General features: G+C 39.1%; 1 protein-coding gene across 1 annotated transcript; it reads left to right on the forward strand.

Annotated features, from left to right (window-relative positions):
* Window positions 1–19,419: 19,419 nt before the first annotated feature.
* LOC138074046 (uncharacterized) lies at window positions 19,420–96,026 on the forward strand. Its single transcript, XM_068966045.1, has 5 exons — window positions 19,420–19,598; window positions 79,752–79,855; window positions 85,205–85,327; window positions 88,963–89,657; window positions 95,862–96,026. Exons 1-5 carry the CDS (start codon window positions 19,420–19,422, stop codon window positions 96,024–96,026), a joined length of 1,266 nt encoding a protein of 421 aa, XP_068822146.1.
* The last annotated feature ends 48,153 nt before the right edge of the window (window positions 96,027–144,179 follow it).

The following is a 144,179-nucleotide window of genomic DNA, read 5'->3' on the forward strand; positions in this document are numbered from 1 at the left end:
TAAAATGTTGCTTAAACCAGTAAGTTTTGGAATATGTTGTTACATGGCAGTATATAACTGAAACAAGAACCGCACTTCAGGAAAGCAGAGTAAAGTCACAATTCACTGGATTCCTTAGCTGAATAAATAAATTGTTGGAGAAAAACAGACATGTATAATAAATATATTCATTTATGTATATATAGTATATACATATATGATATGGTTCCCATCATTACAGTATCTCAGCACTCTTTAAAAGAATGCTGCTGCTAAGCCCCTTCAGTCATGTCCAACTCTGTGTGACCCCATAGACAGCAGCCCACCAGGCTCCTCTGTCCCTGGGATTCTCCAGGCAAGAACACTGGAGTGGGCTGCCATTTCCTTCTCCAATGCATGAAAGTGAAAAGTAAAAGTGAAGTTGCTCAGTTGTGTCTGACTCTTAGCGACCCCATGGACTGGAGCCTACCAGGCTCCTCCGTCCATGGGATTCTCCAGGCAAGAGTACTGGAGTGGGGTGCCATTGCCTTCTATTTACTTTTAGTTGAACTGTTTGTGAAACTGCAGAAAGCAAAATTCAAAAACACTGACACCATCCCATAACTTGTCCTTCCTGTCCCATTGCAGCAGTAGCTCCCCACTATGCAAAACATTAAAGGGTTGAAAGTTAACATCAAATTGTCTTTTTATTTGCAAGATATTTTTGTCGCAAAAAGAGAGAGTCTTATGTTAACCTTTTCCTTAAACTCCCTCCTTGGTGGCTCAAGTGGTAAAGAATCTGCCTGCAATGTGGGAGCCACAGGAGACACAGGTTTGATTCCTGGGTTGGGAAGATCCCCTGGAGAAGGAAATGGCAACTCACTCCAGTATTCATGCCTGGAGAATCTCATGGACAGAGGAGATTGGTGGGCTACAGTGCATGGGATCACAGAGTCAATGACTGAAGCAACTTAGAACACACTATTTTTTTACTAGTAATTCAGCATATTTGTGGGGGAAAAAAATAGCTTTTTTGTACTGGTAAGCTCCCATCCCCAAAGGATTTAGAATTAGCCTATGATTTTAGGGGAAAGGTAAAAAAACAGAATAATCTCTAGAGCCCATTGATTTTTACTATGAATAACTTCAAAATTTACCCTTCTGATCATCAGTTTAATTGCTTATATATCCAACTGCATTCCCATCTCCCATTATCTTTTTATTTCTCTTTAGTATAATCCAGCTCTCACCATCATGACATTCTTGGAGCTAATTATCACAGGACTGAGATCTGAAAGCCATGTAAGGAGCTAATATGGAGAAGCAGACATTTTATGGAGAGGTAGGCATTCTATTGTAAGACTTCAATCATTAGTTTATTCATGGAACTGATGTGGTGACTTCCTATACAAGATCTAATCATTTCCTAACTTAAAGTAAAATTAATCAATTTTATCAACTGTTTATTAAGGGAAATTAATGGAAATCACTGTTCATATTCCACCATTAATCTTTATAACCATCTTACAAGCTAGACATTTTTTCTCATATCATTTATGAGGAAGCTGTGTTTTATCAAAGCTAAGTGACTTGCCCATATTATACTATACACAGTTTTAAAATTGATATATGAAAAGTCTCTCCCTGACCCCAAAGTTTGGGACTTTTTTTTCATGATACTCACTTAATCTTACAAACAACTGTATGCCCTAAGACTTCAACATAGCAAATCTTAGGCTTGTAACTAGTCCACACAAGTTTTTAAAGACTGGAATTAAGGTAGAAACTCAAAGTAATTCATTACCAAGTCAGTTCAAAGTACACTATGTCATATCTAGTAATAAAATGTAAAGGTAAAGAAATATTCAAGCTATTATATACTGTCAGTATCATTCTTTGCCTTTGTCAAGAAATTTTACAAATCTCAGCTTATCATTTTAAATCTTTGTGGGTGTCCTATCCTTGAAGTAAAAGAAGGCATGACATGTGATTTCCTAATGTACATACCAAAGCACCTGAAAAAGTCAGTTTCATAATGACAGCTACAACTAATTAGCACCAAAATATCTGGATCAAAATTTTAAAATTCAACCACTGGTATCAAATAACTGTATGCTTAGAACCATCTCTGTGGTTAGGGAACCTCTGGACGATTGACCAAACGACTAGATTTTCAGTAATAATTTGGGAATTGCATCAGTAAACACCATCTAAAGCTATATGCTACCAGGTTACTGGAATATGAAACACATAATCAGAAATGCTGTCTAGAATACCTGAGACTACAGAGGTCAAATGAAGGCTACTCTATAGAGAGAAATAAAGGCAGTTTCAGACACTGAGTTGCATTTACAGCCTTCCTTGATTCAGTCCAAATCATATGATATACTTTGCTCTAGATGACTAGCTCTGAAACTACATTCCATTAGGCTGCACAGACAATTCTATGGCACCCTATTCTTATCAGTCCACTTCTACATTTCATCAGAAAAGTTACCTGTCAGGAAAACTGTCATTTTCTACCTCATCTTCTAGTGTGTGTGAGTGGTGTGTATGTGCAGTGTGTGTGTGTGTGTGTGTGTGTGTGTGTGTGTGTGATGTCTGTGCATGAGGTGATGTCTGTGCATGACTAGAATTACAATGAAAACAAAATTATGCATGATCATTATTTGAACCACAACATGCATGTGCTTTAAAATAGAGTTTTTAAAAAGTCTAAAATACTACTGCTACAAATGAGTTTTATTAATGATAAGCATACAACAAATAAAGTTAATGATGGTTAAAATACATCAACACCTATTTATAATTGAAAAGGAAAGCAGCGATTTAAAACCATTTTCAGTGTGAAACGATTCTTATATCACATCATTCTTGTTCCAAATGGTAGAAATCCTTATTGTTCCTTTGTGTGTTTGGAGTTTCACAAGGCTAACGTGGTGTGACAGACTTTAGCCTTGAACTTAAAACCCAAACCTTGCACTGTGGTATCTTGAAGACTCACTTTTAGTAACTTTTAATAACACACTTGATGGCTTGCCAATACATGCTCTTTAATGTTATTCAAAACTAAAAGTGTATAGAGCTGCAGTCATCAGCCATATTCCAGTAACAATTATCTGCTTTTTAAAGACTAGAGGTAGCAAATATGTTTGCAGTGTTTCAAGAGGCTCCATATAGCCTTCAGTGGACCTTATATTACATTTTGAGAACCACTGTAGTAGGTGTTTCCCCTCAGTCTTAAGTAAGGCTCTGTTTCAAACATTGAATTTTCTAATCATGCATGCTCATCAGAAAAGGAGCCCAGAAATAGGAACATGACAGGAAATAATGATAGGACTGACAGATCTGTTGGTCTAAATTCTTCATTCTTCCCTTATTCCATACATTTGTCAAAGCATCATCACAGGTGAAGTATGTTTCTCCATCACTTGATTCTGACGTTGAGCACTTAAAATTTGTGTTGGTCCAAGGGATGACATAGAAGAGACAGTGCTAAATTTTCAGTCTAGGCCTTAAGAAGGCTTATGTGTTTCCTGTGTCCTCTTTTTACTTCTGTCAACACCATGAGGAAAAAAAAGCATCAGTTATTTAATCTGTCACAGTCTCCATGAGTATTAAACTACCTGTGTGGATGCAAGAATTCTCAGACATTAAGTAGTATCCTTACCTTTATACCATGACATTATATTCAACATACTCACGTACAGATGCCAAGTCCTTCGATAAATGAGGGTCGATCTTCTGCTTCTCCCCCTTCACAGATCACAGCCTTGTTGTGGCAAAGGGGCTTGCATAATTCAATAAAGCTGTGAGTCATGACATGCAGAACCACCCAAGATGAACAGGTCACAGTGGAGAGTTCTGACAAAACATGGTCCACTAGAGAAGGAAAGAGCAAAGCACTCCAATATTCTTGCCTCGAGAATCCCATGAACAGTATGAAAAGGCAAAGATATGACACCGGAAGATGAAGACCCCCAGGTTGCAAGGAGTTTAATATGCTACCAGAGAAGAGCAGAGGGCAATTAGTAATAGCTCCAGAAAGAGTGAAGCGGCTAGACCAAAGAGGAAATGATGCTCAGCTGTGGACATGTCTGCTGGTGACAGTCAGGTCTGATGCTATAAAGAACAATACTACATGCAAACCTGGAATGTTAGGTTCATGAATCAAGGTAGACTGGACGTGCTCAAGCAGGAGATGGCAAGAGTGAACATGAACATCTTAGGAAATCAGTGAACTATAAATGGACATGAATGGGTGAATTTAACTCAGATGACAATTATATCTACTACTGGAGGCAAGTATCCTTTAGAACAAATGGAGCAGCCTTCATAGTCAACAAGAGAGTCCACTGCAGTACTTGGGTGCAACTCAAAAATGACAGAAATATCTCAGTTCATTTCCAAGGTAAATCATTCAGTATCACAGTAATCCAGTTCTGTGCCCCAACCACTGATGTCAAAGAAGCTGAAGTTGACCTATTCTTTGAAGATCTACAAGGCTTTCTACAACTAATACCAAACAAAAACATCCTTTTCATCATAGGGGACTGGAATCCAAAAGCAGGAAGTCAAGAGATACCTGGAGTAACAGGCAAGTTTGCCTTGGAGTACAAAATGAAACAGGGCAAAAGCTAAGAGTTTTATCAAGAGACTGGAATGATCAGAGCAAACACCATTTTCCAACAACATAAAAGATGACTCTACACATGGACATCACCAACTGGTCAATAGCAAAATCAGATTGCTTATATTCTTTTAGCTGAAGATGAAGAAGCTCTATACAGCCAACAAAAACAAGATTTGCAGTTGATCGTGGCTCAGATCATTAGCTCCGTATTGCGACATTCAGGTTTAAATTGAAAAGAGTAGGGAAAACCACTAGGCCATTCAGGAATGACCTAAATTAAATCCCTCGGGATTATACAGTAGAGGTGATGAACAGAATCTACAGTAGAGTACATTCAACAGATTATATCTGGTAGACACAGTGCCTGAAGAATTATGGATGGAGGTTCATAACAGTGTACAGGAAGTGATGACCAAAACCATTTCAAAGAAAAGCAAATGCAAGAAGGCAAAGCAGTTGTCTGAGGAGGTTTTATGAACAGCTGAGGAAAGAAAAGAAGAGAAAACCAAGAGAGAAAAGAAAGATAAACCCAACTGAATGTAGAGTTCCAGAGAATAACAAAGAGAGATAAGAAAGCCTTTCCAAGTGAACAACAAAAAGAAATAGAGGAAAACATAGATGGGAAAGCCTGTTATCTCTTCAAAAACACTGGAGAGAGCAAGGGAACATTTCATGCGAGGATGGGCATGGTAAAGAACAGAACAGTAAGGATCTAACAGATGCGGGAGAGATTAAGAGGAGCTGGCAAGAATATGCAGAAGAACTGTGTAAAGAATGCTTCAGATACTGAACAGTTGCACTCATTTCACATGTGAGTAACGTTATGTTCAAAATTCTTCAAGCTAAGCTTCAGCAGTATGTGAACTGAGATCTTCCAGATGTACAGGCTGGATTTAGAAAAGGCAGAGGAAGCAGAGATCAAATTGCCAACATTTATTTGCTCATAGAAGAAGCAAGGAACTTCCAGAAAAGCATCTACTTCTGCTTCACTGACTACACTAAAGCCTTTGATTGTGTGGATCACAACAAACTGTGGAAAAGTCTTAAAGAAATGGGAATACCAGACCACCTTACTCGTCTCCTGAGAAACCTGTATGTGGGTCAAGAAGCAACAGTCAGAACCAAATGTGGAACAACCATTTTTTCCAAATTGGGAAAGGAGTACATCAAGATTGTATATTGTCACCCTGCTTATTTAACACCACATGGAATGCTGGGATGGATGAATCACAAGCTGGAATCAGTATTGCCTGGAGAAATATCACCAACCTCAGATATGCAGGATTTCATCCTTGCATTGTGAAGATACCCTCTAAAGGGGACAGGCTACCCACTCCAGTATTCTTGCCAGGAAAACTCCAAAGACAGAGGAACCTGGCTACAGTCCATGGGATCTCAAAGAGTCAGACACGACTGAGCAACTTTCACTCAGATATGCAGATTATACCACTCTAATTCATTGGCATCCATTGGCAGAAAGTGAAGAGGAACTAAAGAGCCTCTTGATGAGGTGAAAGAGAAGAGTGAAAAAAGCTAGCTTAAAACTCAACATTCAAAACACTAAGATCATGACATCTGGTATCATCACTTCATGGCAGATAGAAGTGGAAAAGGTAGAAAGAGTGACTGATTTTATTTTATTTTCTTGGGCTCCAAAGTCGCTGAGGATGGTGACTGCAGCCATGAAATTAAAAGACATTTGCTCCTTGGAAGGAAAGCTATGACAAACTTAAACAGCAAAAGACATCACTTTGCTGACAAAAGTCCGTCTCATGAACGCTATAGTTTTTCCAGTAATCATGTAGGTATGTGAGAATTGGACCATAAAGAAGGCTAAGTGCCAAAGAATTGATGCTTTCGAAATGTGCTGGAGAGGACTATTGAGAGTTACTTAGACTGCAAGGAGATCAAACCAGGTAATCCTAAAGGAAATTAATCCTGAATATTCATTGGAAGGCCTCATGCTGAACCTGAAGCTCTAATACTTTGGCCACTTGAAGCAAAGAAAAAAATTAGAAAAATCCTGATACTGGGAAAGATCGAAGGCAAAAGGAGAAGGAGACAGATGATGAGGTGGTTGGATGGCATCACAGACTCAGTCAACATGAGTGTGAGCATACTCCAGCAGGTGGTGAAGGACATGGAAGCCTGGGGTGCTGCAGTCCATGGGGTCACAAAGAGTCAGACACCACTTAGCAAATGAACAACAACATTCTGCTTCTCATCTCAATCAATATCGACTAATTGAAACTTTTTAATGAAGGATAGTTATTTTCAAGAAACTCTGACATACACTCTAAAGCAAACAATGGCCACATCTTCACTTGTAAATTTACTAGAGACTGTGCAGGCGTGTGTGCCTTGGTGTGTGTAGGTGTGTGTGTGCCAATATTTATAGCATTTAATACTTTCATATGGATTTTATGGAAACCTCATTCAGATACCCTATGCATTAAAGAATGTTACTTCATTTGATATCGTATAATCAACTATGAGACAAATTCTATGATTTCTAATATTATATGCAAGAAAATACTCAATTCATTCATAAGTGTACTCCCAGCCAAAAGATGACAGTAAATCCAGTGATGAAATGAGAAGTTAATTTGCGGCAGTGGCAGTGGACAGACATATATTACTGTCATATTGTCAGTCTCGTGGCACAGTGTGTTGCATTTTTTTGTTCACACCACATGTATTTGCTTTGGTTTTCAAACAAGAAAAAGTTGTTTGTTTTGTTTTTTTCCCAATTGCCTGGTATTAGGCGCTGCCATCTCATAGTGGATGCTGTTATGAGTCAATTAGCAAACACCTCTCTTGATCGAGAGTGTTCCTAGATGACCATGAGCAGAGATGCTAATGTAGCAGGCGTGCAGGCTGAGCCTAAGGAATATACCTCAGGTATCAGTTTGCGGGAAGTGATTTATTGGAGGGAGGAGAGCTGCTGGATTCAGCAGCGATTATGATTTTTCAGGTATAGCCAGGGAATGGAAGCAAAACGTATGGTGCAAGTCTCGGCTCTGCCTCAAGGATTAAGTGTGTGAAGATAGCAGATAAAAGTGCAGAGCTGTTTCACTTGATCTACAGAGATGCAAGGACCACAGTGAGATCACCATCACTGCTCAAGGAGCAGACGGTAATCTGAGAGCAGGATGCCTATGGTACGGGCAGTGTTAAGAGACAGCCTCCTTGGGGCTGCTGTGTCATTGGCATGCGAGTACCAGCCGTGGAAGAAGGATACTGTGGAGCTGTGCAGTAGTGGGCAGAGGGCTGACGGAGCGTGGGGGTGTAGGGGATAATCCGAGGGTAACTGAATTTTTATATATAAAAAAATCTCTAAGAACATTCAGAAACCACCATTTAAGAATTATAGTTATGGACATCAAGTTCTCTGCCCCTACACAGGTCATGGTGGGTTAGGCACCAAGTCGTGTCCAACACTTTTGACCCCATGGACTTTATAGCCTGCCAGGCTCCTCTGCCTATAGCATTTTCCAGGCAAGAATACTGGGGTGGGTTGCCCTTTCCTTCTCCAGGGGATCTTCCCAACCCAGACAGTCTCCTGCACCACAAGCTTCCCAGGTGACTCAGATGATAACACATCTGTACCCAATGGGGGAGGCCCAGGTTCCATCCCTGGATGGGGAAGATCCCCTGGAGAAGGGAATGGCTACCCATTCCAGTATTCTTGCCTGGAGAATTCCATGGAAAGAGAAGCTTGGCAGGTGACAGTCCATGGGGTCAGAAAGAGTCAGACATGACTAATACTTTCTTTTTTTTTCCTGCATCACAAGTGGATTATTTTCTGCTGACCCACCAGGGGAGCGCTAGAAGTGAAAGTGTCAGTCACTCAGTCATGTCCGACTCTGTGTGACCCCATGAACTTCAGCCCACCAGGATGCTTTGTCCACGAGATTTTTCACGTAATAATAGTGGGTCAGAAAGATCACCTGGAGAAGAGAATGGCTACCCACTCCAGTAATCTTGCCTGGAGAAGTCCATGGACAGAGGTGCCTGGCGGGCTACAGTCCATGGGGTCGCAACGTGCAGGACACCCTGGCAGAGCAGTGAGATTTGTCGTTAGCGTGCCTCCATTAGTAAGCATAACCAGTGATGCCGGAAAAGAAAAGCGGTTTCTGGCTTCAAAGGGCTCACCATGTAACAAGGATGACAGAGTAATACATATGAAAAGACAACCTAATGCAAATGCTCCATGAAAGCTATAGACAACAGCCGCTCTGGGATCAGACAGGAGAGGTCATTATAAAGCTTTGAGGATGGTTTTCATTTCACTCACGTGCCTGTGAGAAACATCAGAATATCAGAGCCTTGGGAAGGCCCCTCATCCCTCTCCCCTCTCTGCCCGGGGTTCCTACGCTATCTGTGTGCTCTCAGGGCAACCTTTATTACCATTTTTACTGAACTCTGCATCTTGTCTTGCCTATCTAAACCCAGACTGCAAACTTTGGTCTACGAAGAACAGTTTATTTTCAGTATCTGATTTTTTAAAATACATTACGTATTCAATATATTAACTATCACTAACTTGCTGACTAAAAAATGATAAATGTATCTTCATAAAAGGAACCGAACAGCTAAACACTAGTTTTGACAAGCACAAACTGAAAGCATAGCCATAGCTATGGCCTACCCCAATGAGATTGCCAGTAGCTAATCATTAGATTTCAGATAATATTTCACAACTTTTTATTTCACAGTTGAATTCTATAGCTTGAAAAAGAAGACCTCTTGATCCTAGCAATTACACACACCCACATATCTATAATCCAGTAAGTCTAGCTGGATAAATTGTTGTGAGAGCAAGTGTGGGGAGATGGAAGGCCCAACCTTCTTTGGTATCTTTGCAGGCTCTAAAGTTCCCACAAGGGACAGTGCTCCGTAAATCTCCCTTCACTCTTAAGATGCCCAATCATTCTATTTTCTTCTATTTCAATGTCCTTAATTCCTGGGGTTGACATGGATATTTTCCTACAGCCTTATCAGAAATACTATTTAGGGCAAAGAGGGAAAGAAAATCATAATGCGGGCAAAAAGAAATCTCTATAGAGCTATTCACTCTCTTCTCTTACTTGGAACCCCTTCCAGTGTGTGCTCTTACGGGTCCTGTACTCATAACTGTAACCTTGTGGCTCCACTCACCTCATGTTGCCCTTCCCCAGAAGCTATTTCCCACTCAGGCCTGCCACAGCCCAACAGCACCTGCCTGCAGTTACGGCAGAAAGAATGAAGTGAAAACAGATGCTATTAACTCTAGTCTTAACTTGAGAACTTAGAAAAAGCAGGGTTGAGAAAGTAGAGTGATGAATTATAATCTCTTTTAATTTTCCCCTATTAGCTGTTTACATAAACAATAGGTAAAAGAGTCTCCCAAAAAGGTGCTTTAATGTTCCAGGAGTTAAAAAAAAAAAAAAAAAACATTTAGTCTTGTTTGTATTATTATTATTATTATTCATCATATGGAATTCCTTGCTTTTGTCCTGGTTGTTTGGCTGACGCTTTATAAAAAGTGGTCCGGGTTTCATGCTTCTCAACTGAAGCATTTTGGAAAAATGGCCATAAGTTGCCCATCTTTTGTTTACTAAACTATCAATCTAGCTTACATAATTTTAGTTAGATCGATCAATTTTTCCTCCGTTTGTGCACAATGGCAATGATTTGCTCACCTATCCACTGATGTCTGTGTGGTTCATTATCCTTCAGTAAAATTTCTTGATCCTTCATTATGATATACTAAATTGTGATGACACTTAACCTGTTCAACCAGAAGAACATGTATGATGTAGTTAATGGTCACAAATGGTGATGATCTCTCTCTTTTCCTATTTTTTAAGTATGGCACAAAAAGTATGTCATCTTCATGGGTGCCAAAGAACTGCCTTGGTGCCCGGTTAGCAGCAGGGGAGTCGCCTTTACACTAGCTTTTCTATTCCAAACAATGATGCTCATTGTTCCTGAGCATGTTAAACCCAGGTGTTCCCCAGGTAGAAATAAATGTCCTCTATCTTTGACAAGCTCTTAGATTTACAAATTGTGTTCATTTCTTTAATTTGTCAGTATTAATGCCTAAAAGCATCTGGAGAATTTATAGAAATGACCCCCTTGAGCTTATCAAAGATAAAACACTAAAAAGTGTCAAATCGTGTTTTAGGCAGTTGCTCTCTGAATCCTGGTCTTGGGAGGGAGGCTTGAAGAGGGAAGGGGGTAGGAATGGTTAAGTAGCCTAAAGACAGAAACTTTCTGAAGTAAGTGAAAACAGATGGGACTTATGCTTTAGAACTGTTCATTTTAAGTGTCACTGCTGGTCAATGACTTGTTTCTGTATTATATAATATTTATTATTGATAACCAGTTAGAGATTTAGGTAACTCAAAGATTCCCAGGAGGGGGAGGAAAAAAAAAAAGAGTGCATGGAAAAGCTAGTGAAATCTGAATAAGGCCTCTATTTGAGTTAATATAATTCTACCAATGTCAATTTCCTGGTTTTGACATTGTACTATATTTATGTAAGATAGTATCATTGGGGAAAGCTGGTTAACAGTCCATAGGAATTTTGGGTAGCATTTCTGCAACTTCTTGTGAGTCTTAACCTGTTTGAAAATAACAAGCATGAAAAAAAGAACACTTAGATTATCACTTAAAAAAAAGATTCCCAGAGTAAGGTTAAGAGAGACCAGGCATTTAATCTTTGAAAACAATGAACAACAGAAATCAATGAAGAAAGGCTGAAGTGGCATCCTTATTTTACGTTTTTTAAAAATCTTTCAAATGTTTTAGATCAACAAAATGCCTCTTGCATTTCATTAGCTATTGCTATCCCAGTAAGTGGTACCAGATTTGAAAACACTGCTAAAAAGGAGTTGGTATTTTTAATCTAAAACGTATCTTAATGTTTCTGATCTTTGCATCATTTTTTACTGTGACTCGGGGCATGATTTGACAGCTCTTTCCGAATTCAACATTGTTACCTAGTGCTAGCAGAGCAGGCCTTCATATATGCCTAGGCCTTTCTGAAGGAAAATTTGCTTTGCATTCCTAAAGGATTTGACAAAGGTGGCAGGCCTGAAGATTAAAATACTTTTGAATAAAGTTTGACAAGTGCCAATCTTTATAAAAACAAAATATTTTGTCATAAGATGTGCAGCCCAGTGTGTTTCAGAAAGTTAGAATTTTCCTTATTTTTGAAATCACTACAATTTGGTACAGACCAGCAGTTTCTCAAATTGCCCTGAGTTGTGAACTCTTCCCACTTCCAATACACATGCAATTCCTTACAGGACACACACACAGACACATACACAGACACACACAGACATACACAGACACACACAAAGACACGCAGACACACACACCAGTTTAAGCTTGGTTTAAAGTGCAAAGAAATTCTTAGGCGATATATAACAAATAAGAAATACTTTTCTGTTCCTTTACACATGGAATATGGGAAATAACATTTTGGGCTTTTTCTTAGATCCTTGCTCATTTTCCTATAAGATATAATGTGATGTTCAGATACTCACAGGGAAAGTTTTGCTCTTCTATGTACCTTTCATGGGTATTTTGTAGTATTCTCAGAGTTTTTGCTTGTTTTTATTTTGCTATGAAGTCTTCTCCTTTGCATTCACAAATACTTCTTGAGCACACAGCACGCATTCTCTGTGACTTTTAAGATGAGTAGATTGCAAGCCTACAAGAAATTCAGATTTTCTATTATACTGCTAAGGAATTAATAGCTAAAATCATAACATAACATTTATTTTGCTCACCTGAGAATTAAAATACTTTGCTCCAGAAAAGATTACTATCATTACTTTACATCTGTTTAGCCCGTGCCTTTAATGGGGGGACTTTATTTCTTTGATTTGAATTTATTTAATTTTCACAATTCTACTAGGAATTGGGATAGCCACTTGAAAGATAATATGGCTGAGTTCCAGGGAGAGTACGATTTGCCTTTTTTAAAATATAACTGGGCAGCGCTGGAATCCAAAGAATGATTCCAATGTCTTCCAGCCCTGTGCTTCTACCACTACGCTATGGGCTTTGGGTGCAGGCTGATGATGGATGTCTGTGCATTAGAACAATGGACGGCTCTCTGGCAACTCATGCCACAGACCAAACATTCCTAATTAAGATGTTGTCATTTTACCAAGGGGAAAAGCTCTGGCCAGATTCCAGCACGCCCATAAATAAGAGCGACTACTAGAAATATGAGAAAGAATAGTTTCAAGCGAAAGTATCCTTCCCTGATTAAGAACATAACTCAACCTACTATCCAAACTGATTTATAGACCCGTGTATCAGGCTAGTTTGTAATTCAGCCCTTTGCGCAGCCTACCTTCTGCTGGCCAAATATGAAACTGCATTTTTTACAACAAAATTTAATCACTTTTTCCAATGAAGAAGACTTACTAAAATTTTATGCCTATATACACTCTTTTATTGGGTTGGCCAAAAAGCTTATAATATCTTACGGAAAAACCTGAATGACCTTTTTGGCCAATCCAATATTTCTCAATGCCAGCCGCTAACACACAAGTGTTATGCACAGTCCCACCATTCAATACATTGTTTTATTTTTGCTGGAAAATATGTTCTACTGCACTCCCCTTGGAAAAGATAAGAGAAAATATTTTCTATATGAAATCCAAATTACTCCCATGGGTTTCATCACAGATAAGACATTCCACTTCTTCCCTCTTCAGACGTATTTCCTGTCATTAGCTTCTTTCAGCTGTCTACGTTTCCCTTTTACTCCTACTGACCTCTAAGGCAGCAGCAATATGCATGTACATATTTAATCAGAGAATTCTCCCATGAAAATCATTAATATTCAGTGAACTACTATGGAGGATTTTTTTTCCCTCAAAAAATATATATCATGTTTTTAGATATGCAGAATATGATGAACTGACCAGTCAACTCTGTATTCAGGGCATCAAGGCAAATATCTGTCTTTTTCTTTTAGGAGCACAATCCTGTAGCTGTCCAAACATTAAAGAGGAATCTGAGGGAAACTAGCAGTTGAAAACAAGCAGTGCTGAATGACGTCAAACTGGAAGTCTTGACCCTGTTCTCTTGAAATTGTCATTAGAATCCTAGTTCATGCTCCTAAATCAGACGGTTTTGACTGTCTTTGCTTCATTCCATAGGGAGGGCTTCCCAGGTGGCGCTAGTGGTAAAGAACCTGCCTGCCAACGCAGGAGACATAAGAGATTCAGGTTCGATCCCTGGGTAGGGAAGATCCCCTGGAGGAGTGCATGGCAGCCCACTCTAGTATTCTTGCCTGGAGAATCCCATGAACAGAGGAGACTGGCAGGCTATGGCCATAGGGTCACAGAGAGTTGCGGACATGACTGAAGTGACTTAGCAAGCACGCATAGGGAAGACAGAAAATCTCCCGACTGTCATAATGGTAAGGCAACTGGACATTCCCTCCAGAAAGAAGCCCATGCCTTTTCTGTGGCCACTGTCAGTTAACCATGCATACCTAATTACCCCCTTGTTGACCAGCAGCTAGAAGGGCAATTCCTGTCTGGACCTTGGAAGTGTTTCACAGACAGTGGCTGCACTGGTAAAGTGAGTTGGGAGATGACCAGGCTGGGGACAGGCTCTGCCAGCAAAAGCAACAGATCTTTCATGCTGAAGATATCCGGCTCCAAGGACCTCTATTACTCATCTCCTCTAAGTTGACATAGTCCTCCAGACTATGTTAGCTGCCCCACACAGGCATGTGTGATCTTAGATCTTGATCTTAGAAGGGAAGGGTGAAAAGCGGTATCTAGACAACTGTGCATGACCCCTGGCTCAGAGTACCAAGCCTCAGCTTCAGTGCTTTCCTTTTCTTTCCCTGTAGAGGACTGAGTGAACTAGGAAAGCTTGCATTTTTATGAGCACCTCTCTATCTGGCTTTTTAAAAATATGGTTCTTTTTAGGATGCTTGGTGCTTACTCACTTTAGTTTGCCTCCCATAAAGTGATAAAATGCATTAAGTCGCTCTATTCCCTTTGTTGTTTGAGCAATGACACTCCTTAGATTTCATGCGACAGTTTCTAGACATTTATGATAGAGAAGAAAAATATCAAGGATAATGAATGGACGTATAAATCATGGGCGCCACAGCATCTTGGCATTTGTTTTCCTTAAGCTTAAGTCCACAGGTTTTCTGGAAACTGAAAGCTTGCAGCTCTGGAGCCAGGAGTCAGTTTTGCTCCCACTGGGTTGCAGAAGTAAGAATTAAAGATGTAAGTGGGAGAGAGCCTGGGTTTTTTTTCAGAGTTTCAGTCTCTATAGAAGAGCTGAAATTTATTTACACCTGTTTCTAAACTTTCAAGCATCCACTGTTTTTGCCCTGGGATACGATGCCCAAAGACTTTTGGATGTTTCCATGGTAATTCAGAAGGAAACATCCCCCTCTATCCTCCAAGATTTGAGTGCAGAAACATCGTGGAATTATAATCTGGGTTAGGGAATGAGTAAAAAGATTTGACTTTAGCCAAAGAATCCACAGAGTTAAATTCTTCCCCTCTCTTTTGGTTTCCTGGTGATATGACACATAGAAGGAAAACAAGAATTATGTATTTACTGTTGTTTTTTAGTTGCTAAGTCATGTCCAACTCTTTGAGACCCTATGGACGGTAGCCCACCAGGCTCCTCTGCCCATGGGATTTGCCAGGCAAGAATACTGGAGTGGGCTACCATTTCCTTCTCCAGGGGATCTTCCTGACCCAGGAATGGAAATCGAGTTTCCTGCTTGGCAGGCAGATTCTTTACCACTGAGCCACTTGGAAGGGTGTTAAATCAATAGAAGGTTAAAAAAGGAGATGTCCTTTCAGAATGAAGACGGGATGCAAGGATGCTGTCTCTGAGTTTTAAAGGTAAATTTGGTCCCACTAAAATAAATCTCCTCAGAGAGATGTTAATTAGTCCATGCATTTGAATATCATTATCCCAGCATTTTGAGGTTGGTAAGGAGGGTATCTCACTGAGGATCTTTTTTTTTTTTTTTGGGGGGGGGGGTTGTGAGAAAAGTAGCTATTCCAAAACTTGGGTGAGTACTAATCAATCCCAGAGAAACAGGCTAATCTTTGCCAAAAAGGGAGGTCATCTCCCAGGAGGCATTTTCAGAGTTTTCATAGCTCTGAAATTCCTATAGGGGTTGAAGGGATCTTTATTTTATTGCAGACAGATGGACTAGGAATGACCAACAAAATCCACTAAAATCAATAGTTAGCAGAGGGTGGGATGCCCTTGGCAGTGTAAATACTCTGCCAACAAAGAAAGCTAGAATAAACCTTTCTCTCCAATCCTTTGCTCTAAACAGACTTGCTAGCTAAGCTCTAAGGGATAGTGGGGAGAAAGTCAGCTAAGAAGATTTTATTGGAAAAGGATTTTTTAAAAAAAGTACAAACATTCTACTTTTAACACACAGTTAGGCTAAATGTATCTTAAGGCATAGATTAAAAGTGGCTGTTTCCACAGTGGTGGTGGATGGTGATTATAGGGGAGGTCGTGTAGGTGGCTCAGTGGTAAAGAATCCGCCTGACAAACAAGAGACTTGGTTCCATCCCTGGGTCGGGAAGATCCCTAGAAGAAGGGAATGGCAACCCGCTCCAGTATTCTTGCCTGGGAAATCCCATGGACAGAGGAGCCTGGTGGGCTATAGTCCATGGGGTTGCAAAAAGTCAGACATCATTTAGTGACTAAAGAACAACAAATGTGTGTGGAGGGGTGGGGAGTCAGTAGAAAATCTCTGTATCTTCTGTGCAATTTTGCTGTGAAGCCAAAAAACTACTCTAAAAACAAAGTCTACTTAAAAACAACAAAGAAAATAGCTTTTTCTAACTGGCACATAAAGAGGTAAATGGGTTAATAAGGAGGGCAGGAATATGTTTGATTTGCTTTTCCAAATTTACTACTGAATTCTTACTTCAACGTTTCTACTGAGCAAATTCAGGGTTTATTTACCTTGTTTTGAGGGTTTCATAAGTAAAATCTGGATTTGAGAATGAAAATGTAAATATTTAACTTAGAAAAACAATGTAATTGATACTCGATAAATGCCTGCATGCTATTAGTATATGCATGTTCAATAAATGATAACATAATATATTGTCTGTGTATGTATATTTGGCAGAACATTGAGCTACTGGCCACCCAGAGTATTTGGAGGCAGGATTATCCTAGGCCCTCTAATAATAACGATAGAACTGATGAAAAAGTAACTCACAGGATGCAAGTAATTAGGATTTCTTTTATCGTTGTAACTGCTGTTTATTTGGTTAATATCCCTGATTGCTATTAGTATGGGATCTATACATAGAAAATGCTATAAATTATAATACAAACTAACCAAAAAAAAAAATCTTAGTTAAAAAAGGATGCTAAAAAATAACTTGATTTTATTGTATTTATTATTTTATATTATTTACTAATGTCAATTACATTGTGTTTATAGTCCTATTGAAATGTATTTTCAAAACTAAAATTATTTCTGAAAGTAAAAACATGTATCTCTGAGTACAGGAAAGCACAATTTTAAAATCTCTATACTGATTTCTGAACACTAAAAAAACAAACCAAGCACAAGTTATTTTGTTTTACTTATATAAGTAAATCAGTTTAGCTCTGCCTGTATTTTTGTGAAAAATTCTTTTTAAATATAGCTTTATTTTTATCATAATATTGCCTATAATTTCCTTCAAAATGTGTCGTATAGGTAGAAAATTTGTATTTTTAAAACTTGTCTTTTCCATAGTACATAATACTTGATATTTTTAACTGAGAAAATGATCTTTCAGGTTCTGAGCTGACTACTAAAAGATAAAATCTGGTGAACAGAGAATATTTCAGCAGTATTTATATTAAATGTAACTATTTCAGTCAAAATATTTCCACAGTCACTGCCTTATTGCATATATTCATATTAATGTATGTAAATATCTCATTTAAATATGCTATAGGTACTGGTCTAATTCTAGAGGGTTTTTTTTGTATCAGTTCCTTATATTTATGACTTTAAAACATACAGCTCATCAAATTTTGAAGTTTCAAAGGTGCAGGCATTCTGAATGAAATATAAATTTATACAATAATAAACAGAGCTCTAACTGAAAGATTTGCTTGATGTTGAAAAATTCTAAAGAATCTTTGTATTATTGTTTCAATATTAAATATTGTGCAGTATAAGTGCTCTTAATTTGTTAGCTATTCACTTGCTTTTTAGGTATACTTGTCAATGACTTCCTGTTTATATATACTTCTTTTTCAATAACTGCAGTTTTCTAAAACCTTGAAAATCTGAAGTTTTTGCACTATATTAGTTGATTAATTAAAAATTTTAACTTACCTTGAACAATATACCACTGTAATTGAGAAAACTCATTTCAAAAGTTATGCAGCACTTTTAAGAGATATACTGGTTGACTTTTACAAGTAGTATTTCAATAGCTCAGACATTTCTAAACTCTTTGATGATGGGCAGTAATGAAAGTGTGGGCCACCAGAAAAGTCCCAGAATGATTTTTAAATGCAGTCGGACATGACTGAGCGACTTTCCTCTCACTGTTCACTTTCATGCATTGGAGAAGGAAATGGCAACCCACTCCAGTGTTCTTGCCTGGAGAATCCCAGGGATGGGGGAGCCTGGTGGGCTGCCGTCTATGGGGTCACACAGAGTCGGACACGACCGAAGTGACTTAGCAGCAGCAGTAGCAGTAACACAAGTTAAATCTGACCACTTTTTTAATGTGGCTGCTGCTGCAAGTTTTTATGTGGTCAGTGATTTCGCTATATCCTCCAGGGTGGATGATAAATGCCAGCAAGTATTTTGTTCAGTTCACACATTTACAAAACTTTCTTGAGAAATGAAATACTATACATGCATTTTTACTAAATAGGCATTTCAAAAGGCCAACTCTGTTGAAAGGATCTCTGGAAAAAATCTTAAAATAAGTTACTGAGCAAAAATATAAATATTTATAGATTTACATCTTAAAATAAATGACAAAACCAGCTACCAAGTATATTCATTTATTCTCCATACAGACTATGTCTCATACCTGTTCAACCTCTATTTCCAAAACATTTCATGTAAAGCCATTCTTTAATTTCCTGATTTTCATTAAACATGCTCATCGGAGACTTCCTGGTGGTCCAGTGGCTAAGATTTCACACTCCCAGTGCAGATGGCCTGGGTTCTATCCCTGGTCAGGGAACTAGATCCCACATGCCACAACTAGGAGCTTGCATGCCATAGCTATAGCTATAGCATCCCACGTGCTACAACAAAGATAGAAAAAGTCTCAGTGCTGCAGCTAAATAACACTATGTGCTCTTTGGGAGAATGATGTCCAGCTCAAGGCTAAAGGTTAAGGTGCACAGGTTACGGCAATTTTGGCGGCTAAACCAAGCATCTGGGGACTAGATGGGCACAGAGCACTCACCTTTCTGGCCCTTTGTTTGTTTCAAGGGCACTTACACAAATGAATGTATTTGGTCCCTGGAACGAAAGTGGAGGATATACATGTGTATGTACACATATGTGACTAGAAAGGATCGGGAGAAAGAGATCTGAGTCATCTCTGCTCATTTCTGCTTATTTTACCAAGAGTTTAAGTAGCACTTCACACATGCTAGATAGAAAACGGAGGTCAACCCAACTCATAACGGCTTATCGAAGTGTGATTAGGAGTAAGTAACAACACAATTCTGCTCACCACCTAGGATTGTGACACCAATTCCACTACGCCGAGTCTATTTCGTCCCGGTCGACTGCATCCTGCCTGTTGGGAAGCAGGGAACTAGCCGTGATGGGCGGGGCAAGTCGTGATGTGTGGGGCGAGCCACAGTGGGCGGGGCAAGCCACGGTGGGCTGGGCAAGTTGCGATGGGCAGGGCACGTCCAAGTGGTATGAGGTCACATGTGAGCGATGCAACTCGTTACCTCGACGGAGGCCTCTGTATGAATGGAGACCTGGAGAACCAGCCAGGTGTGTGATTCAGGAATACCATGAAAGAAAAAGAAGAAAGCGAAGTCGCTCAGTCGTGTCCGACTCTTTGCAACACCGTGGACTGTAGCCCACCACGCTCCTCCTTCCATGGGATTCTCCAGGCAAGAATACTGGAATGGGTTGCCATTTCCTTCTCCAGGGGATCTTCCCGACCCAAGGATCGAACCCAGGTCTCCTGCATTGGAGGCAGATGCTTTAACCTCTGCGCCACCAGGGAAGCTCTGGTAGCATAGGTAACCACCAACGAGAGAAAAGCAACCTCGAGCAGGGAAGGCACAACATGTTGGAGACCTCCCTAGCACTACCCACCCCGAGTTCTCCATAATTTTCAAAAAGAAAGTAATTTAAATCACATTTTAAAATGAAGAAAAGTGAAAGCTGCTCAGTTGTGTCCGACACGACACTTTGCAACCCCCTGGACTATACAGTCCATGGAATTCTCCAGGCCAGAATACTGGAGTGGGTAGCCTTTCCCTTCTCCAGGGAATCTTCCCAACCCAGGGATCGAACCAGGTCTCCCGCGTTACAGGTGGATTGTTTACCAGCTGAGCCATCAGGGAAGCCAGAGAATACTGGAGTGGGTAGCCTATCCTTCTCCAGCGGATCTTCACGACCTAGGAATCGACCCGGGATCTCCTGCATGGTAGGCAGATTCTTTACCAGCTGAGCTACTAGGGAAGCCCTTAAAATGAAGAAAGTCAGGAGCAAAGGCAAAACTGGACTGGAAAATGGGGCGACAGATGTAAGCAGGGTCTGTCTCAGGCAAACTGGGGAGTAGCTTCGGTTTATTTCTAGTTCTGACAACAGAGGCTTTGTCAATGGGAAATTCGCTCTTGTAAAGGATGTCCTTCCTAACTCATAACTAATTCATTCTCTCTCGCTACTTAGATTGAGTATGCATGCAGATGCAAACATAGATGTAGTATTTTTATATTAAAGAAACAAAATACACTCCAAATATATGTATATAGCTTAAGAGAGAAGCCGGGGAAAGTAACAATCAGTAGAGAAAACTGACCAAGAAGGCAGAGGATAAACTGTATTAAAAGTAGCTTTCAGTTCCAGAATCTATCTCTGCCTATTGAATAGTTTCAAACTACCTATAATGTTAATTTGCTTAACACATTTATTTAGATTCTTAGGAATCCATCTTGTGCTGTGCAATGCTTAGTCACTCAGTAGTGTCTGACTCTTTGCGACCCCATGGACTATAGCCCACCAGGCTTCTCTGCCCATGGGGATTCTCCAGGCAAGAATACTGGAGTGGGTTGCCATGCCCTCCTCCATTGGATCTTCCCAGCCCAGGGATTGAATCCAGGTCTCCTGCATTGCAGGCAGATTCTATACTGTCTGAGCCACCAGGGAAGCCCACGAATCCACCTTAAATGTTACTTTATTTCTTGCATAGGTAAAACATCATCAGCCATTAATGTTCAGTTCAGTTCTTCACTCAGTCATGTCCCAACTCTGCAACCCCATGGAGTGTAGCACACCAGGGTTCCCTGTCCATCACCAACTCCCAGGGCTTGCCTCAACTCATGTCCCTCAAGTCAGTGATGCCACCCAACCATCTTACCTTCTGTCCTCCCCTTCTTCTCCTGCCTTCAATCTTTCCCAGCATCAGGGTCTTTTCCAGTGAATCAGTTCTTCACATCAGGTGGCCAAAGTATTGGAGCTTCAGCTTCAGCATCTGTCCTTTCCAATGAATATTCAGTACTGATCTCCTTTAGGGTGGACTGGTTTGATCTCTTGACAGTCCAAGGGACTCTCAAGAGTCTTCTCCAACACCACAGTTCAAAAGCATCCATTCTTCTGTACTCAGCTTTCTTTATGACCCACTGTGAATGTAAATTAGTTTAATTATGTTACTCAAAACCTACCTCTCATCACCTACTGGATGACAACCTGAAACAAGGTGTTTGGATTAGGTAGGAAGCAATTAAACAGTATTAAAAATTGTGGTTTGTACTTACATACTCTCAATCCTTTGTACTACACCAGAACAGCATGTATTTAAAAAAATAAATTAACTAATAGCTATGTTAAATTCTACTCCTGATTAGCAGTAAAGCAGCAGGAAAATTTATATCTCTACTGAAAATTTTAGAATTCAGCAGGGTAAGTAATCCAGTTGGTGGCCTGAATCTTTTAAAAGCCTTACATGGTGAATAATCATGCAAATCATAATATTTAAGTGTTTCTGGTACACTAGTAAAAGTTATTGCATTTTCCTATCCAGTAAGTCAACAGCTGGTCTCTCCCACTTGCTCATGGATTTATTTAACAATTAATACTGCACACATATATACACACACACTTCACACATAATGCATATAAAATATTGTTATAAATTAGTGTTGCATAGTATATTTTAAAGGAAATGTTCCCTGCCCCCCCCCAAAAAAAAGTGCAGCTTTAGGTGGTAATTTTGAAGATTTTAATTCCCTGACAAAGTAACTAATTGGGACAACGTTGAAGTGTTTTGGGCTTCCCTGGTAGCTCAGCTGGTAAAGAATCTGCCTGCAATGCAGGAGACCCCGGTTCAATTTCTGGATCAGGAAGATCCCTTTGAGAAGGGATAGGCTACCCACTTCAGTATTCTTGCCTGGAGAATCTCATGAACAGAGGAGTCTGGTGGGCTACAGTCAGTGGGGTCATAAAGAGTCGGACGGGAATGAGCCCTAAGCTCAGCATAGCACAGCACAGAAGTAGTTTAAATGACACATCAGGGTTGAACTAGAGATACAGTTTTGTTTTTTTTCCTTGCAATCTGAGGGGATAGGATTCACTCTATATTTGGATTTCTTTGTTCTTTGGGGAACAATCAGTATCAAATGTGCTTATTTTTGTCTTTCCTCAAAGTCTAAAAGATTGCTCTCAAAACAAGAAAAGTGTTTCTCACTACCCTGCTACCTATTCCCCAGCAGGGGTACTTTTCATCCCCTTCCTCCCCGCAAAGTCAAAATTCACATGTGGAAATATGCAATTAAGTAGACTTCTCCATCCTTAATAATTTCCGTATCTCTTTAATGGTTTTTGATCATTATGCTCATCCCAAGCTAACATAGCAATTTTTCCCTAAACAAGGAGAAGTTTCTCTTATGACATCCTCTCCGTGCCCTGCATAAATATTCCTACAAAAAAAGTGACCTGTTAATTATGAGTGATTGCTTTCCTCATCCCAGGGTGACTGAGGAATAATTTCAACTAAGTATTCATAGTCAGGGATCATCAAGTGATTGCTCTCCAGATTAATCTCCGTGGGCCCAGCTATTGCCTTGTTGTAGCCTGAACATGGCGCCACATTCTGTCTGTCCTATTCATCCTGAATTAAGAAGGCCTTATTTGCTAAACCACTTAAATTCTTTCTGCACAATTTAATTATGCTTCAATGCAAAACCACCTGTGACCTTAGGTTTAGTAATGAAATCCACTCCCCAGTCACTGCTGCAGAGTGGTCTGTATGGTAAAGGTGGTGGGAAATAAGAATCTTAAATATCATTCCTAACTGGAAGAGCCATGCTCTTGTTGGCTTGTTCTCTTTCTGTTTTCTTGCAGGCAGTTGGTTGTTTTTTGGAGGAGATATTGTATAAGTACTGTCACTTGGATGATTTAAATGTAAATTCAGGGTTAATCATAGCTATTTGGGTGAGAAAACAGAAATGTCCTTCCCCCCTCCCCCTGCCCTTCACTATGTGAACCAGAGGGTATTTAAAAAATAAAATCCTTTACTTCTCTCTCTGAGAACTAAAACAAAAACATATAACATGCAATGTTACTTTTGGATTAACTTGGCTTCCCTGGTAGCTCAGGCCATAAAGTCTGCCTGCAATGCAAGAGACCCAGGTTTGATCCCTGGGGTGGGAAGATACCTTGAAGAAGGGAATGTCTGCCTACTTTAGTATTCTTGCCTAGAGAATTCCATGGACAGAAGAGCCTGGTGGGCTACGGTCCTTCGGGTCACAAAGAGTCAGACACAACTGAACAAGTAACACTTTCACTTTCACTTGGTATAAACCTGGGCCATTTGATATTCAGTTATCAAGTGGAGGTATTATTTAGTTATAATGAGTCTTTCAGAGTCCAGTTTCACATCTGGCAAGTTCTCTGGCTAGATAATTTTCAAATATAAAGTTCAGTCTTGTAAACTAGTCACTATGGTGGTGCTGTACATTATATGTCTAGCACTTACTTATTTTATAACTGAAAGTTTGTACCTTTTGATCGCCTTCATCCATTTTGTCCACTTTATCTTTTGGAGCTTTATCTAGCTCCATCCATATTATCTCAAATGGCAAATGTCTATGGCTGAAAAGTATATACATACATATGTGTGTGTTTGGCATTATTTTTTCTCACACATTATTTTTTTTCTTTATCCATCAATGATATGGATTTCTTTATCCAGATCATTGAACACTTAGGTTGTTTCCATGCTTTGGCTATTGTAAAAGTCTTGAAATGAACATGAGGGTGTGGATATCTTTTTGAGTTAACAGACTTGCTGAATCACTCGGTCGATCTATTTTTAATTTTTCGAGGACCCTCTATGCTGTTTTCCATGGTGACTTTACTAATTTACAGTGTCATCAAGAGAATGCAAAGGTTTCCTTTTCTCCATGTCCTCACCAACACACAGCCATTCTAATAGGTCTGAAGTGACAGCTCTTTGTGAGTCTGATTTGCATTTACCTGATAATTAGTGATGTTGACCACATTTTCAAGTGCCTGTTGGTGATTTGTCTTCTTTCACAACCGAATGAGTGTAAAGCTTTTTAAATAAATATAAAGTTACAAAAATCAAAGAGATAACACAGAACATAATTGGTACCATTTCCCTTTTAGTGATGCACAAAATGTGTCTTATAATCAGTGACATCATACATTTGATGAAATACAGTGATTCCGCTGTTTCCTGTATGTTAGGCCTTCTACCTTCTGCCTAACTTCAAGACTCGTCAGTTTCTATCCTCTGTCAAGACTTTCCAGTCATTGCATCTGCTCATTTCCCCATTTCTTGGTGTGTACAGACCTGCCTTTCCCCCATGAAAGATCTGTTTTGCATTTGATTTGGCACTCTGGGGCTTAGCAGAATTGCTGAATCACATAGTAGCTCTATTTTTAATTTTTCGGGACTGTGTGACCATCTATTAAAAGCCAAATGTGATCCCCAGATCGACTTTACCAGAGATTACAGACCAAAGATCTGATAGCATGTTCCCATTTTTGTTGGAGAGTGTTCTCGCAAATATGCACCTTCTTCTGTGCTTGAAAGAGGTTTCATGTGCCAGATACTGTGCCTCTCCTAGAGTCTAAATTATTATGAAAGCCACACCAAAGAACGTTAAAATGACCTTAAAAATTGCAAGCATGGGTGAGGTTTGCAATGCCTCAAAATCGAAGCAGCTTCATTTCAGTTCTGTCAGTCTTCCCAGCGCTGTGTACTTTTTTCCTCCCCTTAAAACTGAATGGCAGAGAACCAGAAAGCATAGCAAATGAGTGCCTCAATCCAAGTGAATGAAAACACCAAGGCTCTCTGTGGATGTTCATAGACATGAGATTCTCTTAATAAGAAAACTGCAACATTGTAAGCCATTCAAGCATTACAATCCAATCAATGTCCTTCTTGTTTTGAGGGAAAAAAATAGATAATAAAGTTTTTGAAGGATGCAGAATAGCATCAGAGGGGACTAATTATAAGACTAAAAAGAATGCCAAAAAGCAGTGATGATTAAAAAAAAAAAAAAACACTATGAGGAAAAACACTGGTATCCCTTATGATGTGCTTAACTGTATTCTTTCAAGAAAAATTTTTGAATAGAAATATGATTTTCAAACTAAGATACCAAAAAGGAAAAAAAAGAAAAGAAGCTCCCCTGCACTCCTACCCAGTCCCAACTGAAGGTTAATTCTGTTAACATTTAAGTAATGGTTTGAATTCAGCTCACCTATAAGTAGAATCAACTGTATCATATTCAGTGATACATGGCAGTAAGGAAAAATCTTCCAGCAAGACTAGTCTGACTCATAGGAGTTTGGGGAGAGTTATGATTTTAGAAGGACTCTCCTACTAACCAGAGGAATGTATAAGGAAGGCTTATGAATTTGTTCAGGTGGCATAAAGAAAGTAAAAATGCACATATACCAGGCTGTCATTACGTGTTAAGCAGTTAATGTCTCAGAGTGATTTCATTCATCGTGTATTGTTCTAAGGGAACAGCTAAGGATACACACAGTAGATAAAACATCTCATGAAAGGAATGGAGCAAATAATGTGTCAAAGGAAGTGATGTGAATGAGTGAGAGTAGTTTTAGGGCATCAGGAGGATACTGGGCTGGCCAAGTAAGTAACAAAAGACAGAGGCAATGAACTTCTTTCCCCTACATTCAGTTTTCAAATTTTGAACTAATTAAGCAAAATGGGTACGCATGATCTTGGTGGGTGGGTCATAGAGTTGTAGGGATCTGGGGTGACACAAGAAAAAGAGTCAAGATAGAGGGATGGGAGGCCGAGAGTTAGAATTTGATTCTATCTTTATGACCCTTTGAATCTGTGACCTTACGTAGTGGCTTTATTGAATTACTGTAGTTAATTGGAAAGCCATTTTATTATCTCTTGCATAACCCTTTCTAATATGCAGTTAACTAAAAAATCCATCTTTAAAAAATATTAAAGCATTTCTGTAGTTTAGCTGTTTCAAAGTCATGATCTAAAACGTAGGCTTTTGTCTACAAAATTATATCAGTGCCTTTTCTCTCTCTTTGTCTCTCCCTGCACCATTCCTATTATTGCTGTTCAGTCACTTAGTCGTGTCCACCTCTTTGTGACCCCATGGACTGCAGCATGCCAGGCTTCCTTGTCTTTTACCATCTCCAGGAGTTTGCTCAAAACATATCCATTGTATCAGTGATGCCATCCAACCATCTCATCCTCTGTTGTCCCCTTCTCCTCCTGCCTTCAATCTTTCCCAGCATCAGGGTCTTTTCTAAGGAGTCAGCTCTTTGTATCAAGTGGCCAAAGTGTTGGAACTTCAGCATCAGTCCTTCCAATGAGTATTCAGGATTGATTTTCTTTAGGATTGACTGGTTTGATCTCTTTGCAGTCCAAGGGACTCTTGAGAGTCTTCTCCTACACCACAGCTCAAAAGCATCAATTCTTTGGCATTCAGCCTTCTTTATGGTCCAACTCTCACATCTATACTTGACTACTGGAAAGGCCATAGCTTTGACTAGATGGACCTTTGTCACAAAGTAATGTCTCTGAACCCCTCCATACACAGACATACACACACACACACCACACACACACACACATGCATACACACATACACACACACATATATGTATGTCCAGACATATTCATATGCATTCCCTCTATGAATATACACACTTGTATTACATATTATGTCTTCTTTCTCCCTCTATTACAAATGAGAATATGTATATATATATGTGTATATATATATATATATATATATATATATATATATATATATATAGGCCACCCTGATGGCCCAGTGTTAAAGAATTTGCTTGCAATACAGGAGATGTGGCTTTGACCCCTGGCTCAGGAAGTTTCCCTGGAAAAGGAAATGGACACCCACTTCAGTATTCTTGCCTCGGAAATCCCATGGACAGCACAGGCCTGGCGTACTGCAGTCCATGGAATCACAAAGAGTCAGGGATGACTGAGCAACTGAACTAACTGAGCTGAACTGAGTACGCGCAGTTCATACAATACAGACCTTGCAGAAACACATTTAATGCTCTCCTTTTGTTGGTTTGCTCTGTACTAGACACATTTCATTATTTTAAGCACAATATAAGCATCATCTCATATGTTCCTCACAATAATCCTGAAATAAGAAATGTATTTTCATTTTACAGTTGAGGAGACCAAAGAAGAGAGAGGTTAAATCACTTGTCCAGTGAGGTGCAGATAATAAACTGTGGGGTCAGGATTTGAATTCAAGGAATCAGAGACCAGAGCCATGTTCTTAACCCCTGAGCTCTCCTGCCTCACGGGCAGGACTTGCTGTTCTCTACCCCCGACTGGGACGGAGCATCTCATGACTCTACATAGACTTGATCTTTTAGTGTTCAGAGAATTATCCCTCTGCTTGGGTTTTTTTTTTTCCTTCCTTGTGATGGCTATTTTTATGTGTCAATGTAACTGGCCTAAGAGACATCCAGAATAGCTGGGAGAACATTTCTGGATACATCTCTGAGAGTATTTCTGGGAGAGATTAGTGTTTGATTTGTGGACTGAGCAGAGATCCACCCTTAGCAATGTGAGTAGATGGTGGTTCTTCTTAGCCTTCATAACCACCTGAGCCAATGCCTGCAGTTAACAAATGCATAAAAGAAGAAAATACCCTACTGGTTCTGTTTCTCTGGAGAACCCCGATGCATACATCCCTCTTCATCAGCTGGTAAAACTCTGGCCAGTCTTCAAGTCATGACAAATGCCCCTTTCTCTCTGCAGCCTTTCCTGATTCATTCTGTCTCCCAAGATACGTAGGACTTCGCTCCCCTACCAGCTCCCCCAAATTACTAATAGCTGCTTATACAGCTATTAGGATAAGTAGCTTGTCTTCTACACTAGAGTCCACCCTCTTGGGCATGAAAAAGTTATCTTATCTAACTTTATATCCTTTTTATCTAGTATCCTGCCTCACAGAAAAGGAGGTGTGGAGAATGTCTGCCACAATTCTATAGTCAGCAAATCAAATCAATCACCTGGTTTGACGTCATCTATTTTACACCATAAAGGCTTATGTTTTCCACCGTTAGACTTTGCCTTCATATTCTGTATGTGCTTTGAAATATATGACACCCATCATAAAAGGTTCTGACAACTTTTCAAGACCATAAAAGCTTGTAACCTGTGGAATAATATGTAGAGGAGAGGTTTTTAATATTTTAAGCTCAAATCAGTAAGCCTTTTAATCTCTCTGTTTGAAGTATTACTTATTATGCACAATGTGTGTATGTGTGTTAGTTGCTTAGTCGTGTCTGAATCTTTGCAACCCCATAGACCATAGCCCACCAGGCCCCTCTGTCCATGGGATTCTCCAGGAAAGAACACTGGAGTGGGTTGCCATTTCCTTCTCCAAAGGGAACTATAGAAAGAAAGAAAGTGAAGTTGCTCAGTCGTGTCCCATTCTTTGTGACCCCATGGACTGTAGCCTACCAGGCTCCTCCATCCATGGAATTTTCCAGTCAAGAGTACTGGAGTGGGTTGCCATTTCCTTCTCCAATTATGCACAATAAATTAATTCAATTCTAATATTCAGTAAGGAGTTTAACTCTGGGAGATAGTGGAGGACAGAAGAGCGTGGCGTGCTGCAGTCCAATGGGTCACAAAGAGTCAGACATGACAGCTACTGAGCAACAGCAAGAAGCTTTTATGTTAAATTATTGGCTAATTTCAAAATTCACATTAATTTTTTCCTTCTAAGAATCGATGCTGTACTTAAAGGAAGAGTTATTTGGCTTCCTTGTCTATGTTACATTAGGTGACCTAGTGGGAGTGGGGAGTAAGTGAGGAAGGTAATTAATTTCCCACTTAGTTATTAATATTGTCTTCTATGTGTCTGTAGCTAATTTAACATGATCCCAATAGAGAGAAAAGTGAACAGTCAAATTTGTGTACCAGTCTTCATCACATCCAACATATAGCTGTTGTTGTTATAAAGAGGTTAAAAATCAGGAGAGAAAAAGTGCATCCATTCAGAAATGCTCAGAAAGAACTGGCAGAAGAGTAACTGCTTAGAAAGCCTTTTTTTTTTTTTCATTTAAATTTATTTATTTTAATTGTAGGCTAATTACTTTGCAAAATTATATTGGTTTTGTCATACATCAACATGAATCCACCACAGGTGTACGCGTGTTCCCCATCCTGAACCCCCCTCCCACCTCCCTCCCCATATACACAATGGAGTATTACTCAGCCATTAAAAAGAATATATTTGAATCAGTTCTAATGAGATGGATGAAACTGGAGCCAATTATACAGAGTGAAGTAAGCCAGAAAGAAAAACACCAATACAGTATCCTAACACATATATATGGAATTTAGAAAGATGGCAATGACGACCCTGTATGCAAGACAGCAAAAAAGACACAGATGTGTATAACGGACTTTTGGACTCAGAGGGAGAGGGAGAGGGTGGGATGATTTGGGAGAATGGCATTGTAAAATGTATACTATCATGTAAGAATCGAATTGCCAGTCTATGTCCGACGCAGGATACAGCATGCTTGGGGCTGGTGCACGGGGATGACCCAGAGAGATGTTATGGGGAGGGAGGTGGGAGGGGGGTTCATGTTTGGGAACGCATGTACACCCGTGGTGGATTCATGTCAATGTATGGCAAAACCAATACAGTATTGTAAAGTAAAATAAAGCAAAAATAAAAATAAAAAAAATGTATTTATTTTAATTGTAGGCTAATTACTTTGCAAAATTGTATTGGTTTTGCCATACATCAACATGAATCCACCACAGGTGTACACGTGTTCCCCATCCTGAACCCCCCTCCCACCTCCCTCCCCATATACACAATGGAGTATTACTCAGCCATTAAAAAGAATATATTTGAATCAGTTCTAATGAGGTGGATGAAACTGGAGCCGATTATACAGAGTGAAGTAAGCCAGAAGGAAAAACACCAATACAGTATACTAACACATATATATGGAATTTAGAAAGATGGTAATGATAACCCTGTATACGAGAAAGTAAAAGAGACACAGATGTATAGAACAGTCTTTTGGACTCTGTGGGAGAGGGCAAGGGTGGGATGATTTGGGAGAATGACATTGAAACATGTATAATATCGTATAAGAAACGAATCGCCAGTCTAGGTTCAATGCAGGATACAGGATGCTTGGGGCTGGTGCACTGGGATGACCCTTAGAAAGCCTTTTAATGTTTGTGTATAATGGAAGAAGAAAAGAATACTTTCCAAGTGGTGAAAGTGATAGCAGAAGCAAAGCTGTGGGTGGGGAATGTTGTGAGGAATATTTTTGGAATGCATACACGCTCAGCCATGTCCAACTCTTTGTGACCCCATGGACCATAACCCACCAGGCTCCTCTGTCCATGGGATTATCCAGGCAAGAGTACTGGAGTGGGGTTCCATTTCCTCCTCCAGGGGATCTTCCCGACCCAGGAATCCAACCCATGACTCTTACATTTTCTGCATCGGCATGTGGGTTCTTTACCACTGGGAAGCCCATCAAAATACCATAGACTGGCTTTATACAATAGACATTTATCTCACGCAGTTCTGGAGGCTGGGAAGTCCAAGATCAAGGGTGTCAGCTAATTCCATGTCTAGTGATAGCCCTCTCCCTGGCTTGCAGACAGTCAGTGATCTTACTCTTCTCTTACATGATGGAGAAAGAGATCATCTCTCTGGTATATTTGCTAACAAGGACACTAATCCTATCATGAGAGTTGGACCATAAAGAAAGCTGAATTGATGCTTTTGAACTCTGGTGTTGGAGAAGACTCTTGAGAGTTCCTTGGACTGCAAGGAGATCAAACCACTCAATCCTAAAGGAAATCAGTCCTGAATAGTCATTGGAAGGACTAAAGCTGAATCTCTAATATTTTGACCACCTGATGCAAAGAACTGACTCATTGGAAAAGACCCTGAAGTTGGGAAAGATTGAAAGCAGAAGTTGTCCACAGAGGACTAGATGGTTGGATGGCATCACCAATTTGGTGGACATGAATCTGAGCAAGCTCTGGGAGTTGGTGACAGACAGTGCTGCAGTCCACGGGGTCACAAAGAGTCAGACATGACTGAGCAACTGAACTGAACTGAACTGAATCTTATCGTGAAGATTCCATCAGCATTATCTAAGTAAAAGTGTTTGTTGCTCAGCCTGTTGACTCTTTGTAACCCCATGGACTGTAGCCCTCCAGGCTCCTTTGTCCATAGGATTTTCCAGGCAAGAATACTGAAGTGGGATGCCATTTCCTTCTCCAGGGGATCTTCCTGACCCAGGGATTGAACCTGGATCTCCTGCATTGCAGGCAGATTTTTTTTACTGTCTGAGCCACACTGCCTCCCAAAGTCACCAGGTTTGAATATGATCAGGTTGGGGATTTGACCTTCAGCATGTACTTTTGGAAGACACACCTTTAGTGCAAAACAGATAATGATTTTACCAAGTCAAGCTTTAAAAGAATTAACCTGACAGAATTGACTAAAATGAATTGAAGTAAGAGAAGACATTAGAGATAAGAATATCAGAATATTAAACAGGAAATGAAGATTGTGTTCTATCTTCAGTTCAGTTCAGTTGCTCAGTCGTGTCTGACTCTTTGTGACCCCATGAATCGCAGCACGCCAGGCCTCCCTGTCCATCACCAACACCCGGAGTTCACTCAGATTCACATCCACCGAGTCAGTGATGCCATCCAACCATCTCATCCTCTGTCGTCCCCTTCTCCTTCTGCCACCAATCCCTCCCAGCATCAGAGTCTTTTCCAATGAGTCAACTCTTCGCATGAGATGGCCAAAGTACTGGAGTTTCAGCTTTAGCATCATTCCTTCCAAAGAAATCCCAGGGCTGATCTCCTTCAGAATGGACTGGTTGGATCTCCTTGCAGTCCATGGGACTCTCAAGAGTTTCTCCAACACCACAGTTCAAAAACATCAATTCTTTGGTGCTCAGCTTTCTTCACAGTCCAACTCTCACATCCATACATGACCACAGGAAAAACCATAGCCTTGACTATCTTAAGTGACCTCAATTAGAACGACAGGAGGAGACTAATGAGAAAACATTTCTTAATGTGCTTTTACTGAATAATAATTGAAACAATGTAACTATCATGTAGCATTTGTTATTTGTTGGGAATTAAGCTAAATATTTTATATATTTTAGCATGTTTAAATTTCATATGTTACCAAGAAATGGCATTTTTGTTAGGAAATAATATTTAGGAATGACAATCATGATGTTGAAAACTGGAAATCATATAGTGCTTAATATGAGCTAGACATTATTCTGAGCACTTTAAACAGGTCCTGAAAACAACCTTATGAAAGAGGAAATATTAATATTACCAATTTAAAGTTTAGAAAACTGAGGCAAGGGAAGGTTAAATAGGTAGATTTTTCTTTATTTCATAGATGAAGAATCAGGTTTCAAATAGATGAAACGATTCTTCTAAGATCATTTGGCAAGTGATAGTTCAATAGTTTAAATCTCAGCTTAATTTCAAAGTTTCCTTCCTTCTTTTAATAAGTAAAAAGATATTATGCAGAGTTAAGCAAATAATAATTATTAATATATTTCAAATATAACTTCTGATATATCTCTATGTCATAATTGGATACATTACTTAACATGAACATTCTGACTTCAGTAACTAAAGCTCAGAATATATAAGTGGTTTAAACAAGGTAGAAGTTCATTTGTTTTTCACACAAGCCTGGCATAAACCACTCATGGCTGATAGGGAAGTGCTTCACTGTCAGAAACCCAATTGGCTTAATTTGGTGGCTATACTAGCCTGAACATGGACCATTACTAGATCCAAGATGATTACTCTGTTTCCATCCATAACCCTTGCATGTCAACCAGTAGGCAAGTGGAAAGATTAATGTATGTATTCTTTAATGGCACCTTAGAAAATATACATACACTTCCATTTTTACCCCGTGACCAGAACTTAAGTAACACTGTGCCATCTAGTTGCAGCGGAGACCAGAAGACGTCTTTTGAGAGATGTTTTTTCAAGGAAAAGCGTGTAGAGGCATTGACAGAAAACAGAGAGATTTTGATACATTTTCTGTTATTAATTTAATGTTTAGCTTATCTATCTTCACTGCTTCTAACTTAATTATTAGCTCTGTAATAATCTTGTTTAGTCTTTGATTTGCTTCTTTAGCTTTGCAATCTCACTTTTCATCTCTATTTTCATTTCCTAAGTCTGCTGTAACAAATTATCACAAACTCAGTGGCTTAAAATAACATAAGTGTATTCTCTCCCAGTTTCAGAGGTCAGAAGTCTGAAATTAAGTTGACAACAAGATTGGGTCTTTCTTGAGGCTCTGAGAGAGAATCTATTCCACGCCTCTCTCTTAGCTTCTGTTGGTTACTGGCAACCCTTGGCATTATTTGGCTTGTAGTTGCAATACGTCCAACATTTGCCTACATCTTCACGTGGCCTTATCTCCTGTTTCTCTACATCTGCTTCTCCTATGTGTTTCTATGTCTTTTGCTGCCTTATAAAAATACTCTTTATTTGAATTTGGGTTCAACCAATCCACAGAAATTGCATCTGAGATCTTTGATTGTGTCTGCAAAGATTCTTATTTCAAATAAAGTCACAAGCTAAATTTCTGGGTGAACATATCTTTGGGAGCCATAATTCAGCACATTGCAAGTTCATTTTGCTATTTTATCATCTTTTTAAATTATATATTTATTAAATGTATGTTTTAAGTTTTTCTACAACCTAAATCATATCTTAGAAATTTTCTCCTTAATTTTTGCATTATATTTTATTACAGATTGTTTTGTCCATATAAATTATCATGCTATTTTTCCTTTCTTCCTTTCATTGTCTTTGGGAATATTTTTCTTTCAATTTTTTTTTCGATGATTATGATGAAGAGAGTGAAGAGGACATATATTTTCTTGGTTGCCATGATTCTGTTTTTCATCTTACTTCACCTTGTATGTCTTTGTTCAGATCTTCTGTTTATTTTGATATGATGTGTATGATTTATTTTTTCTTCCTAAATATAAGAGTAAGAGCTCATTTCTTCTCTCTGAGTATTTCATATTTTGACATCATTTAAGTAATCTGAGGATATGGAGAAGAAAGATGTGTGACACAAAGTTGTATAAGATATTTGACTATTTGCCCACTTCTCTCCCTTGTGAAGTATCACAAAAGTCTGTACCAGCGTTCTCATCAATGGTTGTGGAAGGGCGAATTCTGATTATCCAATACTAAGGCTTCAGAACATTTTTCCTCATTCAGATTCTGGAGTCTTTTCTCCCATCATAGCATTAGCATCTTTATAGTGTCTCCCACTTACAGGTTCCACTAGACATTCACAGAACATTTCCCACTATGCCCAGAAAGTGCTCATCAGGACTGTCTTGTCCACAGGTGGTTGAGGCATCCCGTAGGTGAAGAGTTTTCCCACTTGATGCCTCCAATGTCAGCATCTTGAAGTGAGTGAGTGTGCACCCACTGTGGTTCTTCCAAATACCTTTTACTTCACATAAGACTTCCCGTCAAGCTCCATCACACAGACAGACCCAGGCACAGGTGGTTTTTCAGAGCTCTCAAGGGATCTGGTCTGACACAAAGCAGTGTGTCTGGAGAAAGACATACAAGATAAAGTAACATGGAAAAAGAATATCATAGTAACCAAGGAAATATATTTCCTCTTCCCTTGAATCATCATCATCACCCAAAAAAAAAATTGAAAGAAAAATATTCTCATAAACAACAAAAGGAAGAAAGAAAAGAAGAAGGCTGCCTTCTTCAGGAAGCCTTCCCTGAAATGGTCTTCAACTTGTGTCAACCTACGGAACCAAGCCTCAAGGCCTTTATGCCTTGCTTAGTTTCCTAGGAGGCCAGAAGAATGAAAATACAGACAGTAACTCAATTTGCATTCTCAGACTTGGTAACATCTGTAAGAATGTCTAGCAGTGGCCCTCACGGCTTGGGGGTCAAGGCAACGTGTCTAAATTTCACGCAGTAATCCTAAATTCGTATCCATGTCTGTCCTCTATTTCTCTCTCTCTGTATCTATCTATATGAATAGCTCTATCTTTGATATGTAGTTTTAGCCCTATGCTCTTGCTTTCATTGCCCGCATGATTTGCTTTTCTGTTGTTCAGTCACTAAGTTGTGTCCAACTCTGAGATCCCATGGACTGCAGCGTGCCAGGCTCCCCTGTCCTTTACCACTCCGAGAGTTTGCTGGGATGCATGTCCATTGAGTTGATGGTGCTATGTAATCATCTCATCCTCTGTCACCTTCTCCTTTTGCCGTCAATCACCGTTTTTAAAAGTTTCTGTTGACCCTATCAGGTATCATGAGAACACTGTGACTTGCCGTTACTACCCAGTCTGGTCCGCTCCTACTGCCTCCTGTCTCCTGTTTAATGAACATGATATAGACAGGAAAAGAGTAACTGAAATCAGATGGATGATCTCCTTAAGAGTCCATTATAAACTCAAAACTAATCTAAATGACTCCCTAGAATCAGGTGCACTTGCTTTGATGTACATGGAGTTTACCAGAAAACATTCATTGGTACCGTTTTCTGAGACCAAGTTATGTTGTAAAGAAACTAGCGAGTTCAAAGTTTTCAGTATCAGTTGATGTTTACAATGAACGTTCCCCAGATATTAATTTAACCTCTTCCTGCCAAATATAAGGTCACAAAAATAATATTCTGGCAGGCTTAAAACATTATCTCGTTTTAATGCTGAGTATGATTGAAGCTCTAGAACTGCCAAAGTTACATTGCTGCATTAGAATCGTAGGCACTTATTGTATAGCATGAACAAAGGAAACTGAAAAAAAAAATAGTGATTAGGTAGTCATTCAGATTATAAACCAAGATGAGCAGCTAAAAATATATATAAGCAATATATTTTTACAATATGTATAAGAAAATGACATAATCTTCACAGGGCTAAAGAATCCAACCAACTCTTCAATAACATAAAGCAAAAAACATAATAACATAAGGTACCTAGAAGATAAGAGAAGAAAAATTATGATGCCTTACTTTCAGCCAAATCTCAATCATTTTGAAATTGCAAAATGCAAAAAAAAAAGTCTTCAACATGGTTTTAAAGAAGGGAATTTGAAAGTCAGGTCAGTCCACACTGGGTTAAGCAAAGTGAGAACCCATGGCACCCAATGGTAGCCTTTCTAACAATGCCCAATTTTACGTTTCTTTGGACCACCTTTCCCACATTATCAAAATCTATATAGATTATTATCTATTCCTTGCTGGATTACCTTAATATAGAGGTATCTGCAAATGGAATGCATACAGCTTTTTGCTGAAGTTTTGTATTTTTCTTAAGTTCTCCCATGTTACTCAGGGAATTGCAACTCATTGTTATTCATAGGCATTTCAATATTTTCAGATTCTCTGGTGTTGAAGAGAAAAAATGGTAATAAATTCATTCAAACTTAAAAATTAAGGCTGTAAAAAGTTAACCTTGTAAAGCAGCACAGATACAAAGAAAAACTTCACCCAAAGAAGCAGCTAGAAATTTGGAATTCAGTCAAGACAATAAGAAAATAATTTGAGTGAGATCTTTTCAGCCTGTTAAAAACATTGCTGTCACAAATGGTAATTAAAAGTTTATATTATATTCTGCCTCCCCCCCAACACACACACAAATCAGAATGCACGTGGCTTCTCTATAGAGTCTTTGTTTCTGAGATCTTAGGATGAAGTCTGGGAAATAGAGCAGAAGAGGAAGTGAGAACTTAGGATATGGTGTTTGGTAGACTGGGGCAGGGACTTCCCTGGTGGCTCAGATGGTAAAGAATTTTTCCTACAATCGGGAGACCTGGGCTTGATCCCTGTGTTGGGAATATCTCCTGGAGAAGAGCATGGCAACCCACTCCAGTGTTCCATTCTGGAGAATCCCCATGGACAAAGGTGACTGGTGGACTACATTCCATGGGGTCGCAAAGAGTTGACATAACTGAGCAACTAAGCACAGCACACAGACAGGGGCAAATCCAGGATGTACAGTCCTTGGTTAAGTCGAGTCTCTCACAATCTGTCTATTTCCTCTGTGGCAAAATGATACCATAGTATTATCTGCCTCTTGGGATTATTGTGAGTACAATAATTAGTTAAAAAAATTAAGTATTTTGTATAGAGCCAGACGCAAACAAAAATAAGCTACTCTTTTCGTTAAAGCTATGTAAATTATCCACTCCTACATCTTTGAAGCATAGGTGTTTGGTAGTTTTGACTTTGTGAGGTTTTCTCCCATGCTATCATGATGATAAGATTGGCAGCCAGGGGTAGTGCTAAGAAGTTGAGAATTGCTTTAAAAACTGTGAAAGGCAAAGGTGTTAATCACTCAGTCAGATTTGGCTTCTTCTACAATAAACACCCTGACAACTCAGACATAATACAGAGAAACTCAAGAAGGAGTTAATTTGTAAATAAGGTTTAATAACAGAAATTCTTCAGAGTCACTGCATCACTTTTTCTTTTGTATTATACATAATTCTTTAATTATTCTACTTTTGATATTTGCATGCATTAATTAGACTACAACTCAAGATATAAGTATAATTTAATAAGCAAGGTTATTTGGTAAGGAAAAAAATGTGCTGAAAGATTAATTATGGAAGATTTGGATCTGGCCTAATCAGTTGGGAAATAGCAAAAGGAGTCTGTGATGTCAACACATTTCAGTACTGGTCTAGAAAGTGAATTCTAGGCAATAAGTTAGGGCCAGCAGCTTTAGACAGGCCTCCCTGGTGGCTCGGATGGTAAAGAATCTGCCTGCAATGGGGGAGACCCAGGTTCTATCTCTGGGTCGGGAAGATCCCCTGGAGAAGGGAATTGCTACCCACTCCAGTGTTCTTGCCTGGAAAACTCCATGGATAGAGAGGAGCCTGGGAGGCTACAGTCCATGGGGTCACAAAGAGTTGGACACAACAGAGTGACTAACAACAGCTTTAGATATAAGTAGATTCTGAGAGTTAGATTAAAAGGAGAAACAGTGATTCTACAGAATAGCACTTTGTACTTTGAAGGGGTTTCACTTAGTTTTACTGAGGGGGCTTACTGGATTTCCCTCGGGCCACCTGATCCCAGCGAGGTATCTCAACAGAGCCATTCTTCATCAGACTCTGAGTGTGTCATCGCTCCTGCTGCTCTCTCCACTCCCCACGTTCCGTTCAACCTTCCCAAGTTCTCTGACTCACCAGACTTTCCAGTCGGAAAGGATGGCAGCTTAGAAACCCATTCGCATCAACTTAAGGACTCAATGAGCTATAATGCCTAGGAGGTGCTCAGTTTTTTAAAAAGGAAAAAAGACAAAGTGAACACAGGTAGAAGGAAAACATTAATAAAAAATAATTTTGAGGGTGACTATAAGTTTCCAGATGCATAAAAAAGAACACAAGAAAGGAAATAAAATGTTAGTTTGATATTCAGTTCAGTCACTCAGTCATATCTGACTCTTTGCAGACTGCAGCACGCCAGGCCTCCCTGTCCATAACCATCTCCTGGAGTTTCCCCAAACTCATGTCCATTGAGTAGGTGATGCCATCCAACCCTCTCATCCTCTATCATCCCCGTCTCCTCCTGCCCTCAATCTTTCCAGCGTCAGGGTCTTTTCAAACGAGTCAGCAAAAAGTTGGACATGACTGAAGCAATTGAGCACACATACAACAATAGCAAGCATCTGCCTGTCTCATCAACAGTGTTCATCATAGATTTATTATCTTGTGTCACACATTGCTTATCCATGCTAAGATTCAGGAATGAAGACAAAAGTAGGGGGTGGGAAAGTGGGATAAATCAAGAGCCCCTCTGTCCTTAAGATTTTCTTGGAGAGCCAATGGTTGCTTATTCGTAAAACACCCAGGTTTCACAGTTGGAAGAAATGAAAAGTGTGGTAGCTGGCATCTGACTGACTGGGCTCTGATCTACAAAGGCTATCTTCTTTTGGGAGCATGTCACACAAGAAGGTACCAACCTCTGCATGTAAATTATGTGGAAAAATATTACAAACTTGTTCTACATTTGTCTGGTTATAGATGAGAATCCGGGCCAGATAGGTAGATGAAAGGGGGCAGAAGAAAAGGTATGGTATTGCCACCCAGACATTTCTCAGGTGCCATCTCAACATCTCAGACCATCTACTCTGACATAGATGGGCCTGGGGATGATCACACTAAATGGACTAAGCCAGGCAGAGAAAGGCAAATATAGTATGGCACATATATGTAGAATTGGAAACAATTAGACATATGAACTTATTTATAAAACATAGATTCACAGACGTAGGGGACTCACTTATGGTTACAAAAAGGTGCGGGGAGAGGGGAAAATTAGAAGGTGAGAATTAACATGCTCTCCACTATATAGAAAGCAAGCAATCAAAAAAGACATACTGCACAGGGAACTATACTCAGTTTTCCGCAATAACCTGTAAGTGGAATTATCTGAAACGATGCATATGTTTATATTGTCTATATGTATAACTGAATCACTTTGCTGTACACCTGAAATTAACACAATATTGTAAATTAAAGGAAAAAGAAAAAAATAAGTGATGTAGGGCAGATAATGGTCCAGACTACTCAGGCAAAACGGAGGTGAGTAGCTCAACCTTTCCTGGCTTTAAGCAGTTTCTAGCTTAACAGGAAGAAGAAAAGACAAGTAAGTAAATATTACAATATGGCAGAAGAATATCAGAAGGAAATTAAGAAAAGCTTGGAAGCATATAGCTCTGGCTGAGGAAAAAGAAAATCACCAACAATGGTTGCATACTTAACTTGTTCCTAGAATACTTAAATTTTACATGCATTCAGACACATTTCTTCCTCTTAATCTTTGTCATCTTGGCTCCCACATGTTCCTTTAAAGCTGGTACTGAGCCCTAAAAAATCCCATACAACCTTCTGGAACTGACGTCTTATACAGACAAGAGTGAGAGAAGTCAAGTTTAAAGAATTCATGTGCTGTTCTGTTGGCGCCAAAACAGGACTGGACGGTTATGAGGGACATTTAAATTTTCCTCTCAGTCGACTGAGAGCGTGCAAACAGCTGCACTCACATTGCACTGAAAATAGATACTTCGCAAATTCTCATCTAAATGAAAGTTTAAATTACCAAAAGCAGTCTGACCGGTTATCTTGGACTAAAGTGGTTTACAATTTGCATATAAACTTCATTTCTTTTTCTAATTATGCTGAATAAAATGCATTCATTTTCTCTATGATTATAGGCTAGCTATGCCAAACACCTGTGACTGCCACAAATCCTAACTTGATATTTATTTACTTCAAAGCAATCTTATTATCTAAATGATTCCAGGCATCAAAGGCCTTAATTATTGATAGTTCATTTGATAGGGTTAGCTTCCATGTCCTTGGGGGGAGTTTCTGATTTGCTCTTTCTTTTTTAAGCAATACTTGGCTGTAAGGCCATACGATTCTGCTATTAAGGGTATTGGAAATCTCATTCTTATTTAATTGGAATTAAATTTAGACAGTATCAAAGAGCCAAGATTGACAGCTGCGATTTTCAGGCTTCCAGGTTAAAAAAATCATAATAATAATCCTTGTTTACTCTTAGTCTTCAAAATAAACATTGTATCCTTTATTTATTTCCAAACCTTTGGAGAAAAGGAATAATTTTTCATTTCGCTGATATTTTAGAATCAGCCAAGGATTTGCTAGAGAGACAAGACGCTGTAAATGTGGGCAAAAAGAGGTCCCGATGGGGAAGTTGTTGGATGCTGGAGCTGAGGATGGCTAGATCTTGCTTTGTGACAAAATCATTTTCAAGCATGAAATTTACAGAAATTGAGGAAGTGAGTGGAACAGTTAAATGTAAAGACCTCACCTTTGCAAAATTTTACAACCTTACCAATAGGACCCTCAGGTTCAGCGTCACAGAACTAGCTTAGCCTTTTCTGTGCAACATTTCATTGGAAATTAGTGGTCACAGAAAGTGAATAGAAGCTTAAAAACACTTATTAGAATTTCTCAAAATGTCATCCAAGGACACCTCAGGGTCTTTGAGATCCTTTCAGGGGTTCCATAGTATGAACACTATTTTCATAATAATAGTAAAAAGGCATTTGCCTTTATCACTGTCATTGCCTTGAAAATGTTCAGTGGTGTATTCTACAGGTTACACATTATGTGTGGCTTTTCAATGGAGTGACTGCAGAAACCAATATGAGAATTCAGCTGTCTGATTAAGCAAAATGTTAGAGATGCACAAAAATGTAAAAAATAAAATGCCACTCTTCCCATAAATTCATTATATTATAGACATTATAATACTTTTTATAAAATATAGTATTTATCTTATCATATAATGGGTTTATTTCTTCTTTTATAGTGAATCAATACATAAATATTCCCAAACTATCTTAACAAATCTGGGCCTCCTGCATTGCGAGTGCACTATTTACCATCTGAGCCACCAGGGAAGCCAAAACTATCTTAGACTTTTAAATATGGTATATACTTTTAAACGTCATCCACATCAACAAAAAGATCTTTAGGTGGCTGATACTTTAAGAGTGTAAGGAAGTCCTGAGGCTGAAATGTTTTATGTGAATTAGAAAATTATTAATTGCTCTTAACATTGACTTTTTTCATCACTCACATACTCTTGCAATGGAGAGGGACGCTATAGGCCTTCCACATCATGTCCTCCAATTGCCTTTTATTTATGGAAAATCTTTAGCCAAAGAATAAGTTTAATCAGAAAAAATGAGAAAATACAGACACAAAGGAAAACTCCAAGGAAACCAAATAATGACAGCTTAGTCACTAAGCAAAGTCAAGGACCTTTAGCTCCTTCTCAGGGCTATAGCTAATATTCTGAGCCATACCCTGTGAGCTGTTGTATAGATACTGAAACCCCTGGCAGGTGGAAGGAGTTAACTACATGATGTCCAGACTGAAGTCATGACATGTGCTGCCACAATTCCAAGAACTGGCCTCAAGGTAATGGGACAAAACAGACCCTGGAACTGAAGATTAATTGTACTTAAAGCAGTCAAGATGACCCTGGTCACATTACTATGTACCTAATTTCAAGATGACTGTCAGAGCTGTTTCTGCACATAGCCTCCTCCCTCCTTCTATAAAAGCCCTTGCCCACTGATTGTCCGCAGGGTGGTGGGGGCTGATGGGAGTCAGTCTTCAGACAGAAGTCTTCCCTCCTGGTTCCCACCAATCAAAATAAAGGAAGCCTTCCCTTCCACCAGCCTGGCTTCTTTATTGGCTTTGGAGCAGTGAGCAGACAGATTTCCACTGTTGATTACACTCTTTGGTCAAACTCTTAGTTAAGGCCTTCTCTTTGCTCTGCTTTGTATAGCTCCTAAGCAGTGAGAATATAGCTTTCCGAAAGCACACTTTGGTGTGTGTTCAAAGTCTACTTGCAAAAACATGATTATGCAGTAAAATGGATCTGCTCAGTTGCCATGGTAACACAGATGATTAATGTGACAAGCTGTGCTTGAGGAGGGTCAGCAGGGCTTGATGGACAACGTGTGGCTTAGAGTATTTAGCCAACATTGCATTAACCCTCTGCTCCTTCCTTTCTCCCTACCATCTTCTCCTCCGCATGTCCCCACCCACTTGCTGTCAGAGCCCCTTAAGGAGATGATCAATTCCTCATGTGTGCCTGCACCCAGCAGCCTTGTGGCAGTACTTCTAGCGTTTCTTCCTGGAAGACAAACTTTTCCTGATGCAAAGACTCGGGCAGGGGGCAGGGGTGTGGGTTGGGAGGGTGGAGGCTCCCAATCCTGCTCTAGACAAAGCAGCAGCTTCTTGGTGGCCAGTAAATCAATCTAAATGGCCGTGTGCTTAAATCATACTGGGAAAGGAAGGGAGAGAGAAAAAGATTACACTGCTCAAGATTTGCAAGGGTTGTCAAAGAGATGGGCCCTGGGGTCTATCTGCGGCCCTTGCCCGACCCATGAAATGCTTTATTTATGCCCCCGCTCTGAGCTATCACATGTCAGGAGTGATCTCTTGTTGTGTGCTTCAAAAAGGTGGAAACAGGAACACAATGTGACACTCACTTAACCACATGTGTCAATCAGGAGAAACCCAGTGGGTTCTACACTGTCAGCAGCCCGGCGCATGTGTGTGGGTGGGCGACGAAGCCTTTCATGACCCCACTTATGGAGGCCTCCTATTTGCAGGCATCTGGATCAATTCTGGACCTCAACTAACCTTCCGGCTCCGAAACCTGGAAGGTGAACCACAGGACTGCATTTATCATCCCCGATTGTTACATTGTTCAAGCCACAATTCAGTGCTCGTAGGGGTTCACAAAATCATGCCTTCTTTTCTCTTCTGCCTTAAGCTCAGATTTCTCACCCTCTTAATTTTTGTGTAATCATGATATTGATTAGGGGAAAGCAGTGCTTTCTGCTGAGCTTAGTTGAGTTCTCAGCCTGCTGCTCTAACTCTCTCCACCAAGAGTGGAACTTTACTGAGTTAGGTAGACTCAAGTTTGGGGAATGGAGATATTTTTAAATCTTGTTTTTGAACATTTCTTTAAACCCTTAGCTCTAGGGAATTGGAAGTTAATTCCAGATGCCATCCCTGAAATTAGTTCCAAACAAATGAGTGACAGATTTTTGTTATCATTTGTTTTGTGTGTGTGAAGTCGCTCAGTCGTGTCCAACTCTTTGCGACCCCGTGGACTGTAGCTCACCAGGCTCCTCCGTCCATGGGATTCTCCAGGCAAGAATACTGGAGTGAGTTGCCATTTCCTTCTCCAGGGGATCTTCCCAACCCAGGGATCGAACACAGGTCTCCTGCATTGCAGGCAGACGCTTTAACCTCTGAGCCACCAGGGAAGCCCCTATCATTTATTTTATAAAAACACGAATAAGAAAAGAGAATTTTAATTTCCAGGAGCAAGACTTTTATTACACTTAGGAAAAAAAAAATCATCAGGTACTGTGGTGTTGTAAAGATATATATTATATACCTGTTTTATATTTTTCTTGATTTGAATATGTATTCACTTGTCTAAACTGATGACTTCATCTTTGGTCTCCTATTTCATGATTTAGTTCCTGAAATAAGATGAAAGAAATTAATCTGTCTTTCACTAATTCAAGGAAATTATAGCTTAAAATTATAAGCATTAACATGCATTCATAAAACTTTTAATGACAAGAAGACAGTGCTTTTGTAGTTAAGGATTAGGAATATTGAAGATACCACAGTATCTAGCAGATTTTGAGTGAGGGCTACACCGACCTGCAGTGGTAAAACCAAGAACAGTGGAGCTAGACTACTTGGTTTGAATGCCGCTTACTAGGTGTGTGGACTTGGGCAGGTTATTTAGACTTTCTGTGCCTCAATTTTATCTTTGTACAATGGAGATAATAATAGTAGGTACCTTGTAGAGTTGTGATTATTGTATGAGTAAATACATTTAAAACACTTAATGAAAAGTGGGAGAACCATTCTAGGTGATCTTATGTTTTCATTCTTATTTTTTATTCCGAAATAATTCTGCCATCCAAGTGCTTCTAGTCTCAGGTAGCTTATGAAATTCTAATTTTATTGTTCAACAGTTTGTGTTGAAGCACTTCTCCTTTTTTATTCCATCCATCGGTTTCTGTTTTGTCTCCCTGGAGTACCCAGTACAAATATACAGTTTCTTCTCCATGATGGGCTTTCATCCACTTGACTTTAATGCTCTGATGACCACTTGGACTTCATTTGCACATTTGACTTTCAACTCATGATCTGGAACCAGGGTGCCCAAGTTCATGTTGGAGACCAACCGACTTTGGATATACAGTTGGGGGCACTTTTTCTTTATTGAAACCCATTCCTATCTATAAAATGGATAACGTCATCTACCTCATAGTATTTACCTTGAAAAATCAATATGATAATCCATGAAAGATGTATTCGATACCCCTCAAGGAGGTGGAACATAACTCTCCACCATTTAAGTGTAAGCTGCATATGGTACATTCCTTCCAAAGAGTGCAGTCTGAGAATGGGAATAAGAACCATGCAAGGGGAAACACTAACAAACTCTACTGCAGCCATGCAATCAAGGTTAAAATCAATAGTGATAAGGAACGTTGACAGTGCATATCCTTGATATGATGTGATAAGTGTCAGTTGCTCAATCAAGCCCAACTCTTTGTGACCCCATGGACCATAGCCTGCCAGGCTTCTCTGTCCATGGAATTCTTCGGGTAAGAATACTGGAGTGGGTAACCATTCCCTTCTTCAGGGCATCTTCACACCCCAGGAATTGCAATTTCTCCATTTCACTCAGATATTTTTACAATCTGAGCTACTAGGGAAGACCCACAATGTTATGAGAATGGCATTTTATGTCTCTGGTCTTCCCCTGCCCAAACCCATTCAGCTTCAGTTCAGTTGCTCAGTCATGTTTGACTCTTTGCAACTTCAGCACACCAGTCTTCCCCGTCCATGACCAGCTCCTGGAGCTTGCTCAAACTCATGTCCATCAAGTCAGTGATGCCATCCAACCATCTCATCCTCTGCTGCTCCCTTCTCCTCTTGCCTTCAACCTTTCCCTGCATCAGGGTCTTTTGCAATGAGTCAGTTCTTCGCATCGGGTGGCCAAAGTATTGGAGTTTCAGCTTCAGCACCAGTCCTCCCAATGAGTATTCAGGACCGATGTCCTTTAGGATGGACTGGTTGGAGCTCCTTGCAGTCCAAGGGACTCTCTAGGGTCTTCTCCAACACCACAGTTCAAAAGCATCAATTCTTTGGTGCTCAGCTTTCTTTATAATCCAACTCTCACATCCATACATGACTACTGGAAAAACCATAGCTTTGACTTGATGGAATTTTGTCAACAAAGTAATGTTGACTTATTAGTGTGTTTTAATATGCTGTCTAGGTTGATCGTGACTTTTCTTCCAAGGAGTAAGTGTCTTTTAATTTCATGGCTGCAGCCATCATCCGCAGTGATTTTGGAGACCAAGAAAATAAAGTCTGTCACTGTTTCCATTGTTTCTCCATCTATTTGCCATGGATTGATGGGACCAGATGCCATGATCTTAGTTTTCTGAATGTTGAGTTTTAAGCCAGTTTTTTCACTCTCCTCTTTCACTTTCATCAAGAGGCTCTTTAGTTCTTCACTTTCTGCCATAAGGGTGGTGTCAGTTGCATATATGAGGTTATTGATATTTCTCCCAGCAATCTTGATTCCAGTTTGTGCTTCATCCAGCCTGAACCCATAACCCCAGTTTAACTGTGAGAAAAACATCCAACAAATTCCAGTTGAAGGAAATCTACAACATACCTGACTAGTACCCTCAAAACTATCAATATTATCAGAATAAAGGTAAGCCTGAGGAATGGTTACATAGGAACCTACTGAGATATGATGATGGTACCCGTAGTACCCAGATGGGATCTTGGGGGAAAACAAGTTTATTAGGTAAAAGTAAAAGTGGTTTAGTTGCTAAGTCATGTCTGACTCTTGTGACCCCATGGGCTGTAGCTCACCAGGCTCCTCTGTCGATGGGGATCTCCAGGCAAGAATACTGCAGTGGGTTGCCGTTTCATTCAACAGGGGATCTTCCTGACCCAGGGATTGAACCTGGGTCTCCTGCTCTGCAGGCAGTTTCTTTACCGACTGGAGCAACCAGGGAAGCCAAAACAAAAGAAATACAAATAAATTATGGATTTTAGTGAATCATAATGTGTCAGTATTGGTTCACTAATTCTGACAAATGTATCATGTCAATATATGATCTAAACAATAGAAGAAACTGGATGCAGGATATAAAGAAATTCTTGGTGCTATTTTTGCAACTTTTCTGTAAATCTAACACTATTCTAAAATTAAAAGTTAGGGCAAATGTATACAAAAATGCCTGAACTTAGTGAAAGCTCAGTATGTGTTGACTGTAATTATTACATTTCTATGAGGCCTGTCTCTTGTGATATATGTTTCAGTTTACATCTAGCGAAGCTTGAGAAGCCTGTGTGTGAGGGCTGGGGGTGCAGAGGGAAGAGAGAGATTTGTGAGAGACTGGCCTATTTACAATCATTGACCTGGATTTCAGGACTTTGCATTGATAGGGATCCAAAAGATCACTTATAATTTGGTTCTGAACTCCCGTGGCAAATGCTACTGTTAATAAACATTTTTCTGGGAAGTCACTTGACTGTCCTCTAAATGAATAAAAATTTGAAACTCAGAAGTAGAATGATGAAACTTTTCGCTAATGTATTGGCATGATTTTTGGCTCACTGCGGTGTCTAAAGGAGCAAAATTGACCTTAGAAGCGTAATTTGAAATGATTGGCATTTGCTTGGCTATAGGCAGCCTGCTGCCATTGAATACTTAACTGCACTTAATAAGCACCAGGATTATATGCAGTTAGCTTCATAGAATGGAGGTCTCCAGGGTTCTTCCACTAAAGCAACTTGTGCTAATAGGACACTTTTGCCATCTGATGCTTATTGCCCTTACATCTTCTGAAGCTCTCTGACACAATTATTTTACCTCCTAGGATCTGACAAGACAGATCTAGGTCTTTGAAGTCCACAGAATGCACAAAAACGCCCAGGTTTTTTCCTCTGCCATTTGAATACTGATCTCTAGTCTGGAATGATATGTAGTGTATCCTTGTGCCTTCACTTTTGAACTATTTTGTTTTCAACCTGTAAAGGGGATTATCATAAAGGCAAAATTATTTCTCAAAAATATGGACATTGGGTGACTTTAATTATTTTAAATACTTTCTGTGTGTTTGCGTTTCCTTTGATAATTTGTTTCTGGAAATTCAGTCATGTTTACTACATCACAAAACAAATAGAACCATGGTAGCTTTCTCACTTTACATAGATGGATCCATGTACTTTTGACAGTTTTTTCACAGATACTGACCGTGTATTTCCCATCGGAGGATGTGAGGATGCACAGTTCTCTGTCAACCTCACTTTACATTGATGCTTGTGATTTCTTATCCCATAAACTGTTCATCTCAAGATGTATGCTAGTATTTCAGATAAGGCATAGGCACTTGAACATAGCTATCCAGAGGCGATGACCTCAGATTGTAGGATGGTCAATTATGTTGCACGCATGTGTGTATACATGGTGACTCACTCAGTCCTGTCCCACTCTTTGCAACCCCAAGGACTGTAGCCTACCAGGCTCCTTGGTCCACAGAATTTTCCTGGCGATAATACTGGAGTGGGTTGACATTATCTCAGGCACCAGATCCTCCCGACCCAGGGATTAATCCCACTGAGCCACCTGGGAATCTCATGGGCAATTATCTTAATTTATCTTAATTCATTACTTACACTAATGTCTCATCAGTAATACATTTTATCTTTTTTTCTTTTTTTTTCAGTAGGCTATGACTAGTTTATGAGGGACATACTTCACAGTAACCAGTGACAATTTCCATTTGTGTAATCAAGATTTAGACCATCAATGATAAAACACCTGACAGATTTTCCCCAGGGGTTTTTAATAGGAAATAAACACTAAATATTACAAATACTAGTACTTATTTTTTCCAAGATTATTTCAAATTATGATGGCTCCTGTAAGAAAGTAAAATGGTGAATAATTGTGTGATAAGGAAGAGTATGTTTTCTTTAACTTTTCCCAGATTTGTGATTGGAAATAGAAAGTGTTAAACATTTCTAGAGAATTTTATCTACACCTGACCCTTGAGGTCATCGTTTTTGTTTTTGCTTTTTTTCACTTTTAAGTTTTAATGAATGAAAACTTTTATGCTGCTGCTGCTGCTGCTGCTAAGTCGCTTCAGTCGTGTCCAACTCTGTGCGACCCCATACATGGCAGCCCACCAGGCTCCACCATCCCTGGGAATCTCCAGGTGAGAACACTGGAGTGGATTGCCATTTCCTTCTCCAGTGCATGAAAGTGAAAAGTGCAAATGAAGTCACTCAGTTGTGTCTCACTCTGTGACCCCATGGACTGCAGCCTACCAGGCTCCTCCATCCATGGGATTTTCCAGGCAAGAGTACTGAAGTGGGGTGCCATCGCCTTCTCCAGAACAGTAGTATAGTCCCTATTAAAGAATAAGTCCTGATAGTCTGCCATCTTCCTTGACTTCGGCACAGTGTCTCTCATTGATTCATTCTACACATATTTTCTGTGTTGGGAATACGAAAGTGGGCATGCCGTGGCTGCTGTTGTCAAGGAATATCTACATTTTCAAAGGCAACAGATTTTGAAAACATTGCTGAAGTGCAAAATTATCTTATTGATTCTTGAAAATTCCTTTGCAGACAATGGCATCTTGTCTGTGACTGAAAGGACTAGAAGGCATTAGCCAGGCTATGGGAAGTAGAAAGCGAAGAAAGATTTCAGGGACAGGAAATAGTATTCACCCACTGCCTTTGTGAAGATGTTCAATATATGTTTGAGGAATCATTTTGAATGAATAACAAGAACAATAGAGAGAGTTTCTGTCTTCTGTTAAAAGATTCACCCATAACAGAGGGCTGGAAAATGCTGGGTTGGCAATGTTTAAGGGCAAGTCATGATATCATAGGACTGCATCAACCAAATGTGACAAGATGTCCACCGAAACTCAAGGTTGTCTTTAAAAAGAATCATGACTGTTCTCACCCAAAATGTAACACTTTTATTGGCTCCAAGAGGAAACTTTTGCTCAAAAACATTTCTTTTGAAATTCCAATGTTAGAGATTTATGCATATGTCTTAAGCAGTTCAATTTTTTAAATGTCAGTACTACCTGAGGTTAAGCAGAGCTATAACTCATCCATGATTTGGTGTGGAGGCCTGTAGTAAGGATGCTTTTTCTCTCTTTACGGCTTAATCATGCTAATTATGGCTAGAAAATGGGGACTTCCATGGAAAGGTCATCCTTTCTTTGAATTATCAGAGAAAGGATCTGTGCAAAGAGCAAGCCACTCAGAGGGGCTGTAGAGGGTCACCTGGTGCAGAGCTGAGTGACATAGCACAGATGAGCTCCACATTTTCCCCTGAATCCCTCAGCAAAACAACTAATGCCATTCTGTTTTATCTTCAAATTGTATTATATTTTCAATGTTTTCAGATAAATGACCCTTTTAATTGGGAAATATATTGTGTTTAGTATAGCTCTTCCTTTTTCTCTAAAAGTGACCTACCTGCCTGCAGTAAAAACACCAGCTGCTACTAATTAGACTATTCATAGCATATTATCAGCAGATTATATGGTGTAGACAAGGGAACAAGAAAAACACACCTTACTACCAGTTTTGCTCATTCACAAAGAGTGACCAGTAAATTTTTATTTCATAACCAGAAATACATGAGGATTGAAGCCCAAGAGAGGGAAAATGTGGTAAATTAGTAATCCTAATGAAAGAAATAACAATTTGAAATTGACATAAACCTGAATTTGAGTGTCAGCTCTTGAAAGTAATATTGATTAAACACTCTGAACCTCATTTCTCCCATTAGTTAAACTTGGATAGTAGCCATATTATAGAACTTTAATGAGGAATAAAGTAAAATAAAGTTTTTATCACAGTATTATGTGTTAGTCTTTCAGTCATGTCTGACTTTTTGTTACCCCGTTGATTATAGCCCTGTAGCCTACCAGGCTCCTCTGTCCATAGAATCCTCCAGGCAAGAATACTGGAGTGGATAGCCATTCCTTTCTCTGGGGTATCTTCCCAACCCAGGGATTGAACCCAGGTCTCCTGCATGGCAGGCAGCTCTTGTCACAGTTCAGTTCAGTTCAGTCGCTCAGTCGTGTCTGACTCTGCAACCCCATGAATCGCAGCACGCCAGGCCTCCCTGTCCATCACCGACTCCCGGAGTTCACTCAGACTCATGTCCATCGAGTCAGTGATGCCATCCAGCCATCTCATCCTCGGTCGTCCCCTTCTCCTCCTGCCCTCAATCCCTCCCAGCATCAGAGTCTTTTCCAATGAGTCAACTCTTCACATGAAGTGGCCAAAGTATTGGAGTTTCAGCATTAGCATCATTCCTTCCAAAGAACACCCAGGACTGATATCCTTTAGAATGGACTGGTTGGATCGCCTTGCAGTCCAAGGGACTCTCAAGAGACTTCTCCAACACCACAATTCAAAAGCATCAATTCTTCGACACTCAGCTTTCTTCACCGTCCAACTCTCACATCCATACATGACCACTGGAAAAACCATAGCATTGACTAGATGGACCTTTGTTGGCAAAGTAATGTCTCTGCTTTTGAATGTGCTATCTAGGTTGGTCATAACTCTTCTTCCAAGGAGTAAGCGTCTTTTAGTTTCATGGCTGCAATCACCATCTGCAGCAATCTTGGAGCCCAGAAAAATAAAGTCAGCCACCATTTCCCCATCTATTTCCCATGAAGTGATGGGACCAGATGCCATGATCTTCATTTTCTGAATATTGAGTTTTAAGCTAACTTTTTCACTCTCCACTTTCACTTTCATCAAGAGGCTTTTTAGTCCCTCTTCACTTTCTGCCATAAGGGTAGGGGTGGTGTCATCTGCATATCTGAAGTTATTGATATTTCTCCTGGCAATCTTGATTCCAGTTTGTGCTTCTTACAGCCAAACATTTCTCATGATGTACACTGCATATAAGTTAAATAAGCAGGGTGACAATATACAGCCTTCACGTACTCCTTTTCCTATTTGGAACCAGTCTGTTGTTCCATGTCCAGTTCTATCTGTTGCTTTCTGACCTGCATACAGGTTTCTCAAGAGGCAGGTCAGGTGGTCTGGTATTCTCATCTCTTTCAGAATTTTCCACAGTTTATTGTGATCCACACAGTCAAAGGCTTTGGCATAGTCAATAAAGCAGAAATAGATGTTTTTCTGGAACTCTCTTGTTTTTTCCATGATCCAGTGGATGTTGGCAATTTGATCTCTGTTTCCTCTGACTTTTCTGAAACCAGCTTCCTCAAGCCTGACTTGGAGAATTTTGAGCATTACTTTACTAGCATGTGAAATGAGTGCAATTGTGAGGTAGTTTGAGCATTCTTTGGCATTGCCTTTCTTTGGGATTGGAATGAAAACTGACTTTTTCCAGTCCTGTGGCCACTGCTGAGTTTTCCAAATTTGCTGGCATATTGAGTGCAACACTTTCATAGCATCATCTTTCAGGATTTGAAATAGATCAACTGGAATTCCATCACCTCCACTAGCTTTGTTCGTAGTGATGCTTTCTAAGGCCCACTTGACTTCACTTTCCAGAATGTCTGGCTCTAGGAGAGTGATCATATCATTGTGATTATCTTGGTCATGAAGATCTTTTTTGTATAGTTCTTCTGTGTATTCTTGCCACCTCTTCTTAATATCTTCTGCTTCTGTTAGGTCCATACCATTTCTGTCCTTTATAGAGCCCATCTTTGCATAAAATGTTCCCTTGGTATCTCTAATTTTCTTGAAGCTATCTCTAGTCTTTCCCTTTTTGTTGTTTTCCTCTATTTCTTTGTATTGATCGCTGAGAAAGGCTTTCTTATCTCTTCTTGCTATTCTTTGGAACTCTGCATTCAGATGCTTATATCTTTCCTTTTCTCCTTTGCTTTTTGCTTCTCTTCTTTTCACAGCTATTTGCAAGGCCTCCCCAGACAATGTTAACATGATTATAATAATGTAATAGTTATGTGATTCAATCCACTGTTCAAGACTGGGCCAATTAAAGAGAGTATCTCACAACAGATCCATGGAAGAAGATATAAAAATATAGGTAACTCTTTATAGAGAATTTCTCATAGGTCATGAAGTAACTTTTCCTTATAATAGTTAAAACTTTTAATATATCAGTTCATTTAATTCTCACCATAAATCAATGAAATGGGTATAATCTGATCACTCACAGTTTATAAATGAGGAAACTAAGGCATAGATAAATTAATTTTATCAAGGTTAAAGAAAAACGCAAAAAACACTAAGTAGTACAGCTCGTATTTGAACCAAAGCAATTTGGTTCAAGGCAGAGCTCTTAAGACATTACACAATAATGCCTCTGGAATACTTTAAATTCTCTGCTCACACTAGAAAATTATCTTTTTCTGTATTATATTAAGATTAAAAACTACTGCTATCATATTGTAATTAAATCACTTTGTAGATAGTCTTATGGAAAGTATCAAAAGTTAATTTAATTAATTAGTGAAGATACTTGGATTTAAGGCATACTTGTTCATCAGAATATGCATGACTCAAAGCATAGGGATAAATGATGACTGTTTGATCACCTAATATGCATTGCAAGCATATTGAGGAGGCCTTTAATATATATCATATTTTTATTTTACATGGGCAATCTTCCTTGTGACAATTAGTTATTATTAATTCAGCATATGTAACAAGAACAATGAACCGTCTTTGTCTGCAGGCAGATGAGAAACTCCACATCTAAATCAGTATTTCGCCTTCAGAATAGCACTTTTAGAAGCCAGATGTTTATTTCCATAGTGTAACTTTGTTATTACTTGTTTTATTTCTTTGGAACTTTTCAAAGTATGAGACATATTTGACTATTAATTTTAGTATTCACAATGGTGTCAACATTTCCTTTAATGTTTAAAGATGATAGAACACAGATAGATGCAGATAGATAGAAGATAGATAGTATTGGAGGGGATCATGGAGAGAATGTGAGTTTCAGTTGACCTGCAAGCTGGACCTGGGCAGTCCTAGGCTCCCCACTCCTTCCCCTGTCCTTGGAATGTACATTCTGCCCACAGTTGCCAGAGTAAGAGCGTTTTTAAGGACACTGCTTTGAGAGAGCAATGGATTGTGAGACCATCTGGGTTGGATATATGGCTGAACCCAGGTAAGTCCTGTGTATAAGCTTGTAAGATTCCAGTGGGTATAGGGATCTGCTACTAGTCTTGCTGTCCAGACAAACCTGGTATAGAAGTTCCCTTGCTTCTTAAACCTGCCACCTAACGATATGAAGTGGTCTGTCTCTTTCTTCACTCTCTTCTTGTTCTTTGTGTATGGGAACCAGTTTGTGAAACAACAGATAACTATATGCACATATATAATGATTTAATATGATTAATGTTGATTTTTAATATAATATATAATAATGTATATATCCAGGTATCTATATACCTATATCTCTCCATCTCTTCCTCTGTCTATTTTATTCATCCTATAACATTTAGGTATTTAAAACTGCTCAGGTCCTTTCTGTCAGCAAAATGATCATGTGAGACACTATGAAACCTCCTGGTGTCCTTGAAAACCTTGTTGCAAATCTTAGGGGTAAAATGTTTAGTCTTTCACCATAAACTATGATATTAGCTGCAAGTTGTTTATAGATGCTTTTTATCAGATTAGAACAGTTTTTCTGTGTTTCTACTATGTTGATTTTTTAAAAATTATAAACAGATTTTGAGTATTTTAAAGTAATTTTTCTTTATCTACTGAGATGATCATATAATTTGTCTCCATTACTCAATAATATGTACACACACTACACTAATAATTAGTGATAGTCTGAGAAAATTCCACTTGTTTTTTGTGTATTATATTTTTCTTTATTGTTGAATTCAATTTACTAAATCATATTAAGGAATTTTATATCTGTATTTATGATATGATAGAGTACTTCATGCAAAATGCTGGGCTGGATGAAGCACAAGCTGGAATCAAGCTGGCTGGGAGATATATCAATAACCTCAGATATGCAGGTGACACCACCCTTATGGTAGAAAGCCAAGAGTAAGTAACAAACCTCTTAATGGAGGTCAAGGAGGAGAGAGGAAAAGCTGACTTAAAATTCAGCATTCAAAACTCTAAGATCATGTCATCCGGTCTCTTCAACTCTAAGATCATGTCATCCGGTCTCTTCACTTCATGGAAAATCGATGGGGAAACAATGGAAACAGTGACAGACTTTATTTTGTTGGGCTTCAAAATCATTGCAGATGGTGACTGCAGCCATGAAATTGAAAGAAATTTGCTCCTTGGAAGAAAACCCATGACAAACATAGAGGGTGTATTTAAAAGTAGAGACGTTACTTTGTCGACAAAGGCCCATATAATCAAAGATATGGTTATTCCAGTAGTCCTGTATGGATGTGAGAGCTGGACTATAAAGAAAGCTGAGCCCTGAAGAATTGATGCTTTTGAACTGTGCTGTTGGAGAAGACTCTTGAGAGTCCCTTGGGCAGCAACGATATCCAACCAGTCCACCCTAAAGGAGATCAGTCCTGAATATTCATTGGCAGGACCAATGCTGAAGCTGAAATTCTAATACTTTGGCCACCTCATGTGAAGAGATGACTCATTGGAAAAGACCCTGATGCTGGGAAAGATTGAAGGCTGAAGGAGAAGGGGACGACAGAGGATGAGATGGTTGGAAGGCATCACCGACTCAATGGACATGAATGTGATCAAGTTCCAGGAGATGTGAAGGACAGGGAAGCCTGGCGTGCTGTAGTCCATGGGGTCACAAAGCGTCAGACTTGACTGAGCAACTGAACAACAGCAAATGATATAGCTGGGTCATTCCTTGCACATGAAGAGATTATTGGCTTTGGTCAAAGAGTTAAGGGGACTCTGGGCAGATTGCTAGAGTCTCTTTTCTGTGTGACTCCCTCTTCTCTGGCATTCTACACTCCTCTTTCCATTTCCTTCTGCATCTCTGAATTTAAACTTTGGTTTCCTCTGCCAGGCAAGATGACTTCTTTTTTTCAGGACTCCATCCTCTCAGTTTAGAAAAGGAATCCCGGGGAGAACCCAGGAGAACATGAAGCTCCCCTTTATGTGTTTCCCTTCTCTTAAGAATCACAACCCTGCCCTATCTGTCATCCAATGTCATCAATAGTTGATGCCTGTAATGTGTCACCCTCTGTAACAATCTACTGTGGGAGGTTAACTCAGGTAATTATCACTGAGTCTTGGCAAAACCAATGATCTCTTTTTATTTAATTAACAGTTTTTTTTTAATGTAGACCATTTTTAAAAGCTTTATTGATTTTGTTATAATATTGCTTCTCTTTTATGTTTTGGTTTTTTGGCCACAAGGCACATGGGATTCTAGCTCCCCCAGTAGCGATCAAATCCAAACTCCCTGCATTGGAAGATGAAGTCTTATCCACCAGACCACCAGGGAAGTCCCCCAATGATCATTCATAAACATTTAATAGCTGATGTGAAAATGCCTCCACTCCTGAAAGTTCATTTTTAAGTGGCTTTTAAAATCCCTAGATTATATCATTGCTCATTTTTGCTGATTTTACCTATTAGAAGACATTTCTTTCAGTTTACATGTGCTTGTCATTTTATGCATGCCCACATGATATATCTTTACAAAACCCTGATGTTTTTGTTTTTCCCCTGTAGATTTATATAGGAAGTTTGTGGTAGGTCTATTTTTATGGAATTTTGTTATTCTCAATGCACAATAAGAGTAAAAAGAAAAAAGTAATGTATTTTTATGACTAAAGAACACAGTTTCCATAATTTTATTTGTTAACTAAAAATTCCACAGTAGAGGATAAGAGTACTGGAGAAGGAAATGGCAACCCACTCCAGTGTTCTTGCCTGGAGAATCCCAGGGACATGGGAGCCTGGTGGGCTGCCGTCTCTGGGGTCGCACAGAGTTGGACACGACTGAAGCAACTTAGCAGCAGCAGCAAGGAACTCTGAGGAGAATCCATTCCCGGGTGTCTTGCACTTGCTGAGGCAGTACCTTGAGAACAATGGCAGAAGGTTTAAAAAAAAAAAAACAAGCAAATATAAAGTTCCACTGTATACTATGACATATCAAGTCACTTCGAAAGTGACTTCATTTTCACACCTTCATTTTTACCCCAAAAAAAAGGTCATTTAATATTACTCCTCAAATACATGTTTTTGGACATTTCACATTGCTCAAATGCCAAAACTTGGAGTTACTAAGGCTCTTTATCTACCCTGTGTATCATAGGCTTGGTCAATTGAAATGCAGGAAGCAGAGAAGCAGAGACCTGGATGAGCTGAAACAGAAGAATCTGCATAGTCATACCAGATGAGTAAGTTATTTCATGAGTGATCATATTTACTTGTTTTTATTTTTTATATCCACTCTTTTAGAGGCACTCATCAGAACTGAGTCATAATTAATTTTTGTAGTGTGATTTTTCTGTTGTGGAAATTCCAGCTACACAGACATATATATTAAAGGTGCTAGGTTATTACTATAAAGTTAGAATAAAGTAACTCCATCAAAAGAGTAGTTGAGGAAAACATGAGGCAACTCTAATGTAAAGATAATGCATATTTTTGAACCCTATGGATTACCTAACCTTTGCTAATTAAGAATATACTTTATTCAGTATGTCAGTGTAATTTATAAGACCATGCTTGCCAAAACAGATGCTAATGCAAAGCATTTAGGATATTAAAATTAAATGTTTCATGCCCAGACATAGAAATAGGTACTCATATGTCAATATTTACATTATTTGTAGTTAAATGTATGTTTTCCCATATGTTCATAAAGAAAAAATTGTATGCACCAATTTTTTTTTTTTTCTTTCAGGGTTTAAATACAGCAGGTTGCCACTGAGATAAAACATGATGAAACTGTCTTTTTATTTTATTTTTAATTTTTGTAATTTGATTTTTGCCATTTCCTTCTCCAGGGGATCTCCAACTGAGGGACTCAACCTGTGTCACTTGCACTGCAGGCAGGCTCTTTACCCCTGAGCCATCAGGGAAGCCCCCGTGTATATGCATGCAAATGTATATAGTTGTTATCATCTGCTGAGAGCTCTGAGGGGTCTGATGAAGAAGGAAATGGCAATCTCTTCCAGCAGTCTAACCTGGGAAATCCCCTGGACAGAGGAGCCTGGCCGGCGACAGTCCACAGGGTCGCAAAAGAGTTGGAAACAACTTATCGGCGAAACAACGACAACTGAGGGGTCTGATGGAGCCTTATAAATGGCATTCTGTTTTATTTAATCCAAATGTATACAAATTGGGAAATAAGATAAAAGAGTATTAAATGTTGGCCAAACTTCAGTGTTGGCTTTCCCTGGTGCCCCAGTGGTAAAGAATCTGCCAGCAATGCAGGAGACATGAGTTCGATCCCCGGGTTGGGAAGATCCCCTGGAGAAGGAAATGGCAACCCACTCCAGTATGCTTGCCGGGAGAATCCCACGGATGGAGGAGCCTGGAGAGCTACAGTTCACGGGGCTGCAAAGAGTCGAGCTTGGTTGAGTAACTAACACGCTTCCCCTTCCCCCGCTGTGTCCACACATCCATTCGCTACACCCACGTCTCTATTCCTGCCCTGCAAATAAAAGCGGAGATGACAGGTAACGTTTAGCATGGAAGAAACTCCAGTACTTTGGCCACCTCATGCAAAGAGTTGACTCATTGGGAAAGACTCTGATGCTGGGAGGGATTGGGGGCAGGAGGAGAAGAGGATGACAGAGGATGAGATGGCTGGATGGCATCACTGACTCGATGGACGTGAGTCTGAGTGAACTCCGGGAGTTGGTGATGGACAGGGAGGCCTGGCGTGCTGCGGTTCATGGGGTCGCAAAGAGTCAGACATGACTGAGCGACTGAACTGAACTGAACTGAAAATGGGTTTAGCATAACGGCCAGGTAGGTATGAGCAGAACACTCATACCTGTCTGTGAGAACACTGGATAAGGCCAGCTTTGCCCCAGGTGAGGCTTGCCCGGGTAGTACTTAAGACATTGAAGAACAAAGCCCGGATCCTAGTAGGTAGCATGCTCCTAACACAAATAAGGGAGTTGCTGAGTCAAACTTTGTTTTCCCAAACCTTCTTATCCTAATGATTGATCAGAAAAGTGACAACACATCCCTGCAACCAAAATAAGTAAAGAAAAAAAAGACAGGCCAGATATGTTACACTGTTGAGCTTCTTCCATGTGGATGACACACTATTGATTGGAGAATCCACCTTCTCCCACAGTACTCTCCATATTTATTTATATATTTGGTTGCCTTTTGCACCTTTATTTGAATAGAGACCTTAATGAGAAGGAGATTTAAATCCAGGCCTAGCCTGGCAGGGATGTTCTTGAATGAGAGACTCTGCAGTTCATTCAGTTATAAGTGGAGGTTTGGCAGAGTGAAAGAATGGATAAGCTGGTAATATAACTTATTAGTTGTCTAGACATGGATAAGTAGCTCAAATATTTTGAGTGACTCCTTTAATTATGACATAAGATTGTAATACCAAAATCATAGAATTGAAATGACTATCAAGTTAAATAAAGTACATGACACGTTGTTGTTCAGTCACTAAGTCGTGTACCACTCTTTGTGACCCCATGGACTGCAGCACACCAGGCTTCCCCGTCCTTCACTATCTCCTGGAGTTTTCGCAAACTCACATCCGTTGAATTGCTGATGCCATCCAACCATCTCATCCTCTGTTGCCCCTTCTCCTAGTGCCCTCGATCTTTCCCAGCATCATGGCCTTTTAGAACAAGGAGGCTCTTTGCATTAGATGGCCAAAGTATTGGAGCTTCAGCTTCAGTGTCAGTCCTTCCAATGAATATTCAGGGTAGTGATTTCCTTTAGGATTGATTGGTTTGATCTTGCAATCCAAGAGACTCTCAAGAGTCTTCTCTAGCACCACAATTGAAAAGAATCAGTTCTTTGGTGCTCGGCCTTCTTTGCGGTCCAACTCTCACCTTCATACATGACTACAGGAAAAACCATAACTTTGACTATACGGACCTTTATCCATAAAGTGATGTCTCTGCTTACGCTGTCTAGGTTTGACATAGCTCTTCTTCCAAGGAGCAAGTGTCTTTTAATTTCATGGCTGCATTCACTGTCTGCAGTGATTTTGGAGCTCAAGAAAATGAAATCTTTCACTCTTTCTGATTTTTCTCCATCTATTTGCTATGAAGTGATGGGACCAGATGCCATGATGTTAGTTTTTAGGATTTGAGTTTCAAGTCAGTTTTTTCACACTCTTCTTTCACTCTCATCATGAGGCTCTCTAGTTTCTTTTTGCTTCCTGCCATTACAGTGGTATGTATCATCCGCATATCTGAGATTGTTGAGGCAATCTTGATTCCAACTTGTAATTCATTCAGCCTGGCATTAGAAGCATGATGTACTCTGTATGTAAACTGCATGAAGTATAATATATTTGCAATAAATAATCACTATTTTTGGTACTTAGTATTAAAAACAAATTGTTTTTCAAATTTATATTATCATGGACTCCACAAGGCATTATATGCAGATTTCAAAGTACTTAGCAAAATATTCGTATAATAAATAGTGATAATAAAGTAAATAGATGTGATGTTTTCTAACTACATAGATAATACAGTGTGAAAGAATTAGGTCATCCACCAAATAAATAAAAACACTTATAGCACCTACATAAGCTTTTTAAGCAAAGCAGATATTCTATTAATCTGATTAAATTTACCTGAGAGTCTCCACATTTTAACAGAATCATTTTTATGAACTTTGAACTCAAAACCTTTTAAGCCGTTGACCAATAGCTACCTTTCATGTCTGGCGAATTAACTCTGGCGAAAGTTTACGTTACATCCTTAACTCATGATATGGATCTTGATTTAATATTTCTTACTGACAGAAAAAAAAAAAAATTCCCCCTGATGTTTGGAATTCCTGGATGCACATGTTAATGAAAGCATGCAAGTAGCAAATATGTGATAACATCTATTCAAATGTAGTTAATTATGAGAGCACTTCGGTCTTGCTCATCAGAGTGAAGTATTGCCAATTCCTATGTGTACACTTTGATATAAATATGACCCATTATAGGCTATTTCAAAATTTGAAATAATGCATATTTATTTCATATGTTCCTGATCACCCAAAGAGATGTTAATAGGCCAAATTTTTTCCTTACTGTATTGTTAATATATTAAGCAAGGTTACTTTGATCTTCATTCATTCCTTTATTCATTCATTTACTTATTGAATTAATTTGTTTAAAAAATATGTATTGCGTACCTGTTAAACACCAACCATACCTTATTTACTGGGAATACAGAAATGGTTATATTACTCTTCTCATCTACAAAGAACTCTTAACCTTACAGCTTTTTATAAAGAATTTTCCCTTTTGGGGAGAGAGAGGGACTCATCTGTTTATCTGATTTTATTTCACGAATCATACCTCATATCATTTAATATTTCCTGGCACATTTCCATTCAGATGATACATTTACTCTAAGGAGCACAAACCTATGTTTGTATCTTTGACAGCAAAGGAGAGACTGCCTAATGGAATTGATGCTCGGCTTGAATAATGTAGGATGTTGTGACAATGACAGCAGCAACGAATCTGAAATAACAGGCCCTACCTGATGCAATTGGAAAATATGCACACTGTTGTCTTAGTTGCAAATATGTTAGATTTCATTTCTGCTTCTGCGATGCCACTGAGTGTAATTCATCTTGATGACAGTTGACAAGAGAAACTAATTTCTTTTAAAAGCACTTCCCAATTACCTTCCTTTTTTTTTTTTTTTTAAACACTGAGCAGTTTGAGGCACTTGGGAACAAACATTTTCCTCTGTCTTTTCTCTATGTAGAGGAAAGAAATTAGGTGATATGCATGTATTAGATGTTACTGCTCTCTCTGACTTGCAGAAATTAACTTTAAATAGTGAGTGGCCAGGGAATATGTGATTTGAACAAACTTTGGGGTAGATATGATATACATTGCTAATGGAAATGATTTAGGAAAAGCAAATGTATATTGTATCAACTTCCTTTTTATTTAAAGCAAATATTGAGAAAGTAAGGAAGAAGGAAGGGAAGAGAGAGAGGAAAAAAGGGAAAGTGGAGTGGGGAAAATTTCTTCTTTTCTACCTTGAATGTAAAACCTCAGAACAAAGTGGGAGAATCTTCTTTGCTCATGCATATATTCATGAAAGCTGTCCAAAATTTTTAAACAATAAAACAGCATGCAGTTTTAGAAAGATTTGAAATATGAGTATATGGATCCTTTTCTTAAATAATAGTCATATAATGAGAGTTACCCATGATGATAAAATGTGCTTCATCTCAACTGTCATAGCTTGAAATTTAAATATTGAGAGTATGAATGTTCCCAGGAAATTAGCAGGATCAAATATTACTCAACAGACTACATATATCATTTCAATATCATTTCATTTCATATATCCATCTCAATTTATATTCTGTTTTTTTGACAAAGTTGTAATTAATTTTGTAACTCGTCTACAGAAGTTGGATGAACTTTTCTTTAACTCACAATGATTTAACTTTAAGGATGAGATTGATGATGTTTTAATGGAGAAAAGAGAATAATGAAAGACTTTAAAAGAAAATGACTTGTTTTGGTAATGAGACATGATATTACTTTAATGAAGATTAAGAAAGTTAAAGTCCATGTAAGGAAAAAACATTCCCAGAACATTTTATAGCACTGACAATCATAGCAAAAGATGAATGAAAGAAATTGTGCTACTGTAATAATTTATACAAATAAATTATAAAGAATACCTACAGTTGATCTGAGACAGAATACAGAAGAAAATATTAAGACAGGTGAGGTATACACCAAAGGAGAGGCTAAAACAATGAAAATGTTTAGTATACCTATTGAAGTATGTTCCATAAACTCTGATCCTCTCACTCATAACAGGGATATAGCAAGTGATAAGACTTTGAGCTTGAGAGAGGATTTTAAAAATTTACTAGGAATGAGCTGTACTGTAAATCTCTTTGTCCAGCTCCACCAAAGGGTAAGGAGTTTTGTGGCTACCTCCAAATTCCGAAACCAGTTAGAAGGACTCCCAATAAATTATTCAAAGAGACATTTTTTTTGTGGACTGGGATTATCTTCTATTCAAAAAGGTGTGCAACATTGAAGTTGATTCCCCTTTAACAAAATTAAGAGTGTTCAGTGAGAACATTTAATACTTAATGCGGGGGACTTCCTTGGTGGTCCAGTGGTGAAGAATCCACCTTGCAATGCAGAGGACATGGGTTTGATCCCTGGTCAGGAAACTAAGTTTTCACGTGCTGCAGAACAACTAAGCCCACATGCTCCAGAGTTCGTGAGCTGCAATTACCAGGGTCAGTGTGCCATGACTAGAAAATCCGTGTACTGCAGTGAAAGATCCCTCATGCTGCAACTAAGACACAAAACAGCCAAATGAATAAATATTTTTAAAGAATGTGTATTCCTAAAGGTTGGGCAATACAAAAACTGAGGTCTGACTGATTCCTGGAAGACCTAAGGCCAAGAGATTCCTAACTAGCTGTTTTGAATGTGGAATAGCTCATTAGAAAAGTCCCTGATGCTGAAAGATCAAAGAAAAAGGAGAAGGGGGCAGCAGAGGGTGAGATGGTTAGATCCCATCACCAACTCAGTGTACATGAGTTTGAGCAAACTCCAGGAGACAGTGGAAGAGAGGAGCCTGGCATGCTACAGGCCATGGCGTTGCAGAGAGTCAGACATGGCTTAGCGACTGAACAACAAGCATAGCAAATGCTTGGGCTGGTTAGGAGACATTCTCCAAGAGTTTGGCAGCATTCTCCAGCCAGTTGTGGGCCAAGAATGAGCAAGAGCTTCCATGGGTGGTCTTAGGTCTTGTCCAAAACCCAGTCTAGAAGGACAAATAGATGGCAATGAGAAAAAAAAAGAAATAGAGGGGACAATTCTTAGTGATGAGGACAGATAAAGGGACAGCAGAAATAGAGGCACAGTTACTCCTGTCAGGAGGACTGCACATAAATGATTCCGCAAAATGGATTAGGAATGTTGGCCAAGAGCCGTAAAGATGAGGCAGCCTTGAATATCTGCCAAATTCAGAGAGCACTAGTTAATCCAGTGTCCACAGAGAAGTTTTCTTTATCTGTTACTTCTGCTCTTGTTATTTTTCTAGATGCTGCTGGTAAGGAGTAGGATGGCTGAAAAGGGGGAAAGGAATGAGAAGTTAGAAAAACTGGAAAGAAGGAAGCTAGGGGATGTGTGGGAAGGAAGCTATGGCTTTCTTTACCAAATTTTAAGATTTTTCCAGATTTAGGTGGGAAAGCGAAAAAGCCTCCCTTATGACATGAGGTTGAGCAAGCTCCAGGAGCTGGTGATGGATGGGAAAGCCTGGTGTATTGCAGTCCCATGGGGTCACAAAGAGTCGGACATGACTGAGTGACTGAACTGAATTTTAAATCACATCTTGACCTTAATGATTTCATGGGGATGGATATTTTTGTTACTTGATGGAGATTGTGTTTTAAGACTTATGGTAACCGACTTATTAGTTTTGCTGCAATGGCTTCCCAGATTTTCATCTAAGAGAAAGGAAAGAATTTGCTCTTTGCAATTTTTTTTTTAATGTAAGACATATATATATACCTTTTAAAGTCCAGCTGTGTGTATCTACTCCATTGTAAAGTGATTATATAGTATTTCATTGCATAAATGTACCATACTTCATCTAATCCCATCTGATGAGATGAAGAATCTGCCTGCAATGCAAGAGACACAGAAGACTCAGGTTCGATCCTTGGGTCAAGAAGACCTCCTGGAGGAGGATATGGCTACCCACTCCACTATTCTTGCCTGGAAAATTATACAGATAGAGGAGCCTGGCAGTTCACAGTCCATGAGATGGCAAAGAATCAGACACACCTGAGCATGAATGCACTCAAGCAAATGCACGCTCCTGATGAAGGATTATGGTTTCCATTTTGGGGAGAAAATAAGTGTGAGATTTCAAAAAAAAAACACACACTTCATGATTATATTGTCCATACTGGCTTATTCAATGTATTGTACTGCTAGTTTATATATTACTATGATAGATGACAGTGATATTAGTCATTCTAAATCTGTGCCTTCTCATGAATCTTTCCTTTTCTTCATGTTCATGTTGTTAAGTCACAGATAAATCTTCTGCTTTGTACATTGTAGACTGGTCTTTGTTGGTTTTGATGTACTTTGTAATTAGCTATTACTTAGTTTCTGAAATAGAGAAATTCTTTCATACTCTAAAAGCCCAACTCTAGCCATACTTGAAAACACAGTTTTTTTTAAAGCATATTATTATTATTATTATTATTTTGGACCCTTGCTGCTGCTGCTAAGCCGCTTCAGTCGTGTCCGACTCTGTGCAACCCCATAAACGGCAGCCCACCAGGCTCCGCCATCCCTGGGATTCTCCAGGCAAGAACACTGGAGCGGGTTGCCATTTCCTTCTCCAATGCATGAAAGTGAAAAGTGAAAGTGAAGTCGCTCAGTTTTGGACCCTTAAGAAAATCTATTTTACTACTACCTCCTATCTTCTTGTATGGATGTGAGAGTTGGACGGTGAAGAAAGCTGAGTGCCAAAGGATTGATGCTTTTGAACTGCGGTGTTGGAGAAGACTCTTGAGAGGCCTTTGGACTGCAAGAGGATTCAACCAGTCCATCCTAAAGGAGACCAGTCCTGGGTGTTCATTGGAAGGACTGATGCTGAAGCTGAAACTCCAATACTTCGGCCACGTCATGCGAAGAGTTGACTCACTGGAAAAGACCCTGATCTGGGAGGGATTTGGGGCAGGAGGAGAATGGGACGACAGAGGATGAGATGCCTGGATGGCATCACCAACTCGATGGACATGGGTTTGGGTAGACTCTGGGATTTGGTGATGGACAGGGAGGCCTGGCATGCTGCAGTTCATGAAGTCTCAAAGAGTCTGACACGACTGAGCGACTGAACTGAACTGAACATATCTTCTTGGGGCTTCCCAGGTGGCTCAGTGGTTAAGAATCCATCTGCCAATGCAAGAGATGCAAATTCAGTCCTTGGGTCTGGACGATCCCCTGGAGAAGGAAATGGCAACCCATTCCAGTATTCTTGCCTGGAAAAATCTCATGGACAGTGGAAGCTGGAGGACTATGGTCCATAGGGTCACAAAGAGTCAAGCACGACTGAGCAACTGAGCAAGCCAGGCACACCTATCTTCTTGACCAGTAGTGGAAACAGTGCTTTTCTTCCTATTATTAAACAAAAAAAAATCTTCTCCTTAAACTATTTTTTTTTCTCTTATGATAGTCTAATAAGAAATATATGTAAATATAACAGCAAAAATCAAGTACACTATCAAATAACTGCAACTTCAAGTTTACCAAAGAGATATTTGACAAAGCTTTACATAATCCAATCAGTAAATTCAGGCAGTATGTATACTGGGTGTTATCAATAGTTTGTGACATCACTGCTGATGATTTCTAATTATTTTAAGAGGAAAAAGAGCTGATAAGCTTTCCAGAAATCTAATTCAGAGTAAGTAGAGCAATGGCCTTTTCTGAACAAAAATGTACTTAATAAGCTAATGTAACCAATAATGAAAGGTCAAAAAGAAATACACCACCAATTTTAGATTTCTAGTACTTGCAATTAGAGCCTATCACTAACAGAGGGACAGAATTTTTTTTTCTAAAGAATTAACAAAACATATCTTTTGCAGAATACACAATTGTTGTAAACCACAGCGTGTTTTCTTGATATATTAATCTTTAGTATAAGTGCATTGAGTATCTCTAAGCTATTCTGTTCTAAATTTCTTCTAGAACAAGAATTTCTGGTAAAGATGAAATAAATATGTGGATTGCTAAGTATCTCCATGGACTTTTCGGGTAAAGGTCGAAAGGAAATTATATATTATTTGTCTGCCCTTGGAAGATGCCCTGGGGCTTCCCCGGTGCCTCAGTGGTAAAGAACCTGCCTGCCAATGCAAGAGAGGCAAGAGATGCCAGTTCAATCCCTGAGGTGGAAAGATCCCTTAGAGAAGAAAATGACAATTCACTCCAGTATTCTTGCCTGGGAAATTCTGTGGACAGAGAAACTTCATAGGTTACAGTCCATGGGGTCACAAAAGAGTCAGACACGACTCGGCAACTAAACAACAGCAGAAGATGATATAGGAAATCGAATTATTTTAGCCCCGTTTTAAATCAAGAGAGACTATGGGAAGGGGGGCTCCCACTAGATGACATACATTTCCCTAAGTGCTTGCCAGCTCAAAAACAGCAACCAGTTAAACGTGGCCCTGATAGCTCAGTTGGTAAGGAATCTGCCTGCAATGCAGGAGACCCTGGTTCGATTCCTGGGTCAGGAAGATCCCCTGGAGAAGGGATACACTACCCACTCCAGTATTCTTGGGCTTCCCTTTTGGCTCAGCTGGTGAAGAATCACTCTGCAGTGTGGGTGACCTGTGTTCAATCCCTGAGTTGGGAAGATCCCCTGGAGAAGTGAAAGGCTACCCACTCCAGTATTCTGGCCTGGAGAATTTCGTGGACTGTATGGTCCATGGGGTCACAAAGATTTGGACATGACTGAGCGACTTTCACTTCACTTCAGAAACTGATAGGAGCTTCGGAAGCTGCATATGAAAGATTTTCTTATTTATTGATTTAACTCCTGAGGTTGTTGGTTTCATTCTCAGGATGTTCTTACTTTGAATTCTGAATTAAATTATTCTCCGTTCAAAACAAAACCAGGCCAAAAAATATAGAGATATCTTTGGCTTACCCATAATCCATTTAAGAACTGAAACTGAGGGATCAGCAGCTGTTTAATAATGTGGTGCCTTGAATTGTACTGGGGAAATGATACCCAGAGATTTCTAAACGCCTCTCACAACCACAGAGCACAGGTAAGGCACCTAACACGACTAAGGGCTTCCCAGGGGGCGCAGTGGTAAAGCCGACCCAGCAGAGGCAGGAAATGCTCGTTGGATCCCTGAGTCGGGAAGAAACCCTGGAGTAGACAATGGCAGCCCACCCCAGTGTTCTTGCCTGGAGAATCCCATGGACAGAGGAGCCTGGTGGGGTACAGCCCATGGGGTCACAAAGAATCCAACATGACCGAGCATGAACACAGAGCGCAACCAAACTAAGAAAATAATTAATAGCAGTGAACAAGTCCTTACCAACAGATAAAAAGGGAGAAGGGCAAAGTGACTGAAAGAGAAACTCACTAGGTGGGCTGGGTGGTGGGAGGGGGGAGGTCCTTCTTTAAAATTCAGTTCTGCTTCTTTGATCGCTCTACAGCCTGGGAGTTCTTTCTGTGGAAGTGGGTGGTCTCCTCATGGAGGCTAATTTGTCATATTTCCCTCTGTAAATCAATTTTGTTTCTTTTTTTTTTTTTGCCAGTCCTTGCAACTTTTCCAGGATTTTCTGTATTTCTTTCTTAGATCTGGGTCTTATAGTTTCATTTTTGAAGCATACTGCAGTGAGAGCAGCTTTATGAAGTACCCATGCCAGGGTTAGAGGTCTAGGCAGGAGAATAGGGCACAGCATCAAAAGCGTTTGGCAGCAGGAAAGGTGGAGAACACCCTACAGGTGGGCAACCAGCACTGCAGTGGGCTAAGTCAAGGAAATAAAGATTTCACTCACTCAAGGAGGCTGGAGAGGCAGAACAGTACCTTAGTCCCTGGAAATGTTGCTATTTCTATGTTAAAGGGAAAAAAACCAAAAAAACAAAAACTGAATCCAATGAAACCAGGGTATGAGAAAAAGAACAAAACAAGGCAAGGACTCAGTGATGAACCTGGGCCAGACCATGAGTCGCAGAAAAACTGGACCAACTTGTTTGTGAGGATACTAGCCAGGGTTTGAGGAAGATCATACTTCAAAAGCACTATGGTAAAATTCAAAAGACTTTTCTAACCAAAATAGGGCAGCAGTTGAGACACAGATTAAGTAGAATGTTTTTCATCTTTTTTTTTTTTTTTTGGTTACTTTTATCCAATAATTATCACCGGGGACAATTTTGACTCCTAGAGGACATTTGGCAATATCTAGAAATATTTTTGGTAACTACAACAGATTACAAGGGGAAGCTCCTATTGGCATGGAGTTGGAAGAGGTCAGGGATGCTGCTAAACATTTTACAATACAGAGGAGAACCCTCACAATGAAGAACTGTCTGATTCAAAAGGTGAATACTGTCGAGATTAAGAATATCCTCATTTTACCTAAACTTGAAGAATTCTTAAAATGCAGTTTGTTGCTCTTGTTCATTTACAGTCTCATGTTCCTCTTTCTTCTGCTAGTCACCATCTTTTCTCCTAACAGAGACAAGCATGACTACACAGAGAAAATAAAAGCAAAGAGCACAAAGAAAATTCTAAAAGCAAGATGGATCTCAGTTTCTCTTCATTTTGCTTTACTCAAAGATCTAATTCAATTTAAACAAGAGATGGTAAAAGGATGTGAAGCCTGTATACCCACCCAAAAAATCAGTTTAAATAATTTTAGAAAAATACTGTTTATCAGAAAAATATTTTCTTCAGACAAGAATCTGAAAAAAATGACCAAGTTTATACATTTTACCTTTTAGAGAATCGGTAAGATTTGCATTGAAGACATAACTGGCTTCAGCTCCTAGGTCTACCAACTGATAATCATGAGATCTTTCTATGAACCTAAATTAATGAAGACATTGAAAGGAGTTGAAAATAGTACCTTTTAGGGTTTTGGTGGGGGTGAACTCAATATTGCATGCAATGTTCCAACAAATTCCATACCTGACTCAGAGGAGGCCCTAAGTCTGCAAAACACTCAGCACAAAATGATTTTATCTGAATTCCTACATTCAAAGACTTGATCAAACTCTAATATGCCTTCTAGAAACTTAAGGCCATATTCCTAACATGACCTCAGGTGCCCTTAAATGCCTGCTTGACTGCCAGGGGAATTTACTGTTTGCTCCAGCCAAAACTTTGCAATAGGTGAATAGTGCCTTTATGCTTTTGCTTAGAGCAGTTCCTTTAGAAAGTTTGGGATTATATATATTTTTCTCTGACATAAATCTTCTACCACTCAGAACTGTCTTCTCGAGGATTTAGGAGCAGTCTCTCTGAAATGCAGACATTCAAGGAGACAGCCCTCACCTGCAGTTCCTTTGGAAGGGCAAGGGCCTAACTTCACTGGGCGCCCTGCTCTAACTTGCACAACTATCTTTTGTCACAAGATATGAGCAGTCTTTTTCCCCTTGGATAAGCAGTAATTATGTGGGCCTCGTGGTAAAGAACCTCCTTGCCAAGGCAGGAGGTGTAAGAAATGCAGGTTTAATCCCTGGGTCTGGGAAGATCCCCTGGAGAAGGAAATGGCAACCCACTCCTCTATTCTTGCCTGGAGAATCACATGGACAGAGGAGCTTGGCAGACTACAGTCCCAAGGTCGCAAAGAGTTGGATGTGACTGAAGTGACTTAGCATGCAGGCAAATAGTAATTAGCAAACCCAGATGACTGACTTACATGGACCCAATTCCCCTTAATGTCCTTCCATGTCTTTCTTTTAGCACACTCAACACTAAAAAGTCTTCTCCCTTTTGTTTTGGTGATGTTGAGCTCAGTTTACCCTGGACTCTCTTCACTACTACAGAAGTTATCATTGAATAAAATCTGCCTTTATCACCTTTTACTAATTTCTGGCTTGGTCTCTCTTGGACAGCCCTCAAAAGCAACAACAGCAGCAATAATAGTAGTTGTCACAAAATGTGGTAATTTTTTAAAAGTCTCATCTACAGTATAATGAAAAGGATGATGGTTATCTGTCTATGAATGGGAATTTTTTTACAAAATATTTTTATGACTGTTCATCTTACAAAAAAGAGATAGAAAATCACAATACTTAGGTTGAGGCTAGATATTATGTACATTTATTTTCAAATTCATTGTCATCAAAGATATCTCTGCACTGGTTACCATTATCTCATCAGAAAAGCATACTGTGTTTGAAGATTATTCAAACCCTTTTGTGCAAAGTATGAAAAATTAGTTGAGTCAAAGATGATTTATAGATACTTATCTCTTCAGTTGGATCTTAGGAACAAATTAGCCAATGATCAATGACCCTTTGATTCAGTAAAAGTCTTTAGGGATCAGCAAGATACAAACAGGAACAAGTAAGGTTGAGACTCCAGTAAGAAGTGAATTTTCCAATTGGGAAATTGAAACTGACTTAGCTGTAATTTTTCACATGACCACAAAGAAAGCAATCAAATACGGGGACCTGGGGCAATCAAGTTATAATCCAAAGAAGCTACATTCTCATGCTCAATCCCAGCAGCATCCATTCTAAAGAGGAAAATAGATAAACTTGAGAATGTTCTACTGGATGTGGGCGAAGAAAGCATAGGTGATCTCTCCCCCAACTCCTGTCATTTTATTGCAAAATATCCAAATTTATAGACTTGGTATTCTTAGAAACTATTTGGTAAAAGGGATTCTCACTATCATTAAAGCACTACAGTTACATAAGGAAGGGCTTGAGTCTAGTCCAGAATCTACTATGAAAAATTATTTTTATTTAAATGTGCTACCACAGTGACTTATGATACCCCAAACTTTCTGAAGTCTGGCACTTAGGCAGGCAGATTAGATGGCAAAGCAAAGGAAAGATGGGTTCAAGGAACAATATCCATGAATCACAGTAGTTCCCACTCTCTAAAATTTGCTATGAGGCTTTAAGTCTCTATCTACAAATTAAGATTTTAAAACATTCTTTCTTGAGTGTCCTTCCAACTGGAACATGCTGTCTTATTTTTTTAAGTGTAGAAATTGCAAGATTAATATTGAGGCCATTGAAGTAGGAACAGAGGCCTAACAGTAAAATCACAACAATTATGACCTTTACACAGATTATTCTGAGAGCTAGATCACGTCTCTTTACAGGCTTATCTTCTGTTCTTTTCATTTTAGGACAGCTTTCCAAAATGAGAGTGAGACTAAGACACAATTATAAATGGTGTAAGACTAAAGCTTTAAAACAAAATAGAATAAAATCTCTTGCCACAGATTCAAGATTAAAAAGACTAAGGGATGGCATATGGTCACCTGTATTTCCTCAGCTCTGCTAGCTTTAAAGATAATTCAGTGAGCTGGATTTTGTATAATATTCTCAACATATTAATTTGCATATAATGGCTAATTATTTTACAAAATGCTTTCACATTTGCTGCGTGATTTGATCCCCAATCCTGCAACAGCCAGTAGTATATGTTTGAGCAGTACCACTTTTTAAAATTTCTGTATCTTTCATTTAATTTAAAATGTTATTTTATTTTGGAGCAGAGTTGATATACAAGGATATGTAAGTTTCAGGCGTACAGCAAAACGATTCAGTTAAACATGTACATATATGCATTCTTTTGCAGATTCTTTTCCCGTAAAGTTTATTACAGAATATTGAACACAATTCCCTGTGCTCTGCAGTAGGTCCTTGTTGATTATCTACTTTATATATGGTAGTATGTATCTTATTAGTGTTCCTCATTATAGATTAGAGATTGTTCAATTTTAACTGTGTGGAGAGTTTTAATAAGAAAAGAACTGAGAACTAAACAGATTGTATAATGTAGAGGTCATGTGTAGCTTTCAGTTATAGGGGTGGGGGGATTAAAAACTCAGATTGGATTAAGGAATGATAGGAGAGACAATAAATAGAAGCAGCTGGTATAGACAAGCAACTCCTGGAGTTCGACTAGACAGGGAAGCAGGTTAATAGCAGAGACCGGTGTGAGACCACAGAAACTAAGGAAGGAAACATTACTGCATATTTGAGCGCTGATGGGAATAAACGAGTGGGAGGGAAAATTGGATCAATAATGCAGAAGATGTAAGAGATAGCTGGAAAGCTCCTGGGGAAGATAGCTTTTCACTAAATTATAAATTATGAGTGCTCATCGCATGCGTAGACATGGTATTTGTGCCGAGAAAAGGAGTTCAAGATCTAATAGCATGTGAGCAAACCAGAAGATGAGAAGACGACTCTAGGATCGGTAAGAGCTGGTGGGGGCTGCGTGATCAGACTCATTAGATGAAATGCTTTCTTACCAAGCTTCGTCTTTTTCTAGAGTGTGACCTTCCCCTGCAGTGAAAATGAAGTTCCTCAGCCTAGTGGAAGCTGCCGTGGTAGAGTACACTTAACGGGAAAGGGAGGAGGGTGTTTAGTGTTACATTTGGACAGTGGTGTAACCCACCCTAGTTCTGTCCTTTCTCGGGTTTGATGAACCATGCATTTTGAGAAGAGAAAGATGTACAAGAGCAGGTCAGGGAAGACAGCTCCAAATCTTCACCGCTGTTAGTGAGAAGAATTTGGTTAAGCACTATGTCATGTGCTGGCAACATCTTCAAAAGTATTTATTTAAAGTTGAAAACCCTGCAAGGATTATTGTCTTTACAGCATTGTTATTCATAAGGGTTTGCAAAGGACCTAAATCCTGGAGCACAGTCTTGGAAATGGGCCTACAGAGAGTGATGTCTCTTCAAATGAGAAATACCCTGCCTTCTTCATCTTCCAGGGTTCAAGGTATTATCCATTCATTTTACAGCTATCACCCGGAAGTCAGCCAGTGTGTGTCGAGATCTCAGAAATCTGTGTATAATTAGTAAAGAATTACTTCTGCTGTGTGTGAAAGCCCATCTCTTCTCAAATACCTTTTTGTCCCCTTTCTAAGACTTAGGATTTGATGGTGACCAGTGAAGACCCATGCTACATTTGCCCCTATCGTGAAGGCATCACCCCTTATCAGTTTATGCAAAAGTACACACACCTCAAAACTCCAATGGATTCAGGGCCATGAGTGAGTCTTTGCAGGAGGGCAGGGAAGGGTAATCCGTATGTTATATATCCCTTCCTGTGCTCACCTGAACCTCCTCATTGCCATCTTTCCTATTCTATTTCCTCTTGATACCCTTCTTCCCAGCACATCCCACCTACTACACATCGTTGTCCCTTCTGTAGAGTAATACTTCCCCAATCAGAAATCTTAGCTCAAGCTGACTTACCCCATGGCTTATTTTCCCAATAAAGTTATTTCCCCAATAAAGAAGAAATCCTGATACCCAACTCCAAGACCATAGAACTTTCCACCTGGTTACTCAACTATTACCAAGATATTATTCTTAATGCCTTCAGTTGCTGTCGCTCCTGCAGGCAGGCATGAAGCTCTTTTAAGGTCAAACAGTGCAAAATTCAGGGAGAAAGGTGATTGTTGTGTTTCTATCTCTCTCTTCCTCTGAAGCTTTGTGCTTCTGACAGTCTCTCCACAAGTTAGAGGAGACAGTGGCCATTCAAGTCCCTGGGCTATCTCAGGATTTTTCTGGGGAAAAATGAAGTGAGGAGTCTGGAGTCTGTCTGGAGCACAGCCACACTCTGGATGTCACGATGGGGAGAGCACTCCAGCGGGTGAATTATAGAGGCTGCTGCTCCTGGCTCATGTGCCCATACAGATGGCCACGGGATGTTGGGCACCATGATTGATGACCTCATGAGAACATAAGAAATGAAGGAAAATCAAGTGGAAAAGAGGACCATCACTGTTTCAGAGGAAAACTAAAGAAAAGAAAGATTAAAAGTATAGCTACCAGTATTAACACAGTAAGGCAAATAGACCTTTGTTTAAAAACCTCAACAGGCAAGAACTTGCTAAAGTACTAAATATATTTTTATGTGTAAATGCAAATAAGAGTATACATGTCCATGGATAATATTTACTATACATGTATATAACATGTATGTCTCTATCTTCTAACATACAATTTGGCTCAGATGGTAAAGTGTCTGTCTACAATGCAGGAGACCTGGGTTCGATCCCTGGGTAGGGAAGATCCGCTGGAGAAGGAAATGGCAATCCACTCCAGTGCTATGGCCTGGAAAATCCCATGGACAGAGGAGCCTGATAGGTTACAGTCCATGGAGTCGCAAAGAGTCGGACACGACTGAGCGACTTCACTTTCACTTTCACCTTAACATTATAACTCTAATTAAAGACTGCAAGTCATTTCCAAGGAGAAGCGCAACAAACCCTGAGCAGATACTTTCCATTTCTAACTTTCTTCAGTCTTCTGAAACAAGCTACCACCTCTGTATCTTTTAGCATTTCTAGAGAATCCCATTAAAAAGTGTTTTTCCTTCTTATAGCCCTGTGACTGAGAATAAATGGTAATAGGGAGGGTGACCTATATATGTATTTCTTACTTAGGATGGTATGTGTGAAAGTCAGAGGAGCCAGGCTACATCCCCTGTGTTCAAACCTTTGCCTTCATTATCCTTATTATTGTCTTCAGCAAAGAGAGGCTCTTGCAAGAGTCATGTCTCGGCCTTTAGCCAAGGGTGAGCAGAGACTTTGAGATTAGCAGCTGACAAAATACACAATCGTTTCTCCTCTACTTGAGTTGGTTTTTGTGCGATTGAGCAGTGAAGTCTGTTGTTGAAATAGATGCTTTGGGACAAAGCCAAGTTCATTCTTAAGGTCATGAATGCTATCGGACAAATCCCGGCACACTCTTTGTCCACCTGATTAGCCCATATTTGAGTGGGTATGTGTGAGCGTGTGGGTGTGTGTGAGTGCATGTGCATATGTGTTTCGCTTTGACTGCTTAAATAAACTGCAAGTTTGTTTCAGAAAGGAAACAAAGGGAAAAAAAATTATAGAAGGGAAGGATTCAGTTTGAGAGTCAAATGTTGACCTAGGGATCTAATTGCTCTCTATTTTTTTCAGTCATTTATTCATTTAATCATTGTTTTATTGCATTTACTTTATTATATATCATTTAGTGAAGTTTTACTCAGTACCAGGTCAAGTACAGAGTGATGGGAAAACATTGCTGAGTAGATAACCTTGGTTGTTCCAGAGACTGCTCTGCTCTTTGGTGCTCAGATACCATTTAGGTCTTTTGTGTTACTAGCTGGTGAAGGTGCTTTGTCATTCTGCATAAGACCTCTCTAAGCCACTCTGCAGTTTCAGCCACCAAAACCAAAATCAAAGTTGGACACCCTAAAACCTAGCTGTAGTGCTTCTTTCAGGCATATGGTCTGGTATGGTCAAGTACAGGGATGTATCAAAAAAGGTTTGCACTCAGGACATATGGCCCCTAGAGACATGAGATCGTGTATTTCATAGAAATAGCTCTGACTATTGGGGTTGAGTTTTGGGTCTTCTCTCTGCTTCCTAGTGGTAGAAAGGGATAAGTTGATTGCCTAAAAAAAATAAAATTAAGTGCTATAAACTTAGTTTTTAAGGGAAATAAAAAAAACCCATTTTCCTTTAAAATAAAAAAGGGGGCATCTGTCTTTGATTTTTCACTGCTGACTTAATGCTAATACCCACATCACACTCAGAGTGACCCTGGCAGATGTTTGATAATGAATCTGCTTTGAAATTCATCCCAGAAAATAAAGTCTGCAGAGGGATTCCGAGACTCTTAGCACATAGGGGATAGCTTGAGATCTGCCCCAAGACTGATAGCATACTTGCACTTACACCAAGGTTTCCATAGGCTAATTACTGAAAATATGAGTGATGGAGAGCCAGAAACTTCTCTGGGGCCAGTTTCTCCTCAGTCTTTCCACAGGGAGCAGTATAAACCGTGCTCTTTACTGAGTGTGTGACACTATTAAAAATGGTATTGAATGTAGAAAAACAGCAGCTTAGCAAATTTCTCTTTGTAAATCAGTCTGCAAATCTTCCACTTTCTGCTAAATATAAATTGAATGGCAACTTTTAAATGCAACAGCAAAACCTGGGAGAGACAGGGAAATGGACAGACTGATTGTCTGCAGTAACATATGGGTATATGCAACCATATAAAAGACGACTACTAATAATTGTGTAATGAGCCTGTGGCAGGCATTTCTACAGTTTTCAAATTTCAGCTTTGGTGTTTCATGACATAGGAGAGAGTTGGAAAGTTATCTTTCTCCCAATTTCCAGATGAAAAAGTGAGACCCAAGTATATTAACATTTTTTTCTAAGCTCACGTATTTGCTGTATCTAAGGCTCTCTCTGGTCGTCTTTGCACAAAACACCTTCCTGTACCAAAGTCAGAACACAAATGGCAAGTTTAAACTCAGTTGACTTTGACACACGAGGCTAGGCCAAGTTCATTATGAATGGACGGAGAGTCCTCTTTCTGGCCCGGTGACTCTCACGTGGTTCAAGTTAACATAACACACAGGTAGCAGTTCGGTGCCAGCAGTGAGAGCTCCCAAGTCAGACCATCTGGGTTTCATCCCCAATGTAACCACTGCCACCTTTAGTCAATTGCTCCCCTTCTCCAAATCTCAATTTCCTCAAATGGAAAATATAATACTGTTTCCCTCAAAAGGTTTTTGCAAGGACTTACTAATTGGTGCAAAAAAAGGGTTTGGCACAGGGCCTGGCATCCTGTGAGCTCTCTGCAAGTGTTAGTGGTTGCAGTTATTGAAGATGCATATATTACATTCTTATAAATGAAAGGGATCTTTCCACATTCCATGTTGTCTCCAGGATTTGCTTCTGTGACAGGGATGCTTTCCTAGAAGTGTGAATCAGAGTATGACTTAAAAGAAGAGGTGGGTAGTATTTCAAAACCCAAGATAGATGACCTCACGGCTTTACATAGTGCTTTTGATGTTGTTGTTCAGTTGCTGAGTTGTGTCCAACCCTTTGCAACAGCATGGACTATAGAGGGCCAGGCTTCCCTGTCCTTCAGTATCTCCCAAATTTGCCCGAATTCATGTTCATTGACTCGGTGATGCCACCAATTCCAGCTGAGCTATTTCAAATTCTGAAAGGTGATACTGTTGAAGTGCTGCACTCAACATGCCAGCAAATTTGGAAAACTCAGCAGTGGACACAGGACTGGAAAAGGTCAGTTTTCACTTCAGTCGCAAAGAAGGACCATGCCAAAGAATCTTCCAGCTACCATACAATTATGCTCATTGTACCCACATGGCCCATGGGTTCATTGAGTTACCCAAGCCCCTTCTCATGACAAGGCTGTGATCTACTAAGGGGATATAGTATTTGAGCAACTTTTAAAATATACACATGTAGTTTCTGTAACCTGGTAGAAGAAATGAGCTGGAATGAAGATTATTAAGTAACAAGAACTTCAATTCTTCCTTAAAAGGGAGATGGAGACCAGAGTTGTGGTGGTGGAGAAAACAAGAGAAGAAGAAAGTTAAGAAAAGGATCCAATGAAATGTATGGAGAGAATTTTCAATAACTTATTTGTTTGGCAGGTAAGAGACTAAACAGACCAACCATATTAGAAAAGACTCAGGTACTTTAGGCCAGCTATTTTTGAGACTGATACCATTTTTTTTTTAACAGCTTATAAGTCTCAGTAGAAGTGTGTTTCTTGAATCACTAACGAAGTGTTAGCAATGAATTGTGCAAAATCACAGAGGAAAATAGATATGGATAGTGGGGTAAGCAGCTGTTTGGGGAGGCTAGAAAGCAGAAGCCACCAGAGGCTGTTCATCAGTTAAAAACAGAATCTCTGGGGCCAGAATTCACAAACATGTAAGACCACCTGAGCAAATTCTAAATATTCCAGGTGCTCAAAGTCAGAGATTATAGGAACTATCTCTAGAGGTCAGTGAAGGTGAAGACATTGTATGTATATGTATTAGGTGCACACACGTTAAAGTAAGCACATCACAGGAAAATATTTTCATGTACAAGTTGCATGCCAATTCACATTTTATATCTATTGTTTTCTATTTAGTTTGCCCAATTCATATATCCTTTTGTAAATGACAAATTAAGGAAACAGAAACATTTGGAAGCTGAAAAATGTTTCTCAAAGTTGTTTGCTCCCTTGGATTTAAAGAAATACAGTGGTTGGAGTTCCACATTGATTTCTAGACTTTATATTACTCCCCTTTGCTACCGTATATACCCTTCACTAAAGCTGTGGGTTCTGACATTTAAAGAGCAAGGGGTGCTGTAAATGGAATAATCCAGGTGAAAGGATAAGCTTTAGCATCTGCCCTTCCCATCTTTTTCCTGGAGTGCAACTCAGCAATAATCATTTGCCCCTAGGCATAACTGGATTCCCACCTAGATCTCTAACTGGGTTTATGTGGCAAGGACCCAGTTTGCCTGGTTTCTGGGGACTTAACGATTCCTCACCAGTTAATAAACAGACCCTATAGAGGCTGCTGCAAAATGCTCAGCTCACTTATGTTAAATAAAGCATAACATTCTGATGGCCTTTTAGAGGTCAGAGTTACCATTTTCATTAGGTAGACAGTCTGTAGGCTAGTGTCATTCAAGTATCCAAATTAGTTCGATCTAGGAACCACACTATTGATGCTATTATTATTATTATTGGTGGTAGTTTATTTGCTATGTCGTGTTGGACTCTTGCAACCCCGTGGACTGTAGCCTATCAGACTCCTCTGTCCATGGGATTCTCCAAGCAAGAGTACTGGAGTGGGTCGCTGTTTCCTTCTCCAGGTATTATCATTATTAAGCCACAACATATTCTGCTGATTGGAAACACTAATTCAATCTATAATCTCTGTCAACTATTTTGCTAAGAACATGGTAGGAATTATTTCTCACCATCAGCCGGCGGATGGTTTACCACTGAGCCTCCTGGGAAGCCCCATAAGCCTGTGAGGTATGAACTGATATCGCCCCCATTTTAGGGGTGAGGAAACTGAGGCTAAGAGGTGTGGAATCGCTTTTGTCAGGCGAAGGAGCAGAATCCAGTTCAGAACCTGCGCTCTGAACCAGGACGCTGAACTGCAGAGTAAAACTGATCAGTAAGGTCACCTGTCAATTCGGTTCTGCTCTCAGCTTCTAGGAGTCGCTTCCAGCGAGAAAGTGTCGCCTTCATTCCTGGGACCCGGATGCAGGGCCTTGCACCTCCCTGCTAGTCTGAGATCGGGAGGCGGGGTGGGGACCTGGGGGCTGAAGGGCCTCGAGAGCAATTCCGTCCATCTGCCGAGCCCGTCCAGCCTGTACAGGGTGTCACTCCGCATCAGGCAGAAAGCAAGACCGAATTAAACCCCGCTGTCAAGACGCCCAGATTCGCAGCAACTAGAGATGCTCTTTAATCTTTATGTGAAAGCTCAGATTGAAAAGACAAAAAGAATTTAATCAGTCATTCGGCGGCCCTGCTGCTCTGGCAGCTCAAAAGTTTTGGGTTTTGTTTTTTTTCCCTTGCTTCCTGCCTTGCTTGGCCCCTTTCTTTTGAATGCCAACGTGCACTACTTTGTTTGGGATAAGCTCTTCTGGCTAAACTTCAACAATTGGATTATTACTAACATCTTGTGTGAGGAGCTCCTGCAAGTCTTCCGTTTATGGAACTGGAAGAACAGGCAGGTGCCAGACCAGAAAGGGCACACTTCTCCTGGTTTGGCTCAGGGTCCTCCCAATGCTTTCAAATGGCTGCTCTGAGGTTCAGCGGTGCCAGTCATTCAGGCAGGGGGCACAGAAGTGGAGGGCACACACGCAGTTTGAGGAACTGTGGATTTTTGCCTGATTAGCTCTGAAAATCAAGATTATGGTCAGGAGATTATGCAAATATCTTACCAGGGACAAGACAAGCCTCTCTTAGCAAGACTGACTCAGAAGGAAGTGCCCTGGTTTTGGCGACCTTGGTAAAATCTGAGGATGGAAAGAACTATTTGCCACAAATTATTAACCAGCTATGTTGCTGAGCTCAAAGAAGCAGAAGTAAGGGATACTCATCCAAGACTGAGAGTCCTCCATAGTGAAAAAGTGAGAACATGAGAAATAGTAGACTTTTCTGAACAAAAATGTTCAGTGACTCAGTTCATCACTGCCACATAGAAACTCATACTAGTTTTAAAACTTGAAGTATAATTTATGTTCATTACATTAGTTATGTGTGTACAACATAATTTGTGATGTGTATATTTTGCAAAAGGATCATCACACTGTATAGTTAACATACATCATCATACATACAGATTTTTTTATCATTATTATTTAATGGTATCTTTTACGCAATAAAAGATTAACTCTCTTAGCAATATTCAAATATGAAATCCAGTATTGTTAACTATTGTTCTCATGCGATATGCTACATCCCCAAATCTATTTTATAACTGGAAGTCTGTACCTTTTCACCTGCTGCTGCTACTGCTGCTAAGTCGCTTCAGTCGTGTCCAACTCTGTGTGACCCCATAGACGGCAGCCCACCAGGCTCCCCCGTCCCTGGGATTCTCCAGGCAAGAACACTGGAGTGGGTTGCCATTTCCTTCTCCAGTGCATGAAAGTGAAAAGTGAAGTCACTCAGTTGTGTCCGACTCTTAGCGACCTCATGCAGCCTACCAGGCTCCTTAGTCCGTGGGATTTTCCAGGCAAGAGTACTGGAGTGGGGTGCCATTGCCTTCTCCGACCTTTTCACCTACTTCCCTCATTTTGCTCACTCTCCAGCCTCAGCCTCTGTCAACCATCAGTTAGTTCTCTATCTCCATGAGCTTTTTGAAACAAAATTTTATACTCTACATATAAGAGATCAAATGGTATTTGTCTTTCTCTGGCTAATTTATTTCACGTAGCATAATGCCCTCAAGGTCCATCCATATTGTTGCAAATGGCAACATTCCATTCATTTTTTATTGATGAATTATGTTCACACACATACATATATATGTATACTCCACATTTTCTTTATTCATTTTTCCAGGCTTGTGGGTTCAATCTCTGGTTGGGGATCTGAGATCCCGTAAGCCACTTGGTGCAGCTAAGAAACAAATGCATAAATAAAATAAATATCATGTTAAAAATAATGCTGCAGTAAACATGGGGTGCACATAACTTTTGAGTTAATGTTTTTATATACATATGATAAACACCCAGAAGTTAAATTGTTGGATCATATAATAGATGCAATTTTAGGGATTTTTTGTTTGTTTGTTTTGTTTTTTAGGAACTTCAATACTGTTTTCTGTAGTGCCTGTACCAATTTACAATCCCACCAACAGTGCTTGAGGCTTCTCTTTTCTTCACATCCTTGCCAACACATAGGTCTTGTATTTTTGATAAGAGATATTCTAACAAGTATGGGGTGATATGTCAGCATTGTAGGTTTGAATTGCATTTGCCTGATCATTAATGATCATTAATGATGTTTGGAATCTTTTCATGTACCTGTTGACTCTCTGTATATCTTCTTTGGAAACATGTTTACTTAGATCCACTGCCCAATTTTCAATCAGATTGTTTGGCTGTGTGTTTTGCTATTGAGTTGATTGGGTTCTTTATATATTTTAGATATTAATCCCTTATCAGATATCTGACATGCAAATGTTTTCTCCTGTTCCATAGTTTGTCTTTTCATTTTGTTGACGATTTCCTTTGCTATGCAGAAGATTTTTAGTCTGATATAGTCCTGCCTTTGTATTTTTTGCTTTTGTTGCCTTGCTTTTAGGGTCAAATAAAAAAAAAAAAAAATCATTGCCAAGACTGGTGTCAAGGAGCTTACTATCTAGGTTTTCTTCTAGGAATTTTATGGAAAACTCACAGAATTCTTAAAGCAGGTTCCTACTTTCATGTCTAGAGATCACTGTAGGGACCAAAACAGAAGTTAAGAAGGGCTGGGTTTACATATTTCACATGAATTCAAGACACCTTTTAAAGAAGTTTTGACCTTGTGCCGTGCTCTGCTTAGTCCTTCAGTCATGTCTGACTCTCTGTGACCCCATGGACTGTAGCCCACCAGTCTCCTCTGTCCATGGGTATTCTCCAGGCAAGAATACTGCCCTCCTCCAGGGGCTCTCCCAGTCCAGGGATTGAACCCAGGTCTTCTGCATTGCAGGTGAATTCTTTATCATCTGAGCTACCAGGGATGCCCAAGAATTTTGGAGTGAGTAGCCTATCCCTTCTCCAGGGGATCTTCCTGAACCAGGAATCAAACGGGTCTCCTGCATTGCAGGTGGATTCGTTACCAGCTAAGCTACCAAGGAAGCCTTTGTGTTGTGAAATAATTATATGTTGCTTTTGCTCCTCCGTAAGACTGTGAGCTGCACTTTCACATGCCTGTGTCTTATTCATCTTATTTTCCTAATGTCTGATATTGTTTCTTTAAGTACTCAGTAAATACTGTGTGTTAAATGATATAAAATGGCAACAACTATTTGGGCATCTTTTTAAAAGGGTTTTACATATGTAATTTCCAATCTTTACAGCCTACTTTCAGAATAGGGGTTTTCCACATTTTTCAAAATAAGGATATTTAACAAATTAAGCAGATTGTAGAAAGTTGTATCACTAGTATGATATAAATCAAGGTTTCAGATATAAATTAATGTGAGATCATAAAGCAAGTTTTACTAGTATAAGAAAGTTAGATTGATGAAGAAAAAGTAAAATAAAAGGAGGACAGAAATGCTCAGTTGGTAGGAAACCCTTCTGGGTGGCCTTCAGCAAATGTTCAACATTTACTGCCTCAGTTGCATTTTGTAAAATTAATAATCTCTTATTGCCTAAAGATAGCAGTTAAATTAGATCATCTCAAGGTCATTTCAGCTCTAGAAAAACAAATTCTTAACCATTATCATTCTTGGGTTAACATGAAGTCATTATCTAAGATGGTATTAAAGGATTTTTCATTTTTTCAAGTAAGAATTACACCACAATATAAACACACTTTAAAATTACCCCAGTTTGTGAGCTTTTTTTCAAATATTTTATACACATTTAACTCAGAATTCTTTAAGAGAGCACCAAGCGACACAAAATGTCTAAAGCAGCTAGACACAAACTTCTGGGAAGCCTGCTTTCTTTAATAAATTCCTCTTATTGGCAACTAAATATTAATGAAGATGGAAGATTGAGAATGATTATGTTGAAATGCCCCAGAGGCAGGTGTTGGGTTTCTGTTTCTTGTACAGAATCATGGAATTTAGAATGAGCACAAAAATAAAAATGAAGAGAGACGCTCTACTGAAAAGAGCTTGTTTTTTAAATTCTTTCACTCAAGAGTCAGGCAGAGCATAGAGTGTTTCTGTCTGGGGATGGGGTCAGGAAAGAAGTGAGGCAGATGTTTTTAGTTACTCAGTCGTGTCCAACTCTCTGCCACCCCATAGACTGCAGCACACCAGGCCTCCCTGTCCTTCACCATCTCCTGAAGCTTGCTTAAACTCATATCCATTGAGTCAGTGATACCATCCAACTGTCTCATCCTCCGTCATCCCCTTCTCCCCCTGCCTTCAATCTTTCCCAGCATCAGGACCTTTTCTAATGAGTCGGCTCTTCCCCAGGTAGGCAAAGTATTGGAGCCTCAGCTTCAGCATCAGCCCTTCCAATGAATATTCAGGACTCTCAAGAGCCTTCTCCAACACCACAGTTCAAAAGCATCAGTTCTTTGGTGCTCGGCCTACTTTATGTTCCAACTCTCACATCTGTACATGACTACCAGTTAGGTGCAGTACTATGCCTATGCATGGGAAGGAGGTGTGATGTGCAAGTGTTTTGCTTGGTGCCAGGCTGTGATGCACAAAGAGCTGTATCAGTTCAGAAGACCAGAGCCCTCCTTTGTCTTGTTAACCCCTGGATCTGCAGCACCAAGCAAGTAAGTGGATAATAAACACATGTTTGGCGATTGATTAAAAAAGTTAGTGAATAAATCAATGCAACTAAGCATTCTAGAACAAATAACACAAAAACATGTATACAACTTTGAGTGAGAATATCTTTCCACCATGGCTTGAATCTAAACAGAGGTGAATAAATTTAAAAAATTAAAATGATCTAACATATTTAGGCCATAAAATGATCTCATGTATTTAGGCCATAGTTGACTTTTTCAAGGAGGGCCTTGGTATGACCATAGGCTTAAAGGTAAAGGCCAAAGCAAGTCAGCATATGATATAGATTTTACTGGACTAGTCTATCCTGCTCCCAAAGGAGTAAAATATATAAACTTATAGTTTTAATCAGTTTTAATTTTAGAGCTGACATCCGTCAATTCTCTTATCTTAGGAACAGTTACTTGGTGAAAGAATAGTCTTTAAAGAACTGAAAACAGAACAAACATATGACCCAGCAATCCCACTCCTGGGCATATACTCAGAGAAAACCGCAATTTGAAAAGACACATTCACCCTACTCTTTGTTGTAACACTAGTCATTACAGTAGCCAAGACATGGAAACAGTGCATCAGCAGAGGAATGGATAAAGATGATGTGGTACATAAAGACAATGGAATATTACTCATCCACGAAGAAGAACAAAATAATACCACCTGCGGTACAATGGATGGACCTAGAGATTATCATACTGAGTGAAGTAAGTCAGACACAGAAAGACAAGGATCACACGATACTGCTTATATGTGGAATATTAAAAAAAAAAAAGGTACAAATAAACCTACATGCAAAGCAGAAGTAGAGTCACAGATGCAGAAAACAAACTCAGGGGATGGGAGAGGGGTAAATTGGAAGATCAGTTCAGTTCAGTTCAGTCGCTCAGTCGCATCCGACTCTTTGCGACCCCATGAATCATAGAACGCCAGGTCTCCCTGTCCATCACCAACTCCCGGAGTTCACTCACACTCACATCCATCGAGTCAGTGATGCCAGCCAGCCATCTCATCCTCTGTTGTCTCCTTCTCCTCCTGCCCCCAATCCCTCCCAACATCAGAGTCTTTTCCAATGAGTCAACTCTTCACATGAGGTGGCCAAAGTACTGGAGTTTCAGCTTCAGCATCATTCCCTCCAAAGAAATCCCAGGGCTGATCTCCTTCAGAATGGACTGGTTGGATCTCCTTGCAGTCCAGGGAACTCTCAAGAGTCTTCTCCAACACCGTGGTTCAAAAGCATCAATTCTTTGGCGCTCAGCTTTCTTCACAGTCCAACTCTCACATCCATACATGACCACTGGAAAAACCATAGCCTTGACTAGATAGACCTTTGTTGGCAAAGTAATATCTCTACTTTTCAATATGCTATCTAGGTTGGTCATAACTTTCAGGATTGACATATACACACTATTATACATAAAAGAGACAGCTAATAAGAACCTACTCAGTACTCTGTAATGGCCTATAGCGGAAGAGTCTTATAAAATAGAGTGGATATATTGAAGTTGAAATACTTGATAATATAGTTTTTTAAAATGGCACATGGATATGGATTTTAGTCCACAAATTTGGATGTGCAAATGATGTAACTGTTTTTTATTATTCTACTAGGTGACAAAAAAAAAAATCAACTCTTCCTTTCCCAATGTGTAAGTATATGTGTAAGTAATTGACTTTGCCATACACCTGAAACTAACAGAACTTTATAAATCAATGATACTCCTAGAAAAATTTTCAAAAAGCACACTCTCTCTTTCGTCTTTCCTCTTGCTTGCCTGTACTTTGCAGTTTTGTAGGGCATTTTGGTCAAAATGTGATAGATGCTAGCATGCCATCATCAATGAAATGGTGCTAAATAAGCCATCTGAAGCACTGTCCCCAAGCCCCACCATTTTTGCTCCCTCTCCTCACAGATGGGAATGACTATAGAGGGATTTATGCTGCTGCGCCTTTAGGCTTCATAATCAGCATTCAAGTGTACCTTCTCAATTTAGGATTTGTCAAGTATTATCAAAACTCACCAACCCTGACAGAATATGGCTTATACTCACAGCTAAAGTTTATTTGAATTCAGAGTATAAATAGAAAATAAACAGAAAAAGAGCCAAGATTTTCTTTCTTCCTTTTTTATTAGAAGCTTAGAGGTCTGATACCAATCAGTGTTTGATAAACAGAGATGGCAGTGAGAAAACAATCAAATAATGAATGTAAAATCCATCATCAATGCACAGCCATATTAAGTTACCTACTTCATTGTCCTGTCTTAATACTTGTACAGACTCCAAGTAAACTTTGGGCTTGTAAATGAGAGAGACTGTTGACAAGTAATAGGAGACAATTAGGAAAGGCTTTTTTCCTTGTCTAACTTCTCTGTTAGTGAGTTGGAAACCCTGTCAGTTGCAACACCCATATCCATTCCTGAAGATTCCTTACTAACATTGTCCTGATTTTATTTATTATAGCAATCAGCTCCAATATCCCGTATAGGTAGGTATACCATTAAATATTTAACGAGATGAACTGGAGCTTCCTGTGAAATCTTTTTCTTTTCTAACAAAGAGATTCTAGCATATCTGGCCAGAGAAGGCAATGGCAACCCACTCCAGTACTCTTGTCTGGAAAATCCTATGGATGGAGGAGCCTGGTAGGATACAGTCCATGGGGGTCACTAAGAGTCAGACACAACTGAGTGACTTCACTTTCACTTTTCAGTTTCATGCATTGGAGGAGGACATGGCAACCCACTCCAGTATTCTTGCCTGGAGAATCCCAGGGACGGGGGAGCCTGATGGGCTGCCGTTTATGGAGTTGCACAGAGTTGGACATGACTGAAGTGACTTAGCAGCAGCAGCAGCAGCAGCAGCATATCGGGCACATACCTTCCCTTTTAAACTTCCTTTGAACATGAACATGATATCAGAGGTTGAGATAATGACACAAACAAGCATGACTGTGACACCAAGTAGGCATGGTGGAACTAATAAGCTTGGGTGCCAGATGACATCCCTGAATGTCTCAACCTAATAGCTGTAAATGTCTCTCTGTTTTTGAGAAAAATGACCAAAAATCTGTTTTCTAAAGCTGTAATTTTTATTAGCAGATTAAAACAAGCTAGATGAAAAATACGGTGCAAGTCCTGACAATGGCTTTGAAGTTGAAATAGTTGATAATACAGTTCTTTAAAATGGCACGTGGATATGGATTTTTGTCCACAAGTTCAGATTGCAAATAGTGGAACTATTTTTATTATTCTACTAGGTGGCAGGATAAAAAAAAAAAAAGTCTTCCTTTCCCAATTTTCCTCCTTTCTTAACAACAGGTGTGGAGTCCTATCCTGTGTGTCAAGGAGTAAGGGAAACCGTCAGTCTTAGTCACGGGTTCACAGGGGTTGAATGGAGATGTCCTTGGGCTTATCAGCATGGCCTCTTCAAGTCCACAGGGGTTTTGTTGCTGCTGTATCAGCAGAGCACCTGTGTTTTTTGTGAGAGTGCCTGTTTTGTACTTGCCCACGTGTACACCATCGTTACACACAGTTTTTAGAATCTTGACATTTCCCGGGCAATGCTCCTAAGCTCCCTGTGTGATGTTACTTCTTTTCCACTTGAAACCCTCAGGTTTCTACCTGCCTCCCTCCCTCCTTTCTTCTTTCCCTCCTTCTCTCTGAAGCCCTCCAGGAAGAGGTTTCCAGTTGGTAGAAACCCTTCTCTTTTCCTGAATCATCAAGGGACATCTGTATTTCTAGGAATATTTTCTCATTTCCATTCCCTATTCCCTGTCCACCATCCATAAGCATCAGTTCAGTTCAGTTCAGTCGCTCAGTCGTGTCCGACTCTGCGACCCCATGAATCATAGCACGCCAGGCCTCCCTGTTCATCACCATCTCCCAGAGTTCACTCAGACTCACGTCCATTGAGTCAGTGATGCCATCCAGCCATCTCATCCTCATCGTCCCCTTCTCCTCCTGCCCCCAATCCCTCTAGCATCAGTCTTTTCCAATGAGTCAACTAGCGTAATGCTTTGTTAATTTTCCCAAGGAACTAGGCTTTAAAAACAAAGACACTGCTGATAAGTGAAGTCTGAACAAGGGGCAGGCTGATAAAAAAGACAGAGGATGAAGAAGAGGTCGCGCCAGGATGGTCAACAGAAAAGAAACTGTTGTCCTGGCGCCCCTGACCTAACAACTGAGAATGTTGAAAGGATTCTCAACACAGCTTCTCAACAGCGATCATGACATCACTGCAGCCACCTTCTGGAACTTCATGGAAGAAGAAAGGACATCGCTTGCTCACCATCTTTCAATAAGCCATCCAAGCCGGACAGGCAGCAACCGGGCGGTGTCGTTCTAGCGTCTCTGGCTACCTGTGTGTTTTCAGACGACCCGAAATGACTTACTGCTTAAAACCGATTCGCGTTTTACTTAATTATCTGGTCTGGGTGCTCGGCTTAATCCTGGCCCACAGCAGATCCTGGCACGTGTGGGAGTTTGACACCGACATCGTTTCCGTCGTGTTCATTGGACTCTGGGAAGCTTTCTACCGGCAAAAATTTAACGTATCTGGTATAATGGTTGAGTTACCGATGTACACCATGATCAACTCGAGCTGGGTCATTTCTGACGAAATCTCGTATGGGCAGGGCCTGATGCTGCTGGCGAATTTTATGATGTCCGCGGCCCTGATTTTTAGCTCAGTGGCGCTATTCGTCAGCAGGAACAAGGCCCCGTACCCTGATTTCCTCCGATTGTGCTACAAGGCGTCCGCCCTGTTGCTCTTCCTCAGCTGCGCTTGTATCACAATTGCAGTAAGCTGGAATTTCACCGTGGATTTTTATGGCCAAACCACCCTTGACTTTCCAATTACCTTTCCTGTTGAAAGAGAAATGGTAACAAATAAACGTCTCTCCTATGTGTTCCCCTTAGGAACCACGACTTCCATCCTCTTGCTAGTAAGTGCCCTCCTGTTCTACTGTGAAACGTGTTCAATAAAACCACCGAATCGGGTGAATCCCCTGATTATGTCCAAATGTTGAAGACGACAGGTCTGAACAGTGAGTTTTGGAATGGCCGGCAGTCATTTTCTTGAAGACGTTTCCATACATACCTCCCATTGTCCTAATCTTCTATTATTTTAAAATAAAATATACTTGTCGATTCAAAAAGAACAAAGACAAAATACTGGGTGCTCTTTTGGTTTCCATCCTTGCATGATGCTTCCTGTAAGGCAGTGAAGCCTCCATCAAGCAGGGATCACACACACTGCTTAAGTAGAAGACGGTATAATAGGAAGCTAGAGAGAGGAAATGAAATCAACACTAAAAACGTTACTATATGGAGATGCGGATGGGGGTGGGGATGGGGTGGAGTGGGTTGCACCACCTAATGGTGCCAAGCATGTGGGCAGTTTATGAATTGGGCCGGACAAACTCTCCCTAAGCCATTCCTTGGAGACACCAGGTAGCTTTTATAGCCAAGTTCGTGCCTCAGGGCAGCTGTTCAGGACGTGGAGTAGCAGCACTCCAACTTCTGCCTCCAATATCACACCGTCTGCTTCCCTCTGGATGTGTGCATCTCTTCTGAATCTCTGTCTCCAAATCTCTCCCCGTTTATAAAGACACCAGTCAATGGATTTGGGGCCCACCCTAACCCAGAATGACCTCAATTTTAAACTTGATTACATCTATAAAACCCCTATTTCCAAATAAGGTTTATGGGCATAGTGTTAGAACTTTGGCATATATTCTTCAAAAATACAATTCAACCCACGTGAATCAACATGTCTCATTTTTTAAAATATTTTGGATTATGGCTTCTATTCTTTGCAGCTGAAGGCATGCTGGTCAATATTCCCTTCCTTCACCTCCTCACAGATTTGGAACACTCCTATTTTCTTACAAAATTTGGCTTGCCTTACCCATTGCTCTTAGTTAATTATACTCTGGGTGCATATGAATTGTTTTTCATTATTCCTTGTAAGCAGTTAGCAGACTCCCTTTGCCTATCACAATTCTTTTGGCAACATTTATCAAGGAACCTGATAACGTATTTTTTGTTCTATAAATATTTGTTGAGTGAATACTTTAAATAGAATTTGAGAAATACAGGAAAGTACGAGGAACTTTTAATCATCCATAATACCACTACCCATGTGAAAATACTATAAAACAATTTGTGTAAATCCTTCCAGCACGTTTCTGCAGAAGTTTTTTTAAATAAACTCTATAATCATCATGAGTGAGTCAAAGTTGCTCAGTCATATCCAACTCTTTGTGACACATGGATCGTACCCCACCAGGCTCCTGTGTCCATGGAATTTTCCAGGTAAAAATATTGGAGTGGTTTTCCATTCTCTTCTCCAGCGGATCTTCCCAACCCAGGTCTCCTGCATTGCAGGCAGATTCTTTACCATCTGAGCCACCAGGGATACTGATTTATAATTGTGAGTCATACCTTTTTCATTTTGTATAAAACAAACATTTTCCTATGTTATTTCAGTGTTCACAAACTTTTTAAGTAGTTGTCTAAATTTCATTCAATGATTGGGTGAAAATGTACTTAGCATTCCCTGAAGGTAGGAGATTTAGTATGTTTTTGTTATTTTTTAAGATTTTCTTAAATTTATTATTTTTCTACATAAACTTTTTTTTTCTATTATCAAGGAATATTTACTTAACATCAGTAGAAAACTGACTTAGTAAAATTTTAAAGACCCTGAAAAATGCAGGAATTCAGGTCTGCTTTATGGACTAGAAACTGGAGGAAAACACATCAGATTAGGAAGCAAGCAGACCGTGGACATTCAAGAGGGCACAGCAGGGAGACGAGGCAGTGAGCCCCAGCATCCCAACCACGGGGTCATTTCTCTCAGTGAAATGTGACTCGTTCTCAAGCCACAGTGTCACAGCCTGGTGGCACTCCCGGTCTCATCTGCCTCCCAAGAAATTAAGAAGAGACAAACTCAAGTAAAAGACACGAGAGCAGTTCAGATCAGTTCAGTCACTCAGTCTTGTCTGACTCTTTGCAACCCCATGAACTGTAGCATGCCAGGCCTCCTTGTCCATCATCAACTCCCGGAGTCACCCAAACCCATGTTCATTGTGTCGGGGATGTCATTCAACCATCTCATCCTCTATCGTCCCTTTCTCCTCCTGCCCTCAATCTTTCCCAGCATCAAGGTCTCTTCAAATGAGTCAGCTCTTCGCATCAGGTGGCCAAAATATTGGAGTTTCAGCATCAACATCAGTCCTTCCAATGAACACCCAGGACTGATCTCCTCTAGCATGGACTGGTTGAATGTACTACAATTTTCTATTCTCGGTAGCCCATCATAGAATGCATTTACCATGATGTACTTATTTAGCTTGTTTCCGGGACATAATCAGGAGTCACATATAAGTAAACTATGATGATGCCACCCCTAATAAAAGACTTTTGGTGTAAAAAAATTTATAGACTGAAAAGAAATAGAAGGAATATAGAAAAGAATTGATAGACTGAGCCTTACACTCTCAATATGACCTTGAAGTATTAAGTAGATTGAAATCAAAGCAGTAGTGTTTGGGCTTTTTCTTAATAAACTGTAGAAGACAGGAACACAGCCTCACTTGATATTACCGTTTACTTCTAAACATTTTGTACGTTTGTCCTTTCAACTAAACTCAGCATTTCATCTGTAACCCTGTCATGGAGAGCTCTATAGGAATAAATTCAGTATTAAAATTGACAAGTGGGTTTAGTCCCAGCTCTGCCTCTTCCCTGCTCTGTGATTTAGAACAAAATGTATTGTAGTTTTTTGTTGTTGTTGTTCTTTCCTGGAATTTGGCTCCCAAATTCACAGATTGTAATGATCGGACATGATAATTCTTTAGGTGCACAACCCTCTGAAAATCTTTGATTCCAAGTAATGCATGATGTAAAGCTACAAAACTAATTTACATTCATTGAATATTGATTCTATCTTGGCAATAAGGTAATAAACCATAGTCCCAAAGAGTTAATTTTGAAGAGTAAACTTCCATTCAATTCACTGAAGTAGCCCGGGTTCTTGGCAGTCAGATAAATGAAAGCTGAAATGGTTTAAAAAAAAAAAAAATCCAGCATCCTTGAAAGTTCCCCATGGTTTATTCTCAAGAAAAAAAGGTATTTCTCAAGTCCACATATTTCTTCTATAAAGAAAACAATTTGGATCCAACTGTATATGATCACAGTGCATCTGTCAGAGGTAAAAATGTTAAGGGAGGCTTACTAAATATGTCTTACAAGTATTTTAGAAATCAAAAGGCTGGCACCGTGGCAATGGAGAAATAAAGAAAAGCAGACATTTGGAATATTCAAGAAATTCTTGCATTCATTTGTATATAATCTGAATGGTTTTTCTCTACTGAACTGAGGTATTTTAACATGAAATACCTCCATATTCTGCCTTTAGGAAAATGGACTCCAGGATTATTGCTGTTCTAAAGAGGATACATGGGGTGGTGCCTGTTCTTCCAAGAGCCTGCACTGGCAGATGGCTTGCAGTGTGCGTGTTGCCTCATATTTTCAGTTCTCTCTTTTGTTTTCCAATGTTTTCCACAGTGTTGTAAATGATCCTCCCATAACTGAGGGAGTGACGCTTCTAACAATTTACAGATATTCAGGTTCAAACAGCCGAGCCCTGGGTATATCAAATGGCATCCAGCCACTAGAAGTTTTGGTAATTATTTCAGGTAGCTGGTTTTGATTACAGCATAATGAGATGAGCTGTTCTACAGCTCATCAGATTGTCCTCTATAATTTTATTAAAAGTTAATACTTAGTGGGGAAATGACTTAAGTGTCAACAGTCCCCTGTCCTTTATTACTTTTCAGCCTTGTGTCAAACTCTAGTACCTGATGAGTCCAAATTCTGGCCACTCCTATTTCACTGCAATGCTTTATTTACCAGTGACATGACTAGGACCATGGCCAGCCTTTGGAGGAAATATTAATACCTGAGTTCTAATTGCAAAACCAATAGTTCCAAGTAGTAAGGCTGTTAGTAAATTCTTTCACACTTCTGAACCTCAGTCTCCTCTTCAGTAAAATGGGGCTACTGACCATCTTAAACTTGCATGGTTTCTGTAAGGCTTAAATGAAAGAGTGCGTGTGGGATGATCTAGCCCCGTGTCTTAATAAAGTTCATTGGAATGAAATGGGGCAGATTTATATAATGAGACCTGGAACAGTAGCCACACATCAGCTTCTAGAGAATAGCCAGCCAAGGAAAAAGACTAACCATTAAAGACCATGGAACCATTGTTAACTCTTCTCCTTCAGTGGCAGTCAGATTTCTCTCTCATTTATTCTCATTTGTTTCTGCATAAGGCCAACTTGCTGTAGAATAGCCTGCCTTAAATAGATAAATATGAAAAAAGCAAAAAACATTCACTGTAAAGCAAAACCCCACTTGATTCTATATTCCCCTCCAGCTACTACTGACTTTCTCATTTCCTCTTTATAGCAAAAGTCCTCAACAGAATGACAAATATTTGCTGCTTCACTTCCTCATCTTTTACCTTTAATTAATATTTTACCCCAAGCAATCCAGTAAAACACAGCAGAGGATATCAAGACAGGGAGGACATTACCAGGATTGGGGTAAAAATCTTCAGACTTTCATATTAAAGTGAGACATACTGGTGAAATGGCCAGAATCCAACTTACTTACTGTTAGTAAAAATGGACAAATAGCCTAAGCCATTTACTTTCTATTTACTTTAAATACTCTGTGGTATAAGATATACATGATATACATATATATACAATATATATATGATATACAAGATATATACACATATATACTATATATATATGATATACAAGATATACACACATATATACATGCATATATATGGTGTATATGATATACATATGAGATACAAGATATACATATATATATGAACTAAACTCTGCTTAATAATTTTTTAAAAAGTTGTGCATCTGTAATATATTCAGGATTGAACATATGACTTGTGTAGAATGATTTAAGTTAATAATCCCCAAATCAATGGATAGTCTTCCAATAATTCTGCCCACCCAATCACACAAACTTAAGCCAATAAATAACAGGAAAAAATCAGTCATATATATATTAACTGTACTATAAATTCTGTATCAACAGCAAGAATTTATAGATTTGATGCAAATATTATAAACTAGCTATTCTCAAAACTTTGATCTTATCCTGGGCCCTTCAAGGAACTGTAGATAAATGTTCACTTAGTAGAAATGTACCTCTGTGTTCAAGGTCAAACAAAATTAGAAAGTTTCTCATTTCCCCACAATTGATTCTTATGCCATTGCCCATTAGCAGCTCAGGCCAGTTTAGTTCTCTGGAAATAAGAAGAAGGGGATAGGTCGGAAGCCACATGCACCATGTCACATCTTTAAATTATGAAAATTCTAGGAAAAATGCAAGTGTCCAGAGGTCTTAAAAATGCAGGTCATGTGGACAGACAGGAGAATGGTTGAGAAAACCATCGCATTCATTCCTGTTTATATATAAGATTAGATGTATGATTGTGTCTCCTGTAACTGAAAGGATTCAGGATTCTTATTAGCATTTGGAATAGCTTGGACTCACAAGCATGGTGTTATGTCTAGAATGAAACAGTCCAACCATCATTTACATTCAGTCAGAGATACTGGAAGTGAAGGCCAGCATTTAGCTTTGAGGTCATGCTTTAAAACCATACCACCACCTGCATACATGTTTCCTTTCCAGAGACACCCACCATTTCTCTCCTAATGAGAGTCAGGAGGCAGAAGCAGTCCAGCATGGGTCTCGGGACAAAATGTGGGTTCTATGACCAGACAGGATTTCCTACCAGATCATAATGGAGGGAGGAACCTTGAACTTTTCCATGTGACTAATAAGCCATCCCCAGTTGGGGTTTTAGAACCATAGAATCTTATTTTCAGGCTCCTTCTGTAAAGAGCTAATGTAATGTGGGGATAAAAACAATATTACATGGGTCTTCCCTGGTGGTGTAGTGGTTAAGAATTCACCTTGCAATGCAGGAAACTCAGGTTCAATCCCTGGTCTGGGAACTAAGATCCCACATGTCATGAAGCAGCTAAGTCAAAACTACTGAGCCTGTGCTCTGTGGATCCCGCATGCCACAACTAGAGAGTCCAGCTACCACAGCAAAAGACCTGCATGCTGCAACTAAGACCCTACACAGTCAGATAAAAAAAAAGAAAAAAAACTACATGATTTCCCGAAGTTATGGAGCTGCAAGGCCACTTGTTCTCTTTATCAGAAATCTGGAGACTTTGGGGAGCTTACTGTTGAGGCTGCTTGGGGGGTGTCCACATCCATCAGGTTACCTAGGTGAAACTTTGCACACGTGAGGAGAACCCTCCTCCTTCCCAATGTGCTGAACATTTCCCTGTTTCATACTTATAAAACTTATTTCAGCGCTGCACAAGCTTATTTCCAGTGTTAAATGCAGCTCTTCAAATATTAGAGTTCTTTCCAGTGCCTGGAACAGTAGAACGAGCTGATAAATTTACATGTGACCCCAAAACTCGGACATTATGACACTGAAGAGGCCTGAAGAGAGGAACAGCTAGATTGGGTTTCTTCCCTTCAGCTTTAAACTGAATTGCGTCCCCTTCCCCAGGTTTATATACTGAAGCCCTAACTCCCAACATAACTTTATTTGGAGATGGAGCCTTCAGGAGGCTGCTGTTGTTTTTAAGTTGCTAAGTTGCGTCCAGCTCTTTGTGACCCCATGAACTGCAGCACTCCAGACTTCTCTGTCCGTTTGTCTCCTGCAGTTTGCTCAAACTCATGTCCATTGAATTGATGATGCCATGCAACCAATCTCATCCTGTCATCTACTTTTCCTGCCCTCAGTCTTTCCCAGCATCAGAGTTTTTCCAATGAGTTCACTCTTCTCAACAGGAGACCAAAGTATTGGAGCTTCAGCTTCAGTACTTTCAATGAATATTCAGGCTTGATTTCCTTTCACACTGATGAGTTTGATCTGCTTGCTGCCACAAGTGTCTTAAGTGTCTTAAACTCTTAAGTGTCTAATCCAGCACTGCAGTTCAAAAGCATCAATTCTTCAGTGCTCAGCCTTCTTTATGGTCCAACTCTCACATCTGTACATGACTATGGAAAAAACCTTATCTTTGACTCTATGGACCTTTGTCTGCAAAAAGTGATGTCTCTGCTTTTGAATACACTGTCTAGGTTTGTCGTAGCTTTTCTTCCAAGGAGCAAGCATCTTTGGAGGTATAAAGCATCTACACGTGGCATGAAAGGTTAGAGGTCATAAGGGTGGAGCCCTGACCCTACAGAGTTAGTTCCCTTATAGGAAGAGACACCAGAAAGCTTGCTCCCTCTGTCTCTGACATATGAGGACACATTCAGAAAGCTGACGTCCACAAACCAGGAAAGAAGTTTGCACCAGAAATCGAATTAGCCTACATCCTAATCTGAGACTTCTCGGCTTCTGGAACTGTGAGGACACAAATGTCTTTGCTTCATCCCCAAGTCTCTGGTATTGTGTATGGCAGTTGCCCAAGTATTGTTTCTGCTGGTTAAGACCTTCACTTGCATAAATCTTTGTAATCACCTCTTTATTGGTCTTCCTCTTAAGTCTCTCTCCCCCTACTCTGTAGCTAGCATTTGCTCTAAAGTCTGATAATCACCCCAGATGAACTTTTTATTCAAGCTGGAGCTCAGACGGTCAAGAATCAGCCTGTAATGCAAAAGACCCAGGTTTAATTCTTGGGTTCAGAAGATCCTCTGGAGAAGAACTGGCAACCCACTCCAGTATTCTTGCCTGGAGGATCCTATGGATTCTGTTCTGTGGGGTCACAGAGTCAGACACAACTGAGCGACTAACAATTATACTACTCTGAGTAAGCACCTCTCTTTATCAAAGATCCATAGTGATGCTTTATGACACGTGGAAATATTTGACATCACTTAACCTGACAGGCAAAGTTCTCCCAATCTGTCTTCAGCCTGCCTTTGCATATGTCCCGTATTCATCTCCGTTCAACAACTATACCCTGTCCTGCCTGATGACATCTGTTTCCCTACCTGCATCCTTTTGCTCAATTATCTCCTTTAGTAACTGTGTTCTTGGCATCCCAGCAGATAAAATATTATGTATTGTTATTCTTTTCAACTCAATTAAAAAAGTTTGGAGGAAGAAACCATCACCTTTAAAAAGGTATACTTATGGAGATATTCCACGAATAGTAATAAAGACACCAGTGTGAGAAGCTTTATACAGAAGACACATTCATGTAATTCTGTGTGAAACAATACCTAGCTAAAATTGGAAAGACCAAGAAAAAGGAAGAGGCTGGGAAGAGGAGGGGGAGGAGGAAGGGGAAAAGAAAATGGGAGGGGAATGAGGAAATGAGGAGGAGAGGGAAAATTAGGTCCGAAACAATGACTCAGTTCTAAACGACCAAGGATATTTACTAGTTATTCCTGAAGATTTGGAAACACTATTAAAACACAATAGGAAAGAATTGCAGAATATTACACATCACAGTGCTAAAATGAGCTATAGAGAAACCTGTACACAATTCACATGTCATAATATAGCTTTAAGTCATTCTCAAAGAAAATATTTTCCTGTAAAGCTACAAATGAATCAAAAGAAAGAAAGAAAAACACAATCAAAACAAAACAAAACAAAAATCCTTCCAGGTGTTGTCATCGGTAGATTCGGATCTGAGTAAACTGTATGTGACAACTATAGTACTGTAGTGAAGATGCTGTCATGCTAAATGGGCAGAGCAGAAAGAGAATGGATTTTGTCCAGGTCTGGATTGTTCTTATAGCAAGGGGCAGAGAAAGAAGGTCCTTTCTTATTCCCACTAGGATAATGGCACTTTCCCCCTTAACCACATACAGCGTAAAGCTGGGGTTTTAGAAGGTCGCCTTGAGAGCAGTGTACAGAACAGAAAAAAGAGAGGGCATTCTTAAGCTGCCAAACTCTTTGAGTGCTTAAGCTCAATCAGCATCAGGGCTGGAAGGAGGCTACCTGGAGTCTTTAGACTTCAGGAGGGTCTACAGAGAGCTCAAAAGGAGCAGCTTGTTTTCTTGAAAACAGAATTTGAAGATGCAATCTCTCTTCCTTTTCCCTGCTATAGTAGATGTGTGTGGGGCTTTTATCATTTACATCTCTTCCCAGTGTGAAGTTCAGTGATATACTAATACAATTTTTGCAAGAGCTATTGTTAAGCACAAAAAGGAAAATAGGGTATCTGCCTCAACATTTATGGGCTTCCCAGGTGGCTCAGAGGTAAAGAATCCACCTGCAATTCAGGAGACACAGGAGATGTGGATTCAGACCCTGGGACAGGAAGATCTCCTGGATCTCACAACCCACTGCAGTATTCTTGCCCGAAAAATTTCATGGACAGAGGAGCCTGATGTGCTATGGTGCATGGGATTGCAAAGAGTGGGACACACTGAGTGACTGAACATGCACACACGTGTGCACTCATTTAATTTCACACCCAGGAATTAATTTCTCTTCCCCTCCAATGAGGCTGCATGTTAATATTTCTCCTGGTGACCACAAGAACCAGGCATTCATTTTCATGGCTAGGGACTGCCAGTGTCATTACAGATGGTAATGGCATTTCATAGAATTTGTCAGAGACTTGACAAACTGCTTTTTATAATTAAACCTAGCCAAGATGCCTATGAATCCTTAATCAGAGTTACGACCTTACTATTGTTGAAATGTGAAAAAAAAAAAATCAGCCTCTTCCATCTGTCTTATTTCTTTGACAATTTCCAACATCTGTATCCATAACCTCAAGCCCAGTGACCTCCATGCACCAAACGCACTGACTATTGGGAAGAAACTCACTTTGGTTGTCCATCTGATCTTAATTGACTAGGCACCTAAGAAGGATATATTGAGCAAGGCTCTTTGAAAAGAAGGGTAGATCTGGCCAATTATAAGAAAAATGGAAGGAATCTGCAATCTCCTCACCTTCACTCCTTTTGAGATAGGGAAACTATTCTTATAAATTAGCATATAAAATGAATTGTAGCAGGGACTTCCCGGGCAATTCAGTGGTTAGGACTCTACACTTCTACTGCAGGCGTATGGGTTCAATCCCTGGTTGAGGAAGTGAAATTCCACAAGCTGCAAGGTGTAGAAAAACACAACAGAACTGTAACAAAATCCAATAATCTTTTTGAAATGATTTATCACATAGCTCGATTAAAACTAACATGTCTGTTTTGGCCAATATTCTGAGTTATTTCACCACTTTTTTTTTTTTTTTCTTGAAATGAAATCCAGTGAATGGAAGCACCGTATCTCTCTCCTTTGGGGTAAAGCATGTGTACCTCTTGTAATGACAGATAGCCACTGTGGGAATGACAGATTTATTTCTACCTGGCTGCTGTTCTTACCTATCATTTAAGTAGGCTGTCATATAGGTGATATTTTCAAGGTAGCTCAAAGCTTCCCTGGGTTATAAAAAAACTTCCTTATTTAGTATCATGGTAACCAGAATGCCACTCTCCAGCCTCTGGACCATTCATTCCTCATTCATTCAGCAACCAGTACTGTGTACAGGGTATATGCCAAGCTCTTCCCCAGAATTAAAGAACAAAAAGTAAACCGAACAAAAGAGAGTTCAATTTAAAAACTCTGTGACTACTATGAGAAGTGAGAAAATGCATGTGATTAAAAATCAGTGAAAAAATGACTATGATACATGTATTGGAGGGCTGGAGTTACAGCACCATTATGGACTTTTTTACTTCAAATTATATATTATTTTTCTTTCCAATAGTCTTTTAGAAACTGTTGCTAGCTCTTGGCAGAAGCGATGCATTATTGGGTGGATATTTAGCACCTTAGTTCTTCATGTGAAAGAAATTAATAGTAATTGAAAGATCTACATTTTAGTCCTAATTAATTTGTTAACTAACTATGGAATACTGAGTAGTTTGCTTTTATGGGAATATATTTATGTATATAGTCTGAGGAATATAGATTGTTGTTGTTCAGTTCAGTCATGTTCGACTCTTTGTGATCTCCTGCCAATGCAGGAGAAGAAAGACACGTGGGTTTGATCCCTGGGTTGAGAAATTCCCCTGGAGAAGGAAGAGGCAACCCATTCCAGTATTCTTGCCTGGAGAATCCCATGGACAGCGGAGCCTCGCAGGCTACAGTCCATAGGGTTGTCAAGAGTCAGAAACAACTAAAGCGAAGCAAGCAAGCAACAGTCTGAGGAATATATATTTATTGTTGCTGTTGTTCAGTCACTCAGTCATGCCAGACTCTGCAACCCCATGGACTGCAGCACACCAAGCTTCCCTGTCTTTCACTATCTCCTGGAGTTTGCTCAAACTCATGTCCATTGAGTTGATGATACCATCCAACCATCTTGATGATGTCTACCAACCATATACATATATATGTTCATCTAGAAATGTATAAAATATTCACACATTCTGATATCTATCTATACCTGGAAAGCCCCAAGGTAAAAAGAGTTCCATAATTTTTGTAGAATATGGATAAAAATTATTATAATAATTGAATAATAATAAAATTTTCCTCAAAGTGAGACATATCTGTTTTTTCTTTTCAGCTTTATTCAAATCGACATACTTTGGCAAAATAATTAGCTTGAGATCAATTTTTATTTTGTAGTTTTGTGAAGATTATTAAGATATGTAATATATGCAGTATAGTAACTATTATCTCATTTGTCATCAGCTCACCTTCCCCTACCACACACAAACACGCACACAGGCACAGACACACACACACTTGCACACACACATACACTCCCCTTACCCATCCCCTTCTTACAGCTAACTGAGTTCACTTTACATATAAGAGCAAAAATTGTGAATGTAGGCATGCATGCTTTGTTGGAACAAGCTGAGGTAGGTTTATGGAAATCTTTGGAGCATCGAGAGGCGTTGACCAAAGGGGATACAGTGGCTTCGCCATTAAGAAGCACATGTAGTATGAGATAGTCAGGAAATGGGGAGAGAAAGAAATGAGGCTTGCAAGATCTGGCTTGTAGTTATGAAGTTCTTTCACTTGTTCAGAAGGCATATATTTGTCAAACATCTTTTATGTGCTCATTAATCTTCTTGGTATTAGAGTGGAGAATATAAAACAATTCTGAAAAAGGTTTTGCTGTATGTATAAATTGACCATTTTGTTCATGATTAATGTTTTATTTGTTTGTTTTAATGTTTATTTTATATTGGAGTATAGTTGATTTATAATGTGTTCATTTTAGATGTACAGCAAAGTGATCAGTTACGTATATACACATATTATTCTTTCTCAGATTCTTTGCCCATGTAGGTTTATATACAGTATTGAGTACTGCTGTATACTTGGTGTTTGTTGACTTATTATTTTTCTTACAGAAGTGTGCATGTGTTAATCCCAAACTTCTAATTCTTGACCTCACCTTTCCCCTTTGGTAACCATAAGTTTGTTTTCTGTCTATGTCTATTTCTGTTTTATAAGTTCACTTGTATTATTTTTAAGATTCCATGTATATCATATCATAAAAATGATTTTTATATTCTTCTTGAATTGTTTATCATATGCACAATTTAATAATACTATTTCTTTATACCTATGTAAAAAAAGTGAGCATTGGACAATGTTGTTTTTGCCACATTAAGGTTGCTGCTGCTGCTGCTGCTAAGTCGCTTCAGTCATGTCTGACTCTGTGTGACCCCATAGACGGCAGCCCATCAGGCTCCACCGACCCTGGGATTCTCCAGGCAGGAACACTGGAGTGGGTTGCCATTTCCTTCCCCGGTGCATGAAAGTGTGCTGGGAGCCAGCGTGAGGAACTCCGCCCAAGCCAAAGGTCATGAGGAAGGAGGCTCGGCATTATACAAAGGCGAGATCGAGCCTCAGAAGACCCCCTGTTCCCGAGCATCTACCCCCAAAACCAGAGTGCCTACTTTACTGTTTCATGCTCTCACCTATACCTCTGACTTTACGGGAGGCTGACCCCGACCCCCACCCCCACCTCTCTTGAAGAAGGAGTTAGCTTGCAGCTCCAGTTAAAAATTCCTGGGTGTGACAAGAGTGTTTCAACTTCCAAACTCCTCTGAAGGTCCTCTAGCCTGCCTGAGCAGGTTCATCCAGCCACATGTGGTCGTTCACAGCCTCCCAACCATGAGAGGCACGAGACGCTTTAAACTTTCTATATACAGATTCTTTTGAGAAGTTACAAAATTATTAGCATAGTATTAGTGGGTTAATTAGAAATTATATTGGTGAAGGGTTTTGCATTTGTTGAGTCAATATTTGCTGCTAAATCTCTATATTCTCTGCCCTTATAATGAATATAACTAGCATATAGGAGAAATAAGTATTAACCTTTAAGATTAATCATGTTAAGCCTTAGGCTAAGTAAATTCTCTTCTTGATTGTAACCCGCTACACCCTCACCCTATAGGAATGCAACTTTATTTGGAGGGTGGTGCCTAGTTTAAGAAAAAAATCACCCCTGGAAAAAACATTAGTTTTCTGGTTGACTGACCATTATCAGAAAGGGCCATAAAATGTCAGCAGGCCTCATGGCCAGAAGATGATGTAAAACCCCTAAGACCTTTGTATAATTTTATATGAAGCACCTGATTTTGACAAGGGTCAGGTCTGCTGACCCCGCACGACTCTGTATTCATCCCTATGTATAACAAAAAGTATATAAGCAAACCTGAAAATAAAGAAAACTGATCAGTTTCTGGAAAGACTCCCCCGTGTCGTTTCTTTCTTGTTCTCCATTTTTCTGGCTGAATTCCCATCTGGAGCGTGAGTACTCACCAAGCCTGCTAATTTTGCCTGTGCTTCTAAGATCGGACTGGGGAGGCCTCAGTGCCTCCTCTCCTTCGGGAGAAGGCAAAGACACCTGTGGCCTATGTAGGTGGTGCAAGCTTCTTGTCTCAAAGCTTTATTGGTATTCCACATAAACCAAATTATTCAGCCTCTTTTTCTCCACTAATATTTCCTACTACACTATTCTTTTCTAATCTCTCTTTATATTTCTAATTAAATAGCTTTTTCCTAGGACAAGAATTCCATCTCCCCTTCGAATTACCCTGGATCCACCAGGGCTGGACCTCGGCAAAAGTGAAAAGTAAAAGTGAAGTTGCTCAGTCATGTCCGACTCTTAGCGACCCCATGGACTGCAGCCTACCAGGCTCCTCCGTCCATGGGATTTTCCAGGCAAGAGTACTGGAGTGGGGTGCCATTGGTTATACACAGAATAGTTCTACATGTATGCATGAAATCATTATAAAGTGAAAGAAAAAATATACACATTCACATATATATACAAATTACTATGCATAAATACTTATATATAATATATATTTAACTTCTAAGGTACATACAGAAGAACTCTAAAAAAAAAGATCATGACCCAGATAATCACGATGGTGTGATCACTCACCTAGAGCCAGATATCCTGGAATGTGAAGTCAAATGGGCCTTAGGAAGCATCACAATGAACAAACCTAGTGGAGGTGATGGAATTCCAGTTGAGCTATTTCAAAATTAAAAGATGATGCTTTGAAAGTGCTGCACTCAATATGCCAACAAATTTGGAAAACTCAACAGTGGCCACAGGACTGGAAAAGCTCAGTTTTCATTCCAACCCCAAAGAAAGGCAGTGCTAAAGAATGCTCAAACTACCACACAATTACACTCATCTCACACGCTAGCAAAATAATGCTCAAAATTCTCTAAGCCAGGCTTCAACAGTACATGAACTATAAACTGCCAGATGTTTAAGCTGGATTTAGAAAAGGCAGATGAACCAGATATCAAATTGGCAACATCCATGGGATCATTGAAAAAGCAAGAGAGTTCCAGAAAAACATCTATTTCTGCTTCATTGACTATGCAAAACCCTTTAACTGTGTGGATAGTAACAAACTGTGAAAAAGTTTTCAAGAGATGGGAACACCAGGCCAACTTGACCTGTCTCCTGAGAAATCTGTGTGCAGGTCAAGAAGCAACAATTAGAACTGGACTGGAACAGGAGACTGGTTCCAAATCTGGAAAGGAGTAGTCAAGGCTGTGTATTGTCATCCTGATTATGTAACTTATATGCAGAGTACATCATGAGAAATGCTGGACTGGATGAAGCACAAGCTGGAGTCAATATTTCTGGGAGAAATATCCATAATCTCAGATATGCAGATAACACCACCCTTAGGGCAGAAAGTGAAGAGGAACTAAAGAGCCTCTTGACAAAAGTGAAAGAGCATAGTGAAAAAGCTGGCTTAAAACTCAGCATTCAAAAAATTAAGATCATGGCATCCGGTCCCATCACTTCATGGCAAATAGATGGGGGGAAACAATGGAAATAATAACAGACATTTTTTCGGGCTCCAACATCACTGCACATGATGACTACAGCCATAAAATTAAAAGACTCTTGGTCCTTGGAAGAAAAGCTATGACCAATCTAGACAGCTTATTAAAAAGCAAGGACATTACTTTGCAAAAAAAGGGCCATCTAGTCAAAGCTTTGGTTTTACCAACAGTCATGTATAGATGTGAGAGTTGGACTATAAAGAAAGCTGAGTGCTGAAGAATTGATGTTTTTGAATTGCGGGGTTGAGAGTCCCTTGGACTGCAAAGAGATCAAACCAGTTCATTTTTAAAGGAAAGAAGTCCTGAATATTCATTGGAAGGACTAATGTTGAAGCTGAAACTCCAATATTTTGGCCACCTGATGGGAAGAACTGACTCATTGGAAAAGATCCTGATGCTGGGAATGATTGAAGGTGGGAGGAGAAGGGGACAACAGAGGATGAGATGATTGGATGACTTCACCGCCAACTCAATGGACATGAGTTTGAGTAAAGTCCGGGAGTTGGTGATGGACAGGGAGGCCTGGTGTGCTGCAGTCCATGGAATTGCAAAGAGTCGGACATGACTGAGCAACTGAACTGAACTGAACTGAACCATTTTAGGTAAGATTAATCTTACTCAGTAAAGTATATTAATATTAAACATACAAGTTGATAATTTTTGCATGTATATGCTCTGTGTAATCATCACTTAGAGTAATACATAAAATATTTTCAGTTTATCATAGAGTTTTATCTCCTTTTACTTGTTTTTATTCTTTTTCAATTTTAAGGGAAGAAACTTAATTCTCAACCTTCTGCATTCTTCTATATAATAAAAATTGCAAAAAGCTCTGAAATATATATTTTTTAAATGCATCTTTTGCTTAGCAACTAAAATAGAAACTTCAGAAAAATTTATACTTTATTCAAGTTGAGTTATTCAGAACTTCTAACAGTGGAATTTAGAAACAGTAGAATAGAAATTGAGTTTAAACCAAAATCTTCCAATTACTTTCTGTGACCCTAGACAAGTATTTTTTTGTGTGTGTCTCAGTTTTGTCATCTGTAACATAATGAAATAATAATCTTTAACCTATATACCCTTCAGGAAAATTGTAACAATCAAATGATAAAATGTGCATGGTAATGCATTTTAAATTGCAGGGGAGTATATAAAAAGCAGCATTATTCTTTTTTTAATCAAATTAGTTTGTAACATTTGAAATTATTCTGATTTTTCCCAAAGGAAATAGTTGCTGTCTCTTGATTGGGAAACTATTGAAGTTTTTCTAATAATCAACTGTTTATACTTCATTTGCCCTTATTTAATTTCATCCTGTTAACAAATATCTTCCTTCTAAATTATTTCCTCTTGGGTATTTACACTTTTCTGGTATTTCACTGTAGCAGTGATTATCTATGATATATTAGATGGAAATTTCACTGTAGTAATAAGACCATGATTATTGAGTTTCATGCAAAGGTCTCCCTCTCTCTCTCTTAAAATAAATAAATAAATAAAAACTGGTAGGCATTTTGCAATACACAGATAAAAGTCCTGAGCAATAGAAATGCCACATTGATCATAAAAATCACTTACTCTTTCAAACTTAAATGTTCAAACAGAGGATACCTGCATTATGAAAAATATTCTTTAATGCAAATGGCATGGTGATTTTATTGGAAAAGGAAATGACAGCCCACTCCAGTGTTCTTGCCTAGACAATCCCATGGATAGAGGAGCCTGGCGGGCTACAGTCCATGGGGTCTCAAAAGGGTTGGTCACAACCTAGTGACTTAACAACACTGATGATTTTATAGAAAACTCTATTTAAATACATGTGTATTTATCTCTCATGAAGAACTTGGAGATTATTTTCAGGCAAGTATTCTTGTTTTCATTTTTTCTATATACTACATGTGCTGAGGTAGAAAGCTAAACTTTTCAGATCACTTAAATGTGCCTTTTGAAAAATCTGCATTTGGAAAATATCCCCTATGTATCAAAAATTTGAGAATCAGTATTCGAATCAAATTATCTTATTCTAAACTCATATGGATTTCCGTTCAAGACAAAAGTAAACAGGAAGTAGAAAAATATGCAGTTTTTGAGGTCCAATTCCTTCAGATAGCAAAGATTTATTTTCATATTTTAAAGAAAAATAAGCTGGATGCTCACTTTCAACACTTCAGCAAAATATTCTTCCCTATGCTTATTATCACTGTGTGATCCATATGTCCTGGACCATTTGGTCAACATAGTATTTGAAAGAAGCTTAAAGTGAACTATAGAAAGATGTGGCAGTCTCCTTGAACAATGATGTCTTGGAAGGAGCAATCCGCTACACAGAAGTCTCAGGTGGCCCAAATCTGATTGCTATCACTCTCACCAACAAACTATTAAAAAAGTTATGAAGCCACTAAAATTATCTGAGACTTACTTTTCTCTTAGCACGTCAGTCAGGAGGCTGTCTGCTGCAGATAACAGAATACCAGCAGTGGTTGCCCAAAGAGTGCATTCTCTCACTCACTCTCTCTCTAACAAAACAAAAGCATCTGAAAGGAGTTCAGAGTTGGTTCAGGGCTCACGTTTATCTTTCATCTGGTGCCCAACTCTCACCATCTCCCTGATCTCTACCGTCACTGTGCCGCCAGCTGTCATCCTTTGTGGTCAGAAGATAGCTGGAGCGTCCCTGTGAGCACAGACACACCGGCAACGACAGATGGGGGTTACTTATTGATTTTCTTTCTTTCCTTTTAACCAAGGAGAGACACATTGCCAGAATTCCGAAGGAGAGGTCGCAGGACCATTCCCAGTCACAGGAAAGACTAGGAAAGAGTCTGACATTTTCAGCCATCATGGTACAAACTAAGCGCTTCCAGTGTGCGTAAGAGGAGAGAGATGACTCCCAAGGACATAAGCAACAGCGTCTGTCTATCACAAATATCCAGTTTCCATGGTATAGTGGAGGCTCAAGCCGATCACACGCTAAATCATTTCATCTGGTATCTCAACGAAAGTAAAAATATAGAAACATATGCCCTTATCCATTTGGAACTCCAGGGCTGAAATTACAAACCGGCAGCCAAAGATCAATTCTGGTCTATAAAAGTCGTTTTAAAAAATAAAATAAATTCTAAGTGGATTTTGTGGTGAACTGAGATCTCGTTTCAACAACGATTTCAAAGATATAGTGTCTTATCTTCAGCCTATTCACAGGCATATTAACTTCCATGAAATATAAAACAATTTGTACTGGTGACCCACCGTAGCAATTTACCAATTATTCTAAAATAGCATATCAATGATTATGAAAGAATAGAGAAAGAAGTAACTTATTTTTTTAAGCCCTAAGTTTCTCATAGGAAAACCTGACAATAACAATACCAGCTTCATGGCGTTCAAGTGAGAAATAATTTAAATTAGTTTTCCTGAAGTTTGAACCGGAGAAACAGATTTTTGTGCCAAGGCTTTTTGGAAAAAGTTCCCTAAGGAGGCAGAAAATGTGATGCATGGATAAGACAGGGGAACATAATCTAAGCAAAGATGGGTCTCAGCTAGGGATCAGCCCCAGCCTTTGTCTGATCGGATGGAGAGTTTGAAGAACATGGAGTCTCCAGAGCTGCTCCCACTTGGAGACAAGACAGCTGGCTTTTGATGCCTCAGTCCCTGGCTGAGGGTGGAATGAAGAGTGTGAGTGAGTAATGTGTAGTCTCCTGGGTAAAGTGATTTCCATTTGATGCAAGACAAATGTTTATTAGTCGTTAGCATCCAACTCTCACTGAAACAGAGGGTGGTACCTGTGGAAAGGGTATCTGGCTGTGGCATCAGCAGTGTCCACTACAAGGAATAAATATGATGATAAATATAAAGGATAGACTTTCCAGGTAACGCAATAGTAAAGGATCTGACTGCCAATGCTGGAAATGCAAGAGATGAGAGTTAGATCCCTGGGTTGGGAAGGCCCCCTGGAATAGGAAATGGCAAACCACTCCAGTATTCTTGCCTGGAAAATTCCATGGACAGAACAGCATGGTGGGCTATAGTCCATTGGGTTGCAAAGAGTTGGACACAATAGAGTGACTGAGCACATGGCATATATATATGAAGTATAAGTACAGGGTTTGGGAGACAGGAAATGCCTAATCAATATTTCTATAAAACAATACAAAGATTTGTGTAACTTCAAGAAAGAGTGACCAGTGAGAATTACTCAAAGTGTGTTTCTTTGAGTAAATCTACATGAAATAGTAAGATGGAGGCAACTTTTAAACAGAAACGTTACATGATTATATTTGGATATTAAAAAGGCAATATGGAGGCATGTGAAAGATGGGATACACTAGGGGCAGAGAGAATGATTAGATGACACCACCCTTATGGCAGAAGGCAAAGAAGAACTAAAAAGCCTCCTGATGAAAGTGAAAGAGGAGAGTGAAAAAGTTGGCTTAAAACTCAACATTCTGAAAACTAAGATCATGGCATCTGGTCTCATCACTTCATGGCAAATAGATGTGGAAACAACGGAAATAGTGAAAGACTATTGTGGGGGGGCTCCAAAATCACTGCACATGGTGATTGCAGCCATGAAATTAAAAGACGCTTGCTCCTTGGAAGAAAAGCTATGACCAAACTAGACAGCATATAAAAAGCAGAGACATGACTTCGCCAACAGAGGTCCATATAGTCAAGGCTATGGTTTTTCCAGTAGTCATGTATGGGTGTGAGAGTTGGACTATAAAGAAAACCAAGCACCAAAGAATTGATGCTTTTGAACTGTGGTGTTGGAGAAGACTCTTGAGAGTCCCTTGGACTGCAAAGAGATCCAACCAGTCCATCCTAAAGGAAATCAGTCCTGAATATTCATTGGAAGGACTGATGCTGAAGCTGAAGCTCTAATATTTTGGCCACCTGATGCGAAGAACTGACTCACTGGAAAAGACCCTGATTCTGGGAAAGATTGAAGGTGGGAGGAAGGAGAAGGGGACTACAGAGGATGAGATGGTTGGATGGCATCACCGACTCTAAGGACATGAGTTTGGGGAAACACCAGGAGTTGGCAATGGACAGGGAAGCCTGGCGTGCTGCAGTCCATGGAGTCGCAAAGATTCAGACATGCCTGAGTGATTGAATTGAACTGATAATCTGACACAGATATGATGTAAGTCTAAAATAAAGTGATGGTAAATTGGAAAAAACAGCTTGGAAGCAATTCTTTGCGTATTTGGCAATCTTATGTCTAAAGAGGAAAACAAGCTAGTTTGCTTATACCACATGCAATTTTACAAGCAAAGTAAAAATAATCATTATAGAAACTTTGCTTCTTCAAAAGTCACTAGGCACTGAGATGTTTCGTGGAAATTGTACCTGTTTTGTATTTTAACATGTTATAATATATAATTAAGTAAACTGTAATGTTCAGTTCTCTTGTTAATATGTCATTGGTTTTAATTTATGCCATTTTTTTCTATATTGACATCAGGAAAAATTAGATGCCTTACTCATCAGGGAACAGTATTTATTGATATCAAATGCAATTGTTAACCTAAACCGGTCCATCACAGCTGTTTATCAAGACAACCTCTTTTGTAATGCTCTTGGAACTTAAACCATAAAGACGTTAAATTTACAAAGGATGTACTGAATAACGCTATGACCCAGAATCCAGTCTAGGTGTTAAGTGAATGCAACTATGAGTGAAAACACTACCTGTTCTCAGGCATCTTAAAATATTCTGTGTGTGTGTGTTAGTCACTCAGTCATGTCTGGCTTTTTGCAACTCCATGGGTTGCAGCCCACCAGACTCTTCTGTGCACAGGATTCTCCAGGCAAGAATACTGGAGTGGGTTGCCATTTCCTTCCCCAGGGGATCTTCCTGACCCAGGGATTCAACCCAGGCCTCCTGTATTTCAGGCAGGTGCTTTACCATCTGAGCTACTAAGGAAGCCCATAAAATACACTAGTTATAGAAAATGTACAAAACAGGTCCAAACAGAATAAAACCATTGCAAATGTACCTGGTACTATGAGGACAGTCAATGACCATACTCACTGGAAAAGACCCTGATTCTGGGAAAGACTGAGAGCAGGAGGAGAAGGGAGTGACAGAGGATGAGATGGTTGAATGGCACCATTGACTCAATGGATGAGTTTGAACAAGCTCCAGGAGATGTGAAGGACAAGGAAGACTGGTGTGCTTCAGTCCATGAGGTCATAAAGAGTCAGACATAACTGAACTACTGAACAACAAAAATGACAACAATAGTCCCTAAGGGAGACTGAAGAACTACTTATCACATATGAGTAATAGTGTTTTCAGTAAGTTTTAGAAGTTAGAATAATGGAGCAAATAAAGAACAAAAATATGAACAATGATAAAAGAAATCATAAAGAATAAACAAAAGTAAAAACAAACAGTTTAGGCATTTGGAATTTTCTTCTTTTGGGGGGAAATTTACTGAAGTCTCATTGTAAAGCATGGGAAAATATGAGAAGTTTTAAAAAAGTATCTGTTTGATATTTTCACAGTAAAACATCTTAATGGCAAAATTAAGTTTTACTTTATACTTGGATATTTGTTTACCTGCAAATACAACTTTAGCTATAAACATCATGGCAATAATGTAGCAATATTTTTATTATTGATTTCTCCTAATCTCTTTATTCTCCTTTCAAAAGAATGATATTATAACTTACATCTAAAAAATAATATTCAGAAATGCAACAATGGAAGGATTGAACTCATTATTCACAATATAAACATTGTATTAACCCATATAATGCAATAAAGTCTATCTTTAAGATAATAAAGAAAAAACACTTGCCCCCAAAACTTGCAGTCTTTAAACTGTGAGCATTGCTTGATTATGAAACAAATGTCAAGCAAGAATAAAGGTATATTTGCATATTAGGAATAATGAGACATTGTAAATGAGTTACAACTTTCTGGAAAAAAATTCCAAGCCTAAACACTTTCTTTCTCTGCAATAAATATAGACTAGATATCTTTTTTCTACTTTGCTGTGTGAGAAACTCACTTACACAGCAATAATGCCAGAGCTTTGACTATACATATACAGTTCTGTGCTCACTCGGCAAGACTGGATGGTATTGTAGATAAATAACAGCAAAAACAGCAATATACCTTTCTTTGACTATGTCTTTGAAACTTGGATCATATTCATTAGTGATTATAAACTCTGTTAAGGTCAAATCCACAACTGTGTTTGCAATTAAATCCCTAACATCTAGAACATGTGGATGTATTTATGTATAATCTACTTTATGACAGACACTGTTTGGGGTATTCAGAATAAAATAAGTACAAAATCTAAAAATTCTTCCCTTCAAAGTAGAGAAAGTGAAAAACAATGCAAGTAAACAAACGATGGGGAAAAAAAATCAATTAATGAAAAAGTCAGCATAGAAATTAAATGAGGGCTGTCAAAAGGCCACCTTGAAGAAATAACACTTGAGTTCAGTTGTAAAGTATGAAAAACAATCAATCATTCTAGGAGCTGAAGTTTAGGCAACTGGGGTAGGGAGGGGATGGATGTTGCCAAGAGGCAAGACTTAACAGTAAGTGCAAAAACTCTGGACTTTGGGGATTTATAGAAACAGAAAGGAGAGCTGCTTGCTGACAAATAGTGAGTCAGAGAAATGCATGTGTTCAGGTTAGATCTTGGAGGAAATGTTAAGAACATCCTCATTTATTCTAATGACAATGAGAAGTTATTGAAAGGATATAAGCACAATAGTAATATAACTTGGCACATAGTAGATACTTGCTCAATACAACTTGGCTGAAAGATATAAATTAACACAATTAAAATGTTCTTATTTTTGTTTTATGTTATGCTGATACTTTATTTTATATATTAAGTAATGGTTTAAGTGAAATCTATCTGTGATTATAGTATGCACAATTGATCATTTGCTTTTTTTTTTTGTAGAGTAACATTTGGTAAGGATTTTCTTATCAAAAAAAGATGAAAATTAACCTGAAAGGCTGATAGGAAAACATTCTTATTAGCATTCAATCATAATGATGGATTCACTTAAGCATGTATGTTAATGTCATAATGTAACAAAATGTTCATGTTTTGAAAGATGATTCCTAGGATATCATAATTTCTGAAGGGTTAATCAAGGAATCCCAAAGTCTGGATATGTTATTAAACACATAAGCAACTGAAAGAAACTAGAAGTGATATTTATTTCTTTTGAATTGAAGAAACTTTCAAGTGACCTTTTATCTCTTTTAAATTCTCCTTTTGTATTATTTTTGGTTTCTAAGGATAATAGAAACTAAGAAATGAGTTTCATAAAACTTCATGCTGTGGAGTCATGGAAGGCTCATAATTCCATCTAAATAATAAACTAGGACATCACTTTCAAAGCATTGTGTTAATAGAGTTCATATGAAATATGTCTGCTTTATTGATTCATGTTACATTTGGGTTCCCTTCCCCTGATGAAGTCATTCTCATTCCTTACCCAGAGTTGTTTATGCTTTGCCCCACCAATACATGAATATTATTTTTTAGATTCTGTAGACCTAATTTCAATATGGATATTTGGACAGCTTTATTGATAATCCTTTCCAGAGTACCTAAGAGACTGTGATGGCCATAGCATGTATGACTTATCTTTATTTTACACAAAGAAATATGATCCCAGTCATACTGTCCTTCATTTTCCACAGCTGTTGGCCACTTGCCTCCTGTGCATGGGTCAAAGTCTATCTCAGGCTCTGAGATTAGTCCTTTCTTAATCCAGGGAAATTTAAACCTGAGCAGGATGGAGTCATTCTCACCTAGACACCAAGATCTGTTAACTCAATTTTCTTTTCTTATTTCTCTGAATGGACTTTGACCTTCTACTCGGTTCTAGTAACAACATACATTTTTGTTTCCATAAAGCAGTTTATTTTCTTGAAAAATTGCCAGAATCTCAGTTATACTAACACACCTTTCTGAATATAAAACTACCACACTCTCCTCATAATTTTTTTTTCTCATAAATGATTTGTCTTCACTCATAAAATGAAGCACCTGAAAATCTACATGTAAGAATGTCTATAAGCATCACCTCCAAAGAGAATATGTTCACACTGGCAAAATCATCATCTGTTCTAGACAGTTCTTAGGTCATTCTCAGATGGATACTAGGATTGAAAATTATTTTCTACATGAAAGGAGCATATTATACTTGGCAAGACCTGATCAGTACACACAGGATGTGGAAGGAAAACATTAATACAACTGGGGAATGGCACCTGGAGGAGAAGTGCCTCTTGAACACTCTATGAGTGGCTACAGCTGCTGCATGAGTGACTTCCCAAAATACAGGAAATAGAAGAGGGAGTGACCTAATGTGCAGCCATGTCTCCATGGAGGAGGAGCTCATACGGGATTTATTCCAAACCACCTGAACAAATAGGCTCCAGGTAGGCTTATCTATTTGCACTGAAGGAGAGGGAAAAAGTTTCACATCAAGACTGCCAAAAAGGGAATACTTTTCTCCGAAGGGCTTTCTGATGAAACGGTGGGAAAATGAAGAGGTAGAGGAATTAGCTCACAGAACATATTGGCAGTGAAGGGACGTGTTACAAGTGTATGTTTCAGTTAGAGACATTTTTCTTCCTTTTTCTTTCCTCACTCCCTCCTTTATTCCCTTCCTCTCCTCCTTCCTTCCCTTCATCCTTCTTGACACGCTTGCCACTTTTTCCTCACCTGGTTCCCTTCCCTCCTCATTCTTTGATGCCCTGAAGATAACTGATAACTAATCTGGCAGGAAATCACTCAGGAGTTACACTCCAGGTGGGTTTATATCATCTACGTCAGTGGGGTGTCACTAAAGGTCCTAATCAGAGGCTAGAGCTTTTACTCGGCCTTTTCTCTCACCGCTTCACATCCCCTTTTAGTCAAGTATCCACCCCTCGTGTCTCTGGGTCTTTTCCACTTCAAGTATCTGCAATTAGCCAGGACCGTAGAGGGCCTTACAAAGGTACAGACGGTAGAACTCAGCCTCCGTTACAGGTTAGTTTTGATTTTTGAAAATTTACATTGATGAAAGCACATTAAATCAGATTCACTGTTACTTTTTTCTTCCTAATCTCCATTGTGAACTTATTCACCTCTATTTTCAATATCTAAAACGTAAATTGGTCATAAGTGAAGTGAAAGTTGCTCAGTTGTGTCCAACTCTTTACCGTCCATGGATTTTTCTCCAGGCCAGAATACTGGTGTGGGTGGCCTTTCCCTTCTCTAGGAGATCTTCCCCACTCAGGGATTGAACCCAGGTCTCCCACATTGTGGGTAGATTCTTTACCAGCTGAGCCACAAGGGAAGCCCAAGAACACTGGAGTGGGTAGCCTATCCCTTCTCCATCCAATCTTCCCAACCCAGGAATCGAACCTGGATCTCCTGCATTGCAGGTAGATTCTTTACCAACTGAGCTATCAGGGAAGCCCTAAATAGGTCATAGCAAATATTTAATAAGTACAACATAGACTTAAATTGAAATACACTATTAGAAGATATATGGCTTTTGTTTCTTATTATCTTCAATAATTAAAATATCTTCAGTAGTAGCCCATGTTGGGCAAAGTGACATAAATTCAGGTTAATTTTTTAGGCAATTTGAGTATATTTCTCTTTTCTGCCTTTGTAAAATGCAGTAAAATAAAATAATTTTCTTTAAATTCCTCTTTTTTTCCCATTGATTTCATAATGCAGAGTTCAGTGTTTATTGTTTTTTAGTTACTCAGTTGTGTCCAACTCTTTTGCAACCCCATGCACTGCAGCCTACCCGGCTCTTCTGTCCATGGGATTTCCCAGGCAAGATTTCTGGAGTGGATTACCATTTCCTACTCCAGGTGATCTTCTCAAGCCAAGAATAGAACCCATGTCTCCTGCATTGGCAGGCAGATTCTTTACCATTGTGCCACCTAGGAAGCCCAGTGTTCACATAGCTCCAGAAAGATGATACAAATGATTTAGAAAATGGCAAATATAAGGCAAAGAATAAATACATGTGAAAAATTAACCAAGGTAAAAATTACACTCTATCTATGTTCAGAAACTCCGTACAGAAATCAGTTCTTTGTCCATTTGTGATGCGGCTGTACACTCTGGTCCTTATGGGGACATACAGGAGATAAGTATGACATGGCCACAAATGAAATGCATTTTTTACTACTTTGAGGATGAGTTCCTATTGAAATTGTGTCCTGCCCATAGCAGTACTCAGTGTAAGGGGGGCGGTTGGATGTAGGGGGTTGTGGGCAGGCAGGAGGAAAGTTATCCAGGCAGGAAAACAGCATCCACAAAAGTCAGAAGCATTGTATATTCAGGAAAGGGGGGCCAGCATTGTTCAACCGGATCTATTAATACCCAGCACCAAACCCAGCTGTAGGGGTGGAGCAATAAGTCATGACTTGACTGCAATAGCTTGTTTGATTGTCAGCCTGAAAAGGCAGCTCAAGTGTCAGAACTCCTTTGCAGTTGTCCTCAGAACTGGATGATACTTACATGAGTAGGCAGAGTCAAGAACTGACCGTACTGTCTGATTCCAGAAATCAGATATATGGTTTTTTACTTAAACCTTTCCTCTTTGTCATCTTGCTTTTGTGCTTTAAATACAAGCATCAGAGTCTCATCACAGGGTCTTTTTTTAAAACAAACAATTAACAAGAACAATAATGAAATAATTTCAGGAGAGTAAAATATTAAGTTCACCGTCCCATTAAACACATCTCTTTCCAACTACCAATGGAAAGGTAGGAGAGGAATAATTTCAGAGGTTGGGACACTGACTTCAAAAGGCAATCTGTGTAGGTGGCACAGAACTAGTGAATTGGACAATCCAAGGCTGCATTCTTACAGAGGAACAGACACAGAACCCTAGGAAATGGGTACAGATAAGCAGAGGGGACATACTCACAGGTGAGGTTAAGGAGGGCACAGTGTCCAAACTGATTCCATAAGCATTTATCAGTGCTTGCCCTGAATTTCATGAAAACTGCTGCTTATTATGCAAAATTGTATAATACAGAGTCCCTGGTCTCACTTTCTCCAGTGAGAAACATATCTGGATGCCTAGAAGCTAAGAGTCTAAATCGCTGAGTGTCTAGTTCAGGGTTTCTGTTTTATTCTTGTGTTCTTCTCTGCCTTCACAAGTATGTTGTTGTTGTTGTTCAGTAGCCAAGTTGTGTCCAACTCTTTGCAACTCCATGGAATGGAGCACACCAGGCTTCCTTGTCCTTCACTATTTCCAGGAGTTTCCTCAAATTCATGTCCATTGTGGTGGTGATGCCATCCACTCTCTCATCCTCTGTTACCCTCTTCTCCCTTTGTGTTCAATCTTTCTGAGCATCAGGGGCTTTTCCAATGAGTCAGCTCTTTGCATCAGGTGGCCAAAGTATTGGAGCTTCAGCTTCAACATCAGTCCTTCCAGTGATCAGTCTTCAAGCGTATAAAGGACAAGAATTCTTTGGGGGAAGGTCTGTCCTGCCTCCCACAGAGGGTCTCTGTCTGGAGCAGTGACTACCGGTGCTGGGGTGTGCAGCTGTTACTTCTCAGCTGCGTGATCTTAATCAGGTAGCTTGACCTTTCTTTGCCTCTGTTTCCTCATTTGTGAAGTGAGAAATACAGCAGTGCCTTTCTCACAGGGTTGTTGGAAGGGTTAATGGTTTTAATACTTGCACAGTCCCTGGAAGAATTTCTGACATGTAGTAAGCACTGTAGGACTGTTAGATGTTATTCTTTCACCCAGGATTTGCTAAAAGAAAAGGAGCAACACGTATGATGCTAATGACCTTTTTATATGACTCTTACAGAAATAGTCTAATGGAGAAAGATGAATTCACTTTTTAAAAGAAAGGTTAGCCATTTTAAAACATTATATATGCCCCAAATCTAAGAACTTGCAAAATGTTTTAAAAGATGTTCAGCCACTCAGGCCTTAGCTCAGGTTGACAATCTAAACACCAGGGCATCCAAAATCAAAACATGATGAAACAAACAAAAATAAATAATAAAAATAGAATCATGGCTTCATCGCAGACCTCTACTCAAAGAGTGAAGTGACAGAATAACCATAGTTCAACACCATTAATCCAACAATGGATGTCTTATTATTGACTTTTATTTTATGTTGTATTGAATTTTGCCCCAGGAGAGTCATTATACCTTAACTTTACAGCAGGAGAACCCTCATCCTATTTGCGGCTCAGGCGGCTGTAAATGAGTCTAGGAAATTTGTCCTGTGAGCGTTAAATCGCTTGGCCAGTTTTGCAACATGGGAGAATTCTGATGGAGATGGTTTGGATTGGAGTCTGCCTTCATCTTCCCCAGGTGCATCTAACAGTTCCACAGGCATGAGGAAGACTCTGGAACAAAGCATTCTTCCCCACTCTCTCCACCCTCTCACGTCTCTGGACAGACTCAGCTAAACGTGGGGTAATGTGACCAAGGTGCTAAACTTTTGCTTGCCTCAAGATTCACGTGGACGTCAGAAGCTCAGGGTCATTGTGAGTCTGCTCCTCATTTTTCATTCCTTCTTGGGAATTCTGATGAAAATGACAGCCAGTGTTTGCGATGATTCTTGATTCTTCTTGGCAACCAGTTGGTGATTGAAGCATCACCATGCTAGCAATCGAATCAAACTGTGTGGTTGGTAAACCAGGACCTTATTGAAGTTGGGCCACTTTCCAAACTAAGTCTTTGATGACAACTGGAACCTGATATTATGTTTTGAATCCCTAGGTGGGCTCCTGAAGGTGCAATGAGATTCACAAAGTATGCCTGCAAATTGAAGGTGACAGGAAACTTAGAAGAATTTGGGAAGTGAAGACAGAAACAGACCAGAACTGGTTTAGAGGCACTGCAAAATTTCTTACAGATAAAATAGGGACCAAATTATACCAAGTGGAATTATTATGAAAACAAAAGCTTTTGTCAACAATCAGAGTTAGATGCAGAAAACTGTTTTTGGAAGCATTTTATAGGTTTTCTAGGGTTTATTCCCTGCTGTCTTGGACACTTACTTATGTTGGACACTGGCAAGTCAAACCACTTGGGCCCGTTTTTACCTTAAGTATTCTGATTTCAGAGCCTCTGGAGACAGGACCTTAGAGGCCCTGATTACTCATAAAACTCATTTGATTTTTTTAAGTCAATTAATTTTGAATTTTTAAAAGTGAATTGATTATTTCTATCAACATACTCAAACCATACCTGCACAAAACTCATTGTATACACGGATAAAAATGTGTCCTAATTCTCTCATTTTTTAAAAAAAGTTTTTCCGTTTCTTTGGCTTCCTTTGGAACATTTCCCATAATTGCAATTATTAGCAGAGAAATGATGTAACAAATGCAAGTTACTCAGTAATAATACTAGCATTGCACTTACAGTTAACATAACCAGTTCTGGTTTTTTACTGATTTGACTATTACTACAAAAATAATGCATGAATATTGCAAAATGAAATTAAAGTTTTTCAAGAACAGATATTCTGTATAAATCCAGAAAAATAATTTCTTGAATACCCTTTTAGAAATTTCCCATTTATTTAAAGTGTACACACAAAGTATATTCACATACATTCTTTTGATACCCTTTAATATTAAGTTATCTGAGTCAAATATACCTTTAAAATCTTTCCACATCAGTGCATAGAGTATATCATATTATTTTAATATTTGAATGTTTTATAATTCATGGAAAGTTTCTTAGATTATAATTTTAAATATTAGTTATATTATTGGGTTTTCCTTCAGTAATCTTTTTTTATGATTACTGAGATATAATTAACAAACAACATTGCATGAATTTAAGGCAGAGAATGATGTATGTACAAAATGTATACATACATATTTTGTGAAATGAGCACCATAATATGGTTAGTTAATATATTTATCACCTCACATAATGACCTTTTTTGGTTGTGTTGTAAGAACTTTTAAGATCTACTCTCTTAGCATATTTACAGTGTTGTTAACTATGGTTACCATGCTGTATATTAGATCCCTAGGATTTATTCATCTTTTCTTCAGTAATTTTGAAGTTCAGGTGCCTTCAACTTATGCTGAAGGCATAAGTGTTCTTTTTTGTGTGTATTTTCATTTTTTTCTTACTGCAAAAAGTATATTGGAATCAATTAATTGCCCACAGAGAAGGAAACTGTTGAGAAAATTATTTCTCACTGAAAGATATCTCAAACATAAAAATTTATGTATTTGTGATTTGAAATAGGTCCCTAAACAGACCATTGTTAGCACTCACAAAGATAAATCCCTAGTCTCTATACCTGAAATGAGTTAGACATTTCATTTCAGGTGCTCAGGACAAAATATATATATATATAAATAACTTCCTGTCATTAAAAGTTTTCTGGAGAAACAACCAGAAAAAGACTCAGCCTCCTCAGATTATTTGTAATCTTTAACATTTTCTTTTTTTTTGTTTTGTTTTGTTTTGAAAAGATTAATATAAAAAATGCTTATGGAGTATCTGGGCCACGTGAAGACTGTCAGGCAATCGCAAAAATATACAAGCATTTAAGGAAAAAAAAAAAGAACCTGTTTCAATACACTCATACTTTTTGATTAGTTTGTTTGCTAAGTTGGGCATAAATTTCTTACTTGTCCTGAACCACTCAAATGGCCTTTTAAAGCTTATATCGTTTGTTTCATGAGCCTGTCATTCTTCCTGCCTTTCTCACTGTTTCTAGGTTCATGGATGCAACAAAGAAAGAAAATCACAGCAACTAATGACCAAGAGGAATTGTCCTACCTTATATTTTTTCAAGAATCACGAATGCATATTTTATCACAAAAGCTTCACTTCTCTCTATGTCTCTGAAGTTCAGGGAGACACCTCCTCCCATTACTACTTTGCAATGGGAAGCTATTGCAAAGAGGAAGACAACACGAGCAGCCGGAGGTCTTTCTCACCTTCCAAACAGTGCCCAGAATAAAAAGGAACAAACCTAGGTCATTTGTAGAGATGTGGATGTCCCCGAGTCTGTCATACGGAGTGAAGTAAGTCAGACAGAAACGAACAAATATCCTATACGAGTGCATAAACGTGGAATCTAGAAAAGTAGTGCCATTGGAACCATTTGCAGGGCAGAAAAAGAGACAAAGACTTAGGGAACAGATGTGCCGACTTGGGAGGAAGGGCGATGGGACAAACCAAGACAGTCGCATGGACGCATATCCATTACCCTGCGTGAAATAGATTGCTGATGGGCAGTGGCTACAAAGCACAGGGGGCTCAGTCTGGTGCTCTGTGACCAACTAGAGGGGTTGGATGAAGGGGCTTGGGAGGGAGGTTAAAGAGAGAGGGGATCCATGGACATACATAGCTGATTCATGTTGTACCGCAGAAACTAACCCAACATTGTAGAACAACCAATAAAAAACTGTTCTCTATAGCCGATGATCTTAGGACAACATCGGCGTAGCCCAGATTTCTGTCTTCTGACCCATCAGCCACCAGTGTTCTTTCCCAGAGTTCTGAAGAGGCTCATTCAGTTTCACGATCCTTCTAGACAACCTTGGCTAACTTAAATCTCTCACTAATTTCTCTAGTCCTCCACATACAAAGGCCTCTCAGACTACATGGAAAGTAAAACCAAATTAAGTGGTATTTTTCTTTGTGTGTGCTCAGTTGCATCCAACTGTTTGTGACCCCATGGACTGTAGCCCACCAGGCTCCTCTGTCCATGGGATTATCCAGACGAGAATACTGGAGTGGGTTGCTATTTTCTTCTCCAAGTGTCTGTCTTTACAGGTGTAAAATCATCCCTGGGAGAAGGAGTATGTTTTAAAGACAAAGGGTGAACATCGTGGATCCTGGCAGATGTTGTCTTTCTGCTCCCATCAGTCAGGTTTTTATGGAGGCCATTCTGCAGACCTTTCACTGTGAGCTGTGCCCTGCTGAGAGAAATGCACTGGCAGAAGTCTGAAATAATTTTACACTTTTGTAGAGACTCTGAAGAGGTTCGTTCTTTTTTGGAGATGATTTATGCTTTGCTGCCACTAAGACTCAGTTTACCCACAGTTCTAATAAATCTTACCTGCTGTACTTCATCTGAATGGATTTGCATGAATCCATTCATATGAAATCTATACAGCTAAACATTTTTTTGTTTGTTTTAATCTCTTGTTGTTTCACTTCTTATTGAAGCATAGTTGATTCACAATGTTGCTTTAGTTTCAGGTGTACAACAAAGTGATTCAGTTACAACACACACACACACACACACACACACGGATTCTTTTCCCAGTCTTTTCCCTTATAGGTTATTGCAAAATGCTGAGTATAGTTCCCTGCGCTATACATAACTCCTTGTTGATTATCAATTTTACATACAGCAGTGTGTATATGTTAATCCCGACTTCCTAATTTATCTCTCCCCACTACTTTCCCCTTTGGTAACTGTTTTTTGGCTACATCTGTGAATTTATTTATTTTTTGTAAATAGATTCATTTATATCATGTTTTATTCCATATGTGGCCCAGATGGTAAAGAATCTGCCTGCAGTGTAAGAGACCTAGGTTCAATCCCTGTGTTGATAAGCTCCCCAGGAGAAGGAAATGGCAACCCACTCCCATATTCTTGCCTGGAGAATTTCATGGACGGAGGAGCCTGGCGGGCTACAGTCCATGGGATTGCAAAGAGTTGGACATGACTGAGCAACTAACACTTACTTACTTATGTGATGGCATAGGGTATTTTTCTTTCTCTGTCTGGTTTACTTGACTTAGTAAGACAATCTTCAGGTCCATCCATGTTGCTGCAAATAGCATCACTTATTTTTTATGTCTGAGTAATATTCCATTATACATATATATTCATATATATATATATATATATATATATGCTGCTGCTGCTAAGTCGCTTCAGTCGTGTCCGACTCTGTGTGACCCCATAGATGGCAGCCCACTGGGCTCCCCCATCCCTGGGATTCTCCAGGCAAGAATACTGGAATGGGTTGCCGTTTCCTTCTCCTATATATATATATAAATCTTATTTATCCATTCTTATGATGATGGTAATATAGATAACCTTTAAAAGCATTCATGTAACTAATCAGAGCATGTGGATTGATATGTTTTGCTGATTTACTTTCTTATTTCAGATTCAATTCTTGTGAGAGAATTTGACCTGCCATTGTCTAGAAAAGAAGTGAAAAGAATAGGGGGGACAGTGCTATAAAGGGGAAAGGCCAAGAAAATTAATATCACCACGCTTTCAAATTTGCCATGTTTTATTACTCTGCTACTTTAAATGTATGGGGTAAGCAAGAATCATTATTTTGTGTCATACTTTGGTTCATCGCTTCCCAGATTCCGTCTCTAAAAGAAATGTTGCTAGAGAGGTAAGCTTTCTCATCTGTCAGTTATCTCAGAACTGAGTACAATCTTAGACTTCTTTCATAAGTACTGCTAAAAATTGACAGAGGTTTTCAGCCAGTACTGATTCTTGATGTGATAAGTGAGTAAATGAGCTTAATGTTAGTGAAGTAACACACGTATGCCATTCATTGATTCTGAACATAACACTCTTAAACCTCAAAGGAATCATTTGATATTTAAGTGTTTTCATTCCATGCTCTTTTGAAAATATTTATCAATTTTTTAATTCCCTTATACTCCTTCAAGTAATTTGCATAAACATATAGGGGCTCATGAAGAGTCAGATACAACTGAGCAACTAACACACCACGTACATATGCACATACATAGAACACACTCCAAAAGTTGATGGGATTTTGAAAATCACTGAGTGCAATAAGATTCGACTATTGAGATTAAAGGTTTTCTTACTATTCCTAAAATATTCCAGAATAAACAATTTGTTTCTACTCTGTTTATATTTCATTTCAGGATAAGGTTTGAACTAAATGTTTTATAAAGGCCCCTTCAGATAACTATGAAGTATTCTCCCAAGGGAAAAATTATCCACCTTTATTATTTGCCAACCGTCTTTGAAGAAGACTAGTATATTTTAAGTTCATTTTAAATGTAGGAGATAATATTTTCTTGTTGATATTGTCAGCAGCATAGTTCCATGCCATGTTAAAACATTATCCTCTTGCACTGATTAAACAATGCATTATTTTATGTTGGGAAGAAGAACGTGAATATGATGCTATAGAAGATTATTAGCTGGGCACTGTTTCCCAATTTTTGCGCCATCTAATTTAACCAAGAAGGAAATGTGCTTTTCAAAAAGAAAAGTTGTTGCAGGGATCTAAATTTAAGAGGAGACTATGGAAACTTTCAGAGTCACTAGCAGTCTTGGTGCTCCTGTTGGTCCCTCACATAAACAAGAGTTTCATTTTGATTGCATTTAGAAGATTACATTGTTCAGGGTCAAAAGGCACTTTTTGACATTAGCAGATATTTTCAGAGAAAGCTTCAACTGATTTTCTTCTTGAAAAAAAAATCTAATTTCAAAATGGTGACAGTCTAAATGGATGGTATAGCATGACTGCAGTTGAATGACTTACGCTCTTCTGTGTAAACATTACTAATGCCTTGATTGACAGACTTGCCTTGACAATTGATCATAAAGAGATGCTCACTCTTGGCAGAAGAAGAAGTAAAACATCTGGTTTAATAGATGCTGATGCACAAGCAGAGATGTCAATCACTAGCAGATTGGATTGTTTGGATTTGATGCTAAATGGAAATTTGCAGATCTGATTATTAAAATGGCAAAGCAATCCTTCATAATGGCCACAGGGATAAACATCATTTGGAAAATAGGGCAAAAGCCAAAGTTTTAGCAATGTACAGTTGTTCAGAAAATAAAATCCACTTCCTTTAAAGTGAAAGGTAAGCAAGTAGTCTCCCCACCAATCCCCAGATGATTCCCAGTCTGAGAAATATGACTTTTTAAATCCAGTATTCACTGATGTCCTAATGTTCAGAGCTGGAGTCTAAAGGAGATTTTTATTTGGTGATCATCTTTACCTGAAAAGCAAATAGCCAGGTTGACATGGTGTGGTAAATTAACATTCCAGACGTCAAAGCAAAAGATTAGGTGTGTAGTAATAGTAATAATTTGAATATTCCTTTTGGCAGAAGTGGAGTTGTGGTAGGTTGAAAGCTTGTTGAATGATTCTTTATTTTGCTATTTAGCTGCATTTAATTTTTTTATATATATATACAAAACCTGTCAGAAATAATACATCAAAATAAATAAAAGTAATTAGTGGATATAAGTGTGTAAGAATTCCAGCATTTCACTTGTAGAAATTCCAACAGGACAGTTTTTTTTAGGTAAATGAGCAAATTTTTCTCCTTAATTCAGATGCAAGTATTGCTTTAGATATATAAATAGTCTTAATTTTTAAAATTATGTTCATGTTACAGAGAATTCTAGCCCCATATATGTTAAGTATATTTCTCTGTAAGTCAATAGAAACAGACATTAAATATGTATGTGTTTATGTGGGGCTTCCTTGGTGGCAAAGTGGTAAAGAATCCACTTGCCAGTGTGGGAGATGGCTTCAATCCCTAGTTCGGGAAGATCCTCTGGAGGAGGAAATGGCAACCCACTCCAGTGGTCTTGCCTGGGAAATCCCATGGACAGAAGAACATGGCGGGCTACAGTCCAGTGTTACAAAGAGTCAAACATGATTGAAGTGGCTTAGCATGCACACACACACATACACACACAAACACACTTTTGGCCAACCAAATATTGGGTTGGCAAACATTTTATTCCCATAACATTATATTGATATATATATATAAACATCTCATGGGTAAACATCTCAAAGAGGTTAGGCTTTTCTTGGTTTTGACTGAGTGAAGTGAAATTTCCTCAGTCGTGTCCAACTCTTTGTGACCCCATCAACGATACAGTCCATGAAATTCTCCAGGCCGGAATACTGGAGTGGGTACCCTTTCCCTTCTCCAGGGGATCTTCCCAACCCAGGGATCGAACCCAGGTCTCCCGCATTACAGGAGGATTCTTTACCAGCTGAGCCACAAGGGAAGTCCTTCTCTTAATTTTTGAAAGTCTAAACTAGAGATGCAGTCATTATGATGATTTCTCAAGAGTTCCCCTCTTATCTCCCCACAAGGAAGCTATGCCTTTTGAAGCCATTATGTATCACTCAGCAATGTAGTCAGTCATTCATGAACATTCAGTGCCCAGTGTGGCCTGGGCTACATAATAAAGGGAAGCAAAGTGAAGGCAGGGATGTCTTTTCTCTTTGATTCATTTCTATATTCTTAACATCAAGAAAATTGCTTTGCAGTTAGTAAGATGCTCACAAAAATAATATTTGAATGAAAGAATTAAGAAAGAATTAATAACACAGGCTGCCTATATCCAAGGAGGTTAAATCTGATTTGTGTTTTCATGAAAAATAATTAAAGATATTTAAACAACTTCTCTTTATATAAGAAAAAACATGAAAGAGAATGTATAAGGCCTAACTAGATAAAAAAGTAAAAGTCAAAAGTTCAATACTTAATCCTCTAACAGGATAAACTAGATTAATTTTACTTTTATTCCATAATTTGCAAATTCCTATTCTAATGTATAAAATTGATGCTTGCATTATTAATTAAATATAACCTGTGTTCATAGAGATGCATCAAGTGTGTTTTAGAACACAATCTGGCAAACTTTATCTTAAAAGACCAGGTTGTAAGCACTTTAGGCTCCACAGGGTCTTTGTGGCAAATATTCAGCTCTGTCTAGTACTGTGGAAGCAGAATAGGCAATGTGTGGCTGAATGAATGTGACTCTGCTCCAATAAAACTTTATTATTTACAAATACAGATGACAGATCACATTTGGTCCACGGACTATAGTATGATGACAGCTGTTTTAGAACGTGAAAAAGCAGAAAAGTTCCCAAAGAATGTCTGCTATAAAATTTTTTCCTCATAAATAATATTTCTCCTTCTGGACTGAGTTAAGATATCTTTTTAAAACTTCTCAAGAGTGCCCTGGCATTGCTGAAGAGAAATCCATATTATGTCAGGATCATTTCCCAGAATTATTCCCCAGAAGTACCCTTAGTGACTTCTCATTTTGTTTTACATTGTGATTTTCTTCTTAATTTGATTATGTTGTTTTCAGCATGTCTGTTGCATCTTAGATACCACTCAGATATCACTAAATCCTTCAATGATGTCACAGAGAGATACTTTTGGTTCCTTTTATATATCTTAAGTGTTTTAACCACTTTTTAAAATAGAAACCAAATAAAACCTAGGTTTTTCACTGCACTCTTAGTGTGTATGGACTCCCCTTAGTACTCACTCTCCCCTTTGAATCTGAGCCAGGCCAATCAGAAAGTTGTTCCTACTCAGACATGGACCTGGAATCTAAGAAGTTAGGGGTCCTGCCATAGTCATCCAGGCAATTAGCATAAGGCTATTTGTGCCAGAGGCTTTGTGCTCTTCTTATAGGGTCTCTGGAAGCCCTACTCTTTCTCATATCACATCAAAACTTTTAAAATATTATGTCTTTCAAACTTGATTTCCACTTAGTGACCTTTATTGGTATGATGAACTACTCTTTGCCTATTTTTTAAAATATAATTCTTAGAAGTTTCTTTATTGCTGATATAGATTTTAAACCTTAACCTTAAGAAGCAGGGTGATCAGATATTTTGTCATTAACAGGTTATCTATTCATTTTAAGTTCCATAAAATACAAATGTGTTTAGACTACCATTCCGAAGAGAAAATTGTTTTTGAGTGAAATTCCACAGCCTCTATCTATCAGTTCAGTTCAGTACAGTCGCTCAGTCTTGTCCAACTCTTTGTGACCCCATGAATCACAGCACGCCAGGCCTCCCTGTCCATCACCAATTCCCGGAATTCACCCAAACTCATGTCCATCGAGTCAGTGATGCCATCCAGCCATCTCATCCTCTGTCATCCCCTTCTCCTCCTGCCCCCAACCCCTCTCAGGATCAGAGTCTTTTCCAATGAGTCAACTCTTCACATGAGGTGGCCAAAGTACTGGAGTTTCAGCGTTAGCATCATTCCTTCCAAAGAACACCCAGGACTGATCTCCTTCAGAATGGACTGGTTGGATCTCCTTGCAGTCCAAGGGACTCTCAAGAGGGAGGGGGGTTCAGGATTGGGAACATGTGTACACCCGTGGTGGATTCATGTTGATGTATGGCAAAACCAATACAATATTGTAAAGTAAAAATAATAATAATAATAATAAAATAAATTTTTTTTTAAAAGATGAAAAAAAAAATTTTTTTTAAAGTCTTCTCCAACACCACAGTTCAAAAGCATCAATTCTTCGGCACTCAGCTTTCTTCACAGTCCAACTCTCACATCCATACCTGACTACTGGAAAAACCATAGCTTTGACTAGACAGACCTTTGTTGGCAAAGTAATGTCTCTGCTTTTGAATATGCTGGTCATAATCTTCCTTCCAAGGAGTAAGCATCTTTTAAATTCATGGCTGCAATCACCATCTGCAGTGATTTTGGAGCCCCAGAAAACAAAGTCTGACACTGTTTCCACTGTTTCCCCATCTATTTCCCATGAAGTGATGGGACCAGATGCCATGATCTTAGTTTTCTAAATGTTGAGCTTTAGCCAACTTTTTCACTCTCCTCTAGAAAACTGTTTATTCTCCTCTAGGCAGATAGTATTGAGTTTTATCATGAATTTGACACAAATGCTAAGAAAGAGTGAAACTGACAATTGCCAGATAGGCTGACTAAAGACAGTTTTTCTCTAAGACTGATTTTCTTTTAGCATTAAAATTAAAAATTTCTAACACTGAGTGCTTCCTGTGGATTAGTCTCTATGTTCAGCACTTTACATGGATTATCTCATTTGATCTTCATAACTTCTCTGCCATGTGGATATTAAAAGTATTATTTTTACAGATTAAAAAACAAGCTGGAAGCAGTTGAATAACTAGTTGGTCATCTAGGAAAACATGGGAATGGGAATTGGGTTCAACACTCTGCTTTCAGTGCCCTTCTGACATGGAATTGTTTTATATCCAGCAACTTGACCCGGTGGGACATCTCACAGCAGGAGTTCATTTTCTCCAGCATCAGGAAGTTACCCTTCTCAACATTAGAGGTCTCAGGGTAAAGGGCTGCAATTTCTCTATTGCCATTGTGAACTATTAGTGATAACTGAAGATTTGCTGGCAGAAATCATTCCTGCATCCAGCCAGAGAGAGCTGAGAGATGTCACCCTAAGAGACTATGTTGTTTCCAGAAAGAGTCCATTTCCTACAATGGGGGTGGGGTGTCATATTATACCTGTAGCTTGCTGAGAGTTTTTATGTATTGTGTGAATGACTGTAGGATGCAGGCCACTTTATTTCACCTTGTTTCTCCCTTAAAGGGGAGAAAGTTTTTTTAAAAAAAAACTTCAATTCAAAATAAAGCTATGAATAAATATACTGAGAAGCAACTGTTAGGGTTTTCTGAATGTTGATTTTTAAGCCAACTTTTTCACTATCCTCTTTCACTTTCATCAAGAAGCTCTTTAGTTCTTCTTCGCTTTCTGCCTTAAAGGTGATGTTATCTGCATATCTGATGTTATTGATATTTCTCCTGGCAATCTTAATTCCAGCTTGAGCTTCATCCAGCCTGGCATTTTACATGATGCACTCTGAATATAAGTTGAATAAGCAGGGTGACAATATACAGCCTTGAAGTACTCCTGTCATGATTTGGAAACAGTCTATTATTCCATGTTCAGTTTTAATTGCTTCTTGACCTCCATACAGATTTCATGGGAGGCAAGGCAGGTGGTCTAGTATTCCCAACTCTTTAAGAATTTTCCACAGTTTGTTGTGATACACACATTCAAAGGCTTTTGGCATAGTCCACAAGTAGAAGTAAATGTTTTTCTTGAACACTCTTCCTTTCTTGATGATCCAATGGATGCTGGCAATTTGATCTCTGGTTCCTCTGCCTTTTCTAAATCCAACTGGAACATCTGGAAGTTCACAGTTCACGTACTGCTGAAGACTGGCTTGGAGAATTTTCAGCATCACTTTGCTAGTGTGTGAGAAGAGTGCAATTGTGCAGTAGTTTGAGCATTCTTTGTCATTGCCTTTCTTTGGGATTGGAATGAAGACTGACAATTTCCAGTCCTGCAGCCACTGCGGAGTTTTTCAAACTTGCTGGCGTATCGAGTGCAGAATTTTCACAGCATCATCTTTTAGGATTTGGAGTAGTTCAACTGGAATTCCATCATCTCCACTAGCTTTGTTCGTAGTAATATTTTTCTAAGGCCCACGTGACTTCCCATTCTAGGATGTTTGGCTCTAGGTGAGTGATTACAGCATTGTGATTATCTGGGTTGTGAAAATCTTTTCTGTATAGTTCTTCTGTGTATTCTTGCCACCTCTTCTTAATATATTCTGCTTCTGTTAGGTCCATAACATTTCTGTCCTTTATTATGCCCATCTTTGCATGAAATGTTCCCTTGGTATTTCTTAAGTTTCTTGAAGAGATCTTTAATCTTCCCCATCCTATTGTTTTCCTCTATTTCATTGCATTGATCACTGAGGAAGGCTTTCTAATCTCGCCTTGCTATTCTTTGGAATTCTGCATTCAAATGGGTATATCTTTCCTAGTCTCCTTTGCCTTTAGCTTCTCTTCTTTTCTCAGCTCTTTGTAAGGCCTCCTTAGACAACCATTTTGCCTTTTTGCATTTCTTTTTCTTGGGGATGGTCTTGATCACTGCCTCCTGTACAATGCCAAGAACCCCCATCCATAGTTCTCCAGGCACTTTATCAGATCTAATCCTTTGAATTGATTTGTCACTTACTGTATAATCATAAAGGATTTGATTTAGGTCATATCTGAATGGTTTAATGGTTTTCCCTACTTTCTTCAATTTAAGTCTGAATTTGGCAATAAAGAGTTCATGATCTGAGCCACAGTCCACTCCTGGATTAGTTTTTGCTGACTGTATAGAGCTTCTCCATCTTTGGCTGCAAAGAATATAATTAATCTGATTTTGTTATTGACCATCTGGTGATGTCCATGTGTAGAGTCTTCTCTTGTGATGTTGGAAGAGAGTGTTTGCTCTGACCAGTACATTATCTTGGTAAAGCTCTGTTAGCCTTTGCCATGCTTCATTTTGTACTCCAAGTCCAAATTTGCCTGTTACTCCAGGTATATCTTGATTTCCTACTTTTGCATTCCAGTCCCATATAATGAAAAGGGTAACTTTTTTTCAATAACACTCAGGAAACTAAGATCATAGCATCCAGTCCCATAATGTCATGGAAAATAGATGGGGAAACAATGGAAACAGTGACAGACTTTACTGGGGCGGAGGGGCTCCAAAACCACTGAAGAAGATGACTGCAGCCATGAAATTAACAGATGCTTGCTTCCTGGAAGAAAAGCTATGACCAACCTAGATAGCATATAAAAAGCAGAGACATAACTTTGCCAAAAATGGTCCATCTAGTCAAAGCTATAGTTTTTCCAGTAGACATGTACCAATGTGAGAGTTGGACTACAAAGAAAGTTGAGCACCAAAGAATTTATGCTTTTGAACTGTGGTGTTGGAGAAGGCTTTGAGAATCCCTTGGACTGCAAGGAGATCCAACCAGTCAACCCTAAAGAAAATAAGTCTGAATATTCATTGGCAGGACTGATGCTAAAGCTGAAACTCCAATACTTTGGCAACCTGATGGGAAGAGCTGACTCACTGGAAAAGATTCTGATGCTGGGAAAGATTGAAGGTGGGAGGAGAAGGGAACAACAAAGGATGAGATGGTTGGATAGCATCACTGACTCTATGGACATGAGTTTGAGTAAGCCCTGGGAGTTGTGATGGATAGAGAAGCCTGGCATGCTGTAGTCCATGGGATCACAAATAGTTGGACATGACTGAGTGACTGAACTGACTGAACTCTTAGGGTGTATTTCTCTGTGTGTGAAGATGTGTGCCTATGTAAGAGTGTGAGTCTGTCAAGACATGTGAATGATATGTTGGGTAGTTAGATACCCAACAACTATATGTGGGTATCTGAAATTGAGAATGTGTGTGCAATTGTGTGTTTCTTAACTGCACGATGAATCTTAAAACTAATCGTGCTTCTTACTTGGGTTTGGCTATTAAGACACTCAGATTTTTGCTCCACCTCTAGTAACTGTACAATAGGAGCTACCCCACATCCAAGGTAAGGAGCAGTGGCTGCACTTTGCTGGAGCAGCCATGAAGAGATACCCCACATCCAAGGTAAGAGAAAACTAAGTAAGACGGTAGGTGTTGCAAGAGGGCATCAGAGGGCAGACAGACTGAAACCACAATCACAGACAACTAGCCAATCTGATCACTTGGACCACAGTCTTGTCTAACTCAGTGAAACTGAGCCATGATGTGTGGAGCTAGCCAAGATGGATGGGTCATGGTGGATAGGTCTGACAGAATGTGGTCCACTGGAGAAGGGAATGGCAAACCACTTCAATATTCTTGCCTTGAGAACCCCATGAACAGTATGAAAAGGCAAAATGATAGGATACTGAAAGAGGAATTCCTTAGGTCAATAGGTGCCCAATATGCTACTGGAGATTAGTGGAGGGATAACTCCAGAAAGAAGGAATGGATGGAGCCAAAGCAAAAATAACACCCAGTTGTGGATGGGACTGGTGATAGAAGCAAGGTTCAATGCTGTAAAGAGCAATATTGCATAGGAACCTGGAATGTTAGGTCCATGAATTAAGGCAAATTGGAAGTGGTCAAACAGGAGATGACAAGAGGAATTCTAGGAATCAGAATTCACTGGAATGGGTGAATTTAACTCAGATGACCATTATATCTACTACTGTGGGCAGGAATTCCTTAGAAGAAATGGAGTAGCCATCACAGTCAACAAAAAAGTCTGAAATGCAGTATTTCGATGCAATCTCAAATATGACAGAATGATCTCTGTTCATTCCCAAGGCAAAACACTCAATAATCCAAGTCTATGCCCTGACCAGTAATGCTGAAGAAGCTGAAGTTGAAAGTTCTACGAACACCTGCAAGACCTTCTAGAACTAACTAAAGATGTCATTTTCATTTTAGATGACTGGAATGCAAAAGTGGGAAGTCAAGAAACACCTGGAGTAACAGGCAAATTTGGCTTTGGAGTACAAAATGAAGCAGGGCAAAGGTTAATAGAGTTCTGCCAAGAGAACAAACTGGTCATAGAAAACACCCTCTCCCAACAACACAAGAGAAGACTCTACACATGGACATCACCAGATGGTCAACACCAAAATCAGATTGATTATATTCTTTGCAGCCAAAGATGGAGAAGCTCTATATAGTCAGCAAAAACAAGACCGGGAGCTGACTGTGGCTCTGATCATGAATTCCTTATTGCCAAATTCAGACTTAAATTGAAGAAAGTGGAGAAAACCACTAGACTATTCAGGTACGACCTAAATCAAATCCCTTAAACTATACAATGGAAGTGAGAAATAGATTTAAGGAACTAGATTTGATAGAAAAGACTGCTTGATGACCTATGGATGGAGGTTCACGACAATGTACGGGAGACAGGGATGAAGACCATCCCCAAGAAAAAGAAATGCCAAAAAGCAAAATGGCTGTGTGAGAAGGCCTTACAAATAGCTGTGAAGAGTAGGGAAGTAAAGAGCAAAGGAGAAAAGGAAAGATATAAGCATCTGAATGCAGAGTTCCAAAGAATAACAAGGAGAGATAAGAAAGCCTTCCCGGGCGATCAATGCAAAGGAATAGAGGAAAAAAAAATTGAATGGGGAAGACTAGAGATCTCTAAAGAAAAATAAAAGGATACCAAGGGAACATCTCCGGAGAAGGCAATGGCAATCCACTTCAGTACTCTTGCCTGAAATATCCCATGGATGGAGGAGCCTGGTAGGCTGCATCCATGGGGTCACTAGGAATCGGACACGACTGAGCGACTTCACTTTCACTTTTCACTTCCATACATTGGAGAAGGAAATGGCAACTCCAGTGTTCTTCCCTGGAGAATCCCGGGACGGGGGAGCCTGGCGGGCTGCCATCTATGGGGTCGCACAGAGTCGGATACTACTGAAGCGACTTAGCAGCAGCAGCAGAAGAAGCAACGGAATATTTCATGCAAAGATGGGCTCGATAAAGGACAGAAATGGTAGGGACCTAAGAGAAGTAGAATATATTAAGAAGAGGTGGCAAGAATACACAGAACTGTACAAAAAAGATCTTGATGACCCAGATAATCATGATGGTGTGATCAATCACCTAGAGCCAGACATCCTGGAATGTGAAATCAGGTGGGCCTTAGGAAGCATCACTACGAAAAAAGCTAGTGGAGGTGATGGAATTCCAGTTGAGCTGTTTCAAATCCTAAAAGACGATGCTGTGAAAGTGCTGCACTCAATATGTCAGCAAATTTGGAAAACACAGCAGTGGCCAAAGGACTGAAAAGGTCAGTTTTCATTCCAATCCCAAAGAAAGGCAATGCCAAAGAATGCTCAAACTACCACACAATTGCACTCATCTCACAGGCTAGTAAAGTGATGCTTAAAATTCTCCAAGCCAGGCTTCAGCAATATGTGAACCATGAACCTCCAGATGTTCAAGCTGGTTTTAGACAAGGCAGAGGAACCAGAGATTAAATTGCCAATATCCGCTGGATCATGGAAAAAGCAAGAGAGTTCCAGAAAAACATCTATTTCTGCTTTATTGACTATGCCAAAGCCTTTAACTGTGTGGATCACAATAAATTGTGGAAAATTCTGAAAGGGATGGGAGTATCAGATCACCTGACCTGCCTCTTGAGAAACCTGTATGCAGGTCAGGAAGCAACAGTCAGAACTGGACATGGAACAGACTGGTTCCAAATAGGAAAAGGAGTAAGTCAAGGCGGTATATTGTCACCCTGCTTATTTAACTTCTATGCAGAGTACATCATGAGAAATGCTGGGCTGGAGGAAGCACAAGCTGAAATCAAGATTGCTGGGAGAAATATCAATAACCTCAGATACGCAGATGACACCATCCTTATGGCAGAAAGTGAAGAACTAAGGAGTCTCTTAATGAAAGTGAAAGAGAGAGAAAAAGTTGGCTTAAAACTCAACATTCAGAAAATTAAGATCATGGCATCCGGTCCCATCACTTCATGGCTAATAGATGGAAAAACAGTGGAAACAGTGGCTGACTTTATTTTGGGGGGCTCCAAAATCACTGCAGATGGTGATTGCAGCCATGAATTTAAAAGACGCTTGCTCCTTGGAAGAAAAGTTATGACTAACCTAGACAGCATATTCAAAAGCAGAAACATTATTTTGCCAACAAAGATGTGTCTAGTCAAGACTATGGTTTTTCCAGTGGTCATATATGGATGTGAGAGTTGGACTATGAAGAAAGCTGAGCACCAAAGACTTGATGCTTTTGAACTGTGGTGTTGGAGAAGACTCTTGCGAGTCCCTTGGACTGCAAGGAGGTACAACCAGTCCATCCTAAAGGAGATCAGTCCTGGGTGTTCATTGGAAGGAGTGATGTTGAACCTGAAACTCCAATACTTTGGCCACCTCATGTGAAGAGCTGACTCATTGGAAAAGACCCTGATGCTGGGAAAAACAGAGAAGGCAATGGCACCCAACTCCAGTACTCTTGCCTGGAGAATCCCAGGGATAGGGGAGCCTGATGAGCTGCTGATCTATGGGGTCACACAGAGTCGGACATGACCAAAGTGAGTTAGCATCAGCAGCTGGGAAAGATTGAGCATAGGAGCAGAAGGGGAAGGCCGAGAATGAGACTGTTGGATGGCATCACTGACTCAATGGTCATGGGTTTGAATGTACTCTGGCAGTTGGTGATGGACAGTGAGCCCTGGCGTGCTGCAGTTGATGGGGTCGCAAAGATCGGACAGGACTGCGCGACTGAACTGAACTGAACTTTATAGTAGCATTGTATGTATTTCATGAGCTTATTCTCCTTTTTACTTTGTCTTTTACTCCACTTATAATGATTGTTTACTCCACTTATAATGATTTTCTTATCTATATTAAATTTTTTGTAATTTATTCATTCCTGTGATAGCTCTCCCCCCTTCCTTCTCTCTCACTTCCTCTCTCTCTCTTTTTTATCTTAGGGGAAAAAAGCATGCTTCTAACCAAATACAGTTATCCCTGGTATCCATGGAGGACTGCTTCCAGGAACCACCGCCCTCCAACCTTTGCTGTCCTGCTATGCTAAGTCACTGAGTTGTGTCTGACTCTTTGCAACCCCATGGACTTGATCCCACCAGGCTCCTTGTCCATGGGATTCTCCAGGTCATCATACTGGAGAGGGTTGTCATGCTCCCCTCCAGAGGATTTTCCCAACCCAGAAATCTGAATCCAGATCTCCCACATTATAGGTGGATTCTTTCCCATCTGAATCACTGGGGAAGCCCATGAATACTGGAATGGGTAGCCTATCCCTTCCCCAGGGGATCTTCCTGACCAAGGATTCAACCCAGGGCCTCCTGCATTGCAGGTGGATTCTTTACCAGCTGAGCCACCAGGGACGCCCACAGTTATAAAAACCCTCAGATGCTCAAGTCCGTTATATGAAGTGGCACAGTATTTGTCTATCACCTGTGCACATCTTCCCCTATACTTTGAATCACCTCTGGATTGCTTATAATATCTAATATAATGTAAGCGAAGTCGCTCAGTCATGTCTGACTCTTTGCAACCCATGGACGGTAGCCCACCAAGCTCCTCCATCCATGGGATTCTCCAGGCAAGAATACTGGAGTGGGTTGCCATTTCCTTCTCCAAATATAATATGCTTTGTAAATAATTGCCATGGCAAATTCAAGTTTTGCTTTTCAAAATTTTCTGGAAATTTTTAAAAAATATTTTGAATCTGCAGTTGGTTGAATCTGTGGATGTAGAACCCAGGAAATGAGGATTGACTGTATATAAATTTGTTGAGACATCCTGTTCTTCTCTTTAAAATAGGAATAATTCCTCTTGGAAAACAACTAATGAGATTGAAAGAATTTTTAAACTATTAAGTTTCATTCTAATGTAAGAAAGTATTCCTTCACAATTATTGGGTACATTGCCAAAAACTATTTACAAATTTCTCTTATTTCTTATTCTTTTGAACTAGAGGTTTCCTTCAGCGCAATAAAATAAAACACTTATTGGCACTCACTGCATGCCACATACTGCTCAAGGTACTTCAGATATATTAACTTGCTTCATTTCCACAATGCTTTTGAGGAGACACTGCCATTATTCCCATTTTGCAGACTGAAAAACTAAAGCACAGAGAAATTTTGGTAACCTCTGTAATTTTAAAGAGCTAAGACATGACTAATTCATGATATAAGACCAGCATCAATGAGCTTTTTTGTATTATTTTGGCATGTGCTCTTTTTATTATAGCAGTAGCTGTTCTCTTTTTTTTCTCTTTTTCACTAATGTATTTTATCACTGATTACAATTTTAAAGAGTATAAATCCAGGTGTATCTAATAATATTCAAATATGCTGCTTAAATATAAGACTATTTTAAGTATCCATCACTTAGATTCAAATACAATATTTTCCCTCTTTTCACCAAAGATGCATACTTGATTTAAAGGCTGAAGAAAAATGTAACTCTAATGGTATATAGTAAAATATTTAAAGCAGCACTATTTGTAAGACTGCAAACTAGAAACAACACAAATACTGATTGAAACATAATGTAAAAATTAAAATGTAATATATTCACACAAATACAATGCAGGATAAAAATGGATGATCTATAACTACATACAAAAAATATAAAGCATCTCACAAACATAACATCGTGATGAGAAATAAGCCAGATAAAATGGTACACGCAGTACATTTCTACTTTTCCAAAGGACAAAATCAGGTAATGTTAGTCGCAAGATAATAACTACCTTTGAATTATCCAATGAAATGGGACACAAGGAAAATTTCTGGGTTTTGATAATTTTGTGTTTCTAAATATGGATGCTAGTTTCAAGGTAGTAGTCTTCCTTTTTTTTTTTTTTTTTTGAGGACTTTAATGTTTTGGATCAGTTTTAGGTTCACAGCAAAATTATGGGGAAACTACAGAGAATTCCCTTACATCTTCTGCCTCCACAGGTGTACAGCTTCCCCCATTATCAACATTCCCTACCTGAGTGGTATATTTGCTACAATTAGTAAACTTGCATCTGCTGCTGCCAAGTCGCTTCAGTCATATCCGACTCTGTGCAACCCCATAGACGGCAGCCCAACAGGCTCCCCTGTCCCTGGGATTCTCCAGGCAAGAACACTGGAGTGGGCTGCCATTTCCTTCTCCAATGCATGAAAGTGAAAAGTGAAAGTGAAGTCATTCAGTTGTGTCCGACTCTTTGCAACCCCATGGACTGCAGCCTACCAGGCTCCTCCGTCCATGGGATTCTCCAGGCAAGAGTACTGGCATCAGTAAAGCATAATAATCCAAAATTTGTTGGTTGCCTTAAGGTTCATATTGTACATATTCTGGGATGAATAAATGTATACTGACACATATGAATCACTGTAGTATTAACTTTTCATCCCTCCCCATCTTCAATCCCTGACAACCACTGATCTTTTGACTATATCAGTTCAGTTCAGTCACTCAGCCGTATCCGACTCTTTGCAACCCTATGAATCGAAGCACGTCAGGCCTGTCCATCACCAACTCCCGGAGCTTGCTCAAACTCATGTCCATCAAGTCAGTGATGCCATCCAGCCATCTCATCCTCTGTCGTCCCCTTCTCCTCCTGCCCCCAATCCCTCCCAGCATCAGAGTATTTTCCAATGAGTCAACTCTTCGCATGTCCAAAGTATTGGAGTTTCAGCTTTAGCATCATTCCTTCCAAAGAACACTCAGGACTGATCTCCTTTAGAATGGACTGGTTGGATCTCTTTGCAATCCAAGGGACTCTCAAGAGAGAGTCTTCTCCAACACCATTTGACTCCATAGTTTTACCTTTTCCAGAATGTCATTTAGTTGGAGTCATACTGTGTGAAGCCTTTTGAGACTGGCTTCTTTCACTTACAGAAAATGCATCTAAAGGGTCTTTTATGGCTTTACAAGATTTGATATCTAATTTCTTTAGCTCTGAATACCATTCCATTGTCCAGATATAACACAATTCATTCATTCACATATGGAAGACTATTTTGATTCTAAGATGTCACAATTATAGACAAAGCTACTATACACATCCCTGTGTAAGATTTTGTGTGGACATGTTTTCAGCTCACTTGGATCAATAACAAGGAGCACAATCGCAGGATCATTTACTATGGTTAGTTTTGTAGGAAACTGGCGAACTCTCTTCTAAACTGGCTGTAACATTCTTCATCCCCACCAGCAATGAATTCCTGTTGCTCCACATTCATATCAGCACTTGCTGTTGTCAGTGTTACAGTTTTCGCCATTCTAAGACATGTGTGGTGGTATCTCATGTAATTTTAGTTTTCATTTCTCTGATATGATGCTGAGCATTTTTTTCATATGTTTATTTTCCATTTACATATTCTTTTGTTGAGGCATCTGGTAAAGTCTTTGGCTCAATTTTTAATCAGGTTGTTTGTTTTCTTACTGTTGGGTTTTAGGAGTTTGCTATAAATTTTTGGTGAAAAGAAGAAAGTGAAAGTGAAGTCGCTCAGTAGTGTCTGACTCTTTGCAACCCCATGGACTGTAGCCTACCAGGTTCCACTGTTCATGAGATTTTCCAGGCAAGAGTACTGGAGTGGTAACCATTGTCAAATGTGTCTTTTGCAAATATTTTCTCACAGTCTGTGGCTTGTCCTCTCATTCTCTTGAAACTGTCTTTGACAAAGTAGAAAGTTTTAATTTTAATAAAATTCAGCTTATTGATTATTTTTCTCGTGGATTGTGCCTTTAGTGTTGTACCTAAAAAGTCAATGCCATGCCATAGGTTTCTCCTATGTTACCTTTTAAGAGTTTTATAATTTCATTTAGATCTATGATGCATATTGAGTTAATTCTTGAGAAGGATATAAGATCTCTGTCTAGATTCTCTTTTTTTTTTTTTTTTAGCATTTGGATATCCAATTGTTTCAACATAATTTATTGAAAAAAACCTTTTTGCTCCATTGCATTGCTGGTACCTGCTGTCAGAGGTCAGTTAACTATATTTATGTGGGTCTATTTCTGTGAGCTCTAGTCCACTTAATTGATTTGTCTGTCTATTCTTTCACAAATGTTCCATTATTTGATTACCATGTATTATAGTAATCCTTGAATTTAGGTAGCATTACTCCTCAAATTTTGCTCTTCTCCTTCAATATTGTGTTGGCTCTTTTGCCTATGGAATTTGTATTTCTAGGTGAACTTTTTTTGCCTTGGCTTTCTCTGAATTCTTTCCTGCATGAAGGCAAGGACTCTCACTTGGTGGCCATCCTTGAACCAGCCTCAAATTACTTGAAAAATCCTATCCAGTCATAGTGTATACATTGTTTTATACATTATTTGATTTAATTTGCTAATATTTTGTTAAGGGTTTTTGTATCTATGTACATGAGAAATATCGACTGGTAGTTTTCTTTTATTTTATCTGTCTGGTTTGGGTATTAGGGTAATACTGGCCTCAGAGAATCAGTTAGAAAATATTCCACTTCTATCTTCTGAAAGAGATTTTAGAGCTATCTACATGTGCTGATATAAAATATATTCTTCTAAACAAATAGGTTAATAAAAGAAGAGACACAGCACTAAAGGCACTGCATTGTATTATGATCCCACTTTTGTTAAAAATAGATTTTTAATGCAGATTTCCTGCTCTCCCTTTAAAATGTGTTCTGAGTTTATGTTCCCCAGCTCCTTTTTCTGAGTACTCTGCACATCTGTACCTTCTCTGCTCTCTTGTCAGTAACGCAGACATTTCTACAATCTTTTTTAATCAGTCAGGAAATTGATGGAAATTTCTAAATGGACTCAGCGTTAAACTTTTCTCTTCATCCCTAATTAGGACCTACTTCATTCTGGAAGTCAGCATTGGAGAGAGAGGATGGGGTCCTGGTAAATCTCTACTCCCTCCTGCTCAGCATTTCCCCTTCTCCTTGCTCACCTGTCTGCTCTTTCCCAGATGCAGCAGGAAGCTGAAAGAATACGGATGAGATTCAATGAGATGTAAAGCACTGTGGGCCTGGAAGATGGTTCGAGTTGACCTTTCTTCATACTCTGAGCATCATGTGATACTTTTGCAGAGTTTATCTACTGCAGTTACATCTTAGGAAAATTCAGTTTTTTTAGGGCCCTAAGTGGCCCCAAGCTGAGTCTCTCACTTACATGTCCATTATTGCCAGCATCATCTCTTTTCTAATATCCTGACAATATTCTTTCCACTTTCTCCATCTTTCTATATTCTCTAAGAGAATTACAGGGTTCAAAAATCACAAATTGTTCTCATGTTTCCAAATAAGCTCTATAATATATTATGGTGTTTGAGGCTGTATCATATTCAGTTTAACAATCTGGTTTCTATTATATGAGCAACTCACCTGGAAATGGAGGCAGAAATAACGCAATATTGGTGTCCTGTCTGGTGAACATCTATACATATATGTACTCCACTATAAAACTCTGTGGTTTTACTCTTAATATTGTTTGCATAAGTAACATTGGATAGTTTTCAGAGTGAATAATAACTTTTCCTTTTTATATAATTTTGGACATGTAAAATTTTTTTCACCTTGAGCATCTGTTACCCTAAACATTATCATCTTTTAGATAAAATTAAACAAATGAATAAGATTGCAGCATTTCCAACAATTTGAGCCTCAGAATTGATGCTAATGTTACCATTTTCTGCACCATGCACTGGCTTGGTGAAATACTACTGAGCTGTATAATAGAACCTTCTGATCTTCCTCTCAATTAACAATGTTCCTTCCATGCTTTGTGGGAACCACTGGACAAATGAATATTGACAGCATTTTCCTCTTCCCCTTTTGCATGACAGAAGCTCCTAGCTCTGTTGGAAGTCTTTTTTCCTTCACCTGTTATTCTCATTTAGTGAGTTCCAACAATTGCCTTTCACATCTTATTCACTTTTAGGTAAACCAGTCAGTCTATAATCATTTTGTTGGTTATATAGTGATTGAACTCATAAAGTCTAAAAGTATTATCCAGATTTTTTACAACTCAAGCATGTGTACTAAAACTATGAGACCCAGCAAAATGATAATAATAATAATAACAACATACTTGTGTGTGACAAGCACTGTACAAAGCACTTCCTTATACAATTAATTTAATCCTCATAACAAACCTATAAGGAAATGATTAAATTATTTCCATTTCATAGATGAGTCTGAGGCACAGAGTGATGAAATACTTTGCCCCAAATCATAGAGCTAGCAGAGGGAAGAGATTCCCAGCAGGTACGGAGATCGTCTTGCTACAGAACACTTGGTTTTCACTTGATGTTATACTACGTTTCTATAGGGACATCTTATGCTTACAGATCTCCTTGTCCTAACAGCAGAAAAACACATAATAAGTATTTAATTCAATGTCACTGAATATTAACAGAGTTCTGAGATCAATACTTTTTTCAAATGTAAATATAGTTTTCTTTTTTTAATTTTATTTATTTACTTTTAATACATTTATTTATTTTAATTGGAGATTAATTACTTTACAATATTGTATTGGTTTTGCCATACATCAACATGTATCCACCACAGGTATACACGTGTTCCCCATCCTGAACTCCCCTCCCTTCTACCTCCCCGTACCATCACTCTGGGTCATCCCAGTGCACCAAAGCATCCAGTATCATGCATTGAACCTTGTATGTGTAAATATGCCAAGGTGGGAAAGAAAGCAAATTAATAGGTAACAGTTTCCAAGTCTAAGTTTATACCTATTATGGGATAGGATGACCAACTCCAAAGCAAATGACTAGTGGCACATGTAGATTTAATTTTTTTTTTAGTTTTTAAATTCCATAAAGCTAGTCCTTTTAATTTCCTCTCAGGTTTCATGTTATATCAGTTAAACAGCTGAAATAATGTTTCAAGAGAGCATTATTTTGACTGAGAACATCTGCAATGGTCTTAAACATTTTTCCCTAAGAGTTCATTTTAAGCTTACAAGAGATGTCCAACATTTTATTCCATGTATGTGAAATATTTCTGGATTATTCAAAGCATAACTATAGTTTTAATAATAATTTCCATCTTATTCTTTGTACACCTATAGATTTAGTAACAATCTGACTTTAAAAAATGTCTTAAAAACTTTGGCACAATTACAAATAGAATATTATTTAAATAATTAACAATTAAGAAACACCCTTTTAAAAAGTACTTTTTTCCTAGTCATATTTTGAATTTTCCATAAGTAAAGAAAATTATTCTGTGATAGTTTCTTTGCATTTATATGTCACTGATTCAATCAATTTGCAGAAATGATCACCAGCAACATCTCTGCAACCATAATCATCATTATTACTATCATGATGATTGGGTCAAATTTATTTTGTTGCTATATGATACATATTAAAAGCCTCAACTCCATGAGAAATAATGATGCAAAACGGAGCTGTTTCCAACTTAGATTTATACACATAGACTGCCTGTCTTTTCAAAAATTTGAGAACAATGGTCAATGACTAACAGTAACCTCCTTACTATAGGACTCGGTTAATGCCCAACAAAATTAAAGGAATTGGCCACAGCATACTGATATTGCACTAAAGATGCTAAGAAATTAATTGAAAACATATAATTATCTAGCTCTTTTAATTTCATCTGATTTCATAATGATATGCTATAAATAAAATATCATCTGTATGACAGATTAAGCTGTTTCTGTTCAGATGACTTATGTTTTAAGAACAACCCTTAAGACTACAGCTAAAGGTGAAATATTATTATCCCTTTAATTACAGAGAGAACATGAAAATATTGTGCAGGTTAATTTTATATGGATGCAATTGACTTGAATATTAGAGTCATAAAATGCAACCAAGCTAGAATGTTTTATTTAGCATTTTGAGGCCCCCTCAGAGACACTTAAGTTTTCATATTCACACACACTCAGTTAATGATGATTTAAGGCAGAAGACTCCATATTTCATTTCTAGCACCTTCCCTTTAATATACTTTATGTGAATTACTATTACTGAAAAAATAGTA

The sequence above is a fragment of the Capricornis sumatraensis genome, chromosome 2, assembly GCF_032405125.1.
Source record: "Capricornis sumatraensis isolate serow.1 chromosome 2, serow.2, whole genome shotgun sequence".
Lineage (NCBI taxonomy): Eukaryota > Metazoa > Chordata > Mammalia > Artiodactyla > Bovidae > Capricornis > Capricornis sumatraensis.

Excerpts from the sequence above, each read along its gene's own strand:
- LOC138074046 (XM_068966045.1), top strand. The coding sequence starts at position 19,420 with ATGGGCGGGGCAAGTCGTGATGTGTGGGGCGAGCCACAGTGGGCGGGG. Across the intron at positions 19,599-79,751 it reads AGACCTGGAGAACCAGCCAG|GGGTGAGGAAACTGAGGCTA; the intron begins GTGTGTGATTCA and ends CCCCCATTTTAG. Across the intron at positions 85,328-88,962 it reads ACAAAATAATACCACCTGCG|CCATCCAAGCCGGACAGGCA; the intron begins GTACAATGGATG and ends TCTTTCAATAAG.